This window comes from Delphinapterus leucas, chromosome 11 (genome assembly GCF_059928025.1).
Source record: "Delphinapterus leucas isolate spDelLeu-1000000601 "Yukka" chromosome 11, BTC_Dleu_Yukka2, whole genome shotgun sequence".
In the NCBI taxonomy this organism is placed as follows: domain Eukaryota; kingdom Metazoa; phylum Chordata; class Mammalia; order Artiodactyla; family Monodontidae; genus Delphinapterus; species Delphinapterus leucas.
Genome location: NC_143139.1, coordinates 70,614,383 through 70,758,561, shown reverse-complemented (window position 1 = coordinate 70,758,561; position 144,179 = coordinate 70,614,383).

Genomic DNA, 144,179 nt, shown 5'->3' with positions numbered 1-144,179 from the left:
CACTGATTGTATTGAAATGATGATGGGTACTAAGAAATACAATATTTCTCAACTGTGCTGTGGACTATTCATTAGACTCTCCAGGAGTAAAGAAGAGAAAGGGAAAGAAGAAAGACTTTGAGGAGGGAGCTGTAGATAATGTGCTAGGCATTGACTTCACTCTCAGTTTATTACTGGTTAGTTAGACATGTTCTCAATATGTAGGGAATGGAAGAAAATGAGAAAAAGCAAGTAGAAAGAGAGGCAATTGTTTCACTGGAAAGTTGTCTTCATTCCCAAACATCATACTGTTTCTCTGTACTATTTATCCCATTCCTCACACCCTCTGTAATGCTCTGGGTGGAACATGATACATAAAATATCTAGAATAGGGCTTCCCTGGTGGCGCAGTGGTTGAGAGTCCGCATGTCGATGCAGGGGACACGGGTTCGTGCCCCGGTCCGGGAGGATCCCACATGCCGCGGAGCGGCTGGGCCCGTGAGCCATGGCCGCTGAGCCTGCGCGTCCGGAGCCTGTGCTCTGCAACGGGAGAGGCCACACCAGTGAGAGGCCTGCGTACCGCAAAAAAAAAAAGAAAAAAAAAAATCTATACCTAGCATAAGCTGAGCGGCTTCCATTAAGAAAGGCATGGTGAGCATATGCTTGCAATTCTCCTCCATGTGTGGAAGGCTCAATGTGGTTTCTGTTTGTTTTACTGGCTAAATGCTACGCATTTGGCTGTCATCTGGTATATCAGTTGGTGTAGTACACAAATGGCTCTACTTCCTCATTTCCCACAGGCAGTATTTATAACGGCATAATTATGTGTCCAGAATTCAAGTTAAGAAGAAAAGGAAAAACAGTCATAAGCAGAGTGATACAGGCTTGAACTTTAGTGAGTTAGGAGGTAATGGTTTACTGGCAAGTGTTCTTTGCTACATATGATAATGAAGAGACCGTACGTGCTGTAAAAGTTTCTTTTATTTCAACCTGCAGTTTATTCAGATTGTTGTGTGTTTTGTTTTATTTTATTCTTTTTCACATCCTTGGAGTGAAATTGGCCATACTGTATATCTTTAAGGACTTCAAAAACTTCATGGAAGATACACCTGAGTGTGAATCTTGCCTCTGGCACTTATGAGTGAGATATCTTCGATAAAACATATGAATAGGTCCAAAGTTCAGTTTCTTTTCTAAAATGGGGACTAAGAATACCTCAACACCTTAGCTACATATACCACCAAAATATTAGCTATTATTATTCTTAGCTAGCATTATTATATAATTATATTATTTGTCACTATTAGTATTACAATTAATAATATAAAGCATTGTTATCATTATTTTGTTAGCTGTATCTATTTCTCTAAAGTCTAACTTATACTTGTAGACTAAAAGCAGCGCTTGCTTTCCTTACCCATGTGTCTTGCCTAAAGGAGCAGCAAACTGGAGAAAATAAAACTCTATTAAGGGAAGTGAGCACGAGGCTATTCTGCAGCTGCTCTGTATAATCCAACACATCCATGGGCAACATTCAGTTTCCAGCTTCAGTTTACCTGCTGGAGTGCTCACTGTGGGCATATCCAGTTTTCATGTCTGATATAACACCTTGGTGATCAAGAAGGCATTTAAAATTCAAATTGATATCATCTAGCGGTGTCAATACCAATGAAATAACCATTTTTATTCCTATATGCTAACAATGATATGGGAAATCAGTGAAAAATAATACTTGATCTGTATAACTGTTGAGCAACACTTCATAATTTATTGCTAGATCAACACACAAGAATTTGAACTTTTAGCATGGAAGATAAATGAAAGATTCCTAATTTAGTCTTATTAACTGCCCAGGATACTGCTAGAGCTTATGGGGTTTCTGTGAATGATTTGAACAGGTTTCTATCTTTCTGAATAATAACACACCTGGGACATATATAGGAGAAGTAGAATTTAGACACACATATGGCAAGGCTACAAGGTGGAAATAATTTGGAAAAATTTCCTAAGGTTTTGGCTAGATTACTTAAACTAATTGGTAATCTCTTTCCTGAAATGTCAAATAACTGTGACATGTCGAAATGATGTGCTTGGTTTTAACTACTTGCAAGTGAAGTTCCAGGACTCTAGCATCTGCTCGTGTGCCAAGACTATGACTAATGCCTGCTGTTAGTGTTGCTGGAAAAGCACGTCATTCTTGGGCACCTTTTCTTGATTATTAAAGAATGTCTTCAAACTCACTGTCCTTAGGGGAGAATTTTCCTCCCCAGTCTATTTCTCTACTTAGAGCAAACAATTTATAATCATTGCATGGTAGTGAAAACAATTATTCTATAAACCCAGCACTTGCATCTAATAGAGTAAATTATCCCTCCAAAAGAGAAGTTTCAGATATTTTTGTTTTTACATTTAATGAATGTAATACAGGTTCATGAGTGGCTCAATTGTAATTGATGTAAACAATGTAATCTCTTATTTAAAATAAACTAACATAGCTCAAATTTATCTACTTCTTTCCAATCCTAATGATTTTTTAAAAATTCAGATGTGGTGGACAGATCTTAAGATGCCTCTGCCACCCAAACCATGTTGGGGAACTCCACATGGCAAAGAACTGCTGGTAGCTTCTGAGAATGAGGATGGCCCCTGGCAAGAGTCAGTAAAAACTGAAGATCTTAGTTCTACAACCACAAGAAACTTAAGATTGCCAAAAACCATGAAAGTCAGGAAGCAGATCCTTCCCTAGTCTCCAAATGAGAACACAGCCCTGACTGACACTTCATAAACCTATAAAACCTTGAGCCAGGGAAGCCATGGAACTCTTAATCCACAGAAACAGACACGTATTATTTTAAGCCACAAAGTTTGTGATGTTATTATGTAGCAAAAGAAAATTAATACAATAGGTGACTATCATCAAAGGCTGAACTAGTGACCCAGCTTCCTAATTAACCTCTGTGAGGTTGGTCCTACTCTAATTCATTGTTTACTCTGCAGTCACTGTTCCAAGACACAAATCTGATTATGTCACTGCCTTGCTTAAATCTCTCCAGTGACTTTACATATCTTCTGAAGACCCTTCATTATCTATTTCCTATGTACCTCTCCTGCCTACTTCTGAGTACTTTGCCTCCACCTCATGTCAGCCATGGAAGACCTTCAGTCTTTGCACATGTTCCATTTATTCTCCATTTGCCTTTCAACTTTCAATTTAGGTATGGCTTCCTAAATTTAGGTCACAAGCTTCTATTTGCTACTGTAAAACGGTATACTTAACTCTAACATTGAATTTATCAAAGTGTATTATAATTGCCTACTCACTGTGTATCTCTTCTTCTGGAAGTGCTTAGTCAACAAAAGCCGCCGCCACTTGTTCATCACAAATTTCCACTTACAGCACCATGGCTAGCATGTAGTACGTAGTCAACAAATAGCTCATGAATGTACATAGTACACATTTCTAAACTAAAAAGAATGTGCACAAATCTCTACTAAACTGACTTGTATTGCATCCCTGTTTTATAGTTATGACCATAAACTTTGGTTTAATTAGTCTAAAGTCAGTGGTTCCTAAATCTTCCAGATTTCAAGACTCATGATTATGGATATTTGTTTAAAATGCAAATATTTGTTTCTATCTGATACCCACTGTGAACCTATACAGAGGAAGATCCATGAATCTATTTAACCAATACTCTTTGCAACTCCTGTGATTTAACACGTTTGGAAACACTGGCTTAAAATGGTTACATACTATTCACTATTGCACACCTACTAGCTTTTTTTGTTTTTTTAATTGGGGTACAGTTGCTTTAAAATGTTGTGTTCGTTTCTGCCATACAACGAAGTGAATCAGCTATATGTGTACCTATACCCCCTCCCTCTTGGACCTCCCTCCCACCCCCCACCCCATCCCACCCATCTAGGTCCCCACAGAGCACTGAGCTGAGCTCCCTGTGCTAGACAGCAGGTTCCCACTAGCTAGCTATTTTACATATGGTAGTGTATATATGTCAATCCCAATCTCCCAATTCATCCCACCCTCCCCTTTACTCCCCTGTGTCCACACCTCCATTCTCTATGTCTGAATCTCTATTCTTGCCCTGCAAATACGTTCATCTGTACCATTTTTCTAGATTTCACATAATGCATTAATATACGATATCGGTTTTTCTCTTTCTGACTTACTTCACTCAGACTCTCAGTCCATCCATGTCTCTACAAATGACCCAATTTTGTTCCTTCTTATGGCTGAGTAATATTCCATTGTATATATGTATGTACCGGCTTCATTAATTACTTACTATTGCTAGGATTTATGCAGAACTGAGCTCTGCTGGCTTGTCCCTGGCTCAGCAGTTGATTTTCTGTTTTCCCACAGCTCACTTCCCAGAATCGTTTCATGCATTCGCCTGTGCTGACAACCTCTGGGGCCCACCACGTTATCATTTTGGAGGTGGCCACTGCTTGGTGTTGACTCATTCTTTCTCCTTTGCTACTAATTTACACCAAAATTAAACCTAATTCAGTGAAGCCCCTCACTTCCCAGAATGGAGTTTCCTAGTTTACTTCATACCCAGGTGTTCCTGAGTCACAAAATAGCAATTCCTGTGGGAATCCTGATGTTGTAACTATGTAAAACCATTTATCACATTTTAAGTTAGTGTAATTTTAAGTTTTTGAATTTTTTTTTTTTTTACTTTGAATTACATCTCCTCTCAGGGGATTTAAATGCATAAGTAAAATAGATGTAACTAAATATCCCCCATGGTTCTATAGAACATAATAATAAGTTCCTTGAGAGAAAATTCATATTAATCTTATTATTGTTATTTCATACATACTATAATACTATTTTATTCCAGCTACAGGGTTGTCTTGGATGGGCAGCAGGGAGCTGCCATATCCATGGTGAATCCCAAGTCTTTGGAAGTTTCAGAGATCAATTCCATTCATTACTGACTGGACCACTTTGGGCAAGTGACTTGATTGCTCTCTACCTTGATTTCTTCATCTGTAGAAATGGGGCTATTAATAGGGTTTTTGTGAAGAAGACAGAATTCAGTATAAGTAAGTTGCTTAGGGAAGTATCTGGCATACAGTAAGTGCTATGCTAATACTGAATTTAAAAATGCAGGTGGAAAAATGCTAAATCAGTTTTGTCATAAATTTAAAACCAGCTCATACTAGATTAAAAACAATATAGAGGAAAAAAAAAGAGAAAAACAAACAAAAAAAAACAATATAGAATCTGTTCACTCATAAATGGGAATTAAAAAGTGGAGTAGGGTCAGCACCAGTCTCAGTTCAGGGATCAGATTCCTTTTTTCTCTTTTCTATTGGTCCTACCCCTTTTTGTATGTATGTTTGTCTTAAGGATGGCTCCTATCTTAACTGAAAGATGGTTGCCAGCCAAAACAAGGTGACTTTTCTCCACACTCACTTAAGTAAAGAGAGAGAACAGAATCCCAGCTTTCTTATTTAAGGAATAAAGTAGAATTTTCCCAGAAAACTCTAGCATTCCTCTCCACTGAAGTGGATACTAGCCCATTATAGAGGAATCACTTATAGGAGGGATAGTTTTCCTTTAAGTAATCAGACTTTACTCTTGATTTAAGGTCAACTGTAAAAACTGCACTTTTATTTCTTATTGGGAGGAGAATATTAGTGAGTCAACTACGGTATTCACTACATTTTATTTTTCAATTATAAAATGAAGAAGATGGATTAAATGATTAGTAACATCCTTTTTATCTCTATGGCTTTCCATCAGAGAGCAGAGGTTAGAGGTTCTCAACCATTTTTTTTTTTTTTTTTTGCGGTACGCGGGCCTCTCACTGTTGTGGCCTCTCCTGTTGCGGAGCACAGGCTCTGGATGCTCAGGCTCAGTAGCCATGGCTCATGGGCCTAGTCGCTCCGCGGCATGTGGGATCTTCCCAGACTGGGTCATGAACCCACGTCCCCTGCATCAGCAGGCGGACTCTCAACCACTGCGCCACCAGGGAAGCCCTCAACCGTTTTTTGACACCTCAGAATAATTGCAAAATAAAAAGTCTATATTGGCATGTAGTTAGTAAAACACCAAACTATTATGTATAGTAATAGTTTTGTTTTTTAGTAGCACAATATATAATAATAATTACTGTAACTTTGAAGTAGTGATAAGAGTAAACAATATTTTAAGATCTCTCTTATGATTTCAGACATTGCTAATACTACTGTGGATTTATTAATACATTAATAAATGCAGAAAATTGCAAATTTCAGTTAGAAATTAATGAAAACAAAGATATAATTATTTTTCCCACCTTAGTCTACCAAGTTCCTTCTATCCATGGACCTCTTTGAATTTAATGGACCCCAGATCAAGAACCCCTGTCATAGAACACTGTTTCAGGCAGTCAATAAAAATCCATAATATGAAGGATCACAAGCTTTGGGGTTCAGCTGTAATTCTGTTATAGCATTTACCACAATTTCCCCATAATCTGATTATGAGAGTATGTGGTATATTTTCATAACTAGATTGTGAGCTGCTTAAAGGTAAGAGCTATATCATCTACATCTTTGATTTACTTATAGCACTATTCTTAAAACTGAGTCTTCAGTAAAATCACTTTGGGAGATTTAAAAAAAATACGGATGCTCCTCACCTAGAGTAGACCCTCTGAATCACAATGTCTTCACAGGAACATGGGAATCTGAATTTCTAAAGCCTTCCAAGATTACTTTGAAAAAAAAGGTAGCTTTCACCATGTTGATGATATGAGAACTACTGTGATTTAACACCTGGCATAATAATGCCTTTGCACAAATTACATCCTCAGTAAATGACTAGGGATTTGAATGAGAAACTAGAATATATAAAAGGAGTTTACATTACAAAACATCACCAAAAATCCCCTCTCACTCAAATATGACATATAAATATCCGCAAGAAAAAGGTTCAGGGGAGCTTCAAGATGGCGGAAGAGTAAGACGTGGAGATCACCTTCCTCCCCACAAATACATCAGAAATACATGTACATGTGGAACAACTCCTACAGAACAACTACTGAATGCCGGCAGAAGACCTCAGACCTCCCAAAAGGCAAGAAACTCCCCACGTACCTGGGTAGGGCAAAAGAAAAAAGAATAAACAGAGAGAAAAGAATAGGGTCGGGACCTGCACCAGTGGGAAGGAGCTGTGAAGGAGGAAAGGTTTCCACACTAGAAGCCCCTTTGTGGGCGGAGACTGTGGGTGGCGGAGGGGGGAACCTTCGGAGCCACGGAGGAGAGCGCAGCAACATGGGTGCCGAGGGCAAAGCAGAGAGATTCCCGCATGGAGGATCAGTGCCGACCTGCACTCACCAGCCCGAGAGGCTTGTCTGCTCACCCGCTGGGGCGGGCGGGGGCTGGGAGCTGAGGCTCAGGCTTTGGAGCTTAGATCCCAGGGAGAGGACTGGGGTTGGCTGCGTGAACACAGCCTGAAGCGGGCTAGTGCGCCATGGCTTCTGGACCTGCCGAAGAGGCAAGAGACTTTTTCTTGCCTATTTGTTTCCTGGTGCGCAAGGAGAGGGGGTTAAAAGCACCGCTTAAAGGAGCTCCAGAGACTGGCGCGAGCCACGGCTATCAGCACGGACCCCAGAGACGGGCATGAGACGCTAAGGCTGCTGCTGCCGCCACAAAGAAGCCTGTGTGCGAGGACAGGTCACTATCCACACCTCCCCTCCCAGGAGCCTGTGCAGCGCGCCACTGCCAGGCTCCCGGTATCCAGGGACAACTTCCCTGGGAGAACACACGTGCGCCTCAGGCAGGTGCAATGTCATGCTGGCCTCTGCTGCCGTAGGCTCGCCCCGCATCCATACCCCTCCCTCCACCTGGCCTGAGTGAGCCACAGCCCCCAAATCAGCTGCTCCTTTAACCCCGTCCTCTCTGAGCAAAGAACAGACGCCTTCAGGAGACCTACACGCAGAGGCGGGTCCAAATCCAAAGCTGAACCCCAGGAGATGTGCGACAAAGAAGAGGAAGGGAAATCTCTCCCAGCAGCCTCAGAAACAGCGGATTAAATCTCCACAATCAACTTGATGTACCCTGCATCTGTGGAATACCTGAATAGACAACGAATCATCCCAAATTGAGGAGGTGGACTTTGGGAGCAATGATATGTATATTTTCTTTCCTTTTTCTCTTTTTGTGAGTGTGTATGTGTATGCTTCTGTGTGTGATTTTACCTGTATAGCTTTGTTTTTATCATTTGTCCTAGGGTTCTGTCTGTGCGGGTTTTTTTTTGTATTTTTTTTAAGTATCGTTTTTAGCACTTGTTATCATTGGTGGACTTATTTTTTGGTTTGGTTGCTCTCTTCTTTCTTTCTTTTTATTTTTTTATTACTTAAAAACATTTTTTAAATTATTTTTTATTTTAATAACTTTATTGTATTTCATTTTACTTTATTTTATTATATCTTCTTCTTTTCTTTCTTTATTTTCTCCCTTTTATTCTGAGCCGTGTGGATGAAAGGCTCTTGGTGCTCCAGCCAGGCGTCAGGGCTGTGCTTCTGAGGTGGGAGGGGAAAGTTCAGGACACGGGTCCACAAGAGACCTCCCAGCTCCATGTAATATCAAATGGCAAAAATCTCCCAGAGTTCTCCATCTCAACTCAACGACCAGCAAGCTACAGTGCTGGACACCCTATGCCAAACAACTAACAAGACAGGAACACAACCCCATCCATTAGCAGAGCGGGTACCTAAAATCATAATGAGCCACAGACACCCCAAAACACACCACCAGATGTGGACCTGCCCACCAGAAAGACAAGATCCAGCCTCATCCACCAGAACACAGGCACTAGTCCCCTCCATCAGGAAGCCTACACAACCCACTGAACCAACCTTAGCCACTGTGGACAGACACCAAAAACATCAGGAATTATGAACCTGCAGCCTGCAAAAAGGAGACCCCAAACACAGTAAGTTAAGCAAAATGAGAAGACAGAGAAACACACAGTAGACGAAGGAGCAAAGCAAAAACCCATCAGACCTAACAAGTGAAGAGGAAATAGGCAGTCTACCTGAAAAAGAGTTCAGAATAAGGATAGTAAAGATGATCCAAAATCTTGGAAACAGAATGGAGAAAATACAAGAAACGTTTAACAACGACCTAGAAAAACTAAAGAGCAAACAAAAAACGATGAACTACACAATAAATCAAATTAAAAATTCTCTAGAAGGTATCAATAGCAGAATAACTGAGGCAGAAGAACGGATAAGTGACCTGGAAGATAAAATAGTGGAAATAACTACTGTAGAGCAGAATAAAGAAAAAAGAATGAAAAGAATTGAGGACAGTCTCAGAGACCTCTGGGACAACATTAAACGCACCAACATTTGAATTATAGGGGTCCCAGAAGAAAAAGAGAAAAAGAAAGGGACTGAGAAAATATCTGAAGAGATTATAGTTGAAAACTTCCCTGATACAGGAAAGGAAATAGTTAATCAAGTCCAGGAAGCACAGAGAGTCCCATACAGGATAAATCCAAGGAGAAACATGCCAAGACACATATAAATCAAACTATCAAAAATTAAATTCAAACAACAAATATTAAAAGCAGCAAGGGAAAAACAACAAATAACACACAAGGGAATCCCCATAAGGTTAACAGCTGATCTTTGAGCGTAAACTCTGCAAGCCAGAAGAGAGTGGCAGGACATATTTAAAGCGATGAAAAGGAAAAACCTACAACCGAGATTATTCTATCCAGCAAGGATCTCATTCAGTTTTGATGGAGAAATTAAAACCTATACAGACAAGCAAAAGTTAAAACAATTCAGCACCACCAAACCAGCTTTACAACAAATGCTAAAGGAACTTCTCTAGGTAGGAAACACAAAAGAAGGAAAAAACCTACAATAACAAACCCCAAACAATTAAGAAAATGGTAATAGGAACATACATATCAATAATTACCTTAAATGTAAATGGATTAAATGCTCCAACCAAAAGATATAGACTGGCTGAATGGATACAAAAACAAGTCCCGTATATATGCTGTCTACAAGAGACCCACTTCAGACCTAGGTACACATACAGACTGAAAGTGAGAGGATGGAAAAAGATATTCCATGCAAATGGAAATCAAAAGAAAGCTAGAGTAGCAATTCTCATATCAGACAAAATAGACTTTAAAACAAAGACTATTACAAGAGACAAAGAAGGATACCACATAATGATCAAGGGATCAATCCAAGAAGAAGATATAACAATTGTAAATATTTATGCACCCAACATAGGAGCACCGTGATACCTAAGGCAAATACTAACAGCCATAAAAGGGGAAATCGACAACACAATCATAGTAGGGGACTTTGACACCCCACTTTCACCAACGGACACATCATCCAAAATGAAAATAAATAAAGAAACACAAGCTTTAAAAGATACGTTAAACAAGATGGACTTAATTGATATTTATAGGACATTCCATCTAAAAACAACAGAATACACATCCTTCTCAAGAGATCATGGAACATTCTCCAGGATATATCATATCTTGGGTGACAAATCAAGCCTTTGTAAATTTAAGAAAATTGAAATCATATCAAGTATCTTTTATGACGACAAAGCTATGAGACTAGATATCCATTACAGGAAAAAATCTGTAAAACTTATAAACACATGGTGGCTAAACAATACACTACTTAATAACCAAGTATCACTGAAGAAATCAAAAAATACCTAGACACAAATGACAATGAAAACACGACGACCCAAAACAAATGGGATGCAGCAAAAGCAGTTCTAAGAGTGAAGTTTAGAGCAATACAATCCTACCTTAAGAAACAAAAACATCTCAAATAAACACCCTAACCTTACACCTAAAGCAATTAGAGAAAGAAGAACAAAAAACCCCCATAGTTAGCAGAAGGAAAGAAATCATAAAGATCAGATGAGAAATAAATGAAAAAGAAAGGAAGGAAACGATAGCAAATATCAATAAAACAAAAAGCTGGTTCTTTGAGAAGATAAACAAAATTGATAAACCATTAGCCAGACTCATCAAGAGAAAAAGGGAGAAAACTCAAATCAATAGAATTGGAAATGAAAAAGGAGAAGTAACAACTGACACAGCAGAAATACAAAGGACCATGAGAGGTTACTACAAGCAACTCTATGCCAATAAAATGGACAACGTGGATGAAATGGACAAATTCTTAGAAATGCACAACCTTCTGAGACTGAACCAGGAAGAAATAGAAAATATGAACAGACAAATCACAAGCACTGAAATGGAAACTGTGATTAAATATCTTCCAACAAACAAAAGCCCAGGACCAGATGGCTTCACAGGCGAATTCTATCAAACATTTAGAGAAGAGCTAACACCTATCCTTCTCAAACTCTTCCAAAATATAGCAGAGGGAGGAACACTCCCAAACTCATTATTGAGGCCACCATCACCCTGATACCAAAACCAGACAAAGATGTCACAAAGAAAGAAAACTACAGGCCAATATCACTGATTAACATAGATTCAAAAATCCTCAACAAAATACTAGCAAACAGAATCCCACAGCACATTAAAAGGATTATACACCATGATCAAGTGTGGTTTACCCCAGGAATGGAAGGATTCTTCAATATACACAAATCAATCAGTGTGATACGCCATATTAAGAAATTGAAGGAGAAAAAACAGATGATCATCTCAATAGATGCAGAGAAAGCTTTCAACAAAATTCAACACCCATTTATGATAAAAATCCTCCAGAAAGTAGGCATAGAGGGAACTTATGTCAACATAATAAAGGCCATATATGACAAACCCACAGCCAACATCGTCCTCAATGGTGAAAAACTGAAACCATTTCCACTAAGATCAGGAACAAGACAAGGTTGCCCACTCTCACCACTATTATTCAACATAGTTCTGGAAGTTTTAGCCACAGCAATCAGAGAAGAAAAGGAAATAAAAGGAATCCAAATCGGAAAAGAAGTAGTAAAGCTGTCACTGTTTGCAGATGACATGATACTATACATAGGGAAGCCTAAAGATGCTACCAGAAAACTACTACAGCTAATCAATGCATTTGGTAAAGTAGCAGGATACAAAATTAATGTATAGAAATCTCTTGCATTCCTATACACTAATCGTGAAAAATCTGAAAGAGAAATTAAGAAAACACTCCAATTTACCACAGCAACATAAAGAATAAAATATCTAAGAATAAACCTACCTAAGGAGACAAAAGGCCTGTATGAAGAAAATTATAAGACACTGATGAAAGAAATTAAAGATGATACAAATAGATGGAGAGATATACCATATTCTTGGATTGGAAGAATCAACATTGTGAAAATGACTCTACTACCCAAAGCAATCTACAGATTCAATGCAATCGTTATCAAACTACCCATGGCATTTTTCACAGAACTAGAACAAAAAATTTCACCATTTGTATGCAAACACAAAAGACCCCGAATAGCCAAAGCAATCTTTAGAAAGAAAAACGGAGCTGGAGGAATCAGGCTCCCTGACTTCACACTATACTACAAAGTGACAGTAATCAAGATAATGTGGTACTGGCACAAAAACAGAAATATTGATCAATGGAATAGGCTAGAAAGCCCAGAGATAAACCCACGCACATATGGTCACCTAATCTTTGATAAAGGAGACAAGAATATACAGTGGAGAAAAGACAGCCTCTTCAATAAGTGGTGCTGGGAATACTGGACAGCTACATGTAAAAGAATGAAATTAGAACACTCCCTAACACCATACAGAAAAATAAACTCAAAATGGATTAAAGACCTAAATGTAAGGCCAGACACTATCAAACTCTTAGAGGAAAACAGGCAGGACACTCTATGACATAAATCACAGCAAGATCCTTTTTGATCCACCTCCCAGAGAAATGGAAATAAAAACAAAAATAAACAAATGGGACCTAACGAAACTTAGAAGCTTTTGCACAGCAAAGGAAACCATAAACAAGATGAGAAGACAACCCTCAGAATGGGAGAAAATATTTGCAAAGGAAGCAAGTGACAAAGGATTAATCTCCAAAATTTACAAGCAGCTCAATATCAGAAAAACAAACAACCCAATCAAAAAATGGGCAGAAGACCTAAACAGACATTTCTCCAAAGAAGATATACAGATTGCCAACAAACACATGAAAGAATGCTCAACATCATTAATCATTAGAGAAATGCAAATCAAAACTATAATGAGATATCATCTCACACTGGTCAGAATGGCCATCATCAAAAAATGTACAAACAATAATTGCTGGAGAGGGTGTGGAGAAAATGGAACCCTCTTGCACTGTTGCTGGGAATGTAAATTGATACAGCCACTATGGAGAACAGTATGGAGGTTCCTTAAAAAACTACAAACAGAACTACCATACGACCCAGCAATCCCACTACTGGGCATATACCCTGAGAAAACCATAATTCAAAAAGAGTCATGTACCAAAATATTCATTGCAGCTCTATTTACAATAGCCAGGACATGGAAGCAACCTAAGTGTCCATCAACAGGTGAATGGATAAAGAAGATGTGGCGCATGTATACAATGGAATATTACTCAGCCATAAAAAGAAATGAAATTGAGTTATTTGTAGTGAGGTGGATGGACCTAGAGTCTGTCATACAGAGTGAAGTAAATCAGAAAGGGAAAAACAAATACCATATGCTAACACATATATATGGAATCTAAAAAAAAAACAAAAAAAAGGCCATGAAGAACCTAGGTGCAAGATGGGAACAATGACACAGACCTAGTAGAGAATGGACTTGAGGATACAGGAAGGGGGAAGGGTAAGCTGGGTCAAAGGGAGAGAGTGGCATGGACATATATACACTACCAAACGTAAAATAGCTAGTGGGAAGCAGCCGCATAGCACAGGGAGATCAGCTCGGTGCTTTGTGACCACCTAGGGGGTTGGGATAGGGAGGTTGGGAGGGAGGGAGACGCAAGAGGGAAGAGATATGGGAACATATGTATAACTGATTCACTTTGTTATAATGCAGAAACTAACACACCATTGTAAAGCGATTATACTCCAATAAAGATGTTTAAAAAAAAAAAGAAAAAGGTTCCATTCCTAAGGTTTTTTAATAACAAATTTATATGTGAATACAATTCAGTGCCAGGGAAATTTTAATTCCTCAGATGAACAGTTATGATTCTATTTATTATAGTATAAAAGCCAGGTAGCTTTGACTTGATTGTATAGAATTTACTGGAGGTGGTAAGAGACAAGAGGTGGAGCTACTGTTAGGTTACGTATGCCAGTTGCATATCAACCGTGACAGGTGACCTGGAGGAATCAATAAAACATAATTATTTTAAGATTGGCACTAAACCATGACCAGCTGGTCATTTGGATACAAATTTCAGATATATTCAGCCCCAATACCACAGTGTTATCTCTGAAACATAAGAGAATACACTTCTTGAGAAGACTGCCAAAGGAACTATGGGTTAGCTATTTGCAGATTTATTTAAATATTCATCAATATCCATTTATTACAAATTAACCATAGGTAAGATATGCCCATGTACATATACTACTTGTGCCAGTTGACTAACAAGAGTGCTCTCAGTTAATCATGAATCCTTTACAAATGGATTAGAAAACTCTTCTTACCATGGATGGCTATAGCCAATGACAGAATTTACACTTCCCTTTTATTCTGCACCATTTGCTCTGCCTCTTACTTATCGAATATGCTGTTTCCCCTTGGTTGAACTCAGGAGCTCTCTAAATTCCTTTGCATTTTCTCACAGTTTATTATCTCAAGACCATGCCATAACAATTTTACTATTCCTGTTGTCTCTGCTTTCTGTATATATTGTAGTACTTCGCTCTGTGCATAGCCTTGTTTCTCTGCTTCTTTCTTTTTCCTTAAGCTCTCAAAGTTACAGTTTCACATTTTGCTACCTATCTTCCTCTGAAACTAACCTTAGGCAAACCCCTCCTTTAATAAACTGCATTTATGGACATACAAGAAAAAGATACCAACCTAGTTGTCACTTCCACCAGGAGTCTTCCTTGACACCCAAAGTACAGGTTAGGGTTGCTCAATCACAAGCAACAACAACTTTCAGCTAACAGAAGCACAACAGAATTTATAAGATGACGATGAAAGCTCTCAGAGCTGATAATTAGGGGAAAAGTGTTGGAGGCTATAGAAGCAAGAAGCTCAGCAACTATCTTATAACAGCAACCATTTGCTTTGGCTGCTTCAGTGGGGATGAATAATGAATTCCAAAAGTTTCTTCTATATTTGTAATACTCACTCAAGGTGTGTGCTCTGGAAAAAAGCAACCGATTACTGAGTTAAGCTAACATACCTGTGCCCTGAATTAACTGGGCTGTGAAAAAAAAGAACTTGAACATTTTCATTTCTGTAGGATGTCAGGCATATGAATTTACGATTCTATCAATACTCAATGGAAAGGTAATTCTCCAAAAGGAAATCCAAGAGCTCTAGGAAGGGAGAATAAAGCAAGGGTCCTCAAAAGTACAAATGTCCACTATGTTGTGGCTTATGATTATTCCCACAGTACTCTATGCTTCCCTCCTCATGACACTTACCATGTTACCTTGCCTATTCTCTAAATACTTCACTGGGTTCTAAATTCTGGGAGGGCAAAGACCACGCTTGTCTTGTTTACCACAGCATGCACCTTCTGGACTTAGCACAGGGTTTGGTATGTATTTTAAATAAATGCTGAATAAATTAAAAAATATTTTTAACAAATTTGACTAAAGTTGTTGTGTTACCAGTCTCACTATACTTCTGTGGCAATAGCAGAAAACCTACCTCAAATATACTTAACCAATAATGCAAATTTATTGAGTCATATAAGTGAAAAGATTAGAGGTAGAGTAGGTTTTGGGTATCACAAAAAAACAATTTCTTTCTCTCAGCCTAGCCCTGGGCATGGACAACATTTCCTCAGTGATTGTTCCCTCACCATCTTGAAATGGTTGCCAACAGCTACCAGAACTACGAATGTCTTTTTTTTTTTTTTTTTAATGTCCATCAGACAAGAGACAGATTTGGATCCAGAATTCCTGGATCAGAGTTGAAGAGAATAACTCCTTGATACACTGGTTTGGTCATATGCTTACCCCTGGACTAAATCCTTTGCCTAATAAGAGGAAATGAGCTTCTTTTTCAACATGGGACTAGGTTTGGAGTCCACTTTCCTGGGTTTCCTTCACTTCTTTTAATAATTTGGGAAGTGGCAGGAAGGAAAGATTTCTGGTAAGACTACCAACAAATGTCCATATCACCAGTCAAGCTTTATAGCCAGTAAAGACCATACCCTGACCTCTTTTGGGTATGACCCCATCCCATAGATTGTACTGTCATTCTCTTTAGTCTGCTATTCTCTTTCAGAATCCTAGGAAAGGGTATTAATCTTGCTTCTGTGGTTGAAGTGAAAAACAAACAAACAAAAAACCCCAGAAATGCTCCTGTGTGGTCAAGAAGAATTAAACTCTGAAACAACAGATCTTTTCTGTAGTAGCTTCCCGATTTTCTCTTTAATCCTTTCTTCTTTGCCGTGTCTGTCTGATGGAGATGGCAAGCAAACTTCTGCTTCTATCAAAGGTTGTTCAGAGACAGAAAAGTCTTTGTCTTAGTCCTTTGTAAATCCCTATACTCCCTTTTCTTAATTCCCACAACTACAATTTTGTTTTGCCAACACAATTACGGAGAGTGATTTACTGAGGCAGGGAAAAGAGAGAGCTGAAATAGCTTTTTGCCTAATCCCCAGAAGCCTTTATGTATTCCTCTTCAAGTGAGAAAAAATCCAGAGGGAAGCTTTATAGAGGATGTTCCAACAGCTGCATTTATCAAAATACCATAAAGTGAACTGGTTATTCAAGGGTATTAATGGAGTGCAGCCTTTAACCAATTCACCATCTTATTTTTCACTTGTTAGCATCTTATCTATTATCTATTATGTGTTATTACTGTTTGCTTTCAAAACACTAAGCTAGGCACTTGCCCATCATGGGTAAAGCATCTGCTCATTGCTATTCTCTGAGAACTTCTGGGAAGTAGAGAGATTTCTTATCAATAAAGGCATCATGTGTGAGAGGGATACAATATTAGTATAAATTACCCTAATTAAATATAAGGTACTTAAGTGCCCAAGTCATGACCAAAGTAAGGTAGCATAAATACTTTTAGTGCTTTAGTATTACTGAAATGCCACCTTATACAAGCCCACTAGTTCTTAGAATTCTCCAGTTGTGCAAAATGAAAATTCTGTGGAAGGTGAATTATGTCTCTTACTTTCTGTCTGCAAGACAGTGTAATATCTTGCCACAGCCTTAAAGATGCTTTTAACTAATGGACTATTGTTAAAGGACTTTTAAAACTGGTTTGCCCTAGAATTGATATTTTACCAAATCTGAACTCAGCTGCAAAGGTTAAAAAGTGAATTTTATCCTGCTATTTATTCAGACATCTATTTTAACATTTAAATAATTAAAGTTGAAAACCATGTCGGAATTTTAAAATAGTCAATAAAATTCAGAATGTAGCTCATGGCAAGCAGAATGCTGGATTTTTGGTCTAAGAATTCATCCAAAACCAGTGACATTTTAGCCCCAAGATGTTGATTTTCTGAATAGGAACAAGTATTTTCTACTTGCAAACAATGTCCAACATCTGTTTTCAGGCTTTAATTTTCTTTTGCCTTCTTATTTTCTTTCTTCTTTTTTTTCTTTTTTTGTTTTTCACCTAAAAATCAATGATCCCTCAGGATTTGTCAATGAATTTTTTTTTCCTTAGGCAAGGAGCCTTTAATCAGACTTGCTCTTTTTTCATGCTTACTCTACCCTTCAGAGGGATAGCAAGATTTTTGCAACAATTGTCAGCTGGTATGAATAGATTGTGATCATCTACAAAAAGTCTGTGAACACTTGCAGAAATTGGAGTGTTTTGTGTTGAATAGCACCTGAAACATAATTAGATGCTGGAGATGAGAGGGAAATGCTTCTTTTTTTTTTTTCCTGCGGTACGCGGGCCTCTCACTGCTGCGGCCTGTCCCATTGCGGAGCACAGGCTCCGGACGCACAGGCTCAACGGCCATGGCTCACGGGCCCAGCCGCTCCGTGGCATGCGGGATCCTCCCGCACCGGGGCACGAACCCGTGTCCCCTGCATCGGCAGGCGGACTCTCAACCACTGCGCCACCAGGAAAGCCCGGAAATGCTTCTTAAGGCAACAAAACATCTTTGCAAAGTGTTCATTTCATTACATGTTTTAAAGTATCATGAACTTTGATGGCATGTGACTGAAAAATATTCTGTGAATTCTGAGGGGTGACTTCTGCCTTTGTAATGGCTGACCGGAAACACTTCTAAGGGTTTATTTATAACTAATACTAATAAATGAGGTACAACTTAAAAAGTTATCCTTGAGAAGTGATGAAATTAACCCTCATATTTCACTTTCTGCCATTCATTTAAAATTTTTCTTTCAACTTTTTTTTTTTGTATTTTCCCTGTTCTTTCTAGATATTATGTCTTACAGGACTTTCTATTATCCTCTATCATAATACTGCTATTTTGTTGTAGCCTGTGGAGGGCATGGTATCAATCCCTGCAAAACCAAAACTGGTTTTGATATGGAGACTGAGGAAACCATGCATGCACAAAGACAGTATGGAAAGGTTTATTACTCATATAATGAGACTTTGTAGGGAGAACAGGGCAGGCACCCAAGCAAGTCTGGGATGGCCTGAGCAAAGGGATGGATGATGGCTTGCGTTAGGGGGTAGGGTCACAGTGAGGGTTCCTGGAAGGGCTCCAAGCTTGTGAGCTTTGAACTTTCCCACTGACATCAAGAGAAGGAGTACCTGGGCCTTTTTATTGACTTTCTCAGATGAAGGCAAGAGGAAAGGGCCAGGGGTGAGGCCGGAAAGCTTTGTGTTCAAACATCCAAAATGGAGGGAGGCTCTTTATTACGATCACTCTAAATGAAAGTCTATTTTTCATAAAAAAATTTTAAAAGGAATCAAAAACATTTATGAGGTTAAAAACCAGGTGCATTATGGGGATCTTTGAATTTTAAAAAATATTTTGACATAATTTGAGACTTATAGAAAGGCTGACTAACATTGTTCTCCCCAATTCTTCCCTCTGAGAGTCCTTGGAAAAGTTGTGCATGAGAGTCACAGCTGGTCCTTTTTGCTGTCATTCCTCTCTAGTGTCTATTGCTCTACTCTTCTTCTACTCCATGACAGCTGCTGCCTTCTCTCCTATGGTGGCTGCCTGTATTGGTACCCTTGTGTTGCCAACCTCCCCTAAACCCCTGACTTCCATGACCTTTTGACAATAAAGCTCCTTCAGCTTCTTGAGACCTGCTCAGTTTACTTAGAGGGTTTCCCTTTGGGAGAACTGTTGAGCCTCTAGGTACACCTTAATCCCCCCTGACATGTGAGCTCTCTCTTCTTCCTTCTTGAGGTTGCAGGGTGGAGAGAGTGTTTCAGGAGGGGCTGGGTCAGGCCAGCTAAGTAGCACCTCATAGTGGACCTGGAATAACTTTTCCCTCTGCATTCCAATCCTTGTTGCCCAGTCTCACCCATTTTGCCAGACTTCTTCACTCAGGTACTTTTTATCTTTTTGAAGCTCCCCCCTTTTTAATCTCTTTCCAAATCAGCTTCCTTTGGGGCCCCCAGTCCATTAGATAGTTGTTTGCCTACCTATACCTCATTTATGGGCTGTGTTCAAATTTCTTACCCATAGGACTCCTGGGCCCCAGGCAAGTCAAGGATGTGGCTGAACATTTATTTCAGAAGTCAAGTGAAAATGTGTTTAAAAAGGGAGTGTGAGCTATGTTATATGTATTGATAGACTGAGTAAAATGAGGCCTGAGAATTGATAAAGCTTGGGAAAGTAGAGGTCATTGCTGACCTTGGATTTTGATATTTTCAGTGAATTTTGGGGAAAAAATCATCATGGAGTGTGTTCAAGTGAGAACATGAGGAGTGGAAGTAGAGACTGTTGAATGTGAACAATACTAAGGAACTGTGCTGTGTGAGAATCACAGGAGAGAGAGAAAAAGAGACAGAAACATCATTGCATTGCAAAGGCAATGCTTTGAGTAGTTAAAAACGAATGTGATTAAAAAGAGTGATGACACAAGTGAATGTATGTGTTGGCCTTAGAGAGGAGCATGAATCATTTATCCATTGTAACAGGAGGGAAGGCAGAGGAAACAGGGAAATAAGGACAGATGTTGGCAGTTTTTTTGGCAACACTAGGAGAATTCTCTACTGATTGTTTCCATTTTTGCAGGGAAATGAAAAGCAAGTCACTAGAGTATACTTATGCTTAGGTTGAAGGTGTATAGTTTATGAGATCATTTGGGTTAAAGTCTTCACAATTTTCTCCTTTCAAGGTCAGAATTCTTAACATAAGAAACCATGTATGTGAGGGAGATGCACTTGAATCAGGTGGGCCCAAATCAGAGAAATTGCAAATTGGTGACTCACCACCTGGAGTAGTCCTGCAGATGGATTTTTTTTTTTTAAGCCTTTACACAGTTGCAACATTTTAAAACTTAGTTTTCATTATTTAAATATGAGGGAATTTTATATTTAAACCAAATTTCATATCTCTCCTTAGAAAAATGGATTTCCTAGTTGCACTGGGCCTGCATTCGTGCATGGCAAGAGTAGGATGGAGTTGAGTAACACTGAGCCTTTGGACAGGGCACTCCAGTGTTCTCTAGTCCCTAACACTCCCCATTATTATCTTACAATTGGCTTGATTTATTCCAATAGTTTGCTCCTGTAAAGGATTTGAAACTGAGACACAGGCTTTGCACTGTGCAACTCCTGGAAGCACCATTGTAGCTTCTGTGAATGGCACCGCTGGAGTTGTGTCCATTGGAAATCCTTGGCCTGACAAATATTTGCACTTCCTTTCTTGATGTCCACATTGAGGTAAACAACTGAAGAACACTCCTAACAGACTGGTTCTCATACCTAAATTTATTTCTATTTGTTATGCCACATTTTTCTTAAGAAAAAGCTCTTCAATATAATTTTCCTTCAGGGCCTGTACATTCCTTCCTTCAGGGGTTCAATCCTATCATCCAAAAAGGTATATATTCAAGTCCTAATTGTCAGTACCTGTGAATGTGATCTTATTTGCAAACAGGGTCTTTGCAGATATAATTACCATACAAATCAAGATAAAATCATACTGGATCGGGGTGGGGGGATCTAAATCCAATCATTGATGTTTTTATAAGAAGAGACAGAGACAGAGAGAAACAGGCACAAATACACTCAAGGAGAAGAAGACCATGTCTGAGGCAGAGATTAGAGAGATGCAGCCAAGGATTGATGGCAATCACCAGAAAGTAGGAAGAGCTGAGGAAGGACTCTTTCTATAGCCTTAGGAGGGAGGATGGCCTAATGACACATTGCTTTTGGACTTCTATTCTCCAGAACTGTGAGAAAATAAATTTCTGTTTTTTAAGCCACCCAATTTGCAGTAATTTGTTACAACAGCCCTAGGAAACTAATACAGGGCCCATACTTCTAAAATTTTCTTCATTACTTTTTCCCTAAGAACCTTTGAAAACTCTTGACATTCATATTCATACTTTACCTTTATCTTCTTATTTGAAAGAGTTTTGATTTTCAGGATTAAATAAGGATCCTGCATTTGAATTATTCTTATTGCCCTTTATCAATGCTGAAGTAATTTAAACTCCCTAGGCAATCTATACTCAATTTTCTCCAATAAAGTCTATACATGTCTTTAGGATCTATATAATATATTGATATTTATAGATTCCTAAATAAATGAGGTACTCTGATGTGTTCTTTAACTTTTGGACCATTAAGTGTATAATGATGATTATGCCATCCAGTGATTAAAGTAGAGCTTCATTCTGTTAGTACATTTAGAAAAAACTAGGAAGAACCTTATTTAAGTGTTATTTTTAGTGGATAAAGATGTAGACCATCAAAATGAGTTAGTTCATAAAAATCAACAATTGTAGTGTTGTCTAGGGGTAATTTACCAAATGTAGAATTTATATTAAAAAAAGGATACTGTTCTACTTAGAAGAAACAAATGAAAAGAGGTATTTTAAAATGTTTATCAAAACCTTTATGTGTTAATTAAATTTTGGTTCCAAACTTTGGAAATACCAGGTAGTAGCAACACTTTAAACTAGATTGTAGTATCACACGTAAAGACAGCAATAAGATAAAGAGTGAATATAAATATTGTGACAGATGACTTGCTCTAAGTCAAGAAAATAAGAACCATAGAATGATCCTCACCCTCCAGTGAGCAATGTATTTCTTGAATTTCTCTTACGTAACTGTATATTTTTGGTCCAATCAGAAAATAAGCCATGCAAAAGAAAATGCATTAGGCATTGAGCTTTGTGAAAGTTACACTGTAATTACATGAAAAAAATATGAACATTTTATTAATTTAACATTTTGGTAACCAGAAAATTAATTGTAAGATGAAAGTCTTTCTTTCAAATGAATGACCCCATTAAAACATTTCATAATCTCCATCTCATTGAAGTAAATTCCACTGTTAAAAATCTTATGAATAATTAAACTGTTCTAATGATTACAAAGTTAGATATTTTGTTATATGTCTAAGTAGATATAATAAATTAAATGGTGGTAGCTTTAGGTGTATGAATGTCTAACTCGAATAGGGAAATAACTTTCCCAGAATCCAGAATCAGCTTTCTTAACAAGTTATCAAATCATAGATATATTATCTTTGGTAATAACATGTACAGTTACTTTTCAGAGATGTGTTAATATTCAGTCACAAGTAATGAATTATTGGTATGGTACAAAGCTAAATCCTTTCATATTTAAAAACTATTAATATTTCTTTATTATCATAGGGAGAGTTTGTTTTTAAGCTACCTGGACTCTTTTTGCTACTGACTTTCCATGTTGGAAGCAGCAACTGCACAACTATAGCAAAATATTTTTCTGTATATAGTCATTGTTATCATTAACAACCCTAATAATACCACCCTACCTAGATATGAATTTACTGATAATTATAATGCATAACAAGTCAGTCTCCATAGTATGACTATATGAATCAGAACCAGTCTAATTCCATTTAGTCAATTCATTCTGTGATATGTTAGAACTTTAAAATGCCATGAACACAAAGGCAATATTTAAGGAGAAATTATTTATCCTTTATCAAAATTTAACTGAACTCCTACTATGTCCCCAATGACCTAGAGCTTTATGAAGCTTATCATGTATGGAAAAATAATGAATGTTTCTACATAAGAGCTTTTGTTTTCTCAAGTTTTTATTGTATATAATAAATGGGTGCTATAGATTGAATGTTTGTGTACCTGTCAAATTCATGTGTTGAAACTTAATTCCCAATGTAATAGTATTTGGAGGTAGTGCATTTACTTGGCGATTAGGACATGAAGATGGAGCCCTCATGAGTGGGATCAGTGGCCTTGAAAAAGAAAACCTAGAGAGCTCCCTCATCCCTTTTACCATGTGAGGACACAGTAAGAAGACAGCCATCCGTGAACCAGGAGGTGGCTTCTCACCAGACACTGAATCTAAAGGGGTCTTGATGTTGGACTTCCCAGCCTCCAGAGCTATGAAAAATAAGTTTATGTTTTTTATAATCTACCCAGTCTATGGTATGTATCTGTTATAGCAACCTGAATGGACACTAAGTGGGGCAGGTGTAAATGTCTAGCTAAGTCAATACATTCTTTGTTCCTTGTTTCTATTGGATGGAACAGGTTAATCATTTTGCTCTTGTGTCAAATATTTTCTTTACAAAGTCACACTAATACTTAGTTCCTGCCTCACTCTCCCCATCCCAGGTACTGACAATGATAGTAGACAGTTTCTGCTTTACCCGGTTTCTCCTGATGTTAACATTTCATATAAATATGGTTCATTAGTCAAAACTAAGAGGTTGACACTGGTACATTACTACTAACTAAACTTCTGACTTTATTAGGATTTCACAAGTTTTTCCACTCACGTTCTTTCCCTGTTCTATAATTCAATTCAGGATACTACACTGCATTTAGTGGTGCATCAATTTTGTGATTTTTCTTAATTTTAAATCATGTTTTGACTAGAGAGTATACAATTTTGCTGCTTTTCTCTCTTCTGATTTACTTCAAAAATTATTGTGATTTTAAAAAGATTCTTTATGTCTATGGAACCACTCAATAAATTTACAGCTCTGCCAAGTTTCAGGACGTAGTTTTAAATGCAAAGTCAGAAAGAAAACTTTAGGAGGGGAGAATATGATGAACTCTTCTAAAGTTCCTAAGACAATTTGAATATCATAAGACCCAGTAGAAACATTTACTTTTCCCCTACAATTCCAGAAAAAACATTTTGTTCTTCTAAGTTAGAAGTAAAAATTGATCTGATTGCTGCCTGACCTACAAATTCATTGTGTTCATAGAGATTGAATTCCTGTTTGTAGAAAATCAAACTGAGATAACTTAAAGAGTTATAAGATCAAAGTTACAGAGAGGTCTTGGTAAAACAGGTCAGCAAGAACACTGGAAACTTATACAGGATTCCTTGCATTGCTTTACTCTTCTGACATCTGTGAGCACCATAAAGATGAACAAGACGATGAGTGGCACTGTCACCCTTATTTTTCCAAACTCCCCTGTATGTTAAATAATTTTAGTATCTCATAGATGAGTTCTCTTTTATTTTAAACTATGGAGATTTATTTATGGTCTATAAAGAATGTCTAGAAAAGTTCAATGATTTTCAGTTTCCTCAAGATGAACATTTCATTTTTGTTTTATACTTAAGTAATTTTTATTCATTCATTTTATCATTACTGTTTCTAAAAATAGAAAAACTGTGAATATGGTGAAAAATTAAATTTTACCATCAAGCTTATAAGACAAACAACAGGTACCCTCCCCTATTCCAGGCCCATACCCCAGAGGTAAATTCTTTTAACTGTCCCTGTTTTGGTTCTTCTGGTGGCTACACTTGAAAATCTAAACAATATGTTTACACTATCTTACTAGCAACTTAACTTCTCTCTGGAAAATAAGGAAACTTAATCTGTACTCAGGCATTTGCCTCTTCTATTCCAACCTGGCCTTTGCTATCCTCCCATGTTTTGACAGTCATTATTTTCACTTTTCCCACAGGTCACCTTTGCAATTTAATACTAGATTAAGCACCCAATTCTTGTTCCACTGGCTTTAGACAATGCTTTTATTTTTCTTTTCCCATTATGCACAACAGGGTTATTATAAACTTATTCCTTCCCCACTTCTTTTTCTAATAACTATTATGGAGGCTTTTATTGTTTTGTTGTTGAGGTTAATAACATTTACATTTTATTTTATAATTGTCTTGTATAACTTATCTATAGATTAATTTTAAAATATGAAAACCAGTAAATAGCATTCACATTATGGTCATAAAGCAAATCTTATTCCCTGTTGTTCCCTTAGGGTATGCTAGATTTGCATTTTCATCTTTAGAGGGCCAAAGTAATGATCCCTCTTTCACTCAAAAGAGAGTGTTCCTAGAATTGATATTTTACTACTCATACCCTATCAATTCATTCATTAATTTGCTTAACACATATTTACTGAGTGCCCACTATGTGGCAGGTACAAGGCAGGCAGTGAGTAAATAGTAGGGAATGACACAAGTAGAAATCTCTGTCTCCTAGAAGTAGAGATGGAGTATAAGAGGGTGGTGGTGATTGTGGTTATAATTTAAAATAAGGTAGTTAGAAAAGACCTCCTTGAGTATCAGGTATTTGAACAAGTTATAAAGGAGGTGAGGGAAGGGGTAGTGAGTTTGTGGATAGGATAAACTTTAATTGTATTGAGTGTGCAGGGAGTGGAGGATTGTCTGAGTAATGTTAAATTTAGCCTTTGTTATAGACAAAACACCCCTAAATTCCACGGCCATAAAGTACTTCTCATCCTCTTCTGCTCGTCTCACCTGGGCTCACTCATGTGGGTTCATTAGGTTGGAAGTTCAGCTGGGATTGATGATCTCAAGTTCTGAGGCTCAGAAGTCAGGGCTGGACAGGCAGGAAGCCTGGGCAGTCTTCTTGATGTGGTCTTCCATGCTGGGCTTCTTCTCACGATGACAGAAGTAGGAGGATTCCAAGTGGATGAAGACAGGAGCTTCAAGAGCTCGCACAGGGTCACTTTTGTGACATTCTGTTGGTCAAAATAAGTCACAAGGAGCAGTCCAGGGATGGGAAAAGAGATTCTACTTCTCAATAGGAGGAGCTGCAAAATATTATAGCTATGTTGCTTTCGAGGTACTAAAGGTCAGTTGCCTCACAAATAATATGATGAGGGATATGCGCTGGGTATTAACTCTCATGCAAGTCCCCCTAATTTACTTTCACACAAGTATTAAGAGAAAACAAATTAATTTTTGGCCAATTTAAACTGCTTTTTATTGATTCTATGCTTGAGAGTGTACAGATGGGAACAACTGGCATAGTGGTTAATAAAAAGATCTTCAGTTAATCTCTTTCTGTACCTTTACCTTTTCTTTGTCTTCTATACCTGTACACCCTGAGGCTATGCCTGGTCATAATTACACTGCAAGAATAGGCTGCCTCATTCACTGCAGCCCAATTATTTGCATATTCTAGACTGCTGCCTTTTCCACTTTCTTTTTTTTCTAATATAAATTTATTTTTTTTTGGCTGCATTGGGTCTTCGTTGCTGCACACAGGCTTTCTCTAGTTGCAGCAAGCGGGGGCTACTCTTGGCTGTGGTGCACGGGCTTCTCACTGCAGTTGCTTCTCTTGTGGAGCATGGGCTCTCGGCGGGTGGGCTTCAGTAGTTTCCACTTTGTTTCTTTATCAGAACCCTTCCATCTGATTTACATCTTCTAGAAATATGTTGCAATTTCTTGATGTTGAACGCTCTCTCAATCTCTGTTAGTTGTGTTATTCATTTCCACTCTTTTTCTATGCTTTCTACTCTTTCTCAGGGGGCTGAAAGTATGGGAACTACATTTCTAGAATATGTTGGTTCAACAGCTTTGATGCAATTTATGTTCTAATAAGATGCACTCGTGGAGACTTGGAAAGAAAAAGAGAAGCAGAAACCATTCTTCCTCTGGCAGTTGCATAAAGCTTGAGCAGATGTGTGCTTCTGAAGCATCCAGCTGGACTCCATGTTCCACTGCCAGTCATTGGCTTGGGGGTTGAGAGCAACTGTGGCTTTTTGAACTTGTATGGTGGTTTCCTGACCTCTTGATTACAGTTTGCTGCTTTGTGATCTAAAGAACTAGTAGCTGTTTATTTCTGATTTTTTTTCTTTGAGCCCTTCCAATTATTTTGTAAACTTCCTTTTTTTTCTGTATTAATTCCCTTTATGCTTGAAATACCTAGAGTTGTTTCTAATTTCTTAGCGGGTTCTTAAAGTTATTTCTTTAAGCATTCCTTAATTGTAATTGTAAAAAAAAAAACAAAAAACAAAAAAACGAAAAATACAACCCTACCCCATTGCGGGGTTGCTTCTGGTTTCTGGAGAGCTCACTCTCATCCTTTCTTGGGAGCATAATTTTGCTTTGCTTAATAAAACTCTTGCTACTTAAAACTGCTCTATGCCTCTTGACTGAATTCTCTCCCTTGAGAGGGCAAGAGCCAAGGGAATTGCTGTTCCACTAGTGACAGGATAACTGCAAGTTTTTTTGGTTTTTTTTTGCGGTATGAGGGCCTCTCAATGTTGTGGCCTCTCCCGTTGTGGAGCACAGGCTCCGGATGCACAGGCTCAGCAGCCATGGCTCACAGGCCTAGCCGCTCCGCGGCATGTGGGATCTTCCCAGACCGGGACACGAACCCGTGTCCCCTGCATTGGCAGGCGGACTCTCAACCACTGCGCCACCAGGGAAGCCCGGATAACTGCAAGTTTTAATTCACTATAACCTGAATTTGAGCTAATGATATTTTGTTGGTTTATGCTATTTAAAAATTAGCCCGTTCTTAGTTTGGACTAATAGAAATGCAAGAAATAAATCATACAAAGTACATACCTGACTATTCTCTGTGCTAGACAGACTCTTTTGGCATTACTGTATTCAGTTTTGAATCATATTTTAAGAGACTTAAAACTGGGATTTGTCAAAGAGACAGCCATTTGGATTGTGAAACTGGTGAGGTCTAGAAACCATATTATTGGAAGAAGTATTAGAAGTATCTGAAATTTTGAGTATAAAGAATAAAAGACTGAAGGCAATTGCTCTTCTAGGAAGTCTTACATGAATCTCTGTGTTTGTTCAAAGGCCCCTCTTCTTTGCCTGTCCCACATACTATACATTCATTACCTCATTCCACTAAGAATTGTGTGGGATGCCTGCTATGTGCCAGGAGATGTTCTACATGGTGGGGCACATAGTAGTGAAGAAAACAGACAAGATTCCTGCTCATAGAATTGACTCTGTGGGCGTCACAGACATTAAACAAGTGCACACGTTAGTGATAAGTGCTGTGAGAACGTAAAACAGGGCATGGCAATAAAGAGTAACTAAAGAGGGGGTACTTTTTTATATCTTAGTTATAGAAGACCTCTCTGAGGAGATGACATTTGACATGAAATGAATTACAGGAAGATATCAGCCCAGATCTAGGATTGGCATTTTCCTTGCAGAGGGATTAGTAAGGGCAGAGGTCTTCTGTTGTAGGAATGAGCTTGGCTTGTGGAAGAAGCAAGGGATAGAATGGGAGGAGATGAAATTGGAAAGATAAACAGGGCTATTTCTTGTAGAAAGTTTAGACTGTGATAATGAGTTTGAATTTTATTCAAAGTGCATGAGAAGTTTATGGGAGGGTTAAAGTGGGAAATTCCATGGTCAGATTTGTAAACTATGAGGCTCTATGAGGTATATTGATTGTAGGGGTAAGTATGGAAGAAAGGAAACACTTAAAGCACTTCAGTTTTAGCATTTTCCATGTTATGTAGACCTTATTTGCTTATATAAATTCATTTTCCTCTAAACTATAGCTTCCTCAAGAACAAGAATCATATCTTGTCTATTTTTGAATGTCCAGCACCCAGAAAAATATCTGAAACCCAAGAGATACTCAATAAATTCTTTCTTATTCAATACATGAGTCTCTGTTTTTGTCCAAGGGTCTCTCTTAAGATTTTAACTTTATTCTGTCTGATCCCTTAAAGGGAAGAAATAATATTTGGAAGCTGATGATGTCTACTTCTGCCACAAAGAATAGAAGCAAAGAAAGCTGGTTTGTAACAACAGTAGAATGAAGCAGACATGTAGAGAGAAGCAAAGATCGAGACGTTTCTTTGTCACCTGTGGTACAGCTCAGCTAGTTCCAGTTTCTTCCTGTTTGTATTCTGAATTACAGGGTCAAGAGACAATACCCCAATCCTTATTATAAACTAGTTTTCGTCTTTTTGTGTTTCGTTAACTGGCATTGATCTCTGTTATTTTCAAAGAAAAGAGTCCTAGGATTAATTCTCAATTTTTATTTACTTACTGAATGATTTTAGGCAAGTTATGTAACTTCTTTAAGTTTTAGTTTCCTATGTCCTTAAAACACGTTTGACAAAATTGTAATACTTGAGGATAATACAAATTCAGATAATGCAATTAGCATTGAGTTCTTCTCTGTCTAGCTTCTATTAATCATACTACATGTGGAGAGTAGCCATGATGGGATTCGAATGGGAGCAAAAGGACAGGTGAATGAATGACAGGCTAGCCTATTTTTGTGAGAGGAAGAAGGAGAGTGAGTCCCCAAGTCCCTGGCATTTTCTCAGCCCAATCGCCTCATATCTATTTGACCAAATGGGCGTTGAAAGATTCCTGGAACTGCTGCCTATGACCTAGGAGTCCAAACCATCATTGTCAGACACACAGAGATATGTAAGCCAGAGTTGACAACTGTTATAATGTGATACCAAGCTACAGCTGGGACCAGGATGGCTGCATTCTGCATCTCACCCCTTCCCCCCAGCAAAAAAATCTTGTGCAGTCTCAACCTAGTCATTTAATTACACTTGCAATAACATTAGTTTATATTATGCAGTTGAAAGTTTTATACTTCACCTATTACATTATGGTGGGGTTTTTCTATAATAAAATCTATCAATAAATTATTAAGAGAATTAAATGAGATTATATATGTAAAGTTCTTGGTATGGGGCATTGTCTACCCAATAAGTGTGAAACCAATATCAATCATTATTATTATAATCCTCAAAATTATGGTTATTACAATTGAAAGGGAAACACATAAAGGAGTTGAAATTCAACATGGTTAATTCTAACATTTCTTATATATTTGGAGAAGAGCGTTAACACAAATGGCCGAAGTGATAATCTGTGAATTATTTCTTCCTCCTCTATCCAGACTAATTGTGAGTTGGATGCATATTTAATATTTTCAAAAGAGGAACTGGCAGCAAGTTTGCTCTGTTGGCATTTTTGCTCACACATATGCTCTATTTATGTCTAGAGATGGTATTATTTTTACCTTCCTGTCATCACACTCATTTCTTTATAAGAGCAAACATTTCAAAATATGAATATTTTAGATTTAGTTTATTCATTTTAAAGCACCCATCTTTTTAACTTGTATTCATTTCCACTGATATATGAAGTCTGTAGATTTTATTCTACTTAGGATTTGTAAAGTAATTATTAAGTCTTTGATATTTATAAAGTATCTGAAGTTTTCAGAGTGATTAATTATTGATAATCCAAATGATTCAACCTATCAGGCCATAATAAATATTTAATATTTAGTGTTGCATTTCATGAAGTCTTTTTCATTATATTATTCTTCCGTGTTTAAATTTCTAGTGTGCTGTATTGCAATGAGATATAACCCACTTTTAGTAAATAGAATTTTTTGGTCCTTACAACATGTTAATGTTATTTTAAATAAACCAAGCATATAATATAGTTAATAACCATACATTTTTCATTCAAATGTAGATGACTTTAAATGTATCTTTGTTTGGGATTTTGGGGGGTTTGACATTCTTTATTAACAAGCAAAAAATATATATTTTTCACCAAACAGCTTTGGATGTTTTCACTGTTCTGACTAGGTATGTCTATCAATACAAAGTCACTTTTCAAAAATTGATTGGTTCAGATTAGTATTTGTAAAGAATTGTTAAACTCAAAAGACAAAGTGCTGTTACCTGTCTCCATGGAATCAATGGTCCATAAACAAATTGCTATTCAACCATGAAAAATACCAACCTACTCAACAACATAAGCTTTTGCATCAGCAACTGCACTCAAACAATGAAATACTTATAATAATATACTCTGTGTAAACGTATTCAAGAGTCTTTGAAGAATACAGCTGTTAGCAGTATTATCCATTCATTAATTTAACAATTAAACATGTGTATATACTCTGTACATCATGGTAGATTCTGAGGATTTAACAATGGAAAGGACAGACATGGTTTCTACCTCTCAGAGTGTGTAGTGTGAGAGATAAATACAAGGCCAATTACCGTAAATGTGCTGTGATAATGAAAACACCCAACATAGTGAATATACCTAACCCTGTGCATATGTGTGTATGTGTGGTGGAAGGGGATAAATAGGAATTTGGGAAGTGAAGTTGGGGGAGAATAGTTGAAACAGAAGGAAGGGTCCATGCAAATGCTCCGGTTTTGAAAAAGGTAATTAGTAACAAAGAGAGGAATGAAGGGGAATGAGAAAAACGTTAAATGAACGGAATGCAACAAACAGTGCAGGTGTTTTAAATAAACATTAATGACTAAGTAAACAAATGAAACAGTTAAAGGTGGGTGAGCAAGTGGAGGAATAAGAAATGGGGGAAAGATACAGAGAATAAAAAAAGAATAGGAAGAAAACTCAGAAAAATATTAAAAATTAGAACATTTATGAATTTAATGTCTAAAAGGTAAGTGTGATAATGACAGACAAGGATTGGATAATGTGTTGTATGAGTGCTATTTAATATTATTTAAAAAATATCTTCATTGCAGTTAAGAGATTCGGGAAAAATTGGACAGATTTATTATTACAGAACTTCTCAGAGCCTTTAATATTCTAAAGTTCTTACAGAAAGCAATATTACTGTGTAGCTTTTCCCCATATTTCTTGACCATGATATTTTTTTTTCTACTAGTACTATTTCCAGGGATTAAGCTTCTGAGAAACACCATGGGAAATATATTAACAGAGATATATTAAAAAAATGGAAGGGAGATGGGGAATAAAGCAACCTTACTTGTTTTTCCTGAATTTGATATCAATTCTCCCTGGGCAAACCTCTTCCTGTCTCAGTCACATCTCTTCCTACCAGTGTTTGGTCTGCCATAATTTATTTTTCAAGCAAAAATCCCATGATGTCCTGTATGTATGTATATCTGTGTGTATATATATGCATATATGTACGTATGTATATACACACCTATATACATAGGTATACGTGCATACATTATATTTATATACCTTTGGTTCTCCTTAGAAATCAGTTTTCTAGCTTCAAAGGTAAATAGTACACACTAACCAAAGATATTCAACAATTTTGATAGTAGTTAAGAGTAGTCTATACACAAAAAAGTAGTAATAGAGGCATATGATTTAAAGTAAATATGAAAAAATTATAATAAGAAAAAATGTAAAAATGTGGAAAATGCTATAGAAATATTCCCCCAGTCTTCAAACATATTACAGCACAGAAACTCTTAAGGGATCACTAACCAGGGTGTTTATGCATGCCGTATGGAAATATTTCCTCTGCAGTGTGCCTGCATTGCTGTTTAAATAGAGAATAAATGTTATGTTAGCAATATTTTTATATAGCCTAGAATTTTATTTTTTAATTTTTTTCTCCATTGCATCTGGGTGGTAAATAAAAGATAAAATTCAACTAGAGAAGTAGTTATTTATATAATTTTATACAATAATAAGATTTAAAAGCAAACTTTTACAATTTCATTCTTGAAAGAATAAGCAGCTGTTTCTTTTTAAAAAATAATAAGCTCATTTGGTAGGTAGATATGTGCTGAAACAAAAATAATAAAAAATTTTATGGACTGTTATTCTATAACTTTGAGATAATGCTGGACATACAATGAACCTTCTACATTAAAGTGCTAATTCAAATAGAAAAATTCAGTAGTTTTGGAATTTCTAAAGCTGTTGTTCCTGGATGTCTATCCAGAGGATTTTGATAATGTACCAATTGCTTTTCAGGATTTTTGTCGGCCAAATAAGAGTAAAGATGAAAATCATCTTAACATTGTTAACTTTTCTTATTATAAAGCACTGTATATTATAAAGCATACTTAATCACAGGAAAACTGGAAAAACAGAAAATTATATAAAGAATGTTAAAGTTGCAGATATCCAACCACCCATTTTTAACCACTCTTAACACTGAGGACTTCCCTGGTGGCACGGTGGTTAAGAATCCACCTGCTAATGCAGGGGACATGGGTTCGAGCCCTGGTCTGGGAAGATCCCACATGCTGTGGAGCAACTAAGCCCATGCGCCACAACTACTGAGCCTGCAAGCCACAACTACTGGGCCTGCATGCCACAACTACTGAAGCCCGTGCTCCTAGAGCCTGGGCTTCGTAACAAGAAAAGCTGCCGCAACGAAGAGTAGCCCCTGCTCACCACAACTAGAGAAAGCCTGCTCGCAGCAATGAAGACCCAACACAGCCAAAAATAAATAAATAAATTCATTTAAAAAAATAAGTGTTCACATTTATAAAAAAAAAAAACCCACTTACTGTATTTGTCTACACATGGATTCTATCTGCACTTCTCTATTTATGTTATAGACACACACTGTTTACTTTCAACACAGCATCACACATTGTATATATTCCAAGGCATATGTTGTTTTTTCCCCGCAGCTGCACTCTAGCCAGATTCTCTTGCCTACTCAGACATAAGTCCTGTAGTGTACCACATGGTATACACAGCTTGCTTCCTTTTCTGAGCTCTAGCAGTCTTTTCATGTTGTCACCTCTCCTAGATATCGTTATTGCATACTGCACTGCAAGCCTACAACAAACCCTCCGCCCTCCTCCATGGGGCCCCAGCAGAGCTGGTTTCTGTGGAACTCCTAAAGCATGAACATCCTTCTATTCTCTGGGCAGGAGGGAAGAGAAGGCCTTTCCCTAAGCCCTGAAAACTATGCTTCCCTCAGTATATTAAAGCTGTGAGGTTTGGGCTCCAATATATTGCAGATTTTTTTTTTTTTGTAAAAAGGTTTTCTTTCTTTTTATTGTTTACTTATGTTTGCAACTTCATCCCTCCATGAAATGAGGGGGTAGGGCTGGAGACGCATCTAAGTGACAACTGTCACTGTGTATTGAGGAAGTCCTCTCCTCTCACACCACTAAAACTTCATGATTTGGCCACACTTACGACTCTCTGGTGCAGTAGTATATTACCCCTTGTCAGTTCTGTGCCTTCAGGGTACAGAATATCATGTTTGTCATAGGATAAGCCCTGAAAATGTGTGTGTGTGTGTGTGTGTGTGTGTGTGTGTGTAGGGTAGGTGTAGCATTTATGTATATGTATGTGTATGTGATGAGATGTAGCCATTGTTTCCTTAATAAATGGTGATTATATTTGCAAAAAATGCAGAAAGAAGTATACATTTTGTTTTAGTATGAAGAAGCATTCATTTTTGCTAAATATAGCACTAAATTTTACCCCAGGTATTTCTCATATATATTAAGACACTAAAGCCCTCATATCACAGGAGAAACCAGTTTCCCATTGGTTATCTGAAAGCATAAAACTATACTACATTTCAGGTGCAAAGCTATGTCATAGGAAATTTTACATAAAAGGAATGCAGAACTCCTTCTCAGAGCGAATTATCATTAGAAAAATCCCCAAAGAGGCTTTCAGTGATGTTGCCCCATTCATCCTCTTTTCGAGACTTTAGGAAAGGAAAAAAATCTATTGAAAACATAGAAAATGGCTAATTTCATGGAAGATAGAAAAACAACTCTTAGGAAAACTCCCAGTTCTCACGGAAACTTCTGATTCTCTTCAGTTGACTTGCATCATTTTCTGTCCAGTAAATCATATTTCACAGTGATCTTGGAAATTCTTTTCATGGTTTTGGGATATACCCCTGGGGCCCAAGTCATTAAATAGTCCTGTCAACTTCCACCAAGTAACTGTTTCTAGTCCCTGCCCAATGTGTTGCAAAGTTCCAGAACTACCATCCTTTTTGGGTGTACAAATGAAATATGCCTGTCTTCATCCCCAGAGCCTCACCAACCAGGGATTTCCAATGTGCCAAACTCAGCTGCCGATCATTTTTAAAAAATGCAAGCAATTTTCTTTAAATAGCAGACACTGGTCAACTTATTATCTACCATATTTTGAAATTTCCTAAAAGCCACTATGTAAGCATAGATGCAGATTTTACTGTTAGCCATGATAATATTAAGTAAAAGATATAATTCATGTTTATAATATCTAGTTTTTCATTAATAACCTGTTAAACTGCTTCTAAGTTGTTAAATATTAATATTTATGAGTTAAATATCACTAAAAAATGTTTCAATTTTCTCATGTTACTGCAAAAATTAAAGTAGAAAATATAAAATAAAAATGAAAAATGTAATAATACTTTTTCAAAACACTTGAGAATAATTTTTAATCAATAAAGTCTTGGTTATTGAGTTCATACTTAATAAGGATGCACAATATTCACTTAAGCTGTTCAATTATGCAGTGGCCACTCCAGAATCATTAGATATCCTTCTGACTTCTCATCAAGTCATCTTTTCCAAAGGGCAACTGATTTTTGCTGCTTGTTATAATCCTTAATTTATCTATAGGTGACTCTGAAACTCAGGCTTTTAGGTCAGTCGTGTCCATGGTGATGTTGTTTTGTAAACATTAACAGATATATGAACCCATATTGTTGTCTAAGATTAATGGATAGAACATCAATCAGGAACCCTTAATTCCAAAAGACAACTGGATACAGGGAGATCAAGAAAAGAAAGACGTGGTTTTGCTTTGATTCTGGGCCCATGAATTGGCACTAGAGAACTGTCTACTTGTATGCATCATGCTGGGATCTTTGAGATGGCAACAGTATGACTGTGACCGCCAATGGACTGCAATCCACATTTATGTCCAGCCATATTTTGGGGCCCCCAAACTAACAGTGGAGCTTCCTGCACACACAAGAACCCACATGCCCCAGTCAGGCAGAAAGTCAAGCTAAGTTCTCAGGACACAAAACAAGACAAACAAGAAGGCGATAGCTGGCCCTAGGAATATGTCGACAACCAGTGGGTGCCCGAAAGCAAATTCACAAGTCACGATTCGATTCAGAATAAATCTTACAAATGTTTTTGCCTGCCAATCTGAATTTGGAAAGAAAGGAACAACGAGAAGTTTTCCCTTGCTCTCTCGACGAGGCACCACAGATAGAGATCTAGGAGAGCTGACTTTGTTAAGAATTCTTACCCTTTGCTTGCTTCTGCCAGTTTCCCCAGGATTCTGTAGGCTCTGGAGTGAGTGGGGTGTCCCAGCAAGCCTCATCCTGGTCACGAAAAACTGAAGAGGAGGAAGAATAGTTTTCCCTCTGCGCTTTATAGTGAGTGCTAGCCTGAGATCCCTTTTTCTCTAAGGCACCTTATAAATGGATACGCTTATCCAGGTTAAAAGTTCTCAGCTGTGGCCACTATAATGCAAGATTATCCTCAGCTGTGGCCACTATACTGCAAGATTATCCTGGGTAAGGATAACCTGCTTGTTTGGACTTAAAATTTTATTCACGTCACTCCTCTCGCTGGGCCCAATCCTGCTTAAGTCAGACCCAGTCTGACCCGGAACTAGTTCCGTGATCCCACCTCCCTACCCGGTCGCGTTTCTAAGTCGGACCCAGTTCGTCTCCGACTGGATTCCAGACCGAGTCTAGAGAAAGAAATGTTCTAATGAAGTCTAAAAGCTCCTGAGACAGAAGCCGTCGAGACTCCAAGAGGGGCGGACCCAGCACCTCCTGAGGTGGAAAAGGCAGCGAGCTCAGGGCTCAGCAGGTACGTCTGGTTGCTCGTTGCTCCTGGGGCCGTCGGGGGTCTCCTTCGCTCCCCGCTTCTTACTGTTACTAACAGAACTGTTAAAAGATAAACTGAGGCATAGAAAACATTTTTTTTTTTTTCGCGGTACGTGGGCCTCTCACCGCTGTGGCCTCTCCCTCTGCGGAGCACAGGCTCCGGACGCGCAGGCCCAGCGGCCATGGCCCACGGGCCCAGCCGCTCCACTGCACGTGGGATTCTCCCGGACCGGGGCACGAACCCGTGTCCCCCGCACCGGCAGGCGGACTCTCAACCACTGCGCCACCAGAGAAGCCCTAGAAAACATTTTTTTTTTTTGCGGTACGTGGGCCTCTCACTGTTGTGGGCTCTCCCGTTGCGGAGCACAGGCTCCGGACGCGCAGGCCCAGCGGCCATGGCCCACGGGCCCAGCCGCTCCACTGCACGTGGGATTCTCCCGGACCGGGGCACGAACCCGTGTCCCCTGCATCGGCAGGCGGACTCTCAACCACTGCGCCACCAGGGAAGCCCCCTAGAAAACATTTTAAGAGTTTGAGCAAAAATCAATTTGAATCGGGCAGCATCTAGTCTAGCAGATAGAAAGGAGCTCCGGGCAGTTGTTCAAAATGAAAGACTTTCGTAGGCAGAAGGGAGCAGGAACGAGGAAAAATAAAGTAGGGAGAGAAGCGGTGGGTTAATGCATAGTTACCTTCCTTCAGGGGATGGCAGGGGTCTGTCAGGCAGGTGACCCCACTAGTGCTGATCAGGTGGTTTCTGATTGATTAGTTTAGTTTTCCTTCTAGGAGAGCCGAAACTGTGATTGTCTCAGTTTGGTGATGTGGGACTTAGCATAAACAACTCCATTTTGGGCTGGTTGTCTTGTTTTTAATACTTTATGGCTTATATGTAATGTTATGCTTAAAAGGTCTTCCTCATAATTGTAACTTAAATTAAATATTTAGTGCTTTCTTGAATATTTTGACCCTAATATATCATATATTTGTTTTTCTTTTCTAATTTTTTTGGTAAGAATACAAAAAAGATCCAGCTGTATAGTATTTTTTTCCAAATGACTAGTTGATATTCTCAACATCGTTAGTTGATTTATCTATCTTCTATTTGGAATATATATTTTCCAAATTTCCTGTTTAATCCATCTCTGAAGACTATTTCATTGATCTATTTGTCTATTATAGTGTTTCTCAAATTGTGTATTTTTTCATTAGAGAAGATGTCCCCTTAGCCAATACGATTGGAATTACTATTTCCTCATTTAATAATAAAAAAAACTGGTTAAAGCAGAAAATCATTAAAAAATACATAACACCCTAAATATTTTAATTTAAAACATGAATGCACATTTGCCAGTCTCTTGAATTAGATCTTAGGCATTTTCTTTGTGGTTCTACTGTTAATTTTTGTGTCATCAGTTTTGCATTAATGATGCTCTTATACCTTTCTTTAAAGTGGACAAGTCTTAGAGGAAGACCTTTAGGAGTAATCCAAGTGAGAATCCTTCTAGCTTTTTATGATTTTATTCTAATCTGTTGGAGTTTTCTCATCCACACTAGTTCAAAATATTTTTTCAGCAATTTACTTTTATTGTATTTTTCTAAAACATTTAACTTAGTTTTCATAGAAACAATCTTCTTTTGGAACTTACATTTTATGGGTTTACATAATATTTGTCATGGTCCAAGTGCGGGATGGAAGAAGAATTTCCAGGCACTAAGTATTTTAGAAAAGAGTGAGTTTATTGAGAACAAAGAGCAGAGTTAGTGAGGGGCTCTGCAAATACACTGGGCCGACCTCCTGATAGACCAGGGAGAGCCGACCCCCTTTGTGGGCTAGTAGTCAACTTTTTTTTTTTTTTTTTTTTTTTGCGGTACGCGGGCCTCTCACTGCTGTGACCTCTCCCGTTGTGGAGCACAGGCTCCGGACGCTCAGGCTCAGCGGCCATGGCCCACGGGCCCAGCCGTTCCGCAGCACGTGGGATCCTCCCGGACCGGGGCACGAACCCGTGTCCCCTGCATCGGCAGGTGGACTCTCAACCACTGCGTGACCAGGGAAGCCCCTAGTAGTCAACTTTTATAGCCTCAAGACAAAGAAAATTTCTGCTGGCAGGGTGGCATTAGGTGATTGGTCAGGATGCTACAAGGTTACTACATGGTGATTATTTTGCCTAATATGGAGTCGGGGGGCTGTCCGATTTAGATTAGGAGACCCATGGCAACAGTTGCTATGGGGGCTTGGTTAATTTCGGAATTTTTGTCCTGTGTCCCTGATGTAGAGTGTCCTTGATGTAGGGCTCCATGTTTCCCCCTCTTTTTATTTATGGGCCAAATCTTTGGCCCCTTAACACACCGCTCATGACTATCTGCCTATCCCCATCTCAGGCCATAGGAACCCAGGTTACTGGCGAAAGGGGTGATGACCATTCCTAGCTTCTTCCTGCTGGACAGGGGCGTCGCGGGGCCCTGAGCCCCAATGCCTGCTCTCTGTCAGGGTGTATTTACAGAGGGAGATAAGAACCTGTGGAATGATAAGGTGGCTTGTTCCGATGTAGTCCGTGTGCCAACTGGCTGGTATCCTTGTTGTAGCCCATCTGGAATTGAATCTTTTGCACCTGTCGGGAGATGAACTTAGATAATGTGTTAATAATGTAGGGACTAAACAACAAAACAAAGGCTATCAAGATTAATGGTCCCAGCAAGGGCAATAGCCATGTCCATAACCAGATCCCCATAGAGGAGAGGAGGTTGGAAAGCAAGCTGGGGCCCTGTCCTGTTCTCTCTTTTAAATATTCTGTTAATTTGATGTTTTTCTTTAGAATCTGAAGGTCTTCTTCAACCTGGCCAGAGGTATTAATATAGAAGCTGCATAGTAGGGCACAGACACCCCCTGCCTCATCTGTTATAACATTAAGGGCCCTCCTATTTTGTAAAACCACCTTGGTCAGAGAGCCTAGGGCTGACTGCTGTTCCTCAGTGGCTGCTACCGTAGCCTTCCAAGATTCCTGGATTATGATGGTGAGATTGAGGACGCTCCTATCTAAGAGGCGTATGCCTGCAAACCAAGAGAGCCCTCTAAAGACACTATGTATTATTTTGGGCCGATCAAGAATTGGGTTATCATAAGCATGTCCCCCCCAATCAGTGGTTCATTTTTGTCTCTCCCGGACAGGTCTTAAGACCTCCTCGAGGAAGGACCCAAGGTTGGGAATGCTTCCTGAGGAAGCTAAATCCTTTATAGTCATAATGGTCACCTCTGGGACTGCAGCAGTAATAGTACAGGAGCCCCTCCAAAGTGTGGGAAGATCCAGGTAGACCCCATTACCGGATAGAAATGAAAATCTGGTGTCCCTCAAGGATTCCCCCGTTGTGGGTCCCCAGAGCCAGGCCCTGACCTTTTGGGAGTTTTCCTCTGGAAACAGACTGAGGTCCCATGGCCTAGGCTTATATTGGGAAGGCCAAACTCCAAGGAAATAATCATCTACACATAAAGGGGAGAATCCGGGCTCTGACTGATTATGAGTGTGATGGGGAGATTGGCAAACAAATTTCTGAATATTAGCTGAATTATGTTATATTTTGGAGGAGAGTCTTGTCGGGAGGTTTAACTAAGTAAGTGTCTGGTGGTCACACCAATCCCCACATATTTAGTTCCCAGGGCCGAACTTTTTTGGGGGATTATGGTCTTCATTAGTATATTTCTTAGTTGCATTTTTCCTTGAATTTCCCCAACACAAAGTGAAATTATGTTCATGTACATCATATTCATCCTCCTCTGACCAGAGATCCCACTCCAGGCTTGTCTGATTAAAATTGAGGGTGTAGTTACAAAGAGAGTCATTTAGCCAGCCCCAAATGGGTCCCCATCCATCCAGGTTGGAAATAGTCCTTTAAATTATGTCTTTTCCAGTGTGTATAATCCCCTGATTGTGGGTCATGGGGCATCTGATCTTCATCCAAAAATAGATTACTGAGATAAGCTTCAGAAACAAACTTAGAGTGTCCTTTAATAATTAAATTAAACTTTTTAGCAATATAATATAACAGCAAAGTACTATCTGGGAAGTGAGTCTTGGTAACACAGACCTTAATGAACAAAAGTAGAATTTAATATTCAGTGAAACGTAATTTTTTTTTCCTCCCATTGTGAGGGCATTAACCCTGCAGCCAGGGAAGACTTATCCCATCAAATAAAAAAATGAGGATTGTCAGGGAGCCAGAAAAAGCCAGGCGGCCGTCTTGGATTTCCCATAGCCCTGACTGTTTGATTGACAGCTATTGTTTACCCACCTTAAATTCCCTGATTTAGGAGTAGACTGCTGCCATATTTTAAGGATATCAGGATGGCAAAAGTCTGGCAATGAGGGGTTAATTTTTGTAGAAGCAGAATGAACTTTCCATGCGACATAATCTTCATAGATCATTGTGAAATACTACTTATTTACTCAAGCAAAGTAACAAAAGGATTTTAAAAGCAAATATAAATCACTTAAATGCAAGGTAATTCACACAGTCTGTTACCAAAAGCAGCATTCCAAGAAAACTTTGTTCTCTTAACAGAGAGAGAGAACCAAATTCCAGTCTGGTACCAGCTTATGTTAATCACAAAATTTATTTACCTAATTAATTTCAATTCAATCTTAGAAAGTCCTTTCTATAAATCTTGAAGAGGTAGTATTTTTGCAAAGGCAGTTCAACATCTTAGGAAAACTTGTACCATGTATAAAACTCTTTTCTCAGGGTCCATTTTCCACAAACATTTTTTATCACTTTCTGTATCCATCACTTTATTTTCCCATTCAGAAACAGTCACCTGTAAGTCAGTCCTACTTCCTTTTTCCTTAATAAAATGTAATTCCATTCCTCATACCTTTTTTACTGAAAACATACATCCTACTTTCCTTAAGCAACCATGAACTGTCCTTTATATCAGCTCTCTGTAGATTAGTAACATACATCCAAATAATAATTTTTGAAGAATGTGCTTTCTTATAGAAAATATCTCAGTGTGGCACCAAACACATTTTTAAAATAATTCCAAACCTTTTGTTTCTCTCTAAAAGGAAGCCAGTGTTCAGTAATTAATGATTCAGTATCTTATTTTATTTGGAAATGGACTAGTTATTTAATAAGCTTCCATCCTTTAACTTAATTTAGCGTAACTCTAAATATTTTAAGTTGTTGAATATCTGGAGAGATTATTCTTAAGTAGACATTCCTAAAACATAATTATTCCTAAAAAGTTCACCCAAAGCTCTTATCTCATTTGTATTTTCTTTTCTTAAAAGTTTCTTCACATTGAGTTATTTTCATTGCTGACAAATTTGCAACAGATATAATAAGAGCATATTTAGTTTATATTAAATCTAGGCACAATAAAAGTATTATACTTAATGTTGATGGCTCAAAAGACATGTCTATATTAATTAGATCAACAAATGTAACCATTAGCACCAGGTATTAATTTAATATTTCTCAGTTCACATGAATCTGAAATTTATTTAGCTTATTTTTTCTTGTATTTAGAATTGTTTGATTTGTAAGCACTTACTTTTCTTTTAAGCCAGTTAAATAGAGCTCATTTACAAATTAACCTCAGCAATATTATCCAAAGACAAAGACCCATACAGAGACATACATGTATATCCAGACAGTCAGAGATCTCATAGTTTCCACTTGAGATTTAAAATGTCTCTTTGCCTCTTTTTTTTTTTTTTCTTGGCTTGAAGTTCTACTAATTAACCCAAGGCTGAAGTCTCAGGCAAAGTGGACTGTGTTTGTAGCTCAAAGACAGGATAAGAATAAACTTCAAACTTTTTCCTAGGCATCTTTTTGTTCTCTCTGGGTCAGGATTCTGAAAAAAATATTTCAACAGGCTAGCTCTTCTAATTGCACATGCAAAAAGAACCCCTTTTGCAATTTCAAAAAAAGTTTTATTTTAACCAGTTTTCTCCAGAGTCTAAAGAATATTGTGGGCATCCTGACTGAAGGAACCTAACTTGTTTTGAATTTGGGAAATGTCAGACATGGGAAAGGGATAATGGACTCTAATAGTGCCCATGTCTCCATTAGCTACTTCTCTTAAGGGAAGCATATTAGAATCTGTTTCCTGGTGTTGGGCAGTCCTCGATCTTGTGTGGGGAGGAGAGAGAGGGCTTTCGCCCTGATAAGGGGGTGGCTGTTGGGGACCGGTGGATTGAGGAGGGGGCGGGGGCTGAAGTGAAGGGGGTTGATGGGGTGGGGGACAGGAAAGGTCGAGTAGAGGGTCGTCTAGGAGATCTGATGGAGAGGGAGACAGAGGGGGACTGGGGGATAAGGCGGCAACAGAAAGACGCATGTGACATGAGTCCCTCAGATCTGGATTCTGACTGAGGGCCATAAAGGTCTGGACCTAAGGAACCTCTGAATCATTTCCTTGTTTCTGGCAAAAGAGATCAAGTTGGAGGATCGTGTTATAATTTAGTGTGCCGTTAAGAGGCCATTGTTCTTGGTTCCCCAGTTTATACTGGGGCCAAGCCGTGTTACAAAAGAAAATGAGCCTTTTCTTTTTGAGATTTTCAGGGTCAAATTTTTCCAGTTCCTGAGGATACAGCCTAGGGGTGAGTCTGAGGGAGGCTCCCGAGACGTTCCAGAACCCATTCTTAGCCTGTGTGCCATAAAATGGGGGTCCTGAGAGTCACCGGCTGACAGAAAGGCGTCCCCTTTGTCCCAGTGATCTCTCCATGAGACAAAGGCACAAAATGGGCCAACCGTCCCAACAGTCATGTCCGACTGTGAGAAGTGATCCCTGAGCATGCGACTGAGGCACAAACTGTGCAACTAAGCACCATAAGACTCGGGAAGGGAATGAAAGAAGAGAGAGAGAGATTCCCGGGGCCCCCCGGGTGACTCACCGTTTGGCGATTCCCTGAAACGTGAAAAAGCACTCCTGGGATGGCTCAGAGGCAACCCTAGGCTCCTGTAAGTCAGTACCAACTGAGAAAAAGGTGAAAGTAACAGAAGACAGGCTGAGGAATTACCCTCACAGTCCTGCTGGGAAGGCAGCGGCCAAGGGGAGGGGGCTCAGTGTTTTGCTTGAACCAATATGTGCCTCACGGTGCATGGAAATTGTCTTGCTGAGGGCAGATGCTCTAACAGCCTGGCCTCTCCTGTGACCCCCTTATACTTTGACGGGAGCTTCAAGCGCCAGGCGCCCTAATGGCTTTTAAATGCCTGACCCGTGCCTGCACAATATCAGTCGGCTTAGTCCTCAGTCAGAAGGAAGACAGAGGGACCCTCACCCGTTCTGGGTGGCAGTTACAGGGGCGAAGTGAGCCGTGCAGCCTTTGGAACACACCAGGGTGTGGCCCTGGCCATAGTTCCTCTGTTGCTTCCATGGCAGCTTGCCTGTTCACAGAGGGTCCCAAGAAATGAGGAGAGGAGGCCAGGGAGGAGATCCCTCCAAGAGATGTCCCCGTACAGGCCACCAAAATGTCGTGGTCCGAGTGCGGGTTGGAAGAAGAGTTTCCGGACACGAAGTATTTTAGAAAAGAGTGAGTTTATTGAGAGCAAAGAGCAGAGCAGAGTTAGTGAGGGGCGCTGCCAATACAGCGGGCCTACTTCCTGACAGACCAGGGAGAGCCAACCCCCTTTGTGGGCTACTAGCCAACTTTTATAGCCTCAAGACAAAATTCCTGCTGGCAGCATGGCATTAGGTGATTGGTCAGGATGCTACGAGGTTACTACATGGTGATTATTTTGCCTAATATGGAGTCCGGGGGTGGGGGGCTGTCCGATTTAGATTAGGAGAGCCCATGGCAACAGTTGCTATGGGGGCTTGGTTAATTCCGGAAGTTTTGTCCTGTGCCCTTGATGTAGGGCTCCACAATATTTAATTAGGTAATTATTTGGTGTAAATAGGCATAAACAGTTCTGAGTTTTTATTTTGCTTCTAAGAAAGAAAACAATGGACTCACCTGTGGGAACAGAGTGTGAATGCAACAGTGTGGTCCACTGGCTGGGTTTTCAGTATGCAGAGGGCATCAGATGATATGCTTCATAGTTAAAATAGAGTTCATTAGTTAAATTGGTAGATTAGTTAAGGGAAGGATAATTGTACTTCACTTGTGTTATTATCATCTGGGAATCTCATTTTAAGAAGTGCATATTTTCACACTCTAGCCCTGACATAGAAAGTCAGAATTTTTAATGTTTGACCCACAGGGAAATTTCAGAGTTAACATGCATCCTAGGTAATTCTTCTGCATTATTTGAGAGCCATGGGTACATAACTTCACTCATCAAGCTACCCTAATTTATGTCACTCTATTATATTTTAGTGTTCTGTAGGGCTTCGCCCTCAGTTTTCTTATTTTTCTTGGCTAGTTCTGCATGTATATTTTAACAGATCAAAGTTAAAGTTTTATTTTCAGATTATTTCATTTCAGGTTATATTGATTCAATAGATTAATTTAGAGAGACTTAACATCTTTACAATGTGACATTTTGATTTCCACAAACAAGTTATGTGTTTCCATTTATTCAAGGCTTTTTAACCTGCCTCACTAGGGTTTTAAGGTTTTCTTTGTGTAAGCCCTACACAATTCTCGTTAAATTTCTTCCTAAATGTTTAACTTCTTTTGTTATTCCTATAGAAAAAAAGGTCGATTGAACTTTAACTGTTCTAACTCACTTTGGTTTATATACTGAAAAGCTATTGCTTTTATATTTTGATTTTGTAATGTCTCCTGATTCACTCTTTTTTTAAACATATTTATTGGAGTATAATTGCTTTAAAATGGTGTGTTACTTTTTGCTTTATAACAAAGTGAATCAGCTATATATACATATACATATAACCCCATATCTCCTCCCTCCTGCATCTCCCTCCCACCCTCCGTCACACCCCTCTAGGTGGTCACAAAGCACTGAGCTGATCTCCCTTTGCTATGCGGCTGCTTCCCACTAGCTATCTATTTTACATTTGGTAGTGTATATATGTCCATGCCACTCTCTCACTTCGTCCCATCTTACCCTTCCCCCTCCCCGTGTCCTCAAGCCCATTCTCTACGTCTGCGTCTTTGTTCCAGTCCTGCCCCTAGGTTCTTCAGAACCTTTTTCTTTATTTCTTTTTTAGATTCCATATATATGTGTTAGCATACGGTATTTGTTTTTCTCTTTCTGACTTACTTCACTCTGTATGACAGTCTCCAGGTCCATCACCTTACTACAAATAACTCCATTTCGTTTCTTTTTATGGCTGAGTAATATTCCATTGTATATATGTGCCACATCTTCCTTATCCATTCATCTGTTGATGGACATTTAGGTTGCTTCCATGTCCTGGCTATTGTAAATAGAGCTGCAATGAACATTGTGGTACATGTCTCTATGTGAATTATGGTTTTCTCAGGGTATGTGCCCAGTAGTGGGATTGCTGGGTCGTATGGTAGTTCTATGTTTAGTTTTTTAAGGAACCTCCATACTGTTCTCCATAGTAGCTGTATCAGTTTACATTCCCACCAACAGTGCGAGAGAGTTCCCTTTTCTCCACACTCTCTCCAGCATTTATTGTTTGTAGATTTTTTGATGATGGTCATTCTAACTGGTATGAGGTGAAACCTCACTGTGGTTTTGATTTGCATTTCTCTAATGGTTAGTGATGTTGAGCATCGTTTCATGTGTTTGTTGGCAATTTGTATGTCTTCTTTGGAGAAACGTCTGTTTAGGTCTTCTGCCCATCTTTGGTTTGGGTTGTTTGTTTTTGTGATATTGAGCTGTATGAACTGCTTGTAAATTTTGGAGATTAAACCTTTGTCAGTTGCTTCATTTGCAAATATTTTCTCCCAGTCTGAGGGTTGTCTTTTCGTCTTGTTTATGGTTTCCTTTGCTGTGCAAACGCTTTTAAGTTTCATTAGGTACCATTTGTTTATTTTTGTTTTTATTTCCATTACTCTAGGAGGTGGGTCAAAAAGGATCTGGCTATGATTTATGTCATAGAGTGTTCTGCCTATGTTTTCCTCTAAGAATTTTATAGTGTCCAGTCTTACATTTAGGTCTGTAATACATTTTGAGTTTTTTTGTGCGTGTGGTGTTAGGGAATGTTCTAATTTCATCTTTTCCATGTAGCTGTCCAGTTTTCCCAGCACCACTTATTGAAGACGCTGTCTTTTCTCCACTGTATATTCTTGTCTCCTTTATCAAAGATTAGGTGACCATATGTGTGTGGGTTTATCTCTGGGCTTTCTATCCTGTTCATTGATCTATATTTCTGTTTTTGTACCTGTACCATACTGTCTTGATTACTGTAGCTTTGTAGTATAGTCTGAAGTCTGGGAGCCTGATTCCTCCATCTCCATTTTTCTTTCTCAGGCTTGCTTTGGCTATTTGGGGTCTTTTGTGTTTCCATACAAATTGTGAAATTTTTTGTTCTAGTTCTGTGAAAAATGCCATTGGTAGTTTGATAGGGATTGTATTGAATCTGTAGATTACTTTGGGTAGTAGAGTCATTTTCAACAGTGTTGATTCTTCCAATCCAAAACATGGTGTATCTCTCCATCTGTTTGTATCATCTTTAATTTCTTTCATCAGTGTTTTATAGTTTTCTGCATACTGGTCTTTTGTCTCCTTAGGTAGGTTTATTACTAGGTATTTTATTCTTTTTGTTGCAATGATAAATGGGAGTGTTTCCTTAATTTCTGTTTCAGATTTTTCATCATTAGCGTATAGGAATACAAGAGATTTCTGTGCATTATTTTGTATCCTGTTACTTTACCAAATTCATTGATTAGCTTTAGTAGATTTCTGGTAGCATCTTTAGGATTCTCTATGTATAGTATCATGTAAACTGCAAACAGTGACAGCTTTACTTCTTTAATGATTTAGATTCCTTTTATTTCTTTTTCTTCTCTAATTGCTGTTGCTAAAATTTCTAATGCTGTGTTGAATAATAGTCGTGAACATGGACTACCTTGTCTTGCTCCTGATCTTAGAGGAAATGGTTTCAGTTTTTCACCATTGAGAACGATGTTGGCTGTGGGTTTGTCACATATGGCCTTTATTATGTTGACATAAGTTCCCTCTATGCCTACTTTCTGGAGGACTTTTATCATAAATGGGTGTTGAATTTTGTCAAAGGCTTTCTCTGCATCTATTGAGATCATCTGTTTTTTCTCCTTCAGTTTGTTAATATGGTTCATCACATTGATTGATTTGCATATATTGAAGAATCCTTCCATTCCTGGGATAAACCCCACTTGATCATGGTGTATGATCCTTTTAATGTGCTGTTGGATTCTGTTTGCTAGTATTTTGTTGAGGAATTTTGCATCTATGTTCATCAGTGATATTGGCCTGTAGTTTTCTTTCTTTGTGACATCTTTGTCTGGTTTTGTTAGCGGGGATGGTGGCCTCATAGAATGAGTTTAGGGGTGTTCCTCCCTCTACTACATTTTGGAAGAGTTTGAGAAGGATAGATGTTAGCTATTCTCTAAGTGTTTGATAGAATTCGCCTGTGAAGCCATCTGGTCCTGGACTTTTGTTTGTTGGAAGATTTTAATCACAGTTTCAATTTCAGTGCTTGTGATTGGTCTAGTTATATTTTCTGTTTCTTCCTGGTTCCATCTCAAAAGGTTGTGCTTTTCTAACAATTTGTCCATTTCTTCCAGTTTGTCCATTTTATTGGCATAGAGTTGCTTGGCGTAATCTCTCATGATCCTTTGTATTTCTGCAGTGTCAGTTGTTACTTCTCTCTTTTCATTTCTAATTCTATTGATTTGAGTCTTCCCTCTTTTTTTTTTGATGAGTCTGGCTAATGGTTTATCAATTTTGTTTATCTTCTCAAAGATCCAGCTTTTTGTTTTATTGATCTTTTCTTTGAGAAAACTATACTAAAAAAAAGAAAAAAAACCCAGACAGACAGAACCCTAGGACAAATGGTAAAAGTAAATCTATACAGACAAAATCACACAAAGAAGCATACACATATACATGCACAAAAGGAGAAAAAGGAAAAAAATATATTTTCTGTATATATATATAAAAAAGAGAGAGCAGCCAAATCAGTAAGCAAATCTACCAGTGATAATAAACTCTAAGTACTAAAATAAGATAAACATGAAACCAGAAACAAGTTAGATGCAGAAAGCAAACCCCAAGTCTACAGTTGCTCCCAAAGTCAACTGCCTCAATTTTGGGATGATTTGTTGTCTATTCAGGCATTCCACAGATGCAGGGTACATCAAGTTGATTGTGGAGATTTAATCCTCTGCTTCTGAGGCTGCTTGGAGAAATTTCCCTTTCTCTTCATTGTTTGCACAGCTCCTGAAGTTCAGCTTTGGATTGGCCCTGCCTCTGCATGTAGATCGCATGAGGGCATCTGTTCCCTCCCAGACAGGATGAGGTTAAAGGAGCAGCTGATTCGGGGGCTCTGGCTCACTCAGGCTGGGCGGAGGGAGGGGTATGGAATGAGGGGCAAGCCTTTGGTGCAGAGGTGCAACAGCATGAGGCGCACCATGAGATCTCTTGGGGGACTTGTCCCTGTATCAAGGGACCCTGGCAGTGGCAGGCTGCACAGGCCTCTGGGAGGGGAAGTGTGGGTAGTGACGTGTGCTCGCACACAGTTTTCTTGGTGGCTGCAGTAGCAGCCTTAGTGTCTCATGCCCCTCTCTGGTGTCTGCGCTGATAGCCACAGCTCGCACCCATTTCTGGAGCTCGTTTAGGTTTGCTTTGAATCCCGTCTCCTTGCACACCCCAAAACCATGGTCTCTTGCCTTTTGGGCAGTTCCAGACATTTTCCCGGACTTCCTCCCTTCTAGCCGTGGTGCACTAGCCCCCTTCAGGCTGTGTTTACGCAGCCAACCCCAGTCCTCTCTCTGGGATCTGACCTCCAAAGCCAGAGCCTCAGCTCCCAGCCCCCACCCGCCCTGGCGGGTGAGCAGACAATCCTCTCAGGCTGCTGAGTGTTGGTCTGCAGTGATCCTCTATGTGGGAATCTCTCTGCTTTGCTTTCTTCACCCCTGTTGCTGCACTCTCCTTTGTGGCTCTGAAGCTTCCCCCTCACCCTACAACCCCCCATCTCTGCCAGTGAAGGGACTTCCTAGTGTGTGGAAACCTTTCCTCCTTTACAGCTCCCTCCCACTGGTGCAGGTCCGGTCCCTATTCTTTTGTCTCTGTTTTTTCTTTTTTCTTTTGCCCTACCCAGGTACGTGGGGAGTTTCTTGCCTTTTGGGAGGTCTGTGGTCTTCTGCCAGCGTTCAGTAGGTGTTCTCTAGGTGTTGTTCCACATGTACATGTATTTCTGATGTATTTGTGGGGAGGAGGTTGATCTCCACGTCTTACTCCTCTACCATCTTAAAGGTCTCCTGATTCACTTTTTAAAAATTTTCTGATAATGTTGTTTTCAGTTTGTTCTCTTGTGTTTTCTAAATATGTAGTCATATCTACTGCAAACAGTAATTATTTTGTCTTTTACTTCTCACAATTTCTATTTCTGGTTTCTCTTTCCAAGTGTGCTGTCTCTGAGAATGGCACTCTGCTGTTGTGCAGTGTGGAACTGTGTCCCCGTGGGGATCTTATATATTCCTCCTGTTGCTGGCCCATGGCTGCAACTCTTACCAGTCTAAGGAAGTGATGCTGGGGCCTTACAGGGCTGCACCATATACTTATTGAATATTCTTCCGCAAAGTGTGGAAGGTTATATCCTCCCCCATTTGCTCCACAGCACACAGTGTTTGGCAAATCTTTTTCTTAATTTGTGTCTTAAATTTGTTTTTTTTCTTTTTTTTTCTTTTTTTTAGCGGTATGCGGGCCTCTCACTGTTGTGGCCTCTCCCATTGCGGAGTACAGGCTCCGGTCGCTCAGGCTCAGCGGCCATGGCTTACGGGCCCAGCCGCTCTGTGGCACGTGGGATCTTCCCGGACCGGGGCACGAACCTGCGTCCCCTGCATTGGCAGGCGGACTCTCAACCACTGCGCCACCAGGGAAGCCCTGTGTCTTAAATTTGTAGCTGTTTTTCTTAAGTAATGAAGATGCTGTATTTTTGTTGTTTTTAAGTTTCACACAGAATAATTACTTTTACCTACCTAATTATCACAGGAAGTCTTCATTAGCTTTTTAAAGACGTTTTGAAAAACATCATTTGGATTTTAATTTTTTTTACATAAATTTACATAGTCAAATATGTAGAATTTTTCTTTGTAACTTGGTTCAAGATTATCATAGAAGGTTGCAGAATGTGAGTAATTGTTGAAGCTGGGTAACAAAAACATAGGAATTCATGCTATTATCACTGCTTTTTGTATGTGTATAAATTTTCAAAATTAAAAAGATTAAGGGCATTAAGAAGAAAAAGATATTTCTTTAGTTTCAGATCTGACAAACATTTACGAAATATTTTTTCTTTTTATGATTTCACTTTCAGTTATTTCTTTCATTAATTTAGAATTTTTTGTATCATGTTTGGTGAGCATATGATATTTCCCCCTTCAAAGAGGTAATCAATTATCCCAGCACTATTGATTGAACAAACTTGCCTCTCTCTCTGTCCTCCCTCCCCAGACAGACTTCATCATTGTCTAACATCACTGTGCAAGTCTATTTCTGGACAAATTATCTGTTTGTCAATTCTCATATAATAATCTATTTACAGCTTTTGTGCTTTTAATTAATTTTAGTATTGGTCGTAGCAAATCTCTGTCATTATTTTTCTTTTTAAAAGTTTTCTTGTATCTTTTAATCGTCACTCTTCTTGATAAACTTTGGGACCATTCTCAGTTTCTAAAAACAATCACTGAGATATTATTTATTTATTTTCACTTAGGAATACTATTTAATATAAAATTTAGCTTATAATAAATGATATATTTATGAAGGTATATGTTGAAACCACAATTTTTAAATACTATTATTTACTTCTGTTTTCCACAGTATGATAAACAGTTTACATCCTTTTTTTTTTCATGGAATGGCATTTTATTTTAAATATAGCAGTATGTACATGTCAGTCCTAAACTCCCAATGTATCTCCCCACCCTGACTTGTCCCCCTGTTAATCATAAGTTCGTCCTCTGAGTCTGTTTCTGTTTTGTAAATAAGTTCATTTGCATCTTTTTTTTTTTAAGATTCTGCATATGAGCAATATCACAATGATATTTGTCTTTCTCTGTGTGACTTACTTCGCTTAGTATGATAATCTCCAGGTCCATCCATGTTGCTGCAAATGGCATCATTTCGTTCTTTTTAATGGCTGAGTAATATTCCATTGTATACGTGTACCACATCTTCTTTATGGGATATTAGTTAAATCACATTAAGCCTACATAATAATTGGAGAAGACATTCAACATCTTTTCTTCTCAGCTGGGTGCTTAGTGTAGTTTTCCAATGATTGCAGTCTTGTTTTTGGATTCTCAGTGAAATTTAGTAGATTTTTTTCATTTATGTCTCGTGTATTTTTATTTTTTATGAATTTTATATATTTTGTTAGCAGTTGTGAATTAGATATATATTTTTCCTAATTAAAATTTATATTTTGTTCTTCCTGAGTTATATAGTATTAATGATGTTTGTTTGCTTATTTAGTGTATACTGTTTATTAACTATTTTTATATTTTTTTTCTAGAAGTTTTTGCATTTACTGGGAAGATAACTATTATCAAGAAATAATTGAATTGGATTTTCATTTTTTTTAATAGTATTCATTGGGCAAGGCTTCCAGAATAATGTCATATAATAGTGATGATACTGGCTAAACTTCTACTATTTCTGATTTTAATAGGCATTTCTCTAACGTTTTATTGTTAATTATGACATTGTAGGTTGATTTCATTTTACGAAAATAATTTTAGAACTTTTCTAATATGCTTTTTTCTTGTTTTGGAATCTTTTTTTTTTAATACAGACAGATTCTTATGATGGTTCAACTTTACACTTTTTTGACTTTACTATGATGCGGAAGTGATAAGGTAGAAACCCTACTTGAATTTTGATCTTTTTCTGGGCTAGTGTTATGTGGTAGATACTCTCTCAATATTCCCATGAGGCTGAGCAGTGGCAGTAAGCTGCAGCTCTTGGTCAGCCATACGATCATGAGGGTAAACAACCGATACAATTAAAACCATTCTTTACCCCAGCAGCCATTCTGTTTTTCCTTTTCAGTACAGTATTCAAAAAATTCCATGAGATATTCAACACTTTATTATAAAATAGGCTTTGTGTTAGATGATTTTGCCCAACTGTAGGCTAATGTAAGCATCCTGAGTGTGTTTAAGTTAGGCTAGGCTAAGCTATGATGTTTGGTAGGTTAGTATATTAAATATACATTTTCAACATGGTACTTTCATTTTTGGATTTGTTTATTGGGATGTACCTCCATAGGAAGCTGAGGAAGATCTGTACTTCAACTGTCATGTGTCAGAATGGATCTTATTTAATGTTTCTTTCTTTCTCATTATCAGTTTTATATTTTTTCATTCTTAATTTCATGTTTACACTTTCCCTATATTAGACTTATTAGAAATTTGATTCTCATGCTTTATTTAGCAGAAAAAATCTGGTTCTTAGATTTACTGTTTATTCTGTTGCTAATTTTTAATTTATTAATATTTGCTTTCATCTTTATTATTTTTTATCCCTTAGGCTTTTAAAAATGATGCTTTTCTAACTTTTTGAATTGAGAATTTTGCTACATGCTTTCATTCTTTTCATTTAATAATGAAAGTATTTACTTTGGTAAATTTTCCTTTTAGTATAACTTTGTCCATAAACCATATACTTTGATAGTTATCAGTTACTATTGTGTTCAACCAAGAATTAAAGTAAATCTGGCAAATAGTGTCTTATTTGAGAAATCTTTATATTTAGACTCTTTATTATTGAATTTTTTTCCCTGAATGTTATTAACATACACCTGGTATTGAGTTTGCTGCCCATCTGTTAGAGAGAGGACCCTCTATCCTTCCACACCGATAGTTAGAAAGACTAGTTATTGCTCTGATAATACTACGTATTTATCAACTGAGAATTCTTATGATTTTCAATACAGAGATTTCTTTCCCTCTAAGAGCTTAGGAAGTCAGCCAGAGCAGCTTTCCTTCAGGCTCTAGGTCAAGATCATCTCTCTGCTCATAACTGTGTGGTGTGGCTTCTACTCAAATTCCACTGATCAAAGCAGAACATATGGTCATGCCCAAATGGGGTGGAAAAGTATACTCTGCCTACACAAAAATTATGGAAAGGACAGAGAAGGAAGGAAAAATTGTGATACAGTAACATAGTAGACTCTAATCATGGTGATAGAACAAATGCTTTACTTAGATTTTTCTTTCCTGGTCTTTTTAAAATAGCAGATGTATAGGACCAAGGGAGCTAAGCTTGACGTGTTAGCTAAGGTTGAGAGTCCAATGAACACCTGCTTAATACAGATTTAGAGACTAGAGAAATTCTTACCATACATGTGCTTAAGCAGGGGAGAAGGGTTAATAACGAATTAGTGCCAGAATTCTATCTAAAGTAACCAGGAGAAAGATTAGTTTATAAATTCAGGTGTGAAAGAAACGGCACATTTCTTTATTTCTTTAAATTGAACAATTTTAGGCTCTGAGTCCCTCTGCTAGTTTGGGATGTATAACACAGTAATATTCCATGTCTTCCCCATTCCGTCACTGAAAATTAAAAAGCAATTTGGGGAGCTTATGTGGTTCCTAGAAAGTGTGAGAAAGGTCTTTGATTACCAACCCATCAACATTGATGCAGATACCCTTATTCTTCCACAATTATAGAAAGGAGGAAAGTTAACAAAACGTTAATAGCAGTTACTTTGAGGATGCGAGTGCACAGATGAAAGATGTGACTGGAGAGAGGGAGGGGATTTTTTTTCCTTTTCTATGTTTGTATTTTTAAGTGGTGGGTTTATGAGTAATTTTTTTCCTACTATAAAAGTGTTGTCATTGGATATAATTTACATACAATAAGATATATCCATTTAAAGTGTACAGTTCCATGCATTTTGACAGATATATACACCCATGAAGCTCCCCTCTTGCCCCCAGCAATTAAGATTTGGGTTATTACAGAAAGTTTTCTCCTGTCCCTGGATAGTCCTTCCCTCTCTCACTTCCCCAGCAAGTGATCTGCTTTCTATCAGATGGAGAAATGATTAACTTGCATTTTTTAGAGCTTCATATAAATGGACTCATATAGTATGTAGCCTTTTGTGCAAAGCTTCTTTCACTCAGCCTGTTTTTGAGAGTCACCTATATTAAGTATATTGGTGTGTCCCCCTGCCCCGCCCTGCTCTTTTTGGTTTTGAAAGCGTCTCCTGCAACCCCCAACTAGAAAATTAACATTGATACAGTTCACAGACCTTATTTAGATATAACCAGTTTTACATAAACTCTTTTGTGTATGTGTATTTAGTTCTGTATAATTTTGCTACGTGTGGATTCTTTTTTTTTAATATGTATAGAATTTATTTGTAGGTGGAATTTTTAAAAGTGTTCACTTTTATTAAGCTTCAGTGTAAGGGTCACATTAATTATCAGGCCTTGAAAAACATTAAAATCTTAGAGTCATAAAAGATCAGCTAGGGCTTCCCTGGTGGCGCAGTGGTTGGGGGCCCGCCTGCCGATGCAGGGGACGCGGGTTCGTGCCCTGGTCCGGGAGGGTTCCGCGTGCCGTGGAGCGGCATGGCCCGTGAGCCGTGGCCGCTGGGCCTGCGTGTCCAGAGCCTGTGCTCCGCGGCGGGAGGGCCCACAGTGGTGAGGGGCCCGCGTGCTGCAAAGAGAAAAAAAGGAAGAAAAAAAAAGATCATCTAGTGTTACTTCAGTTGGGAGATGTGTCATACAGTGATATATCAAAATTTACAACTCGAATTTTATTGTATCAGACACTTGAACCAAATTGGGTTGAACTTCTTTCCCTCGGTTGAGCTTACTTATTTTCTATTGAAATAAGCAAAAAGAAGGAAATTCCATGACACCAGGAGACCCGGAGAACCACCAAAGAATTATTCTGCTGGTCGTTTATTCTTCTTTTTTTTTTTTTTGATTTTTGAATTTTATTTTATTTATTTTTTATACAGTAGGTTATTAGAAGTCCATTTTATACATATTCGTGTATATATGTCAATCCCAATCTCCCAGTTCATTACACCACCAACCTGCCCCCCCACCACTTTACCCCCTTGGTGTCCATATTTTTGTTCTCTACATCTGTGTCTCAGTTTCTACCCTGCAAACTGGTTCATCTGTATCATTTTTCTAGGTTCCACATATATGCGTTAATATATGATGTTTGTTTTTCTCTTTCTGACTTACTTCACTCTGTATGACAGTCTCTAGATCCATCCATGTCTCGACAAATGGCCCAATTTCATTCCTTTTTATGGCTGAGTAATATTCCATTGTATATAGGTACCATATCTTCTTTATCCATTCATCTGTTGATGGGCATTTAGGCTGCTTCAATGACCTGGCTATTGTAAATAGTGCTGCAATGAACATTGGGATGCATGTGTCTTTTTGCATTATGGTTTTCTCTGGGTATATGCCCAGTAGTGAGATTGCTGTGTCATACGGTAATTCTATTTTTAGTTTACTAAGCAACCTCCATACTATTCTCTGTAGTAGCTGTATCAATTTACATTCCCACCAACAGTGCAAGAGTGTTCCTTTTTCTCCACACCCTCTCCAGCATTTGTTGTTTGTAGATTTTCTGATGATGCCCATTCTAACTGGTGTGAGGTGATACCTCATTGTAGTTTTGATTTGCATTTCTCTAATAATTAGTGATGTTGAAGAGCTTTTCATGTGCATCTTGGCCATCTCTATGTCTTGCTTGGAGAAATGTCTATTTAGGTCTTCTGCCCGTTTTTGGATTGGGTTGATTGTTTTTTTAATATTGAGCTGCATGAGCTGTTTATATATTTTGGAGATTAATCCTCTGTTGATTCATTTGCAAATATTTTCTCCCATTCTGAAGGTTGCCTTTTTGTCTTGTTTGTAGTTTCCTTTGCTGTGCAAAAGCTTTTAAGTTTCATTAGGTCCCATTTGTTTATTTTTGTTTTTATTTCCATTATTCTATGAGGTGGATCGAAAAATATCTTGCTGTGATTTATGTCAGAGTGTTCTTCCTATGTTTTCCTATAAGAGTTTTATAGTGTCCAGTCTTACATTTAGGTCTCTAATCCATTTTGAGTTTATTTTTCTGTATGGTGTTAGGGAGTGTTCTAATTTCATTCTTTTACATGTAGTTGTCCAGTTTTCCCAGCACCACTTATTGAACAGAGTGTCTTTTCTCCATTGTATATCCTTGCCTCCTTTGTCATAGGTTAATTGATTGTGTGAATTTATCTCTGGGCTTTCTATCCTGTTCCATTGATCTGTATTTCTGTTTTTGTGCCAGTATCATATTGTCTTGATTACTGTAGCTTTGTAGTATAGTCTGAAGTCTGGGAGTCTGATTCCTCTGTTTTGTTCCCGCAAGACAGCTGTGGCTATTCGGGGTCTTTCTTGTCTCCATAAAAATTTTAAGATTTTTTGTTCAAGTTCTGTAAAAAATGCCATTGATAATTTGATAGGGATTGTATTGTATCTGTAGATTGCTTTGGGTAGTATAGTCATTTTCACAATATTGATTCTTCCAATCCAAGAACATGGTATATCTCTCCATCTGTTTGTATCATCTTTAATTTCTTTCATCAGTGTCTTATAGTTTTCTACATACAGGTCTTTTGTCTCCATAGGTAGGTTTATTCCTAGGTATTTTATTCTTTTTGTTGCAGTGGTAAATGGGAGTGTTTCCTTAATTTCTCTTTCAGATTTTTTTTTTTTGGTGGTACGTGGACCTCTCACTGTTGTGGCCTCTCCCATCACGGAGCACAGGCTCCGGACGCGCAGGCTCAGCAGCCATGGCTCATGGGCCCAGCCGCTCTGTGGCATGTGGGATCCTCCCAGACCAGGGCACGAACCCGCGTCCCTTGCATCGGCAGGTGGACTCTCAACCACTGCACCACCAGAGAAGCCCTCTCTTTCAAATTTTTCATCCTTAGTGTATAGGAATGCAAGAGATTTCTGTGCATTAATTTTGTATCCTGCAACTTTACCAAATTCATTGATTAGTTCTAGTAGTTTTCTGGTGCATCTTTAGGATTCTATATGTATTGAGGTGCTCCTATGTTGGGTGCATATATATTTATAATTGTTATATCTTCTTGGATTGATCCTTTGATCATTATGTAGTGTCCTTCCTTGTCTCTTGTAACATTATTTTAAAGTTTGTTTTATCTGATATGAGTATTGCTACTCCAGCTTTCTTTTGATTTCCATTTGCATGGAATATCTTTTTCCATCGCCTCACTTTCTGTCTGTATGTGTCCCTAGGTCTGAAGTGGGTCTGTTGTAGACAGCATATATATGGGTCTTGTTTTTGTATCCATTCAGCAAGCCTGTGTCTTTTGGCAGGAGCGTTTAATCCATTCATGTTTAAGGTAATTATCGATATGTACATTCCTATTAACATTTTCTTAATGGTTATGGGTTTGTTTTTGTAGGTCCTTTTTTTCTCTTGTGTTTCCCACTTAGAGTAGTTCCTATAGCATTTGTGGTAGAACTGGTTCCGTGATGCTGAATTCTCTTAGCTTTTGCTCGTATGTAAAGCTTTTGATTTCTCCATCGACTCTGAATGAGATCCTTGCTGGGTAGAGTAAACTTGGTTGTAGGTTCTTCTCTTCCATCACTTTAAATATATCATGCCACTCCCTTCTGGCTTGTAGAGTTTCTGCTGAGAAATTAGCTGTTAACCTTATGGGAGTTCCCTGTATGTTGTTTGTCGTTTTTCCCTTGCTGCTTTCAATAATTTTTCTTTGTCTTTAATTTTTGTAAATTTGATTACTATGTGTTTTGGCATGTTTCTCCCTGGGTTTATCCTGCCTGGGACTCTCTGCACTTCCTGGACTTGGGTGGCTATTTCCATTCCCATATTAGGGAAGTTTTTGACTGTAATCTCTTCAGATATTTTCTCATGTTCTTTGTCTCTTTCTTCTCTTTCTGGGACTCCTATAAGGTGAATTTTGTTGCATTTAATGTAGTCCCAGATGTCTCTTAGGCTGTCTTCATTTCTTTTCATTTCTTTTTTTTTATTCTGCTCTGCGGCAGTGAATTCCACCATTGTGGCTTCCAGGTCACTTATCCGTTTTTCTGCCTCAGTTATTCTGCTGTTGATTCCTTTTAGTGTATTTTTTTATTTCAGTCATTATATTGTTCATCTCTGTTTGTTTGTTGTTTAATTTTTCTAGGTGTTTGTTCTTTAATTCTTCTAGGTCTTTGTGAAACATTTCTTACATCTTCTTGACCTTTACCTCCATTCTTTTTCTGAGGTCCTGAGTCATCTTCACTATCATTATTCTGAATTTTTTTTTTGGAAGGTTGCCTATCTCCACTTCATGTTGTTGTTTTTCTGGGGTTTAATCTTGTTCCTTCTTCTGAAGTTAATATTGTTCCTGGAACAAAGTCCTCTGCCTTTTTATTTTGTCTGTCTTTTTGTGAATGTGGTGTTCCTTTCACAGGCTGCAGAATTGTAGTTCTTCTTGCTTTTGATGTCTGCCCTCTCAGTTTATGTGTAATTTTATCATCTTTTTTGTGTTCTTGGTATTTTTCAAGTAAAAAAATAAAGATAAAAATAACATTAATTTCCTAAGTTTGTTATGAAGATTAAATGAGTAATACATATAAAGGGTTTAACACCTTGGCTGCCTCATAGTAACCTCCTTAATTCTGTGTGCAGGATTGTTCTGTTGTTAACATGGTTATATTAGAAGCTATATTTCCTAGAATCTCCTTCCTTGTATTCTCTCGGTAAGAGTTGGCTGTAAGTGAAGTCGCATTATATTTTAGAGGCAGAAGAGAAACTGCTGCTATGTTATGAGGATCACTGTAGGTTAGAGATTATGAGAAGTTGATGCAGTTGTGTGGGCAGGATCCATTTTGTCCTTGTTCTTGCCCACTGGGTGTCTAGAATCTCCCCAACTGTCTACCCTCCTATCCCACAGCAGCTAGTCCCACCACAACATGCTTAATTATGAACTAACAGAGGTGGCCACAGAAACTCAAGCTCCTTTGATAAGCTTGTCCTAGCTCCTCTTTTTAGTACTTTTTCAGGATCCAGATGTTTCAGGCTTCCATATATCCCTCTAAACTCTAGCTTATTCATCTGTGTATGGACTAGTTAGTAAACCATCTTTGATTTTTCAACTCATTAAAAATATGCAGAATTTGTATTGATGTTGTTAATGTAATGTGAATCAGGGATAATGTGATTTAATATCATTCTAGATCAAAGGTGAATAAAGCATGAAACATTTTTACACTTACTTTAGCACATTAAGCCACCTTTTGTGTATTCAAGATAATAGAATAATAAACATTCCTAACTCAGTGATAGAATAAGTACTGTGGTCAGTTATTACAGGTACATTGTTAAGTAATAAAAGAGCTTAATTACCCATTTCCTAATATCATTGCATTTTCTGCTTATAACTGTATAGCATAGAGCAAAAGAGTCTTCCTGTTTTTGAAAAGAAATCAACGCATTTACATCAGGCACTCAAAACTTGAGAACCTGCAGTGAGAGAATCACATCAACTACAATAAGAAAATATCCTCTGACAAGTAAGATTTCACACGTAATTGAATGATCATGACAAGCTGTGATCAGTAATAGCAAATTTCCCTGGGGACTCTTTTTTAGCCATTGTTATATTCCTGAAAACTGATTTACAGTTCAGAATTCACTCACTTCTAAAGCAGATTTGAGGGTCTTGGGAAGAAACAAGAGATAGACTTACTTATATCTCCAGGGCATTTAATATCTCTAGGACATTTATACGTAAATATAATCCATATAGAATTTGCATTATGTGTATGTATTTAATTTGCTGACACTGAATAGATAATTAATATCGATAATTCATGATTATTCATTTAATGAATACTGCACATATATAGTGATAAAAATCAAAGAAGAGCCTAATCTTAAGAATATGAAACATACTGCATTTGTAAACTATGTATTTTCAGTGCTAACATTAAAAAAACATACCATTGGCATAAGAAACTTATATCACCATCTGTACAAATATTAAACTACACCACTATAAATTATATTTAGTAGCTCTATAAATGGAGAAAGGCAGGGAAATACAGTCAAAATATATAGTATCATAATAAAATATATTAAAGTATATCAAGATTTCAGTCTTCAAAGTATTGGTTTCCCATGGAGTCATAATTAATTCATGTTCCATCTCTTCTGTGTACAGAGAAAAGTACATAAACAGAGGAGTTTTCATTCACACCTCCTCTTCTGCCAAATTCCAAATCAAATGAAACCAAAGCTAGCATGCCAAAAAATTTGATTCAAAGGAAACCTCAGACACTGAAGCCATTAAGCACACATTTCCTAAATAAAAAATGAGTTGTCTGCAAGCTGTCTTGACACGGTCTGCAAAGTCTCACTGCATTAAACAGCAGCTCAGCAGATTGTCAGAGAGTTCCTGAGATAAACAAAAACCAAATCAAACTTCCTTCTCCCTGTCTTTCCATTTAAGGTTCATCTTGACAGGAAAAATTCTCTCTCTCTCTCTCTCTCTCTATATATATATATGCTTCTTCGCTCTCTAAGAGAGATTTGCAAATATTCCCATACAGCATTTGGGCATTGCCTTTTGATTTGGAATAGTTTTTCAAAAATGGGAAAATAATGCACTGACTGTATGAAAAAGATGCCTACTAATTCATTTAACAGTTTGAAAATTAATTACTTTTATTCTATATATCAACTACTGGCAATTAAAACTCAAATTTCAGAAAAATTTGAGGTGATTATTTTTGTTAAGAGCACAGGATCTGGAATTAGACAGTTGTCCTTGAATTCTATATATACATATACTATATCCAACTTTGGACAATATACTTCACCTATCTGGGCCTCAGTTTCTCTGTCTTTAATGGGAATAATGGTAGTATTTACCTCATACAGTTGTCTTAAATTAGTTAATATATATTTTAGAACAGTAGTTTGTGCCATGTAATAAATTTTATTTGTGCTAGCTCTAATATGGTAATTATTATATTATTATTTGTTTTGTTTATTGTTCCCTTCCTCGGTGTTTCTTGTAACCTGTAACCCCTGCTACTATACAGCCATCTGTTTCATTAGCCATACTCTATTATTATCATATTCTATAAATCTCTTTCTGAATTTCTAGAGCTATGATATACAATTGTGTATATCCAGAGAGTTGAGATGGAATGGAGAGTGAGCAACAGTGGGTGCCCCTAGCTTTTTACTTTATTTATTTATTTAACTTTTATTGGAGTATAGTTGATTTACAGTGTGCTACTTTCTGCTGTACAGCAAAGTGAGTCAGTTATACATATATCACCTCTTTTTTAGGTTCTTTTCCCACATAGGTCATTATATATTTTATGTATAATAGTGTGTATATGTCAATCCCAATCTCCCAATTTATCCCTCCCCTCCTTTCCCCCCTGGTAACCATAAGATTGTTTTCTACATCTGTAACTCTATTTCTTTTTTGTAGATAAGTTCATTTGTACCATTTTTTTAGATTCCACATATAAGTGATATATGATATTTGTCCTTCTGACTTACTTCACTCAGTATGACAATATCTAGGTCCATCCACCTTTCTGCAAATGGCATTATTTCATTCTTTTTTTATGGCTGAGTAATATTCCACTGTATATATGTACTGCATCTTCATATCCATTCCTCTGTTGATGGACATTTAGGTTGCTTCCATGTCCTGGCTATTGTAAATAGTGCTGCAGTGAACATTGGGGTGCATGTATCTTTTCGAATTATGATTTTCTCTGGGTATATGCCCAGAAGTGTGATAGATGGATCATATGGTAACTCTATTTGTAGTTTTTTAAGGAACCTCCATACCATTCTCCACAGTGGCTGTACCAATTTACATTCCCACCAACAGTGTAGAAGGTTTCCCTTTTCTCCACACCCTCTCCAGCATTTGTAGATTTTTTGATGATGTCCATTCTGACCAGTGTAAGGTGATACCTCATTGTAGTTTTGATTTGCATTTCTCTAATAATTAGTGATGTTGAGTATCTTTTCATGTGCTTTTTGGCCATCTGTATGTCTTTTTTGGAGAAATGTCTAGATCTGCCCATTTTTTGATTGGGTTGTTTGGGGTCTTTTTGTTATTGAGCTGCATGAGCTGTTTGTATATTTTGGAGATTAAGCCCTTGTTGGTTGCTTCGTTTGCAAATATTTTCTCCTATTATTTTCTCCTATTGGGTTGTCAACTTGTTTTGTTTATGGTTTCCTTTGCTGTGCAAAAGTTTTTAAGTTTAATTAAGTCCCATTTGTTTATTTTTGTTTTTATTTCCATTACTCTAGGAGGTGGATCAAAAAAGATTTTGCTCTGATTTATGTCAGAGTGTTCGCCTATGTTTTCCTCTTAGAGTTTTATAGTATCTGGACTTACATTTAGGTCTTTAATCCATTTTGAGTTTATTTTTGTGTATGGTGTTAGGGAGTGTTCTAATTTCATTCTTTTACATGTGTTGAATAGCTGTCCAACTTTCCCAGCACCACTTATTGAAGAGACTGTCCTTTCTCCATTGAATGTTCTTGCCTCCACTGTCACAGATTAGGTATCCATAGGCACATGGGTTTATCTCTGGACTTTCTATCCTGTTCCATTAAACTATATTTTTGTTTTTGTGCCAAAGTACCATACTGTTTTGATTACTGTAGCTTTGTAATATAGTTTGAAGTCAGGGAGCCTGATTCCTCCAGCCCTGTTTGTCCTTCTCAAGATTGCTTTGGCTATTTGGGGTCTTTTATGTTTCCATACAAATTGTAAAAATTTTTTTCTCTAATTCTGTGAAAAATGCCCTTGGTAGTTTGATAGGATTGCACTGAATCTGTAGATTGCTTTGGGTGGTATAGTCGTTTTGATAATACTGGTTCTTCCAATCCAAGAACATGGTATATCCCTTCATCTTTTTGTGTCATCATTGATTTCTTTCATCAGTATCTTATAGTTTTCTGAGTACAGGTCTTTTCCTTCCTTAGGTAGGTTTATTCCTAGGCATTTTATTCTTTTTGGTGCAGTGGTAATGGGATTGTTTCCTTAATTTCTCTCTTTGATCTTTCATTGTTAGTATGTAACAATGAAGGAGATTTCTGTGTATTAATTTTGTATCCTGCAACTTTACCAGATTCATTGATGAGCTCTAGTAGTTTTCTGGTAGCATCTTTAGGATTTTCTATGTATAGTATTACATCACCTGCAAACAGTGACAGTTTTACTTCTTCTTTTCCAATTTGTATTCCTTTTATTTCTTTTTCTTCTCTGATTGCCATAGTTAGGACTTCTGAGACTATGTTGAATAAGCCCCTAGCTTTTTAAAAGCACTTATAAAGAAAAAACCAATTCTGTGTTTCTGTTTCTTAAGACTACTCATAATCAAAACTATGAAGTTCACAGATTGTTTTAGATTTTCTTCTATTGGTTGCTGTTCCTTGCTATACCCCTGCAACCAAGGCTTGAGAGGGGTTCTTGCCTTGAGCCTGTTATGATAGGTTCAGCATCTTAACACAGTGGTCCATGCTTTGCATCTCTCCCTTATTTTTCAGTTCATTTGCTATCATCCCATTCCCAGTGATACATACCCACGTTTCATATCTCTCATAATCTTGCTTTCCATTAGGCAATGCTGGATTATAATGTGCTCATCCAAAAAATGAATTCCACTTAGAACATGAGCTAAGTAATATGTTACCCTTTCTAAATAGTGTGTCAGCCTCCCTCCTTTTGCATTGCTTGTTTCTTACACATAACACATATTGGCTCATTTCTAGATATCTGTTTTGAATCAATTTGAAGGCCCATCATAGTTCATATGTAAAAGATAATACTTCATCATACTTGTTATGGAACAAGTGTTCCTTGGAATACCCTTTGGAAAAGACTGTCTTACATGCAATGTAGTGGAGTATATTCACACAATTTAAATGAAATACTTACAGAAAAACTTGATATAAATAAAAAGACATGAAACTCGAAATTATGCTTATCCCATTAGTTAAAATATATATATATATATATATATATTTTTTTTTTTGCGCTCTGTGGGCCTCTCACTGTTGTGGCCTCTCCCGTTGTGGAGCACAGGCTCCGGACGCACAGGCTCAGCGGCCATGGCTTACGGACCCAGCTGCTCTGCGGCATGTGGGATTCTCCTGGACCGGGGCACGAACCTGTGTCCCCTGCATCGGCAGGCGGACTCTCAACCACTGCACCACCAGGGAAGCCCTCCATTAGTTAAAATATTTGAACTAAATATTTATTAAAAATTTTCTCCTCTAACTTGAACACTTGACTCTCTAAACAGGCAGATTTTGATTTTCAAAACTGACAAATGAGAGTGAATTAAGATTTACACATTAAGGAAATGGCAAGTGGCTCATGGCTCAGCCTCTGTGTAGCCAAATGCATGAAATGAAAAAATTAGGTTGTCTTATTTCATGCACTGTATAGTAGCTCACACTGTGCTGGCCTGAATTAAATCTAGATCAGAAGAAGCTTCATATGTTATTAGCAAACTGTAGTTATCAATCCTTTCTCTAAAGAGAAGACAGAATAATTGAAACTGAAGTGAGCTAATGTGTCTCCAGCTCTTAGTACAATTGGTGAACACAGGAGCAGAAAGTGTACAATGACTATTAGTTTTATAGTTAAGCAACTCTGCCAAAAGTGCATTATATTGGGAAATACGGGAATATTAAATGCTTTAGCTACCCATTAGAGGCTGGAAGAATGTTAATTTATCATCTTTTTTATGCAGGGCCACAATTGTTCTGGGCTTAAGTCAAGTGGAAACAAGTTGTCCCCACATACCAATACCTACTAGAAAACTCCTCATGCTTTCTCTCATTCTCTTCCCAGAATCTCTAAGGCACCACATGCTTAAGTAAAATAATGTAATCACAGCAACTAGACATGCTTTTTCATTTCCCCAAATAATCATTCCCCAGTTTTTAATAACATCAGAAGTGCCAAGTAGAATTGTACTTCTAATGTCTTCTCTAATTAGCTAGCCTTGGAACCCTCATCTTTCTCACTATTAGCGTAAATGACTTATTTATAGCAAATTAGTCTGGTGTTAGGATTCATCCCAAACCCCAAAAAGTTGGAACCATATTTTTTTTTTCTTGCAGTTGAATACATTCTCAGAGCATAGAAGGGACTAGAGAACAGAATTTTATTGGTCTAAGAACTTTCTATTCCCCTTTATTTACTCATGTTATTTTTCTTTCTACAATCTTTGTTTAAAAATGAGCATTGGAATATTGAAGGCTTGAAAAAATTTATGGTTAAATTAAAAAGAGGGACATGAGGGGTGTGGGGAGTATGTAGGAACAGGGAAGACAAGGATGAGAAGGAAATTTCCCCAGTTATAAATGTGCTTCCAGGAACCTTTCCAGCATATGATCAATATCTAATTGAGGTTGGCAGTTAAAATCAGTGAGGTAGGAAAACCTGAGAAGAAAATCCTTGTCTAAAATTGTGGAAAAAACCCCAGATATTAAAATAGACACAAGTAGATGCAAGAATAATTGAATATAAATGAGAGTGGAATAGATGGAGTGATGATGAGTCCCAGTGGGGAAAGTTGAAAATATACTCAAAATTTTTAGACATAAAAATTGAGAAAACGTATTTGAGAGTTGGTGGTCTTAGAGTTTGAAACCACTGTTTCAGCTGAAGCTTAAAGGTACCTGAGATGAAGGACATATCTATGTGTAAAGCATAGAAGGAAAAGAATTAGTAACCAAGGACTAGAAATTGATATAAATTTGCTGTATCACCTTGAACTAACCAATTAACACCTAAATATACTTCTTCTAAGGTAAAGTGGGGTTAATAATAAAAATATTAGTCTCTTTCCTTTACTTTGTCTTAATAGCCCTTATATAATGTCACCTCACATTTTTAAGCTTCCAAGCAGTACAGAAGGGTTAAATGTGTTGTAGGAGCATGTAGATTCTCGCAGGTAATAAGATGGGTAAACTGAGTGACAGAGCTTCAAGAACAAATGAAATTACTCCACCCTTATGAAGATCATGATGGGAAAGATACATTCAAGAGAGAATACCAAAGGAACACTTGGAATTAACGACCTGAAGAAATGGACCAAGAGATCAGTAATGGATGAACTTTGCACCAATGCACACCAGATGAGAACCATAGCTACAGATATTTTCTTGAGGAAGAACTGGATCCCTAGACTCTGAATCAGTTATTTTCCTTAATATTATCACTTCTGTCATATCAAGTAGTTACAAGAAATAAGAAATTATTATTATGACTTCCAGCTCCCTAAAGGTAATGTCAGCTGATTAAATCAAAATGTCTAAACATTTCCCCCAAAACTTGTATAAGCAGGTCAATGAGAAGAGCAAATAAAATTACCTATAGCTGATATCTATGGAATAATTAGAACAACAAAATTATTACCAATTTCAAATTATGTGTAGGTAGCAAAATAAACATGCAAATTCAGCAGGTTCATTCTCAGAACACATGACTGTATATGGAGTCTGTCAGTGACTGAAGAGAAAATAGGAAAAGTGGATAGGGACCTAATAGTGATAAATACTGATAAAATCATGCACAGTAAGAAAGAATCAACAAACTAAGTGAAAAAGTGCTGAGAACAGGTCAGAGATCTTGTTGGTCACAGCTCTGGTTACTGGAGCATAAAAAAGGAGGAGGTGTGGAAGTGCATGGAACCAGTGTTGGAAGTATTGAAGAAGCACCACTTCAGGGGTGGAATGGGGAGACTTAGAGTAGGGAGCATCCTTTGAGTCTCATTGATGAGAGAAAAAGAAGCAAGCAGTGGAAGTTAAAGATCCTATAGAAATAAAAAAGCAGAGGAAGATAATCTTGAACTAAAAATCCTGGTAAGCAACCCAAATTTCCAACATTGGCTAGGTAAACCTAATACTTTTGTGTAGGGAAATATTAGATGAACAGAAAACTGGATACAATATCCATACAAAGCTACTATAAAAAAATAAAAGAATAAAATAAAAATGGTGTATCAGCTCAGGTTGCCATAATAAAATACTATAGACTGGTGACTTAGAAATTTTTCTCTGACAGTTCTGGAGGCTGGAAGTCTTGGATGAAGGTGTCAGTGTAATTGAGTTTTGGTGAAAGCCCTCTTCCTGGCTTGAAGGCATCCACCTTCTTACTGTGTGCTCACATGGCCTTTCCTCGGTGTGTGTTTATGGAGAAAGAGAGAGAGATCTTTCTTCCTTGTTTTTTATAAGGCCACCAGCATCCCTATTGAATTAGGGCCCTACCCTTATGACCTCATTTAACCTTGATAAGCTCCTAAAACCCCTATCTCCAAATACAGTCATGTTAGTGATTAAAACACCAATAAAGAAGGTTGTTTAATAATGTTGAGGGCCAAAATTCACAGTGAAGATACAGCAGTAGTGAATATATAGCAAATAATACAGCATTTGCTTTTAAAAAAGATATGGAATGATTTTTATTATATATTTTTATAATATATAATGATAATAAAGTAAAAAACGGTGCAAAGTAGCAAATAAGCTTTGCCTGTTTTGTAAAACAATAGGGGAAATAAGACGTGTGTGTGTGTGCGCGCATGTGCGCGCACGCTTATTTTTAGAAAAGACAACTGAGAACAGAAAGGGTAAAAAACTATCTGTGGCAAATATGTGGGAATTGATTGGAAGGTATAGTAGGTAGAAATGAAAGTTACCTTTATATTTATTTATAATATATATTTATGTAATTAAGTAGTTTATATATGTTTTATATGTAATATGTAATTATATATTTTGACTCGCCTTTTGAAATATGTAAATGATTTATGTATTTTAAAAATTGAAATGAAATAAGATAAAAATTCTATAATTAATTATAGCTGAAACAAACCTACATGTATACCAAACAGATAATATAGTCACACAGGAAAAGAAGTTATTCAAGGAATTTTGAACATAGTTCTCTGAACACCCTTAGAGAGTAACAGACTTAGGTTAAAAAAAGTAAAAACAAACAAACAAAAAAACCCATGTTTCACTTAATAGATTTGTTGTTAATAGTGATATTGGTTTAACGGTTCTGAAATTACTTTGTGTGTTCTAAAGAATGAACAAATATGTAAATATATTGATGTTGTTGAGAATTAGGGTTCTCACTGTGTAAAAAATGGAGATGAAATCCACAGGTAAAAAAATCCCTTGTGGACTATAACTGTATGTGTATTTCCTAGCTCTGTTCATAGAACTGGGCCAGAATCAATGATAACTCATTAACAATGAGAACATCTAGGCCCTGGATCTTGGTCTCTAAATAATATTTCACTTTAAAAGAAACCAAGGTTCTATGGAGAAATGGGTGATTTTAGGTTTGTGGCAAGAAAATGGTAATGGGAACCTGGAACATTTTGATGTACCAGAAAGCTAGAAGTCAATACTATTGTGCTGAGAAAAGAACATGGAAACAAAATTCTGTTTAAAATAGGAGCAGGCTTGAAGGACGTTACATGGTCAAATTTCGGACAATTAGAATATCAAAAATAATGACATTAATGTATTGTGGAAAATGATTTTAGAACCCCAGGTACTTTTACTGGTTAAAAAGGGGTCAAAAAAGATTTTAAGATATTTTATAAATAAATTTTGCTAACCACATTCTAACCAGAGTTGAACAATAAGATATCTTACTTCCCTTAAAATTAAAATTTTGAAAAACTCAGTAAGCAAATTAGTACGATCATTTGTTAATTATCGAAATGAGAGCTTAGAATGCAGTTTCAGCACTGTTCTAAGCACTTTTACATGTTTCGTCTTATTTAAGTCTAATGCCCCTGAGGGGTTAGCTTTATTTTATAGATAGCAAAATCTCTTTGGAGAATTTAAGAAGCTAGCCCAAAGTCATATGAAGAGCCAGGATTTCAATACAGGTCAATGTATCTCTAAAGTTTACATTACTGTTCTTTGACCTGCCATTTGTCCAACTTAATCGTTTTAAAGGACTTTCCAAGTCACTCATTGGGTCATCACAACATTCTGTGAGCTGGTCAAGTTGTCTACTATTTATTGCCTTTGTTTTACAAGCAAAGGAAGTTGAGGTTCACAAATGTTCAATATATTGATTTAATTAGTGGTATATCTAGAACTTGTATTTAAGCTTTTTGAATCCTACTCAGTGCTTTTTCACAGTAGCATGCTGCCAAGAAGCTACTATCTTGGGAAAGTTTTGAAAGAGTGAAGTGAAATCTTGTTTTGATGAATAAAGATCGCATTTATATGAGTTTTCAGAAGGAAATGCTGGAGGAACTTTTAGAGACTATAGTAGGTAGAATAATGGCCCCCAAAGATGATCGCATCCTCATCTCCAGTATTTATGAATATGTTAGGTTGCATGGCAAAGGGCAATCAAAGTTAAAGACAGGATTAAGATTGCTAATCAGCTGATACCAAAATAGGGAGATTATCCTGAATTTTCCTGATGGGCTTAAAGAAATAACAAGGGTCCTTAAAAGTGGAAATGGGAGGCATAAGAGTCAGAGTCAAAGACAGATACAGGATGATAGAAGCAAGGTCAGAGTGATGCCAAGTTGAGAAGAACTTGCTGGCTTTAAAGAGTTTGAAGGGAGGAATGAGTCAAGGAATACAGTTCTCTAGAAGCTAGATATGACAAGGAAACAGAATGTCCTCTAGAGCTCTCAGAAGGATCCTTCCTAACACCTTGACTTTAGCTAGGGAAATCCTGCATTAGGTTTCAAACTCCAGGATTGTAAGATAATACATTGATGGTGTTTTTAGTTACTCCATTGTAGTAATTTCTTACAGAAGCAATAGAAAACTAATACAGACAAAAAAGATTTGAACAGAAAGAGGAAGTAGATAAATAGTAGTGGGTTCTTTTTGAGTCAGTCCTCATGAGATGGAAATGGATAGATGTACTGATACCATCAATTCTGAGAAGGCTAGAAAGTTATAACATGTTTGAGGTTACAAGTTAGGACATCAGACTGGGGGATTATAAAACATACCTAAGCTCGGAAGGTGTAAGTGAATCGTAACTCTTCCTCAGTTTCAGTAACTTTCTCATTTGCTCTCTCATCTTTGGAGAAGAATCAAAGCCTTTGAAATGTTATTGTGTTGAGAAAGGAACACAAGAACAAAATTCTGTTTAAATTAAAATGAGAGAAATTTTTAAAAGGTGTATAGCAGAGCAAGGGGCTTTGTCTACTCTCACATTTTTTTCTCAGCCCCTCTGACCTGCTGTGCCTAGTGGGTCATAGAAGACTGTTTGGCATTCTCTTTTGTAAATCAGTTTGAAAGAGAGTAAGAACAAATGCATGCTGTGCCCCAGATTTCACTAAATCTTTTTAGGGAAACTTCAGAGGCATATGTACAAGAGAAATGGAGAAATTTTAAGTCATTTGCAGATTGTTGGATAAGACTACATTAGGCTGAACTGCATGGTTTCAATATGACTGAGGAGAATCACTTAAATGAGTAGATAATTGATTCAAAATCTCCCTTTTCACTTTCATGTCACATACTTCAGCATATATATTTTTATTCTCTACTGTAAAATCTTTCAGTTAAGGGGCTATAGGTCTACATAACATTGACAGTGTGGATATAGTCATTTTTAATATTGCCATATTAAAATGGTTATAATGTATTTCCATTTTCAAATGTACTTGTGGAAGTATATATGAAGGGTTAGTTTCTCTAAAGTTGGAAGAATTATAGTATTTTAGTCATGCCTATATTTAGACATTATTTTCTTTGGGAAAGCTTTTAGACTTCTAAACCCTAATTATAGCAATGATTGAATCTATAATAATGTGGTGTTGCCATAGTGTGGATCCAACAGAGACATCAAGGCAAATGAAACACTTAACCCATCATTATTGAGGAAAAAGAACTACCCCAAACCAAGCAGAATGGGCCAGAAAACAATTTGACCTGCCAAATAGATAATACCATAATAGATTGTCTCGGACTTTCACTTATTTCATTTATATAAATCAAGCCATGTTGTAGATGATCTTGATGTTAGATTGACAAGTTTCATCTTAACTTTCTAGGAGTAACAAACCATCTAGTACGTGTACTTTTATTTGGAGGAGTCTGGGTGATATACCAAACCAATCAGAGATCTCGTTTATGGCCTTTGCAGTTTCTAGCCCAGTCTTTAGAATGATGCCACCGTCAACAACTTTTTAAAACTAATTCACGTGAAACTGCAACTCAGGTAATATACTTTGTGGTTTCACTCAGCCCTAGTACATCAACCAGAACAAAAATGAATTTTAACTTCATAAGAAGGACACGTATGTGTAAAAAAATACTCCTTGGCAAGGCTGGGAAATGGATCATTTTATGCTTTAGCAGTCTTGACGTACAAATTCTCTGGATTTATATAAACATGTTTTCTCCAGTCCTTCTTATGAGAGCACACTATAGCAGCAAAGGACTGTTGGGTATAATTCATCAGAAACACAAAAACATGAGCTATGCTTTGGGTCTCTTTAGAAAACTGAATACTAGTTGCTTGGTATAACAAAATGTTGGAGCTTTTACTTTCTTTTTAATTGCCAACTTGTGGTCTTATTAGGGTTACCATGAAGGTTTAGTGACTATCCATCTCAAGTGAGTTTAGTTACCTTATATGCAGTGTCATATTCTTAAATCATAGCTTCATTATATATACAGCTATATTCTCTGGAGGAATCCTTCCACTGGTCCAAGTTTGATTTGACCGTCATTGTTCTACATCACATTCCTTCTCACATTTTGACTTTGTTTCAATAATCATCCCCTTGATTATTAGCATATTAGCATATTAATAGGCTCAAGCTAATCCCATCTTTAAAGAGAAAAATAAAGCCAAAACTTTCACTGGACCCAATCATCCTTTATAGATATTTTTCCTCTTTTCAGAGTTCTATATGTTATACCTGGGTCTTACACTCAAATGTCTGCAGGGACCAAGCTGTTGATAGAAATGAGAGATGTGAAGCCTGGGGAGACGATGGGAAATTGCAGAGTTGGTACTCATCAGTCCCTGTCAGGGCTGATTCCTGCCATGCAAAAATGCAGATTCAGATGCCAGAGCTTCTCATTTTCCAAGAGAGTCTGGAAATCTGGATTTAAACTAAAATGCCTTAAACACTAAATGCTACTGACTAATAAAACCAAACAGAACATTTTGCAGGTCTGCTAAAAGATATCTGTGGGCTGAATTCAGCTTATCACTTGGTAGTTTGCAGTCTTTGGAATATATATATATATATTTTTTTGCGGTACGCGGGCCTCTCACTGTTGTGGGCTCTCCCATTGCGGAGCACAAGCTCTGGACACGCAGGCTCAGCGGCCATGGCTCACGGGCCCAGCCGCTCCGCGGCATGTGGGATCCTCCCAGACCGGGGCATGAACCTGTGTCCCCTGCATCGGCAGGCGGACTCTCAACCACTGCACCACCAGGGAAGCCCCTGAAGTATTTTTTTTATATTGCATAAATTTAATGTTTTTTATGGCTTTTGGCCTTTGTATCATAGTTAGAAAGGATTCTGAGTATAAAATTATTTTCTTATATTTTCTCTAGTATCTTCTAGTTTCATCGTTTACATGTAAATCTTTGAAACATATATTATTTATTTTGGTATGAAGAGTGAGATATGGGTGTAACCGAGCTACTCTGTTGTCTAAACATCATTTATTGAACATTTCATTTTTCTCCTACTAAAATACACTTCCATTTTTATTACATACAAAACTGTTGAATTTGAATTTATTTTGGGACTCTCTTCTTTATATTGATTGATCTGTTTTCTAACCATGTAGACTTTTTTTTTTTTTTTTTGGCGGTACGTGGGCCTCTCACTGCTGTGGCCTCTCCCATTGCGGAGTACAGGCTCCGGACGCGCAGGCTCAGCGGCCATGGCTCACAGGCCCAGCCGCTCCGCGGCATGTGGGATCTTCCCGGACCGGGGCATGAACCCCTGTCCCCTGCATCGGCAGGCGGACTCTCAACCACTGCGCCACCAGGGAAGCCCTGGAATATTCTTATTGTCCTCACTTTCCTCTCTTCTTGCTAATTCTTCAAACCATTACAGTACAGCTCTACATAGATTAAACTGTAAATAAACCATCACGCAAATAATACTGCTCCTACTAAGCTCACTTATGATTTTCTAAATACCAAAATCAATGGCTACCTCTCTGCAGCACTTGATATTCCAGATCACTCCTTTTTGCAGGCATGATCCCTTGCACTGATGTCTCAGGCATTCTACTCGGTGTCTTCCTTTGTCTTTGAAAGTATCTTCTTACTCTTTTTTGCAGACTCCCTTTCTTCTACATTCTCTTAAATAATGACATTCATTAAAATTTCTGTATTTAGTCCTCTTACTGTTCCTCTTCTTCTTTTCCTCTTTATCCTTACTGTTGTTTTATGCAATTTATCCTGACTGGTATCACCTATATGACTTCAATTCCTACCTTTATAATAGTGACTTCTTAATGGGGATTTCCAGCTCATATTTCTTTCCTTAGTTTCTAATTGCCTATTAGATATCTGTATTTACTTCCCACAAGGAGTTCTTGCTCAGCTAAACACACTTTTCTAAATTTTGGGTGATCAACCATCTGGTTTTGCCCAGGACAATGGTTCCCTATCTTTTATATTAAAGTTAAAAAAAATTTTTTTTTGCATGGTATATAAACCTATTTTGGAGCTAGTTTCTCATCTGCAATCATTACAATACCCTTATACTTTCTCATATACAGCTGGATACCACTGTCAATCTATGTGCTTTGGGGGAAATTGGGTGGAATTAGCTCTACCCTGAGATCTAAGCATAACCAAACAAATCATAACTTTCTCAAGGCAACATGATTGGAAAGGCATGTCACATGATCCAAATCATTCTGGTCTAACCAAAAGCCAATCCCAGGATACTGCAAGCATGGACAAAAAAAAGAGGCATTCTCTTGAGCCTGGAGTGTGGGCCTTGAGCCTCTGTGAGCTTTTTACCTAAGAATGAAAGCAACATGGAGGGAGAGAGAAGTCAGAAGATGATCCCTGATGACATCCTTTAAGTTCCTGTATCAATCCTTGGCAACTATGCTTGTGGTTTACCTATCATCTCTTAGCTACACACCGATACCTCTAAGTTTAGGGACTTTGGAAATACCTTCATAGACTCATTTGACAGCCAACTTTTCATTAGGTTCTGCCACTGGAGGTGTTAGAGTAAAAGTGGAAGGAGGAAAGAGGGCAGAGGGACTTCCGTACACAGCAGCTGTTGTTCCAGCAACTGAAGACAGTTCTAGCTCTAGCCTCCAATTTATTTATTCATTTATTTTTATAATGGACTCTTTATTTTTATAAAATATATTTAACATAAAACTTACCATTTTAACCATTTTTAATTGTATTGTTCATTAGGTTTAAAAAAACTATGGTTTTAGATTTATAGAAAAATGGAGAAGATAGTACCAAAGGGATTATATATACTCTTCACCTAGGTGTCACTATTATTAACATATTACATACTTACATTACATTTGTTACAATTAATGAACTAATACTGACACATTAGTAATTAAAGTCCATAGTTCATTCAGTTTACTGATTTCTTTAGTTTTTACCAATGTCTTTTTCTGTTGCAAGATTCTGTCCAGGATACCACATTACATTTACTTGGCATGTTGTTTCCTGAGGCTTCTGTTGTTTGTGACATTTTCTCATATTTTCCTTGTTTTTGATGCCCTTGATAGTTTTGAGGAGTACTGAGAAATTATTTTGTAGGATGCCCCTCTATTGGAATTTCTCTGATATTTTTCACATGATTAGACCAGAGTTACAGGTTTTTAGTAGGAACACCACAGAGGTAAAGTGCCATTTTCATCCCCTCATATCAAGGATATGTACCATCCATATGACTTATCACTCTTAATGTTAATTTTGATGACCTGGCTGAGGTAGTCTTTGTCAGATTTCTCTCCTGTAAAGTTACTTTTCTTCCCATCCTCCCTTTTTATTGCCCTCTTTGGAAGGAAGTTATTATGTGCAGCCACATATAAGGAGTGGGAATTTTTGCTCACTCCTTGAGATTATCTACATAAATTATTTGAAATCTTCTAAAGGGGAATCTGTCTCTTCTTCTCATAGATCATGCATCTATGGATGCATGGATATTTGTCTTATACTGTGGTTTATAATCTAATACTACTTTATTTGTTGTTCAGATTGTTCTGGCTTTGGCCACTGGGGGCCTTTTCAGTTGACTCCTGTGTCCTTTTGACATACTCCCATCAGTTAGGTTTTTTGGCGTTTTTTTGTTGAACATTTCTATACTTTCTGACATAACAAGATGCTTCAGGCTCATCTTGTATATTTCTTGCCTTAGTTCTAGAATCAGCCTTTTCTCCAAGGAAACTTGGTTCCTTTTTTTGCAGAATGGTGATCAAGACCAATTCTGAGTACTAGATGGGATTGTTGCTACTGACGTGTCCTTGCTTCTAAGCTCTCTCAGATGACAGAACACAGAAACGTATATGTGTATGCTAACCTGTGCATGTGCACATATCTTTAGTGATTTCTATGTACAACTATCTGTATCTGTATTAATCATGTGTTCTTACTGATGTCTCCAACTCGAATCCATTATCATAAGGTTGATCAGTCGAGCTCTCTTCCCTTGCTTATCTGTAAATTCCCACCCCAACAGTGAGAAACCTGGGTCTTGCCAGTATAGATGTAAAGCAGTATCAGAATTGTTAGCCTGGCCAGTTTGTTTCTAAGGCCAGATATGCTAAGGCTCCTGGAGGTTTGAGCATAAGATATGCTGGAACCCCTCCTTCAAGATCCTAGGTGTGTTTTTGTTCTATCAACTTCAGGGATGGTAAATTTGTCCTGAATTTACTAATATCTGGGTCAACTCAGCATCCCCTTTTGCTTCCAACATCAGAGTAACCAGTTCCCTGTGGTAAATGCTTTCAGTTTGAAATCTGTAACACTGTTTCTGTTTTTATGTCTGGACCTTGACTGGTCTATGAGCCAACATCTTTTTTTTTTCATTAGCCAATTTGGGTTGTGTTTCCCTGTCTCCTATGGCCAAAAGAGTATTAAATAATGTATCATACTATTGCTTCTGCTATTCTTTCTGCCTAGAATGTTCTTGTTCTCATTGCCCACATGGAAAATTGTCAATAGTTCTTTTATAGTTAGTTTAGGTGTTAAGTTTTCTGTGCATTTCTATGTCCATGCCGTGGCATCACACCGGTTTCTTTGCAGTCTTGCAGCCAGGGTTGTATACTTCCTTCTCTGTCTTCTTAGGAAGTCTACTGAATATTGAATTTTCTTATTGTATGAAAGTTCATCAGACATTAAATGAATTTTATAGTTTACAGATAAACAATCCCTGTAAACTATAATCCCTTAAATGACTTTTTCTTTGCAATCTTTTAAATGACTTTAAATTATTGATTTTAAAAGGGCCTGAGGCTCTGAGGCATTTGTATATTTTACTTAGTAGAATTATGGTTCTCAATAACATATATTTAATAAAGCATATTCCACTCATTGCTTAGTTGAGAAAATGTTTCTAGTATATCTTTTTCAGTTGGGGAAAGCTGCAGTGTTCTAAATATTGATGTCAAAAATTTTTTCACACTTTCAAAATATTTGTGTTATCAAAGTTTAAAATTCTGTCTTTTGGTATATTGAAGCTTATTTCATTGTCCTAAGGACTTCTGCTAAATCCACTCATTAAAGCATAGGTTACATGATTTAACTCCCTTTGTCTTAACCTATACCCTGGATTTTTATATGTCATTTTAATTTCCCCTTTATTTCAGAGAACCCCAAAACCATTTCTAGGTTTGCTGTTTATAATTCCCTGTGGGAAAAAAAGCCAGTCTGTTGAAAGTAGATACTATATCTGTATGAGCTTTCAACCACTCTGCTATCTCTAGGTTTGCTTTTAAAGTTGTCCAGAATAATAGCATGCATTTTATCTTGCGTTGTGAATGTGTTTAGTGCCATTTTGTCAAAATATTTACCACACATGCTTCTTTACATCATCAAGGGAACCTACTGAAGGACCTATTGGCAAAGGTATGTCAATTGAGACATTCCTTTATTTTTCTCCCTTTTTTTCATTGCAAGATTATGTCATTATTAAACCAGTGACATCATATATCAGTATGTTTTCCTGAATTTCATAAATGTAGGCCAGATTTGTAATATGGGTCTTCAAATGCTGATGGTGTTTCAGTGACGCTGAAGTTCTGTTGAAATGTCTTGGCGTTGCCTTCTGTACCCACTGTCAGGGAGTGCATTACTAGATCTCATCTCTATAGAAAGAAGCCACTAAAGTTATTCTAGATGTACCTGTGTTAGAGACTCCATCCATCCATCCATCTATCCACTTCCTGAGTGCCAGTCATGTGCCAAGTACCATATATACACTGATGTATATCATCAGATAAAGAGGGAATTGTACTGTAGTATGGAAGTGCAGTGAAAGTGGTATGCACAGGGTATTTAGGGATCATTGTGTCAGGGCAACCCAGCCTTGTTTCTGGGGAAAAAGGGAGGACAGGGCATATACGAAATTGTTAATACCAGGTTAATAAATCTCAGGCCATTTAAACATCATTTGCCTAGCCAGACACTTCAAGAGTGTGTCCAGGAATAAATCAAGAGGGAGAATTTCATGCTATGGAAAACAGACATGTAGAAAAAAACCTGGGAAATCAGCAGGGTGCAGTGTTAGTGTCCTGCTAACCCTAGTATGGTCTGATTACTCTGAAGGCCCTGTGGCTCTTCATTGCAGAAAGTCATCATGAACGCTGCTGCCCCTTGGTAGGTGTGCTTCCACTGGGGGCTGCTTCACCTGTTAATAGTCAGCCACGGTCCCTGGAGTCTCTTCTGTCCTATCAACAAATAGCTTGTTACTAGTAAATAATTTGACACCTGAAAACTTCATAATTCTGCTGAAACTACCGCCTTTGCAATCTATTAAACAGTCTAAATGTCCTTTTTAGAGTTTTTAGTTTGTGTTTGATAGGGGTAAGATTTACCCACATCATTATATTACATTCTCTGGGGCTAGCTTCATTTGGAAATCTCATGCTGTTTCAGTGCAATTTCATTTTAAAATTATTAGTGAGAGTAATAAAGTACCATGCCATAGTATATGATTTCTAGACTTCTGCATTTCACAGTCCAGTAAAATTTTAAAAAATAATGGAAACATGTAGGCTTGACAATGTCTAATTTTAGCTAAAACCATGAGAAACGTCTCCCATCTACTCTTACTACTGCTTTAAAATAAAAATATATTTCATCCTAATAAAGGATAATCTCTAAATTTAAAAATATGAATATATTCTACTTTTAGGAAAACTCCCTGATTATACCAATTTTCCTAATTTTTCTACAGTTTAGTCAAGAAGAGTTGTGTACCACTGAGTACAAAACCTCTGGCTTGGTAGACAGTAACGCAGGAGGTAGGGAATAGGTTTTGAAATCAGATAGACGTGGGTTTATATCCCATTTTGTCATTTTCTAGTTGTGTGAACTTGGTTAATTTAATTAACTTCCCTGAAGCTGTTTCTTTACCTGTAAAAAAGGAATAATTATCTGTTTTGCCCCAGCACAAGGTTAATGGAAACACTGAAAGAGCTAATGCATGTGAAAAAATTTATTAACTGATAAATGTCATAAAATGTAATTTAAAAAAATTCTATTGAGGACCTTGAGGGAATTGCAAATATTTCCCTCCTTCCAACACAAAGAAAGAGGAAGAAAGGAGGAACGCTGACAATTACTGAGTGCCTTCTATATCTCAGGGGCAGATGTAGCTGCTCTTCATTTCTTTTAATTATCCCAACAAAGCCAAAAAATTGCATATTTTAATCAACTTTTTATAGCTGGAAAAAAATTATGAATCTCAGAGAGTCAAATAATTTGCTCCAATCACACAGCTGACGAAAGGTGAAATTAGAATTCAGACCAAAGCGTGTTCAATTCACTATTTCATGCTCCTCTCCAAGAGAAAGATCAGCATACCCTGCATCGTCAAAAACATCGGCCTTCTTTTTTAGCTCTTAAAAGTACAAAATGTTAATTTGGGGGTTAGCATATAGCAGTAAGGCCACAATAAGGACAAATTCTGTCAGTGCAGCTTATCCTTTAGGCATTAAAGCCCTGGTTTATGTTCAGAAAACCCTCTCCTTTATTATAATTAACTGTCAAATTAACTTTCATGATGAGTAATTTAACACAATTATTCACATGTACTTTAGGAAGATTCTTACAAAGAAAATTAGACAATACCATGACATTTAAAATAAAGTTTCTGTCATATGGACACCAAGCGGGGAAAGTGGGGTTGGGGGGTTGTGGTGGGATGAACTGGGAGATTGGGATTGACATGTATACACTAATATGTATAAAATAGATAACTAATAAGAACCTGCTGTATAAAAAATAAATTAAAAATAAAATAAAGTTTCTACAACTTTTTGGGGCTAAAACAAAATGGTAATACAGTCTTAGACACTAATCATATAATTTTGAACTTTGAAACCATTTTTTAAATGACACTCTGTATTAGTATAAGAATGGCATATGAAACTAATTATTTGAATGTTTAAGTGCATCCATGTGATGCTATTTCACATTCTTAATAATAAGGATAATATATTTGAGGTCTGGTTCATAAAGTCTTGTGATATTTTAAAATGATTTTATCCCTTGGAATATACACAAATTTTAAGTTATGAAAACATATATCTTGTTCCTGCACATTTAACAAACACAGTGAGTGAATTTTAGTTTCAAAAAATTTTTAAACTTACAAATCGATTGTTTTAATGTCGTATGAGTCTTCAAACTGTGGGTACATTTGATGGAGCCCAGACTTTGTAGACATCATTTATATTTATGCTGTACTGAAACATGACATAAAATGAAGGGTGGATGGAAACTGAGAGTGGAAACCAGGTATCTGGACTCACTGTAAAATATTATGTATTTCTCTGTGTGTTCCTTATACACTTCCAGTAAATATCACAGTTAGAGAAAATTCCTCTTATTTCTTTTACATCCATCTTTTAGTATCTAGTACAGTGTACGGTACAGAGAAAACACTGGTAACTATTTGTATCTGGAAAATATCTTGGTATTTGGCATTGTAGAAGAATACTTTTCTATGGCTAATTTGAAGTTCCCAGTTTGTAAAAATTCAGCTTTTACAAACGTCAGCTATATGGAGTTGAAAAGAAAATAAAGATATTGTAAGTGAAATTGTGAATTACCAGTGTTTGTCTCTTTGCCTTGGGCAATCTTTGTATGTGGCTTTAACAGAAGGGAACAATCAGTTGTGTATTAGATATTAAACTGTCCTCTGGGGCATCACTGGCAATATTAGGCCGAGGCACACTCCTTGTGTAAGTTGTTGGGACGCACCTTTATTCTGTAAAGTAGCAAATGTCAATGTGCTACTTTTGTTTCCTGTCTTAACCTTCATGTGTTGATTCTGCAGAATCATTACTGAGCTATATTTGCTACCTGAGTATGGTTTTTCAGAAACCTAGACAGAGGATCTAGAGATAAGTAGCAAGCAATTTCATCTTTACTTCCCACTGAGCTTTGCTATTGCAGCTGAAATGGTATGTGACCTCTGTATCGACTAGTCACAGCAGGGTAAATTTAAAGGACATTTGGCTGGAGTTAACATTAAGCCCTTGTACGTTCAGGTTACTTTTGACATAAGATCAAGTATACACAAGTGTTATTGGCTGAGCACAGAGTGATTATTTTCTCCCTTTGTCTTTTTTTCAGGTCAAATAAAATTTACTCTTTGTTCAAAAGTACTATCTTAAAGTAGCACTGCCTCAATTTATCCATTTTCCTCTGGAAATAATTTCTTTATGGCTATACCAATAAGTCAGAACACTTTGTTATTTCTATTAGATGTACTTGGCTTATATTTTATCAGATGGGATCTTTAAGGATGAGAAGCATGTGTTCTTGGTTATTAATATCCACAGAATCTGCTTTATATTCTGTACTTTTTAGGTACTTGTAAAACAGCAGAAAGGAAATTGTTTGATTTTTATGTCTCTGTATTTACATGAGTCTCAAATATCACTCTCTACTTCAAGCAGTGATATTTACATATTATTATTATTATGAATAAAGTCAACAACTGCTAATAGTTCCTGATTAATGCCAAGCACTGTATTTGTGCACATGCATAACCTGAGAGATCTTGTTAAAATGCAGATTCTGATTTGGTAAGTCTGGGGCAGGTCTGAGAATCTGCATTTCAAACAAGCACCTGGGTGATATTGATGTTGCTGGTCCAAGGACCACACAATAATCATATAAAGTCAGTACACATTTTTCAGATGAGGAAGTTGAAATAAAAGAGATGAAGTAATTTGCCCAACATAATACAATTAAGACTTTGGCAGAGCTGGGACTCAAAATGATTTCTGTTTGTTGCCAAAGCTCATCATTAACCAATGGTTCTAAGACTTACTTGAGGGAAAATACTCATTCTCCTCTCTCCAGACCATTGCAGATTTTATAAAGCATAATATAAACAAATTAGTAGAAAAATGAAATGGAAGCTTGTATGTTTTCTTTTTATTCAACAGATAGGAAATTACAATAAGTTACTCTAGGAGTTTCAAAACACTAACTTCCAATTTCCATGTTATTTCATTGCAGATCAGTAACAATTCAAAAGCCAGAATTGATCTACCAACCACACTTTGAGTTGCATTGCTGTAAACCACAATGACATTCAGGAAGTTTTTATATGCACTTGTCCACTCAATGGAAATGACAATGGTAGTTTTTTAAAATTAAAAATATAGCTATTTGCATTTAAAACATGGATTTGGATTAGAAGGAAAGAAGGGAGGAAGGGAGGAAAGGAGGGAAGAACTAAAGACCCAATAAGAAAACTGAAAATAGAACTTAATTCTGCCACTTACAGATTTTAAAATAAAATCTTACAGGTGGGTCTTACGATATGACTTTTGCTTTAATACCAAAGTGAATTGATCCTTTTGTCCCCAATTATTTAGAGAAAAGTATTTTTATTTTTTCTGAAAGGATTTCTATTTACTTTTATTTTTAACACCTTTATTGGAGTATAATTGCTTTACAGTGGTGTGTTAGTTTCTGCTTTATACCAAAGTGAATCAGTTATACATATACATATGTTCCCATATCTCTTCCCTCTTGCGTCTCCCTCCCTCCCACCCTCCCTATCCCACCCCTCTAGGTGGTCACAAACCACCTAGCTGATCTCCCTGTGCTATGCGGCTGCTTCCCACTAGCTATCTATTCGTTTGGTAGTGTATATATGTCCATGCCACTCTCTCACTTTGTCACGGCTTACCCTTTCCCCTCCCCATATCCTCAAGTCCATGCTCTAGTAGGTCTGTGTCTTTATTCCCGTCTTAACCCTAGGTTCTTCATGACCTTTTTTTTTTCTTAGATTCCATATATATGTGTTAGCATACGGTATTTGTTTTTCTGACTTACTTCACTCTGTATGACAGACTCTAGGTCCATCCACCTCACTACAAATAACTCAAATTTGTTTCTTTTTATGGCTGAGTAATATTCCATTGTATATATGTGCCACATCTTCCTTATCCATTCATCTGTTGATGGACATTTAGGTTGCTTCCATGTCCTGGCTATTGTAAATAGAGCTGCAATGAACATTATGGTACATGACTCTTTTTGAATTATGGTTTTCTCAGGGTATATGCCCAGTAGTGGGATTGCTGGGTCGTATGGTAGTTCTGTTTGTAGTTTTTTAAGGAACCTCCATACTGTTCTCCACAGTGGCTGTATCAATTTACATTCCCACCAACAGTGCAAGAGGGTTCCCTTTTCTCCACACCCTCTCCAGCATTTATTGTTTCTAGAGTTTTTGCTGATGGCCATTCTGACTGGTGTGAGATGATATCTCATTGTAGTTTTGATTTGCATTTCTCTAAAGATTAATGATGTTGAACATTCTTATATGTGTTTGTTGTCAATCTGTATATCTTCTTTGGAGAAATGTCTGTTTAGGTCTTCTGCCCATTTTTGGATTGGATTGTTTGTTTTTTTGTTATTGAGCGGCATGAGCTGCTTGTAAATTTTGAAGATTAATCCTTTGTCAGTTGCTTCATTTACAAATATTTTCTCCCATTCTGAGGGTTGTCTTTTGGTCTTGTTTATGGTTTCCTTTGCTGTGCAAAACCATTTAAGTTTCATTAGGTCCCATTTGTTCATTTTTGCTTTTATTTCCATTTCTCTAGGAGGTGGATCAAAAAGGATCTTGCTGTGATTTATGTCATAGAGCGTTCTGCCTATGTTTTCCTCTAAGAGTTTGATAGTGTCTGGCCTTACATTTAGATCTTTAATCCATTTTGAGTTTATTTTTGTGTATGGTGTTAGGGAGTGTTTTAATTTCATATTTTTACATGTAGTTGTCCAGTCTTCCCAGCACGATTAATGAAGAGGATGTTTTTTCTCCACTGTATATTCTTGCCTACTTTATCAAAGATAAGGTGACCATATGTGTGTGGGATTATCTCTGGGCTTTCTATCCTGTTCCATTGATCTATATTTCTGTTTTTGTGCCAGTACCATATTGTCTTGATTACTGTAGCTTTGTAGTATAGTCTGAAGTCAGGGAGCCTGATTCCTCCAGCTCCATTTATCGTTTTCAAGATTGCTTTGGATATTTGGGGTCTTCTGTGTTTCCATACAAATTGTGACATTTTTTGTTCTGGTTCTGTGAAAAATGCCAGTGGTAGTTTGATAGCGATTGCATTGAATCTGTAGATTGCTTTGGGTAATAGAGTCATTTTCACAACGTTGATTCTTCCAATCCAATAACATGGTATATCTCTCCATCTATTTGTATCGTGTTTAATTTCTTTCGTCAGTGTCTTATAATTTTCTGCATACAGGTCTTTTGTCTCCTTAGGTAGGTTTATTCCTAGATATTTTATTCTTTTTGTTGCAATGGTAAATGGAAGTGTTTTCTTAATTTCACTTTCAGATTTTTCATCATTAGTGTACAGGAATGCTAGAGATATCTGTGCATTAATTTTGTATCCTGCTACTTTACCAAAGTAATTGATTAGCTGTAGTAGTTTTCTGGTAGCATCTTTAGGATTCTTTGTTTATCGTATCATGTCAACTGCAGACAGTGACAGCTTTACTTCTTCTTTTCCAATTTGGATTCCTTTTATTTCTTTTTCTTCCCTGATTGCTGTGGGTAAAACTTCCAAAACTATGTTGAGTAATAGTGGTGAGAGTGGGCAACCTTGTGTTGTTCCTGATCTTAGTGGAAATGGTTTCAGTTTTTCACCATTGAGGACAATGTTGGCTGTGGGTTTGTCATATATGGCCTTTATTATGTTGAGGAAAGTTCCCTCTATGCCTACTTTCTGCAGGGTTTTTATCATAAATGGGTGTTGAATTTTGTCGAAAGCGTTCTCTGCATCTGTTGAGGTGATCATATGGTTTTTCTCCTTCAATTTGTTAATATGGTTTATCACATTGATTCATTTGCGTATATTGAAGAATCCTTCCATTCCTGGATAAACCCCACTTGATCATGGTGTATGATCCTTTTAATGTGCTGTTGGATTCTGTTTACTAGTATTTTGTTGTGGATATTTGCAACTACGTTCATCAGTGATATTGGCCTGCAGTTTTCTTTCTTTGAGACATCTTTGTCTGGTTTTGGTATCAGGGTGATGGTGGCTTCGTAGAATGAGTTTGGGAGTGTTCCTCCCTCTGCTATATTTTGGAAGAGTTTGAGAAGGATAGGTGTTAGCTCTTCTCTAAATGTTTGATAGAATTCGCCTGTGAAGCCATCTGGTCCTGGGCTTTTGTTTGTTGGAATATTTTAAATCACAGTTTCAATTTCAGTGTTTGTGTTTGGTCTGTTCATAATTTCTATTTCTTCGTGGTTCAGTCTTGGCAGGTTGTGCATTTCTAAGAATTTGTCCATTTTTTCCAGGTTGTTCATTTTACTGGCATAGAGTTGCTTGTAGTAATCTCTCATGATCCTTTGTATTTCTGCAGTGTCAGTTGTTACTTCTTTTTCATTTCTAATTCTGTTGCTTTGAGTCTTCTCCCTTTTTTTCTTGGTGAGTCTGGCTAATGGTTTATCAATTTTGTATATCTTCTCAAAGAATCAGCTTTTAGTTTTATTGATCTTTGCTATTGTTTCCTTCATTTCTTTTTTATTTATTTCTGATCTGATCTTTATGATTTCTTTCCTTCTGCTAACTTTGAGTTTTTTTTGTTCTTCTTTCTCTAATTGCTTTAGATGCAAGGTTAGGTTGTTTATTTGAGATGTTTCCTGTTTCTTAAGGTAAGATTGTATTGATATAGACTTCCCTCTTAGAACTGCTTTTGCTGCATCCCATAGGTTTTGGGTCGTCGTGTCTCCATTGTCACTTGTTTCTAGGTATTTTTTTATTTCCTCTTTGATTTCTTCAGTGATCACTGCATTATTAAGTAGTATATTGTTTAGCCTCCATGTGTTTGTATTTTATACAGATATTTCCTGTAATTGATAACGTCTCATAGCGTTGTGGTCAGCAAAGACACTTGATACGGTATCAATTTTCTTAAATTTACCAAGGCTTGATTTGTGACGCAAGGTATGATCTATCCTGGAGAATGTTCCATGAGCACTTGAGAAAATGTGTATTCTGTTGTTTTTGGATGGAATGTCCTATAAATATCAAATAAGTCCATCTTGTTTAATGTATCATTTAAAGCTTGTGTGTTTCCTTATTTATTTTCATTTTGGATGATGTGTCCATTGGTGAAAGTGGGGTGTTAAAGTCCCCTACTAGTATTGTGTTACTGTCGATTTCCCCTTTTATGGCTGTATTTGCCTTATGTATTGAGGTGCTCCTACGTTGGGTGCATAAATATTTACAATTCTTATATCGTCTTCCTGGATCGATCCCTTGATCATCATGTAGTTTCTTTCTTTGTCTCTTGTAATAGTCTTTATTTTAAAGTCTGTTTTTTCTGATATGAGAATTGCTACTCCAGCTTTCTTTTGATTTCCATTTGCATGGAATATCTTTTTCCATCCCCTCACTTTCAGTCTGTATGTGACCCTAGGTCTGAAGTGGGTCTCTTGTAGACAGCATATACATGGGTCTTGTTTTTGTATCCATTCAGGCAGTCTGTGTCTTTTCTTGGGAGCATTTAGTGCATTTACATTTAAGGTAATTATCGATATGTATGGTCCTATTCCCATTTTCTTAATTGTTTTGTGTTTGTTATTGTAGGTCTTTTCCTTCTCTTGTGTTTCTTGCCTAGAGAGGTTCCTTTAGCATTTGTTGTAAAGCTGGTTCGTGGTTCTGTACTCTCTGAGCTTTTGCTTGTCTGTAAAGGTTTTAATTTCTCCATCAAATCTGAATGAGATCCTTGCTGGGTAGAGTAATCTTCATTGTAGGTTTTTCTCCTTGATTACTTTAAATATGTCCTGCCACTCCCTTCTGGCTTGCAGAGTTTCTGCTGAAGGATCAGCTGTTAACCTTATGGGGATTCCCTTGTGTGTTATTTTTTCCTTGCTGCTTTGAATATGTTTTCTTTGTCTTTAATTTTTGATAGTTTGATTAATATGTGTCTTGGCATGTTTCTCCTTGGATTTATCCTGTATGGGACTCTCTGTGCTTCCCGGACTTGATTAACTATTTCCTTTCCCATATTAGGGAAGTTTTCAACTATAATCTCTTCAAATATTTTCTCAGTCCCTTTCTTTTTCTCTTCTTCTTCTGGGACCCCTTTAATTCGAATATTGGTGCGTTTAATGTTTTCCCAGAGGTCTCTTGAGTCTGTCCTCAGTTCTTTTCATTCTTTTTTCTTTATTCTGCTCTGCAGTAGTTATTTCCACTATTTTATCTTCCAGGTCACTTATTCGTTCTTCTGCCTCAGTTATTCTGCTGTTGATACTTTCTAGAGTATTTTTAATTTCATTTATTGTGTTGTTCATCGTTGCTTGTTTCCTCTTTAGTTTTTCTAGGTCCTTGTTAAATGTTTCTTGCATTTTCTCTATTCTATAGCCAAGATTTTGGATCATCTTGACTATCATTATTCTGAATTCTTTTTCAGGTAGACTGCCTATTTCCTCTTCAATTTTTAGGTCTGGTGGGTTTTTTCCTTGCTTCTTCATCTGCTGTGTGTTTTTCTGTCTTCTTCTTTTGCTTATCTTACTGTGTTTGGGGTCTCCTTTTTGCAGTCTGCAGGTTTGTAGTTGCCATTGTTTTTGGTGTCTGTCCACAGTGGCTAAAGTTGGTTCAGTGGGTTGTGTAGGCTTCCTGGTAGAGGAGACTAGTGCCTGTGTTCTGGTGTTGAGGCTGGATCTTGTCTTTCTGGTGGGCTTCCACGTCTGGTGGTGTGTTTTGGGGTGTCTGTATCCTTATTACGATTTTAGGCAGCCTCTCTGCTAATGGATGGGGTTGTGTTCCTGTCTTGCTAATTGTTTGCCATAGGGTGTCGAGCACTGTAGCTTGCTGGTCGTTGGGTGAAGCTGGGTCTTGGTGTTGAGATGGAGATCTCTGGGAGATTTTCGCCATTTGATATTACGTGGAGCTGGGAGGTCTCTTGTGGACCAGTGTCCTGAAGTTGGCTCACCCACCTCAGAGGCACAGCACTGACTCCTGTCTGGAGCACCAAGAGCCTTTCATCCACACAGCTCAGAATAAAAGGGAGAAAAAGTAGAAAGAAAGGAAGGAAGGAAGGAAGGGGATAAAACAAAATAAAATAAAGTAAGATAAAATAAAGTTAGTAAAATAAAAAATAATTATTAAGAAAAATAAATTTTTTTAAATAAAAAAAAACAAAAAAAAACGGATGGACAGAAACCTAGGACAAATGGTGAAAACAAAGCTTTACAGACAAAATGTCACACAGAAGCATACACATACACCCTCACAAAAAGAGGAAAAGGGGAAAAAATAATATATCTTGCTCCCAAAGTCCACCTCCTCAATTTTGGGATGATTCGTTGTCTGTTCATGTATTCCGCAGATGCAAGGTACATCAAGTTGATTGTGGAGATTTAATCAGCTGCTCCTGAGGCTGCTGGGAGAAATTTCCCTTTCTCTTCTTTGTTTGCACAGCTCCCGGGGTTCAGCTTTGGATTTGGCCCCGCTTCTGCGTGTAGGTTGCTTGAGGACGTCTGTTTTTCCCTCAGATGGGACGGGGTTAAAGGAGCCGCTGATTAGGGGGCTCTGGCTCACTCAGGCCGGGGGAGGGAGGGGTACGGATGCGGGGCGAGCCTGCGGTGGCAGAGGCCTCATGATGTTGCACCAGCTGAGGTGCGCCATGCGTTCTCCTGGGGAAGTTGTTTCTGGATCATGGGACCCTGGCAGTGGCGGGCTGCACAGGCTCCCGGGAGGGGAAGTGTGGATAGTGACCTGTGCTTGCAGACAGGCTTCTTGGTGGCGGCAGCAGCAGCCTTAGCGTCTCATGCCCGTATCTGGGGTCTAAGCTGTTAGCTGTGGCTCGCGCCCGTCTCTGGAGCTCCTTTAAGCAGTGCTCTTAATCCCCTCTCCTCATGCACCAGCAAACAAAGGGAAGAAAAAGTCTCTTGCCTCTTCGGCAGCTCCAGACTTTTTCCCGGACTCTCTCCCAGCTAGCCGTGGTGCACTAACCCCTTCAGGCTTGTTCACGCCGCCAACCCCAGTCCTCTCCCTGCGATCCAACCAAAGCCGAGTCAGCTCCCAGCCCCCGCCCGCCCTGGGGGGTGAGCAGACAAGCCTCTCGGGCTGGTCAGTGCTGGTCAGCACCGATTCTCTCTGCGGGAATCTCTCCGCTTTGCCCTCCGCACCCCTGTTGCTGTGCTCTCCTCCGCGGCCCAAAGCTCCCCCCTCCGCCACCCGCAGTCTCTGCCCGCGAAGGGGCTTCTAGTGTGTGGAAACCTTTCCTCCTTCACAGCTCCCTCCCACTGGTGCAGGTTCCGGCCCTATTCTTTTGTCTCTGTTTTTTCTTTTGCCCTACCCAGGTATGTGGGGAGTTTCTTGCCTTTTGGGAAGTCTGAGGTCTTCTGCCAGCATTCAGTGGGTGGTCTATAGGAGCAGTTCCACGTGTAGATGTATTTCTGATGTATCTGTGGGGAGGAAGGTGATCTCCGCGTCTTACTCTTCCGCCATCTTCCTCAACTCCCGCTATTTACTTCTTAGTTCAATTGAATTTATATTCCTTCTAGTTTCTCTGTTAGTGTGTGTCATTAGACACCTCGTCGTTAACTCTGAGTGTAAAGTAAGGCATAGGTTACATCAGTATTTTTTCTATCATTTCATAAGAAAAATAACACATTGTGTTATTTAATGATTTTAAACATTCCTCCCTCCTTCAGTCATCTCAGAAGAAAATAGAATATAAAGCAGCACTACTTGTGAACATACTGTCCTATGTGTTCATAGGTCAGCATGGAGAGAGTGTCTGGTCTTTCTCCTTTTATCTCATTCATGTGGAGTGTTTGCATATCTTTTTCAGAAGAGAATCTGCCACAGTTTCAGAATTGTCTTACTCCAGAATCTTGTAAAGTCAGTGTCTTTTAGAGAGGATGGTTATCTTTAGTTCCTTCATGGTATTTAAACTTCTGTTGGAACGGTAAGATTTTTTTCAGTTGTGACTGTTGATCTAGCACCTAAGATACAATATTTAACTTTGATATAATATTAATACTTGTGTCTACCTGCTGAATGTAGTCAAATTACAATGTTTAGCAACTTAAAACTTTGTTCCTTTGTTTGGAATGTTTAATTTTTTCTCCATTATATAGAAATTACACTACAATGGTTATGAATCTGTAGTAAGGAGCACAGGAATTGTAAATCCCTAAAAGTTTGCAGTAATATTGCCTAGGATGAAATGAGAGAGTAGCACTGACATATATACACTACCAAATGTAAAATGGATGGCTAGTTGGAAGCAGCCATATAGCACAGGGAAATCAGCTTGATGCTTTGTGACGACCTAGACGGGTAGGATAGGGAGGGTGGGAGGGAGGCTCAAGATGGAGGGGTTATGGATATATGTATACATATAGCTGATTCACTTTGTTGTACAGCAGAAACTAACAAAACATTGTGAAGCAATTATATTCCAATAAAGGTCTAATAAATAATATTGTCTAGGAAATAAAAGTATATTGAGTCAGCTAATTCCTGATATTGTACCATGATATTCTAAGGGAATCTATATATCAGAGTCCTGAAAAAAGGGTTCTTTAAATTTCCTAAAATCTTTCTCTTGGGGAGTCAACTTCACAGAGCAAACCCAAACAGACCTGGTTTGCATGTTGGCTTTGTTGCTGGAAGCTTCATGGCCTTAAACAAGGGACTTCCTTCTTTAATTTTTTTTTGTATTCTCAACTGTAAAATGGGATTAATAATATATCCACCTCATAGTTGGTTGGGGATTACACGAGGTAACATATGAAAAGAACATAGCTTGTTTACGATGTTCAATAGTGTTTATTTCTTTCCTTTAAACTTTATTTTTGAGGGAGCGTATTGACAGTTTTGTATTTATGAACAATATCTGAAATAATTTTATACAGAATTAATTTTTTATTGTTTTTGTGATGAGATATCTTATGTCTATGTCAATATTTATTAATATACCTATTCCTACATTGATATCTGTATCCAACTCCATTTTTCACTCTATGTCTTTATTGATCATCTACCTATATTTTCCTTTTTAGCAGGGCTTGGAATCTAATCACCTGAATCAAGAGATCGCTTTATGCTTTATTGCTAACCAGGCAACTTTTGGCACCATGGAGTTCCCTTGCTGTCTTATTGATCAGCTGTCAACCTTTGGGGAGCCTCTGAAAGCTCATTTCTCTCAGATCTCATGCCCAGCCCTTAGCCTTTAGATGGCTGCTGCAGTACACTCTACAGTGAAGGCTGAGTGCTTTGTGGAGGATCTCTGTGAACTATCCTGCCTTGCTCTCAGTTTTTAGTGAGCTGTTATGAACATAAGAAAGTGTTAACAGAATTATTGTGGCAGAGTGCTGATGGGCAGGAAAGACCTTGATGTGTGACACTTGAGCTGGCCCTGAAAGATAAACAGGATTTGGCTTGATAGGAATGGTAATAGGAGGATCCTAATCCATATGCTTTAACATTTAGATTTATAAAGATAGTTTACCTTATAAGATCCCCAGGAAAGCTGATCCTTAGCTTGTGTGCTTTTCTTTTCTTTTTAAATATTTTATAGTCAAAATTTTATTATCAGATATGTACTATCTGTTTTATATATTTCCTGACAAAATATAATTTTTGCCTGATATGAAAAATTCACTTTTTGATCAACATTTTCTCCTTCCTAGTTGTGTTTTGTTTAGACTCATTGAGATTTTCACTGTATCTTGATAGAAATAGCACAAGGTGGCCTGGATATAATAATCACAGGTAACATTTAAGAGATGCTTACTGCATTTCAGAGGCTGGTCTAAATGCTTTATAGGAACTGTCTCTTTTACAAGAAAACTTTTGATGTAGGAACTAATATTATGGCCATTTTATGGGCAAGAGAATTAAGACTTAGAACAGTTACATGACTTATTCAAGGTGACATGACCAGCAATTGGTGAAGATAGGGTCCTAACATGGTTTATTCCACCCAGCAGTCAGATGTTAATCACTCAGTTCTGCTTTTTGCTAGTAGGAAGAGATGAAATCAGCCAGTCACCTGTGGAATATCTTTCCTATGATCTTATAATGAAAACAGCACTGCTGATAGAAAATTAAAGATTTGGTTCTAAGTACTAGCTCCTGCTATCACCTTGCATATTACACATTAGTATCTCTTGCTGAGTATTTATATGGTGTTTGATAAAAATGATGTTTAACATCGCTCATTTTCTACAGCTCTTCACATACCTGCTTGGTACTAGCTAATCCATTTTTATCAGCTATTTTTGTACTTTTGCTTTTTCTTTAAGTGTGAAAGAGCATTCAGAGTTCCATACCTCAAGCTTACTTTTTCAAAATATTCAACATATTTAATTAAATGAGTTGGTTAAAAAAAATAAAAAAATGTTTCCTCAAAATAGGATTGATAAAATGTTTTTATTCAATTTATACATATCAATTTTACTTATTGAATATTCAGGGTAAGTTGAATAAAAGTAAAATAGTCATCAACAATATTTATATGTATTTATATTTCTATAGATGCATATATTTATAGTTTATGCTTTCCTGAGTCATAAGTTGAAATATCAATAGTTAATCATAGAAAAATACTAGAGAAAAAGAAGCTGTTTTGTGTATATTTGGTATAACATTTATCAACTTGTTATTGATTTTTATAGGGTGCCATGTCTGTCTCCCTGAATGCTTTCTTTACATGTAAGATTTTGAATGCTATACATACATTTAAGTCAGAGTTATTTTTTAAAATGTAAATCAGGTTATGTCATTTTCCTCTTTTCAACATTATTTTAATAGCTTCCCATCATGCTTACTATTAAATCCAGAGTCTTTACCATCACCCATAAGGTCTTATATCAGTTGGCTTTTCTTACCTTATTTCTGATCTCTTTCATCCTGACTCACTCTGCTCCAGGCAACTGGTCTAATCCTTGCTCCTTAAACATTGTAAGAAAGAGTCAACATCAGGAAATTGTACATTTTTCTTCCATTGTTATAAAATACTTGTCTCCCAGATAATCACATGTTTTGCATCCTGACTTTCTTCTAGTCTCTGCTCAAATATCATCTCCTCTGTGGGGCCTTTCTTGATTACTCTATCTGAAGTAACATACCTCTTTACTCTTTGTGTTTTCATACTGCTTCTCCAGTTCAGGGCCCATCTTCCTGTTAGAAGTCTTAGCTCTCTGTAATTTCCACTTGGAATTCTGTTGTATTCCAAAGTGGATACTCATTCTACTTCCCTTTATATAAGAGGAGTCTAGTCTTTGGCTGGAGAGAGTTCTCAGATTCACTTCCAGTAATTGCCCAAAGATCAGTGCTTTCTGCCTAAGTCCCCCTTCCCAGATGGTATGGTATCTGAAGGGAATAATACAATGTGTTAGAAATGGAGGAGGAGTTTTTCATCTAAAGCTGAGAATGGCTACACATTAACAGGGCTGAGGAGAATGTAGGAACAGAGTTCAAGAAACCTAACCAAAGCTGAGAGATAAAAACAGTGACAATAACAAAGCAGGTATCAAAACAAGAGCATAGTGATATAAACATAGAAACTAGGTCGGTAATCATGAGAACAGAAGATTGAAAGTTAATAGAGTAGAGCCTGGGGTAAATACCTAGAGATTCATACTAGTTTGCTGACTTATGTAGGCGTCAATTATGATGTGGTGGACCCCAAGACAAAAAGTGCTAGGAATATGTGTTATCAGGTACAGTGTTCAGTGTTGAAAATATTTTCCTTATGATGATGTTGTATGTTTTATGAATGAAAGAAGCATAACAGAAAATCATACCAGTTGACATACCAATTCCATCTGATTTCAGTGCTTATGAGCATGATGTTATATTTCATTGGTGAGGTGTGATTTGAGTTGGGGCGTGAGTGTTGGGTAATAGTTGTAGGCAAAGGTGGGCAGTGAGATGGGAAGAGATGTACACAGAACCAAGATAGAATGTCATCAAAGGCTGAAAGGTAGGAACTTGGGGGACATGTTAGAGGAATGAAATGGAATTCTTGTCCTCCTTTATTAATGTCAGATTCAGTTCAACATGGCAAAATTAAACAAAAAATCTTGACTATGCTTTTGCCTATATTCTAGGGCATATGTAAAATGTGATAATATCAGAAACAAAACTTGAATACAAACTTCTGTAGGTTACTGAATTTATAAGAGGAAAAAAAATCCTAATGTTTTTCTGACTCTAATCACCAATTCAATAAGCACTGGAGTGTAGCTTATTTGAACAAACATTTATTGAACTCCTGTGTGATAGAAAGTATGTTCAATTATAGAGTCATGAAGATAAATAAGATATAGTCCCTCAAGGGACCTAGAGTAGTGGGAGAGACAGATTGGTAGATAATTAAAATGCAGCCTTCTGCATGTACTGTTAGAAGTATGTTCTCACCAGTATTGATATTTCCTTACAGCTGCAGTTATTCTTCAGACCAATTAGGAATTATTTGATTGTTAAGGAAAAGTACCTCTGATTTCTAGATTTTTGGTTTTTGTATTTAGTTTGTTTGAGCAAGAATATATACATTTTTTTTGGTTTACGTTACACATAACTTTAGACTTTAAAAATGAGTTATAAATATTAAGGAATAATGTGAATTGGGCACTAAATGTATTTCTTAAGTCAAAGAGAAATAAAGGCAATCATAATAGAATATGCTGTTGGATATCAATAAGGATTCCTTTGGCTGAATTCATATTTTTTGTCTTATATCATCGTATTCCAAGTTTTCACTGCATGTCTCTCAATTTCACGAGCTTTCTTTCACATATCTCTTGGAAGCACAGTGATTTATTCTTTGTTGTTGTCCCTGGTTGATGCCAGGGTGTTTGCCTGCCATCTCATGTGTGTTTGAGTGGCATAAAGTGAACAGTTGGCTCCAGACATAAGTATCCTACAGATCAGTGTTTCTAAGTGGAATCAAGGGCAGAAAAACCAACAGTAGTTTGATTCTTTGGAAGACTTTTATGTAACATTTGAGAGCAGCCAATATCTTTAGAAAACTCTCCACTGAATAAATTAATATTTTTATGTACAAGTAGGAATTTGAGCCTAAGAACAACAACAACAAAAACCAGAACACATGATTCTATAATAATAATTTTTTACTTTGTGCATGATAAATTGACTATAGCAATAATGAAAGTGGGATGCCAAGTCACTTCGCTGCTTGACAGGCATATATATTGGAATAGGATACAGGTATAAGCATGGCTAATATTCTGTAGGAGAAACCACAAAATAGATTTTATAATTTCTGTCACTAAGGGTTTTATCTTCATCTATATGAACCGTCAGAGAATAGGAAGTTCATACTTTTTACACAGGGTCAATCATTACTTGTCACATTTACTGCTATAGTTTGCTAAAATCCAACTTGATGGACTATAAAAATGATGATTTACTCAATATATTTTAAATGGAGCAATAATCATTGTAAGCCATGAACATACAAAGGCTATTTTCTTGTGGTGAGCATATCTCAGATCCACACCAAGGTAGAAAAGAAGTTTAGAGATGTAGCTAGGAAGGATGAGGCCCCTCAGTAAGTACTGAGGGACCATAATGTGTTCATGTTGTACTAGGTACTATGTACTGGGAAAGAAGAACTAGGTGGGAATTTTGAAGAGTGTCAGAGGGGAGATTAGTCATATTGAAACTTTAGGAAGAGAAGACTGAGGGCAAATCACACATTTGTGGCATTTGATTACATTTATCAAGATGATCATACCCAAAGGAGGGAGATAAGTTGTGTTCTGGAGTAGAGACTGCCAGGTTTTAAATCAGGTCCTAGAAACTAGTCCTGTTCTGGCATTAATTTTCTCCTTTTTTTTTTTTTGATATTTATTATTAATTTTTGGCTGCATCAGATCTTAGTTGTGGCACACAGGCTCTTCCTTGTGGTATGGGCTCCAGAGCTTGTGGGCTGTGTAGTTGTGGCACTTGGGCCCTCTAGTTGTGGCATGCAGGCTCAGTAGTTGTGGCGCGCGGGCTTAGTTGCCCCGCAGCATGTGGGATCTTAGTTCCCCGGCCAGGGATCAAGCCCGCGTCCCCTGCATTGGAAGGCAGATTCTTAACCACTGGACCACCAGGGAAGTTCCTAATTTGCTCTTTTGATTTAAGCAATTGACTTTTAAAAAATAAGCTTCAGGGTTTCCCCTTGACGCAGTGGTTAAGAACCCACCTGCCAATGCAGGGAACACGGGTTCAAGCCCTGGTCCGGGAAGATTCCACATGCTGCGGAGCAACTAAGCCTGTGCACCACAACAACTGCGACTGGTGGTCTAGAGTCCACGAGCCACAACTACTGAAGCCTGCGCGCCTAGAGCTGGTGCTCCACAGCAAGAGAAGCCACCGCTGTGGGAAGTCCGTGCACTGCAACGAAGAGTAGCCCCTGCTCGCTGCAACTAGAGAAAGCTTGCGTGCAGCAACAAAGACCCAGCGCAGCCAAAAATAAATAAACACATAAATTTATTAAGAAAAAAAATGAGCTTCAGTTTTGTCATCTGTAAAATGGCCTGCTTTATCTATAAGAGTGCTTTCAGCTTTAACTCAGTGGTCCATAGATTCTTTCTCTAGTTCCACTGAGGGAAGAACAAAAGAAAAGGAATTTAGATTATAACGTGGGGTTACAGTTAGAAATACAGATACATTTCCTGGAAGTGAGAAGGACTCAGTATTGGGAAATATTTCTAACAGAAGCCAAGATGCCACTGTTTCAACCGATAAGTAAAAATGTTTGACCTTGGATACTGCTGATAGAAGCCATGCTAGCGTTTGGTCAAGTGTCTTAGTGTGTGTGGAAGGGGAGTGGACACAGTCCATCTGTGTTGAGAATCTTTATGCCAAGAAAGTCTGCAGTTCTCAGAAAACACACTGTAAAATTACACTATTAGCTTTCAGAGTGACTATATTTTCACTCCATTTTTCACAGAAGCTCCTTCGTCAGAACTACAACTATCTTCTCATATCTTAGTTTTAATTCTTGCAACTTAGTTACTGTAAAGATGGAAAATTAGGAAACTGTCTTGTTAGAACTGCTGAAACACACCTGGTCTAATGTACTTCCCCACTAGGTGGCACTCTAATTATATGAGAACTACCCAGTTAAAAATCAATAATATTGACTTGATTTATGAAAAATTTCACTTTCTGTTTAAAATAGTTTTTCTCTTACCACTCAAATGAAAAGTCTAGCTGTCAGGACACTTGAATTTTTTATATGTAGTTTTAGAAAATTGTCAAGTTCAGTTATTTTGTTGGGTATTCAATAATTTATAAGGCCTTTTTATACATCATATAACAAGAAGCAAAATTCAATAAATACATGGGCGGTGTGAAATATTAGTTTATGTTTAGTTGGTTCAGTTTGGCTTTTGTAAGTTAATTGTACACTTTTTAAACTTTACAATATGATTGGTGATGTAAAAAGTTTTAAAGTGTTTTAAAAATGTAAGGGAGGTGTGAAGGGAAATGCTATTGCTGTGAAGTAAGCCAGAAAAATGGCTTTTTTGCATCTCCATTACTACATCGCAGTGTATTTGTTGCTTATAACTGTGGGCATATTTAATGGAAATAAATAGGTTTGAAAACACTTTCTATAAAAATCTCTTTCAAAGACCTCATCTCCAAAGATGGATAATAGCCCTCCTTCCACCTGCTTGGTCTTGCAGGAGCCTGGCTTTCACTGATAAACAATGGATTATTGACATGTGTATATATTAATCAACAACAGGAAGCTTTTAAAATTAGACTGCAAACTGACATTTCCATTTCTAGAATGACTAAGAACGCCAGAAACCAAAATTAAATTCATCCGTGGTTTAGCTTAGTTAAGCTGTGAGGGAAAAAAGAAAAGATCGAAAAGTATGCGTTGTAAAAGTGATTCCTTTTTCAGAAATAAAAGACATATAGCCAATAGCAAAGAGGCCAATATTTAGGGTTGGTTTTCAACAGCAACAACAATCCAAATTAAGAGCAGAACAAAATAGGAAATAAAAAGTCAAACTATGTACATTTTGTTTTATAAAATTAATACCTGAAAAATGTTACTTTCATCTACATTGGTAAATTCCATAAAATTAAAAAAAAAATCAGAATATGAATGTATCTTGAATAAACATCTAATTTTACCATGCAGAATTAAAAGGTATATGATTTAGGAAGAAAATAAGTGCTTTGTAAAATGATTAATTACACTTTTTTTTTTAGTGAGTTATACGAAGTCATATGGAATATGATTATCTATTAAAATTAAATATACACCTAATTTACAAGAACACATTCATTGGCATCTATACTTTTCTTACCCTCCTGAAGTAATTTATTTATTACTCCCTCTTTGTTTTGTTAATATTTTAAATTCCTTATTAAAGTTTACGTCTCCCTGGCTAAATCTGATGTGTTCCATGTAGTAGATATCTGATAAATGTGTAAATAAATTGATGAATAAATATTGTATGAAGAGACATTAGTTTACACAGCTAAGAAAACATGTGATTGAAATTTATAATGTAGTTGAAAGGATAAAAATGTCTCTTCCAAATGACCAAAATGACCTTAATATTCCCCTCAGCTTTACTAAACTTTTCACAGGTTATTTTCTGACAGTAGGCCCCTGACTTTTTTTCTTAGAGCATTTACTTTAAAAAACTTGCAGTTATTAATTCTTTCCCTAAGTCTTCTCTCAGCCTCTAGCCAGTGTTATAACCCAGGGTCTTTCTCTAGGACCTGGGAGCCATTGCTTTGAAATATAGTCTTTGAGGAAGGTAGTACCTCTATCTCCCAGTCTCTGTGGGAGGGTAGATAAGTTAGATAAGTGCCAATTAGCAAACACTGGTGGCCTGATCACACTGACCACTCTCCCCTCAAAAGTCCTTCCTCCAGTACTTTTCCACTAGCTCACACTAGTATTTAAACACTTTCTTGCGTTTGTTTCAGTGGAGTCGAGTTCAATTTCTCTACCCTATGGCGATAGTCTTGAATTAAATCTTCCTTGCTGTTTAACTTGTTCAGTGCTATTTTCTTTGACCCTAGTTTCATTTTTAAGAATCAAATAGATATTGGAACGTAAAATATGCTATACTAGGTCACACTGGTGGTCATTTGGACCAGTGTTAAATCTCTAATAGCATCAGGGGTGTTATCAACCTCATATGTTTAGAATATACTGTAACCATTTCTATAATTATTAATGTTTAATCTTCTTTTGTAGAGAGATCATCAAAATTATTATAATAGATAATTTAATTTCTCCAGTAAAAATGTTAACAGAGGTCTGGGGTGTGTGTGTGTCTGTGTTTGTATGTGTGTGGATGTATGTGGTAGGGGCAAAGAAAGCATTTTGAGAGGTCAGTAAGAATTAGAGGAGCATTTCTTCAGAGTACCATGTAACATCTTAAGGATATATACCTCTCACAGTCAATGTGCTTGAAATTAAGCGGGGACCTGTTGACAGTAGTTATGCAACTGATAAATTGAGGACCCAGTTTTAGGAATCCCATACTTGATAGTCATGTTTTATAGTATTGCTTTATTATCTTCTAAAAATATTTCTCTAAAGCTTCAAGGGGTAAACTGAATTCTTTGTTTCTAGTGTTTGTTAAAGGTTTATACATGATGATATAGACTTTGATCAAATACTTCCAGATGCTCCCTTAAGGTAGGTGCTCGATTCTAAAGAGATCAGATCTTCTGACAAGATCTCTAAAGAGCAACTGATTATGAATTTTAATCTTGGAAAGGAAGGAAGCTTCTTCTCCATTGCCGTGAACTCAGCAGTCAAGACTGTAACACAGTTTTTTTGTTTTGTTTTGTTTTAAATAATGCTGTTTTGACCTAATTTTGAAGTCCTGGCTAGAGGCTGATCCAGTCTTCTTGATTAGCTGATTAAGTCCACACCCTAACCACTTCTCTTACTGGGCTTTCATACTCCAGGCCCACTATACCCACATCCTAATTTCCCCAGGGCCAGGTACCAACACCTGGTGATAGCCCCTATACCCTTGAGTTGGGAAACTGACATTATGCAAATTAGCCAATCCACAGGGAGCCCTAGAAATCTAGATAACTCGGAGTCCTATATAAACTGCCTCCTCCAGCTCTAGCTTGCCCTTGCCCTCTTCCAAGATGCAGTGCTCTCTGTGGCTCTGATTGGCAGACTTCTCTCCTTTGGAGTATAAGTAACAAAGAGTTCTGCATTTCATCTATTTGAGTATCAGTGTGTTGTGTCCTGCCATTAAAGAACCTTCAAACCTTATGAAAAAGGTGCAGTCAGTAAATTCCATGCTCTCTGTTGTTGCTTCTAGACCATTGATATGACACTATCACTGACTAGTCCCTCTCTCTTTATGGTTTATGCCATATGATCATGCCACTTTTCCATTTTCTTATGACTATTGTCTATCAGCATCTATATTTTATCCTTATTTCAGAAAAATTAAACACTCATTTCTGTAAGATATTCTATATTTCCACATTACTCCAACCTTGGACATTATTGTAGTAATTAAGAATCCTTAATATTAATCATCTTTTAATACATTGTTCTCAGAATTTCTCAAACTTCCCAATCACACTTATTTTCAAAAATCAGCCACTCACTTTCATCACCGTCCTTTTCTTTTGATCAGTTTGTGGTATGTCTACACTTTTAAGATCTTGAACTGCAGAAATCCCTCTCTACCTTCAGTCTTACGTTCGTTTAATTAAACTCAGTCAACACTGCTCTTTACAATATATATTTTTTAAAAACCGAGGAGAGAGCAAAGATAAATAAGAGGTTATCCATTTTTTGTAAATAATTTATAACCTGAAAGAAGAGATAAGTATGCAAATAACAGCATTACTAGGCATAACTTATGCCAGTCATAATTGACGTAAAAATGAAGAACTCAAGAGATTAACTGTAGCTGTTAGAGAAGGCATACCATCATGTCTTCACTCTTACTTACCTTCCTTACCTTGCCTTTTTAACTTACAATACCACTTAGCAGTTTATGTTTCCTATTTTCCTAGTACATTACCTTCTCACTTGCCTCACAAATTAGAACCCACATATTTCAATAATATTCTAGCAAACACACTTAATGCTATATTAATGGTTAGCCCAGGGGTGAAGTTACCTAAGGTGTCAATCTGTAAGTATCATTAATGTATCATTGGAATGCCAAGGTACCATTGGAAATGTAAGGTGATGGAAATAAAGTTATAGTTAACAGAAATTCTCTCAGGGAGCATATTGTATATGGTTGAAGGAATATTTGATAAGCCCTTTGAGTTTGTGTGTTTTTGCTTGAGTGAACTAAATGATGGCCATTCTGAAAAGGAGAATCAATCCAATGAACTGCAGACATTTTTTTTTCCCTTAGTTGGGGATGCACGTTTGGGGCCTGAGCTTAAAATGATTTCTTGAAACAATAAACAATAGTTATTCTCTTAATTCTTCTTTTTCCCAGCGTGGCAATCAGCTTTTCTTATGAACGCAGATTTAAAAAATATTTTAAAAAGCTGTCTGAAGCCTTTTTTAGGTGCTCACATGCTTCATTCCAGCCCATACAAAACTTCTTATGCTTTAACCTTCAGTTATGCTTGCTCTGTCATTCCCCAAAGACTGAGTAATAGATTGTAAATTATTGAATCAGAAATAAAATGAATCATCTTGACTAGACAGAACTCTTTGGAAACGAATTAACTTTTTGGAGAACTATGAACATGAAAAAAATAATCTAGTTTTATGGAAAGTAAATTTTTCACTAAAATATACACACAGATACACACATCTGTCTATCTATCTATCTATCTTTGCAAACTAGTTTAATGGAATTCAGGCTGTATGTCTGCCTAAGCTTCCCTACACCAAGTTAATAATTTTAAACTCATAGCTTTCTAGTTTACTATGAGCTTATAAAAGTAATTTTGTATAAATTACATTTGCTACCAGACCAGGATTGTATTGAATTATATCCCTAATAAACATTTCAGCTTTAAACCCCTCTTAATACAAGAAATATTTACTTATTTATAATTCTCTTGTTCCGTACAGAATTAAATCCATATATTTCTGTTGGCTATTCACATGACCTGTGATGGAAATGTAAAAATATGTGGCTGTATCCATAGAAACAGGTGGTAAGCTTACATCAATATTTTATCATACTGACAACCAGCAATTTCAGTGATTACATTTTCTGTATCAAACCTCATCAAGAATGCACAAAAGTATTATGGAGGGATTTAATCAATTTTCTTTACTTATAAATGAAAATAGGAAAATGTTGAAGGAAAAAGGAAGATTTACCTATAAGTATTTATAGTGTTTTCAGGTGTGAGAATTTACAGTACCTTTCAAGTTGTGGTCTTTAGTGCAACTAAATTAGGGTAGAATAGTGTACAAAGCTCCTTTTCTCAGAGTTGGACTACCTACATTGAAATTAATTTGTTAATTAAAATCAGAATATTTCAGATGGATCCTATCAATATACATTTTAATAAACTTAGATGATTTTTATGCATGTTAAAGAATCAGCGCCCTAGAGGTAATTTATGTTTATAACTCTGAAAATGCAATAAGATTACAGGTATACAAAGCATAGGGCAAGGGATTTAAGTCTCTTCAGGGACTCAGAGGAGACTTTTATCAAAAGAAACAGGGCTTCCCTGGTGGTACAATGGTTAAGAATCCACCTGCCAGTGCAGCAGACATGGCTTGGAGCCCTGGTCTGGGAAGATCCCACATGCCGTGGAGCAACTAAGCCCGTGTGCCATAACTACTGAGCCTGTGCTCTAGAGCCCGTGAGCCACAACTACTGAGCCCATGTGCCACAACTACTGAAGCCCGTGTGCCTAGAGCCCGTGCTGTGCAACAAGAGAAGCCACTGCAGTGAGGAGCCCTGCACCTCAACGAAGAGTAGCCCCTGCTCGCCGCAACTAGAGAAAGCCCACACAGCAACGAAGACCCAACGCAGCCAAAAAAATAAAAATAATAAAGTTCCCTTAAAAAAAAACAGATTTATTGAAATAATAGCATCATATAAGAAAAAACATAATCCAGGAAATAAAATAGGAGCAAGAATTAAAAAGCAAAGAAGTAGGAGCAATGTGGTGTTTTCTTGCTGAATTCTACTCAAAAAGGTGGTATTTTCCTAGGGTATATTCTCAAACCTCCTTCTTATGAAGATCAGACTTCCCAGAAGAGACATCTAAATTGCTTTGCAGAGAGACATTTTTGGGCTGCTGATCTACTTAGCCTGAAAGACCTTTGTTGCTATATTACTATGTAAGGGCCTTATTCAAAGTAAAGTTTCTTTAATCTGTAATGTCTACGGGAAAGGAAACCACATTAATGCTGTCAGAGGCTATTTATTTCTCAGAGATTGAGGTTTAGAAAAATTCTCGAGAGAATAAAAATGCTTCATATTTCTCATTTTAAAATACTTTTCACCTGAGAAATTGAAGTACTCATTTAAAGTCAACTATGAGCTGATTCTCATATTGTAAATGCTTGCTTCATTGAATAGTCTAAAAATTTATTGCTGCTGCCCAATACTGAATGGAAGTATTTTGTAGACAGTCTTAGAACTTTTCTATACAGGGGTATTAAAGTTTGATGGTAAAGAAGTGTTGGGTGATCATGAGCAAATTGTTTAGTGTCTTTTGTCACAGTTTGCCCATTTTTTGGTGAAGATGATAATAATGGCACTTCTGTATAGATTACTGTGAAGATATGAGATAATACATGGAAAAGGCTTAGAACAGGGCTTAGCAATGAATAATAATCGGTAAATATTTATTTATCTACAAGAATATTTAAATGTTTATAATATCTAGAAATTTCCTGCCTTGAGATACTTATAGAAATTCTGCTCATAGCAGTTGAAACCTTTTTCTTAAAAAGAAAAACCAGGGCTTCGCTGGTGGCGCAGTGGTTGAAAATCTGCCTGCTAATGCAGGGGACACGGGTTCGAGCTCCGATCTGGGAAGATCCCATATGCCGTGGAGCAACTAGGCCCGTGAGCCACAACTACTGAGCCTGCGCGTCTGGAGCCTGTGCTCCGCAACAAGAGAGGCCGCGACAGTGAGAGGCCCGTGCACCGCGATGAAGAGTGGCCCCTGCTTGCCACAACTAGAGAAAGCCCTTGCACAGAAACGAAGACCCAACACAGCAAAAATAAATAAATTAATTAATAAACCCAACATCTAAAAAAAAATAAAAGAAAAACCAAAGCCAAATAACATTATGACTTTAGAAAAACATATTCATGATACTGCTGAAACAACAAAAACATCAAAAACAAAATTTCTGTGGCTTAGCACAATCAAACGTTATTTCTCACTTATATATCTGTCAAATGTAAATAGAGTTTTCTAGTTGGTGGGCACCTTCTTAGAATTCACTACCATTTTCTTAACCTTGGCCCCAAAGGTACATACATCACTGTTGCTCATTGTTTGTGAATTCTACTCATGTGACTATATCTCAATGCAAAGGATGTTGATAATATAGTCTATATTTAGGTTCTGCTTCCCAGTGACAGGGGAAGCTCCAATTTTTGATGGACAGCTAGCCATCTTTCACACAGCTTCCACTTACACGAAGTGTTTGAATCAGTGGTTCTTCTACATTTCAAGAGACAGGGTAATTCATGATTATGGCACTTTGGCTATGTCTGAATTAATTATTTTTTTAAGGAATCTTTTGTATTTGACCCAACGGCTGGATCTTTTGAGAACAATTTGTGGATAATTGATCCTTCCCTGAAAGCAGGCTTGATGAATAGTGGAGGAAATAAATGGATATATCTATTGAATATAGAATGGGAAGCAGAAAGAGCAAGGAAAAGAAGGAAAAGCTTTTAAATAAAGGCTTTGGATTGGTTTCTCATTGTGGCTGATAATGAATTATTTCCCCACATTTGTGATAAAACTACACCCCTCCAAATTTGTCCTTCTTATGATCAATGCATTTTATACAATTCACATCTGGAGAGGGGATTATAGTCTGTTGTTTTGATGTAGGCATATTATTTGACAATCTCTTATGACATGCTAAGATCGTAAACAACATTCATCTTTATCTCTGAGCACTCCAGAAATACATAGAATGATTCAAACTTAGCACCATATAAGGAGGTTTATTTTAGGACTTATTCTTAAGACAGATTTCATTTGGCATTGACTTGATAGAGGATTCTATCTCTTCTAAACAAATAATAGCTTTTCCTAGTTTTAGTTCTGGCATATTCCACCCACCCAGTCTCTATCTAGCCCACCTTGATCTACACAGTTTTGTTTTTTTTTTTTTTTTGTGCCACTCTTGTGTCCAGCTCCTTGATGTACATGGGTCCAGCTCCATGGTGTACATGATGTACATGTACAGCCATTTATTAAAGTCATATTCCTGAAGAAGAGGTATCACCATACACTAGAAGGAATCTGGACATGCTCAAATCTTTCTCACCCGAGGATTCTCCCTTCTTTCATTTTTCAGGTACTACTGAGCTGTTGTCCATCTGCACTTTACTGTATTCATCCCTTGCATTTGCTTGGCTAATTGACTGGCTAGTGTTTTCTATCTCCGGCAGCACAATGTAGCCCAACACATACTAAGTGGCACATAATCTTACATTCCAGTTATAACTTAGAAAGATAATAATATCAACAGCTATAAAAAGTTATTGTGTAATTTTCATTTTTCTCATCAATAAAATCAGAACAGTAGTATCTACCAAAAGTAGCTTTTGACAGAAATAAGGAGAAATGATGTGAGGTGGTTAGCCCAGTGCCTAGCAATAGTTCTTATTTTTAAATTATTATTATTGTAGTTATAAATGTTATTGTAATAATTTTGATTTCTTGAGTGCTTATTTGTCCCATCTACTGTACCTCTTCTCTCTCCCACATATTTCATTCACACAGCTTCAACTCTCACTTATGTGTCAATGGCTCCCAAGTCTATATACCAGCAGCCCTGGCATTCCTCATGAACTTCAGGTCTGCATTTCCATCTGCCTTGATGTATCTAATGAACTTCCAGTGAGGTTTCCTATAGGTATTTCTGTACCCCACACCACATTCTTTTCTCATTTCATTCTTATTACAATGCTATGTTAGGTACTATTATCATTTCCATTTTATAGATGAGGAAACGTTGAAACTTGTGGAGTTGAACCCACCGAAATACCCACTGTCCAGGGATGTAGGATTGCTCTTCGTCCTTTGTGACAAATAATTTTACCTCTTCCCCATATTTCTTCCATCTTCATACTTTGTGGTTTGGGATCACAGATGCCACCTGGGATTTTTTCAAAGATGGATTTGCATTTCTGTCCTAGATCTTTGATATTTTGGTGATTTTTGAGAGAAGAGGGGCTATATATTTTTGTATTATACCATGATGAATCTGGAAACCCCATAGCTGTACTTTTAAAAGATAGCTATAGTTACTGGGAGTAACTAGAATGTAGAAGATTTGAACAGGGCAGCCAGAGGGAGAAATGAGTTGAGATTCAAAAAGAGGCATATTTCAAAGTAGATTCAATGGGTTATGTACAATAGAAAGACATTGTGAGGAAGCAGAGAAAAATGTGGACTTTGATGTCCACTGAACTAGGTTAAAACTCCAGCTATCATGGTCATTTATGATGTAGAGTAACTCATTTTATCTCAGGAACTTTGTTCAATAAAGGTTAGTTTCCTTTCCTTCCATCCCCAGCTCCAAAATTACTCATACTTGATACCTGAGATGTGGCCATTTAACTGTATTATGGGTAGTCATCTGCACCTGCACATAATTAAGATTCTTGCTGAAAGTTATTCAGCTGGTGATAGAGGTTGCTTAGCACATTTGTTGTTCTAAAATGTTCTTCAGACCACCTGCTGGATGTTATGAGTTGAATGGAGTGGTGATTTGAATTTTGATACATTTATGCACAATTTACACACATATACCATGATTAGTTACATTCATTTAATAGGCACTTAGCAAATGCCCTTGTGAAAGTGAGAAAATGTGGGCAATAGCTCAGCGTATTTCATACTGAGAGTTGAAATACGTATTATAAGAGTGTTGGTAATGCTGATGAATAATTAATCAACTAATTTTTGTCCTGTTCAGTGTTCTCCATTTGGAAGTGAGATGAGTTCTTTTATACCTGGTAATAGGCATTTAAAATCCTATTTCAGTTCAGTAGTATAGATGTGAATTGTTTTTGTTCTACAGCTTAAGAGCAGAGACTGCTTGTGCAGAACTTCTGACCCCCTAAAAATCACCTATTCTCTCTTTTGCATGAAAACTAACTTTTTGCATTTTCATTGATACTCTATATACTGTGTTTCTTATTGTGTGTGCATCTCTATTTGATCCAGTTGAATTTACTAATTTTGTATGTATTAATTTTTATAGTTGTGTCTCAAATGTATATACTTAACATCTTTATCTTAAAATGTTATAATTCATTAAAAGGAAAAATATTCAATAACCCTTAGCATCAGTGATGTTTTTATTTTGTCTAAAATCAACACATTCACAGGCTTTTACTTTGGTAAGCCTTTCTATCTGACACATTTCTCTTTTCAGATTCAAGCTCTGGAATTTAATTCTTTTTAAATTTCCACAGATTGCTTAGGCATGATCCCCTTTTTGATGAACCTGTACAGGAGATTTGGGTGGGATAACATCTGTAACACAAATCTGGATCTATCCAAGTGAAACCAATTTAAACTTATTAAATTACTGCAGCATTCCAGGGGCCCTGATTAAGAGCTCCTCCAGTCCAGGATTTGAATAATTTCACTGCCACTTCAGGCCATTCAATGTTTTACATTATCTCTAGTGGTGTCCTTTCAGATTAAACATAATCCTATTAAAGCTGCAGGCTTTTTGGGCTACATACACCAAGTTGAGTAATGTTCTGCTGTTATTTGGGACTGTGTTTCTTGGTTCTTCATCTTGGATGGCTGGCATACTCTGGCAATAAGCTTACATGCAGTAGATGCATGGATTTTTCATTAGTAGGACTGATTAAATTGTCGTAAAATAGCTATGACCCAGATGTTCTTAGGCCACATCACACTCAAACCTAAATTTCTTTGGTTCAAATTCCAGTCTATTGAAAATGCACCTATTCCTCCATCTTTCTTAGCCACTACTAGGTTTTTGAGGAGTCCCAGTGGGGTCTTTTACATGTACTGACAAATGAGTTCTGATTTTCATTCTCCACAGTGATTCGCTTATGATGGGTGTAAACTCTATTCTGCTGACTTGTAGTGTAACCACTAATAAAATTAGGTAAGATGGGAATCTTCCCGTACAATCACTACCATTTCTGGTAGGTCATTTCTTTAGTAGAAATAAAGAGCTGTGGATACTCTTGGTCACAGATGTTCTCAACTTGGCCAGAATTACCACAATTATAACAGTGTCAGGCACTGTTCTAGTAGTTTGCATATACTAACTGGCTTACTCCTTAAGGAAAATTCTATAAGTAAGGAATTGTAATTATTCCTGTTTTACAGATGGGAAGACTCGAGGCATAGAACAATTAAGTAGTTTACTCAAGTTTTCATGGAGTCAGATGGATTCAATTTATACCCTGTTCAGCTACTTGCCAACTCTGTGTCCTAGAGATTTTTTCTGTTTTGAATTTTATTTTATTTATTTTTTAATACGGCAGGTTCCATTAGTTATCCATTTTATACATATTAGTGTATATATGTCAATGTCTTAGAGATTTGTTTGTAATCCCTTTCAGCCAAATATGTCTTCATCTGTAAAATGCAGTTACTGAGAGTGTCTCCTACAGTTTTCGTGAAGATTGAGTGAGATAATTTGTCAAGTTCATAACAAATGGCAGCTACACAAGTGTTGGCTGCTATTATTATTATTAATTTTTTTTTTTTTTTTGCGGTACGCGGGCCTCTCACTGTTGTGGCCTCTCCCGTTGCGGAGTGCAGGCTCGGGACACGCAGGCTTAGCGGCCATGGCTCACGGGCCCAGCCGCTCCGCAGCATGTGGGATCTTCCCGGACTGGGGCACGAACCTGTGTCCCCTGCATCGGCAGGCGGACTCTCAGCCACTGCGCCACCAGGGAAGCCCATGGCTGCTATTATTTTTTCATTAAAATGGATTTAAATTGAATTTGAGAAAAATCTATTCTGTCAAGTCATTCTGTTTTATTAGCTGAACTTCCTTTAAAGTCATAGAAGATGACTTCCTGAAGATCAGAAAGATCTTCCTGTTCTTGATTTTTTTTTAAATGGGTCAGTATTTCTCACTTTGAGAAGTGCAGTCAAGGTTGAAAGCTCAGAACAAGTTAGCACAGTGCTTATCATTCATCCCAACTCTAGGTAGAGACTTGTCCAGCCAGAGGACACTAAGTTGTTGTATCCAACATCCGTATTGAATGCTTCCTCTGGGCCTGGATCCATGATAAATGCTTACAGGTATTATTTCTTTGAATCCTTTTGACAATTATACATAATAGGTATTATTATCCATGTTTTATAGAAGAGAAATGGAGGCATGTGAAAATTAAGTAATTTGTCCCAAAGTTGCATGGTTGTTGAATGATGGAGCCAGGATTCTAACCCAGGCACTCTGACCATAGATGCTGATCTGTTAACCACAAATGGTTCCCACATTCTGTCTTCCTAGGCATTGCAAAAATGTTCCGTTGGCTAGCATTAATTTTGTGGCTTGACCATTGGGGCTCCTGGGAGAATTATATAACCACTCTTAAAATTAGTATAGGCCATTGGACCAATCTTGCCAATGGTCTGTGAGAAGAAAGCAAGAAAGAAGCTGGTGCATTTCTATTGACCAAAGATCATAGGAGGGATTTAATTGTGTCCAAAGGAAAGAAAGTAGAGAATATCTTCTTGGTTTTAGGTTCACTAAATGTCTGGAGAACTCAAAGGCACTATGCATTTACCACATGTAAGGGAAAAAATACCACTTCTCTCAGATAGGGGCATTTGAGGCATTTATGTATTTGTAATAATGTAAGCCTCCAGCATTAAGTCTTATTGAAGGCTTTTCTTTCCTAAATAGCATATTCAGAACATTTTGTTCTCAGTGCCTCTTTGAACTTTGTATTATTGATACCCCAAAGTCGCCAACAGATGTGGCCTTTGTCTAGTGACTAGCTTTCACAGCCAGTGCGAGTCAGCATTTGTCATGCACAATGGCTGTTATCATTGCATCTTGCTCTATAGTTGCTTATGTATATAAACTTATTTCCTAAAAAAGGCTTTTCGCTCATTCCTCTATTTTACTTTTCAGCTGGAGAATCATCCTCAGCAGATTTCTGAGCTGAAGCTGCCGTTGATGTTTTTGTAAACTGCACACCAAGACCTGAGTAAGAACTGTAAGCCAGTTACCTTGAAAGTCATATCACCTCAGCTTATGAATTTTTAGGCTGTGAGAAGAATTCCTTTCTCCTCTGTGTCTATCCAATGAGTTACACCTCTAGCATTTCATTTCCCTTGTTTTTCTCCTTTATAAAAAAGGATTGGCTGTATTTCTCTTTTTCTCCTGGCCTCCAAGGTCTTATTTTTCCTTTCATATATATATAACCTGTCTTCTGAGATCTCAGCATTTCTCTTAAGGAAGTCTTTCTCCATCTCAATTAACTTGTATCCCATTAATTTTCTTTCATTCTAATTTTGTTCCAGTAGTAACATAGAAGCATATTTAAGAAGATAATTAGGTTTCTTTGGGACTTTTTGGACTAGTGAGAATTTTCTCTATAATCCTCTTAAATTCTCCCTAATAATTAAAATTATGGTAAAATGTATATACATTGAGATGAACAGATCTTACATGTGCATATTGGTGAGTTGTAACAAATGATTAAACCATGAATATTGCATCAAGATATAGAACATTTCTACTATCTCAGAAAGTTTCCTTGTGTTAACTTTCCAAAGGTTATGATTTCTATATCAGATAAATTTTGTCTACTTTTGAACTTCATAAATATGGAATCATACAGTATGTACTCACTTATTTCTAGTTTCTTTTGCTCAGTGTAAGGTTTTAAGATTATTTTATGTTGTTTCATGTATCAGTAGTTCTTTTCTTTTTACATTTTAAAAATTTTTATTTTTTAAAATAATTATTAACAAATGTACCCTTTTATTTCATTTATACCTCCTATTTCCCACACACACCCTTACTGGATTATTTAATTAAATTAATTTATTTTTAAATTAAAACATTATTTATCTTTAATTCAGGTAATATTGAGTTATTACATTATATGAGTTTCATGTGTACAGCATTATATTTCTACTTCTATATATCCTACAACATGCTCACTACTAAAAATTTATTTTCTATTCCTTACCTTACAGTTTATTCCCTTTACCCATTTTACCCTCCCTGACCTGTCCTTGTCCCTTCCCCTTTGGCAACCACTACTCTGTTCTCAGTATCTATGTTTTTGTTTTTGTTTGGTTTGGTTTGTTCATTTATTTTGTTTTAGTTTGTTTATTAGTTTTTTATATTCCACAAATGAGTGAAATTATATGGTGTCTGTCCTTCTCTATCTGACTTATTTCACTTAGCATAATAGAAGGCTTTTGGGGACACATGTTTTCATTTGTCTAGAAAATGCCAAATGGTTTTGCAAAGTAGTTGTTCCATTTCATCCTCCCACTGGCAATGTATGAGAGTTTCAGTTGCTCTACATCCTTGCCAGCATTTGGTTTTGACAGTCATTTTACATTTAGCTCTTCTAGTGAGTGAAGAGGTATTTTCACTCAGGAAATATGGAAAATTTTTGATCCAGATAGGTTTGGGTTATTCTTTATTAGAGCTGATCTACTTCAGTTTTGTACTTTGTTCTAGTGTGTGGTCCTTACACTAGGTTTTGAGCCTTTCTTCTAAAACATAGCATTCCAGAGTTCTCAGTTGAATACCCAGAGTACTTTGTGAGATTTCTTTATTCTTGCTTGCCTGGAGTTAGAATATCTCCCAATAGTGCGTGACCTCAAATATCTCTCTTCAGTTAACAAACCTGTAACAGATACTCTCTACTAGACCTCGTGGGTTCTTGCCCAGAACTTATTCCGTCTTTGCCTTCTCATCTCAGCTAAACTGTCATAACTCTGCTTGGACTCTATCTTTCTACACTATGGTCCAGAAAGTTCCCCTGGACAAAAACTGGGTTGAACATAGGGCTCATCTCTTGTGCTTCCTTACTCACAATGGTCACAGTTCAGCACTGGTTGATTTCCAATGCCTAAAAATAGTTTCATCATGCATATTGTCCACTTGCAAGTTATTTACAGTGTGAGGGGAAGTCAGGTACCAGTTGCTACGTAATGGCCAGAAGCAAGAGTCCCTCCTTTGTTACTTATTAGCTACCTCATCTAAGGTAAATACTTAAGTATTCAACACTAATCTAATTTTATTGTCATCTTTCCTATTTCTCCTATCAAATTACTATCATTCTAGATGACAATTATCTATATATACATAGCAAAATATCCTGGGATATCATAATTGGTGTGTGGTGTGTTGACAGTTTTTTGTAACTAAAAATACTTAGTATGGATATTAATGAATAATTTTTTTTAGTAAATTAAAAGGAATTTAAGGTTGATGGTTAATGACATTGCTCTCACTTGTATTCTTATGTGCTTCCTTAAGTTGATGAGAGAAGGATAAATCTACAACTTTGTGAATTTTGGATAATCTTCCATATATCTGCGGAGATATGGCTATCGTATCTGTCATGCATATCAGGAAAAAAAGAGGTTGAACTAGTAATATGAAATGACTGCTCTAAAAGGGGTTGGAAAGTGACATCATTTTTAGCTTATATTCTATTTCTGCATATTAAAGACAACAAGCTGTCTTAAAGATATTTAATTCACTTATTACAATCATTAATCTTAGAATTGATTTGTTACTGAAATAGTGAAATTCATTGAAGATGTGTAGTACTGGTAGGGAAATCAAATTGGAAGGTCAGAGCATTCTGGGAAAGAAAATATTTCAATGGGCTTTTAACAATTTTTAATCCTGAGGTGAAAAGAAAAGAAAAAAAGCAATAGAATGCTTGTAAAAAATAGATTAGCCAATTTAGAAATAAGAATGTGTATTTCAGATGAAGAAATGGAAATACTATCTTAGTCTGTAGGAGAATTTTTCATTAAATATATTTAACATATAATTTAATATATTTATAATTAAATATCATTACCTTAAACAATAAAACAAAAGAAAAATATTTGAAGCAGCGAATTGTAATGGAAACAGCACTGGACTCAAGAAGTGATGTGATTCTTAGATCTGGCCTTCTGTTGGGGTCTGATGGGTCATTAAATCAGTTTGGGTCAGTTTTTTCTTTATTATCTATAAATGAAAAGACATGCTAAATAATCCTAATGTTCTTTTTATTCATTATTCTAAGTTTTATTATTCTAAGTTGGGAAAAGCCTTTTCTTCCAAATTAAAGAAAAACCTATTTTAAAGAACTTTGTTTTAATTAGATATACTACTGGGGAAAAGTTGAAATAAATCTTATTATGAAGAAAATGAGGTATCACAAGCTATTCCAGTCTTGAGTATCACCATACTTACAGCATATGTGATTAGAAATTCCATTTTATTACTTTTTATTAATTGATAATTACTATGGGTTTGACAGGCTTCCTTAACACCATCTTGCATATTAAATACTCAGTCAATCTGTTAGGCATTAGGTACATGAGACAATGTGATGATTATCGGATATTTTTTCTATCTTCCAAATAAATTGGCCTGGACAGGTAGAGATGTAGATGTTCATTCATAATCATTCATATTAGTTCACCCACACAATTTTATATTTAGAAGTACCACAGGCTCATAGTTCTGTCTCACAATCACTTCCACAAATATGCTTCGGAATTGGTTTTAGTATTTTAATTTTTCTTACTGTTAACATTCTGTTTTCTGAGATTCTCATGGGAGCTTCTTATTGTTGGCCTGATAAAAAATCCATTTCCACGTGCTGCAAGCAATTTTAATTTTCATGGCTGTACTAAAAAAATATGAAACAAAGATGTTAAGTCTGTATGTCTTCACTAAGTTTATATTTGCTAATTCAAAGTTTAGGAGAGTTCCATTCATGCAACCAAGAATTACTTTATTACTATAAACCGATTTACATTTATTCCATGGGTCTTTCTTTGAGTTCTACCATTGAAATGATTCCCAGATCTTTTATTTCCCTAATGATTTAGAGGTTAATCATTTTGCTGAAACAGAATGCAACCAAGGGAAGTGTGAAAGGAAATCTCTAAGACTCTAAATACTTGCCATGTTTTTTTTCATATGTGATTACTTGAAAGAGAGTCATTGAAAATACCATTTTTTAGATGATATTTTTGAGAGTATGCTAGTGATTACCTGAGTAGGATGATGAGGAATACAAAGAATAGCAACATTTTAAATGCTTTTGGTTTATTCTGTGTCAGGAGGAGGATTGTTAGATATAGATTGCTAGAGAGTCTCAATAGAAAAATGGAAACAAAAATAATGATTACTAATTTGTACATTAGCAAGGGGTCAAGATATGAAATCCAGAAGAATAAAGATGAAGAGAGGGGTGGAATTGCCCATTTGAAAAAAGATAATCATTCAAATAAAGATAGGAAACTAAAGAGGAGCCATAAAAACCAGTAATTATATTATTCTTTAATGTTTTATAAACATCTTCATATCAGTGTTTACATCGGATTCTCACAACAATCCTGTGAAACTAAGCTTGAGGTGTTATCTCATTTTTATAATTAAGAAATCTGAGTCCCAGAGAATTTAGGAGATTTGCCCAAGTTCACATACTTTAATGTGGTGGGTACAGCACTAGAATTGATGTTTTCTCCCCCAGTTTCAGTGTTGCCTTACATGATCCAGTCATGTGTGTTTTCAAATATTTGGAGACTCATGTTAAAACAGTTATTCAGAACCTATAGGAATGAGTTTAGATAATTAATTATACCATATAGCTGAAAGGATAGTTACTTTAAATTTTAATTTTCATAGTGAAATAGTGTAAATAAGACCTTTAAATTTTTTTTAGTAATTGGTAGTTATCATTTATGATATTAGTTATTGTGAAGTGCTCAAGTGTATGTATAAATATTTAGAGATAATGGGCTAAGTGAATCACAAGTATAAAACATAATCTAGGTGATTTAAATTATGTTAAGAGCTAGTATAACACTGCCCATTAATTTTTGAAGGTCACAACTGCAAAACACATAAATCAGTGTGAAGGAGATCTGTTGACATTTGCTTATTTTACCTTTTCCCATTTATGACAGTTGTCCATTTTCCTTTTGAAAGTAACAAGCTAATGTTTCTTCTGCTTATTTCTCACAAGAGAAATTTTAGTACAATTGCCTAGATGCTACTTCTTGTCAGTTAATTCATGCTCTGTCTTTTGAGCCAAACTTCTAGACAGAATGCAAAAAGACAAAATAAAACTTCTTGTTTGCACCTCAGGGGATGGTGTGAACCAGCCCCAAGGAATGGACAGGCACTACATTGTCAGTCTTTGCTCCCAGAGTGGTGAAACTCTTGGGGTCAGCTTGATCTGCAGAAATAGCATTCTATCTGTCCTTCTTTTCTTTTTCTTTCTTTGTTTTTGTTTTAGGTGAGGATTTCCAGGAAGTTAGTTTCATAGAATTTCTGGGTAGACGTTATGTACAGTTGTGGTGTATGGTAATGAGGAGAGATGCAGAATCATCCTTGAAAGAGATCTGAGGTTGAGCATAATTCTTCTTGACCAGTTTGTATTGTCTAGAGATAAATAGGGAGTCAGAGTGAATCTTGGAGCAACTGAAAAACCCGGGGTAATGAAAATGGGCCAGAATAGGAGAAGCAGAAGGGAAAGATTTCAAAGAGGCTGACATGGCTATGCTTGTGGGTTATCTTGTACTTCTGTAGGTTGGGCTAGCCAGATTTTAAAAATGGGTTAGGATGGGTCAGACTGAAGAACACGCTAAGCTTGGTGGGCTGGACTTGGGAAAGCTGATATTTTACAATAATAGTTTAAATATGTTTATATATCATGATGCCCTTTTCTATCCACGTCAGAAATTCAGTTATTAGCCGAGTTCTTTATTCTCACTATAACTATGTGTTTAGGAAAATATTCTGATTATTTGTTTTTGGTATGTCAAGAATTTCATTTATTTGGCTATTTTAAAGTTTTTATTTGTTTATTTTAATTTAGTTGGATGCTATATAGATATGACCAGAATCTCTGTTTCAGAGGTGAAAATATGATCCTGTCTTTTTGCAATATAGATTAATGATCTTTGTTAAATATTGGAGGGCATCTGTTTACATTTTAAAAAAAAATACAGTTCACTCACTGTGAACAGAACTTGCATCATCTTTGTAACCAAAATGGTAAAATTTAGCAAGGAAACACACATTTAAGTTTGCATGATTAGTGTCCTGGGCAACCTTCGGAGACATGCTCTAATTTTTACACAGAAATGCTTCAGTTGTGTTTATAAGACAAAATTCGATATGGCATCCCATTTTGTAGCAGACTTTTAACATTTGTGATCTAGTTGTGAGTTATACATATGCCTAGTGAAAGGGGTGTTTTCTCCCAAATTTCCATTATCTATCAAGTAGTGAGCCTAACTTCCTAAGAGAAGGATAACAAGTGTGAACTCTAAAAATTTTTAATTGCTGATATTCTAGAAGACTGTTACTTGCTGTGAATGCTCATGATTTCTGGGTTCTTGCCCTCAGGCTCTAACTTCAATTATCTGGCTGGTGATATGAGTAACTATATAAATTTCTCATTTTCTGTGTCCTCATGGGAATGGGTAAGATTTGTCCAGTGTGTCTGCAATGGTCCTAACATCCTGAAAGCTTATATTCTTGTGAACTTCTGGTCAGTACAGTGTTTCTCTCTGTGCTTTTTATCCACCCAAATGGAAAACTACTGATTTTCTTACAAAAAATATTTAGGGCAATAACTTCAGTAATTAGAACTCATATAATTTTAAAGGTGACATATATGCTTGATATTACAGACAAATAAGAATTGAATTTAATAATCACATAATAAAATTGATTTTTTAAGACTTTTAGAATGTCTTTCTCAACCTTTAATTTTTCTTAATGCAGAGATGGAAAAAAATAGTATATTCCTGGATTTCAGTGCTTAAGAATGTTATTAGTTCCTTTTCTGCTCCTCAGGCAACGCTAAAATTAGGTTTTTTATTGTCTTCAAAAATATTTCTAAAGGTCTGATATTCCATAAAAACTTTCAGGGCATTCTCAGATGGTGTACTCTTTTACTGCAGATTTCTAATGAGGATATATGAGAATTGCATTACCTATCAAAAAAGAACCCTCAACTAATACGAATATTAAAATCTGTTTCAACAAACCTACTAAATGTTTTTGTCTTTGAGGTTTAGCCAGAATTACTATTTTTGGTAAGAATTCAAAAGATGGTTTTTAAATACTGGCACAAGGTACATCACTTACCATTTAAAACGTATGGTGAAAAGAAAACAGATTACCATAATATTAGTCAAATCTAAGAGGGAAATAACCCTTTTCATTATAGACTTTACATCACTATTTTATGGTTTTTAATTGTCATTCTGCAGATTAAGAGCAGGTAAACACTATGGAATATGTTTGATGGTTTGGATTTGAATTTTAATGATTCAAAAAGGCTGTGCAAAAGTGTTTTGCATCGATAATAGCAGCATAATAGATTGGGTACATAGGTTAGCCACATAGTATGAAGTAGTAAATGCTAACAATTTCACATCATATTTAACATTGGTTAATGTTAACATTGCTGATTGTGCTCAGAGCCCTGGGAAAATCAACTCTTGTTCTTGATTTCCTCTTAATTACATTTGGAAGTTGTAATATAATTTAAATTGTAGGTGGTCTATTATTTGCCTAAGAGTGCCTTAGAGGAACTAAAAATCAAACCGTATAGATAGGTTAGACATTAAATAGTATAGTATATATTTTATTTACTGTCAGGTATTGCTTATTTAATTCCAAAGAGCACTTCTTTGACATGATAAAACAGTTGGAAAAAAATTCAGTGACATGATTGGATAAGGAATGGGAAGAAATAAACATCCTATTAAGTGTTATCTTTGGTTAACCTACAAGTTGCACAGATAGGACAGTTTAGTGTGCTAGCTCCAAAAAATAAAAAAATAATCTTTTGTTTAAAAAATTTTTCCTATACTATAAACTCTAGGAGGGAATGTTCTGTGTGCCTTCTCCATGGTTTATCTTCAGTAAGAATGTACAGAAGTCACTCAAACATATTTGCATTTGCTCCTGTCATTTAATCCTGTAAAATTGCAAACTAGGAGCCAGAAAAGTATTTTTTAACAGTATCATCCCAACCTCTGCCATTAGGATCATGAGATCAAAAAAAAAAAAAAAATAGTTCTACAATTCTGAGGCATAGAGTCTGTCTCATTATTCTTTCTTGACCTTAGGATTTTCCTTTTTAGTGGGAACACGAGACAGAGATATAATCAAGTAGACAATATACAGACCCATTACACGAAAATCAGAGATAAAAGATCACAGTATAAACCAAATATAAGAATATATTTTGTTCATCTATACTTCAATTAAAAAAAAAGAAAAAAGTATATTTTATGCATAATGTAGAAAGAAACTTTTTTAAGAAAACACAAACTTCCTGGAAAATATTTAAACAGGTGTTATAAAAAATGTAAACTCTATTAAATGGTAAAAAGATACCCAACATGTACTTGAGTGAAATATTGGAAAAAATGAGCAGTTGATTTTTGGGCAGATTGGAGAAAACAAGAGTCACCTAGTTACGTGAATTATGTAAAGAAAATTGGGATTGATTCTTGTCTCCATATTTTAAAACAAGAAAATACTGTATTCTATAGAGAGATCAGAAGTCTTGTATGCCTCTCTCATGGCTAGTCATTTTAATGCTCTGGTTTCACTTAATAGCAATCATGGCAAAGAATAATTTCAGTCAATTTCAGTCTAGGTATTGTAATGTTAAAACCAACTACGCTATTAGGGAAACCATGTGGGCTTGGTGTGAATATAAGTATGAAAATTCTAGCTGTCATGGTATCATTTTCATGGTATGAAAATTCTAGCTATAATGACACTAGTTATTATGGATTTCAGAATTACACATGCATCCATTTGGGTACATTAAAATGATATATTTGATTGTAATTCTTAATACAGAGCTCATACATCAGCCCTTGCCCATCACAGGACGTTGTTGAAGTGAATTAGACGCTTAGAGTTACTATGTAAATGGCTGGCATGGCAGTACTTCAGAGATAATAATGCCTGGATATATTTCAGTATTGAAGTAGACCATTTCAGTGATTTTTCTTTCACATAACTAGATATGCTGCAAAGACTCAGATGCTAACATTGAAAGAAATGAGTTGAAATAAGATGCAGCAAAGAACAGTAAGTGTGCTTTAAAGGGGTTGCACTGGCAAAGTGAAGCTAAATATTAATGTCAATAAATTGATGCAGTAGAAGTTGCAGTGTTTTGTGGTTTCTGTCCGCTTCATTGCAGACATTAAGGGAAAATGTATTCCTAGAAAAGTAAAATATTCTGAAAACATTCTGGAAATGATTTAATCTGTGGCTGGAAGATTGCAGCTTTGGTAAAGAATAAAATATTCTTCGTTAAGAAGACAGATGGTGTCTTATAGGGTGTCTAACATATCTTTAAAAGAAGAAATAGTTTAAGCACTTCACGTCTGTCTTCCCATTGACCCGATTTTTATTACAACAAACTTTTGACATCGCATTTAGCTATTTGTGAAATCACTAAATAGTGACCTTGGAACAGAAATTCCAACGTTCTTATAAGTGTATAATCATAATTCTAACCCCCAGCTCAATATGCCTAACCTCTTCATCACTAGTGAAGTGTATAAGTGTATCACTAGTAAAAGTATAAGAAAATGTACAGACCTTTAGTGCTATTCTAATTGTTCTTGGCTTCCCAGGAGACTTCAAATTCTACATGAATTTCCAGAGTTCCAGAGCAAATACAATAGAATATTAACATAAGGAGAGCAGATTGATCCTTTGGCTGCTGATTAAATGGTGTCCTCTTGAGTTTACGTAATGCAGTGTCATATATTTTATGACTTACCTCAAGATGAATATCCTAAGTGGTTAAAATAAGGTCAAGCCTCTCAGAGGGGTTGGTGTGACAGTGTCGCTGCGTGTGTCTGTAGGTCAGAAACAAAGGAGAAGTGATGGAACTATCTACCTACCACCTTGTTTTGGAGGTTGTATATTCATTTCCTAGGGCTGGCATAACAGATTACTACAAACAAGGTGGCTTAAAATAACAAATTTATTCTCACACAGTTCTGGAGGTTAGAAGTCTGAAATCAAGGTGTTAGCAAGACTGCCTCATTCTAGAAGTCCTGAGGAAGAATCTGCTCCATGCCTAGTTTCTGGTGGTTGCTGGCAATCCAGGCATTCCTTGGCTTGTAAATGCATCATTCCAATCATCACTCTAATCTTTGTCTCTGTTTTCAAATGGTGTTCTCTCTCTGTGTCTCTCTGTGTCTTCAAATGACCTTCTTATGAGGACACCAGTCATTGAATTTAGGGCTCATTCTAATCCAGCATGATCTCACCTTAACTAATTACATCTGCAAAGACCCTTTTTCTTAATGAGATCTTATTCTGAGGTTCTTGGTGGATATTAATTTTGGGGGACATTAGTCAACCCAGTACAGAGGGGGTTAGCTTTAAGATAAATCTGTCTTCTTACTATGATGGAGTTTTGAGGTCGACATTATTAGTGTTCACCAGTATCACCAGTTCTCCTCACCTTTTTGCACTTATGAAAAACAACATTTGCGCCGGGTGGGACTATGTGACTAGTCTCTCCCAATAGCCTGTGACTGGGAATGATAGGAATTACTTTGGGCCTTAACTACTTAAAAGCTAGTGTGGTAGTTTCCGTGTTCATCTAGATTCTGGTGAAGCCTGAAAACTGTAGCTGAGAAGGAAATGCAACAACATCAAGGATGCCTGGATAGTGGACCTTATCTGAGCAAGAAATAAACTTTTGTTATATTATACCACTATAATTTTGATGGTATTTGTCACCGAAGCAAAATATAGGCAATTCTGATTAATATGTTTCCTCAACTTCCAAAGCATCTTTGAATATAAATATATACATCACAAATTAATCAGTAGTCTGAACTTGAAACATACATAGTTTTAACCCAAAGTTTTTATTTGACATTTAAATTTCTTCTTCTTTCCTGATAAGTTAAATTCCATTCACAATTATTTGCTGAGTACGTTTATGTTGAGGACTACCTACATGTACATATTTAGAAAAGATTTGATTTATGTTACCTTTGTCACTCTGCAATATGGGCAAATAAAGCCAAAGATTGGTGCTAACTCGTAAAAAAGCTCTTTGTGCTAAGAGAGTTATGACATATATTTTTGTCATTTAACTATTATAAAATTCCCAGTGGTACCACATTGGCAGGAAATAAGATTTTAAAAAATGTTGTTTCTGTATAAAAAAAAATTGTTGGGCTGTGTTTTAAACCCTAGAACTCGGCTTCAAAGGAAAAGATTTTATTTCTGAAAATAAAAATGGTGATCTATATGCAATCTTACATTGGCTGCAAAGAATGATGTGACATTTCAGACATATGTTCAACTTCCAACTCCACAATGAGTTTATTTTGAGTCTATTTGTATACAGCTCATTTGAAGGGCAAAAACAAGAAGTTATACACAAATGGCAGGGGTCCAAAAGTGATGTCAGTTAAGCAATGATTTTATGTGTATTACAACCCCTGCTGAGATGTCTGGAGTTTGTTCTAGAATGTTACATAAAAACTCAGCGCTAAAAGACAATGTGAAAACTAATTTGAAATGGAAAGAATTACATGTATTCCCCAATAGGATTGGACTAGAAAATACTTCAAAGGTGAAAGGGCAGTGTTTATTGACTTGAATATGCTGATTTATGGAATTGCTAAACCTAACACAGCACAGAAAATAGTCTGGACCCTCTACAAAGCTGGCTGGTTAAATGGCTTTGTTACTGTGTCATGAGGCAGAATGTCAAGGGTGACCCTCTGCTCTCAAAAGCATTCTTTATTTCAAAGGTCCCTCAAAAACCATCTGTGTGCTTATTGGCATAAGTGACCTGGAAAGGATCAAGGTCTTCTAGAGGCCCTGAAACCAATCTGGTCTCTTGACATCTCTCAAAATGAAGATGACCTTGAGCTCAGTGAGATATTGCATTGCCCTTAACAGAATCCCAGCTACTGTGAATTTGGAGAGCTCGTTTGAGCCTACTTCATGTTGTATTCACAGCACGGAGCTAAATGCTTACCAAAAGGACGGTACTGGTAGGTGTTGCTTGAATGAGGAGGTGCGTTAAATACTGTATTCTATATGAAATGATGGCTTAAGAAAAGAAAAAGTAACAAGTATTTAGAGGAAAGGATATGACTTCATATCCTTGACAATAACTCAGAAAAAAGTGGCATTTATGTAAATGTTAAAATACTTTAGAATACTTAAAATGTGTTTATTAAGAACCCATTTCCTGCTAACTTGAGGAATTTCAAGTGCTCTGATGACATTTGAATTCATAGTGTAAAAGAATTCATTCATTCATTACTGTAAAAGAATTTAATGAGTTACTATTGTTGAGATTACAAATTGGAAAATGACTAGGCAGATGAAAACTGTCCCGTCCTCATATCATATCATATCATATCATATTGAACTTGGACTTTTACCATTTTTTAATATATGATACTTTTCATTTCTCTAAATGAAAAATAACCTGCTTAATAATAGAAATCCCCTTATACTGAGGCCACCTAGTGATTTCACATTTGTTTCTCTGGATTCCTGATTCCCACTGCTTCAGCTTGAACACTGTTACTGTAAACAATTACAAGTTTACATCTTGTTTGACCTACTCATATATCTTGAATCTTTTGATCCACCAGGAAACTCAAAGATACCATTTAATGTTCCAGACAATCACCCAAGATCCCCTCATGCTTTGCTGAATTCTGATCTCATCTCTATTTGCCCCTCAACTTAAAGTACTGCCACCCCAACAGTCATCCCCACCCGAAGTCACTTTGAACCCTCTGATATATGGATCTCGATTTTTCTTTTCTCACTCCCAGCTGTACACACTCGGGTAGCTGTCAGAATCTCCAGTTGCTGTGTGTGGCAAATGTCAGCAGTAACCTCAGTCACAGGAAAAATGATGATTGTCTCTCAGTGATCCACTGGCCCATCTAACACCAGTTCCTGTGAGAAAAAAAGGATTAGACTCTCAATGCTAAATCCTTATCTCATCCCTATGGCTTCCTAAAACTCATTTACCCTGATGCCTGGTGGCCTTTGGCTGCTTTTGTCTCTTTGTCAATCTGGACATTTCCCAGCTGGCTTTAGTGAACAGTCTGTCCTCTCTTCTGCTGCCTTTGGCTCTGACTTTGTTGTATCTGGTCCTAGGTCTGTTTGCCTTGACCTTGGTTATCTATGAGATAGTTGACTCTTAACTGTGATCTGATTATCTTATTTCTCTCCTGTGGTCCCTCCTTGACTTTCCAGGTTTGATGTTATATTTGGCATAACAAGATAATTAGCATTGTTTAAATAAAGGTGGGTTCTGGGATGCTGGTTCCTAAAAATTGTGGTTGGACATATCAAATTCTTATTATATTTTCCAGGAAACCAAGTGTGTTCTTTAAACTATACGGTTTAAAGTTATAAAAATTTTTCCTGGTTTACAGCCAAACTCCATTAGTGATGATTAATCATGATAAGAGACCAAATGAAAACTAGAACATTGCTTAGACTTTAGGTTAAAATGGGGAAACAAATCTCTTTGGATTACCAAGGGGGATTTACTTTCCTAAGTGTTCTGCATGTAGTTTGAACTAAACATGTGCAATGGGGTAATATTTTGACGATTATTGATGTGCTTTTTTACTTTGCCTTTCAGAGTACAAGACCATTGTCTTGGTTTGCCTGAGGTGACAGTATGCCTGGGGGAGACTGATTTGTTACAGAGGGAATACTAAGAGAAAGTGCCCAAAAAATAAAAATGAGAAAGTAATAAAGAAGTATGTTGTAAGACAGGCTTCTTGGAGTTGAGATTAGGCCTGGCAATTTCCTTCCATAATGATAAATCAAACTATTAGTTATTCTAGAAGAGAAGGGTTCTGTTATTTTTATATTTTGTTTATATTTTCAAATAAACAGTGCATTCTGGAGTAGTCATTTTAGAGCTCTCCCATACGTATAGAACATGACCCTACCCTCCATAAAGTCTTGGCCCAGTGGATTTTGGAAAGAAGAGAGAGGAAATTAAAGCAACCAGAAGTGGTTCCACATTTTCTCTTCTATGGGCTTTGGCCCAAAGCGAATTGGAAAAGGGAAAATAGCAGAGTTAGAAGGAAGCCACTGTCTCCTATTGAGACTTCAGGGAGAGGATACTTGCAGGGGCTTGGGTAAACAATTGGTGCAAAACCACTTCAAAGTGAACTGGCCAGTGTAGCCTGTTAGGGTAAAAAATGGTTCTGAGGATGGGCTTTTCTAAGGCACCCTTGATTCCCATATGGATCTTGCCGGAAGGGGGTCACCATTGCTGGGATGAAGTGAGGCTTGTCAGAGGACCACCCTAATCAGGACCAAATAAGAGTTTCAGGCAAACCTCAGGTTTTTACAGCAAGATCTGAGGTGAAGGTAGTCAGATTAGTGGTTATACCACAAGCAGCAGTCTTTGTGCCAACGTCATTAGCCTCTGAGGTATGTTAGCCATAGACTTCAGCATCAGAAGAGAGCAGATCAGCCAGAATCCAGGAGGGCAAAGGGTATTGCTGAACCATTGGAGGAGTAAGAGTGAGACAATATGAACATCAGAGGAATTTATGTTTCCTCTCCCATATCATAAGAATAATAAGCCATATTCCTCCCCCAGAAGCAAGTGACCAATCATCTGAGCATATTTTATCGAACAGACACTGTATTCAAACTAATCTTAAACTAGATCTTACGTTTAGTTATCTATTTTCCCCCTTTACTAATCAGAAATGGATAAGTCTCTGGAGAAAGGCCAGATTACAGAAAAAAAATACAGAAATCATTTTTTCAGTATAGACCTAACTTCTAGTATGAGTATTTGGCAACATGACTACACATATCTGAAACAGAGCTCACGATTTTATCATGATTGACTTTTCTTCTTTTCCTGCCAATAGCATTGTTGTTCTCTCTGTCATTCAAGGCTCAGAATCCGGAATCATCTTTAAATCTGTTTTTCCTTCTCCTTCAATATCTAAGTTGTGAACTTTTGCAGGTCTTACATTTCTAATATTCCTTTGGTTTCTCCCCTTCTCTACTTCAGTAGCTTCCTACTTGGTCTCTTTGCCATGACTGTCTCTCTCTTCCAATCCTTTCTCTGTATAATTTCTAGAATAACCTTCTTAAATAAAGACTGATTCTATTATTCACTTCTCAGAAACATTCAGTAGTTTATCATTACCTACTAAATTACATGAAAACTTCTCTGTCTTACATAAGGACTCTTGCCAAAAATCACTACAACTTTTACTGTGTTATCCTCCCTTTATGTCTACAAATATTTAGTGGAATGGTGCACGTGTGTGTGCGTGTGCGTGCCTGGGATGTCATCATTCCTGCCTTACCATTTTCTTCTCCTTAAATTTCTCATGTGTAAATTCACTCTAAACCTCATAGTAACTGATCTTCTATGATGCATATGATATATGTTTGGAAATATTTGTTAAATTAAATGTAATTTAATTTAAATGTAAGTGTGATAATTGTATAAGGTTCACCTCTGATGATGAGTGAAAATAATGACCCAAGAGGCACTAGAGATTATGCTCTGGATATAATGGAGAAAGTTTCACAGGAAAAGAATGAAAAAGTACCAACAGAATAGAAGAATAATGAAAGTAAGTTCTGAAGATCTCTGTTGTGACTCTGGAAAAGGCCCTGATTGTGGTGCTAGGGATTTGAGAATAGGCATAACAATTTGAATTCAACTGATATTTGCTATAAGCCTATAAAGTCTGGAATGTGGATGGACCTTCAGCATATACTAGCAGCAGAAAGGTAGGCCTGACAGATTACAGTTCAGACATTAAGAAGCAGGTTGGCTTAATGGGTACAGTTTTCCTCATCTTCAGACATTTCAAGTGAATGACTTACTCACAAGGTGAATCATGTGCTCTCGTAGATATGGAGGAAAGGAGGTTTTCTATCTTTCTCTGTCAGCGACTGAGCACATGTTCAATGTTATGTTTTTGAGGGTGAAGCTTATCAGTATATTTCTGTGCTATCAAAAGAATATAATTTAAGTGACTCAAAGAGAGGATATAGGCTTTATTTAGCTGATGCAGATAGGGAGCATCAAAGGACCAGGTAACTTCTGAGTTGAAAAACGATCAGAATATTATTGAGAGAGGAGAAAAGAAAATCATGTGTCCTTCCGGTCTGACTCTGGTTAACAGTTTTTGTATTTAAATGCTACAAAACTTGCAGTTGAATGTTGTGCTCATTTTTGTGCCACCTGCTTGGGATCGTTGGTGCAATCTTATCTTGATAACTGTCAGAATAGTACTTTCTGAGAACTGTTTTTGCAAGGTTTATGGTTGGTCAGTTAGGATTCGCAAAGTGGGGAAATAGACAAGGATTAAAGGCCAGGAGGAAACTGGACTCTCTATCATGTCTGTTTTAGTCCTGTGACTGTGCTAGCAGGGCTCTCCAGTTGTGTTATACCTTAGTCATTTATTTTTAACTCACCAGAATATCACATATTAACACTAATACTTTTAATTGGATTATAACCAGAAGCATTCATTTTTAATAACAAATGTTTCTTTAATTGTTTAAAGTAGGTTAGTTTTGTATTTTAACAAAGGTGAAATATCCTTGATTGTAGGTGCAACGTCTTTTTCTATGTCCTCAAGGCTTTGTACCATCTTGGGCATATAATGGCACATTCAGAATTACTTTCCAAATCATTAACTCTGATTTCCCAGGTGTATAAATTATATTTGAGTAGTGTTTTGAGCACTGAAGTTTTTGACTTATTTGGCATCTGGATTTGTCTGACATATGATTTAAAGAGTCTTGTAATTATAAAATATGATCGTTTATTGACACATATGCATATGGTGCACCTTCCGAAATTAAATGAAAAGTGCCTGAATCTAACATCTGTATTGAAGGCATCATCGCAGCAGGTCTCCCAGAAACTATTTTATACTCTCCTTGCTTCCACTAGAAAAAGTCTTTCAACGTGACTGTTCTATAAAAGTTTATTATTTTCTTTGAGAGACATAGCTTTATAGATTTTGTTTTATTTCACAATTGTAAGTGCCCTTTACAGCCATGGGTTTATCAGGTTAAATTATATATTGTGTTAGGATACAGACTAAGCTGCTACAATAAAATACTCAACACACAAGGGCTTAAATTCTAAGTTTATTTTTCTTGAATTGATATGTAACTGTCGAGAAGTGAGGAGTCGAAGCTGGTTGGAGTGGCTCTGCTTCCCTAGGTCATTCAGGGACCCAGTTTCACTCCTCCTATGGGTCACTCCCTAGTGTGCTGTACTTGTCCTCTTTGTCAAAGTTAGACCACCACTGTCCACATTCTAACTGAAATAATTGAGAAAAGTCCAAAGCAAACGTCTTTGCTTTTTTTTTTTTAACATTTTTATTGGAGTATAATTGCTTTACAATGGTGTGTTAGTTTCTGCTTTATAACAAAGTGAATCAGTTATACATATGTTCCCATATCTCTTCGTTCTTGCATCTCCTCCCTTGCACCCTCCCTATTCCACCCCTCTAGGTGGTCACAAAACACTGAGCTGATCTCCCTGTGCTATGCGGCTGCTTCCCACTAGCTATCTACTTTACGTTTGGTAGTGTATATATGTCCATGCCACTCTCTTACTTCGTCCCAGCTTACCCTTCCCCCACCCCATATCCTCAAGTCCATTCTCTAGTAGGCCTGTGTCTTTATTCCAGTCTTGCCCCTAGGTTCTTCATGACCTTTTATTATTATTATTATTATTTTAGATTCCATGTATATGTGTTAGCATACAGTATTTGTTTTTCTCTGACTTACTTCACTCTGTATGACAGACTCTAGGTCCATCCACCTCACTACAAATAACTCAAGTTCGTTTCTTTTTATGGCTGAGTAATATTCCATTGTATATATGTGTCACATCTTCTTTATCCATTCATCTGTTGATGGACACTTAGGTTGCTTCCATGTCCTGGCTATTGCAAATAGAGCTGCAATGAACATTTTGGTACATGACGCTTTTTGAATTATGGTTTTCTCTGGGTATATATCCAGTAGTGGGATTGATGGGTCGTATGGTAGTTATAATTTAAGTTTTCTAAGGAGCCTCCATACTGTTCTCCATAGTGGCTGTATCAATTTACATTCCCACCAACAGTGCAAGAGGGTTCCCTTTTCTGCACACCCTCTCCAGCATTTATTGTTTGTAGATTTTTTGATGATAGCCATTCTGACTGGTGTGAGATGATATCTCATTGTAGTTTTGATTTGCATTTCTATGATGATTAGTGATGTTGAGCATTCGTTCATGTGTTTGTTGGCAATCTGTATATCTTCATTGGAGAAATGTCTGTTTAGGTCTTCTGCCCATTTTTAGATTGGGTTGCTTGCTTTTTTGATATCGAGCTGCATGAGCTGCTTGTAAGTTTTGAAGATTAATCGTTTGTCAGTTGCTTCAATCCCATTCTGAGGATTGTCTTTTCGTCTTGTTTATGGTTTCCTTTGCTGTGCAAAACCTTTTAAGTTTCATTAGGTCCCATTTGTTTATTTTTGCTTTTATTTCCATTTCTCTAGGAGGTGGGTCAAAAAGGATCTTGCTGTGATTTATGTCATAGAGTGTTCTGCCTATGTTTTCCTCTAAGAGTTTGATAGTGTCTGGCCTTACATTTAGGTCTTTAGTCCATTTTGAGTTTATTTTTGTGAATGGTGTTAGGGAGTGTTCTAGTTGCCTACTTTTACATGTACCTGTCCAGTTTTCCCAGCACCACTTATTGAAGAGGCTGTTTTTTCTCCACTGTATGTTCTTGCCTCCTTTATCAAAGATAAGGTGACCATATGTGTGTGGGTTTATCTCTGGGCTTTCAATCCCGTTCCATTGATCTATCTTTCTGTTTTTGTGCCAGTACCATACTGTCTTGATTACTGTAGCTTTGTAGTATAGTCTGAAGTCAGGGAGCCTGATTCCTTCAGCTCCGTTTTTCTTTCTCAAGATTGCTTTGGCTCTTCAGGGTCTCCTCTGTTTCCATACAAATTGTGAAATTTTTTTTCTATTTCTGTGAAAAATGCCAGTGGTAGTTTGATAGGGATTGCACTGAATCTGTAGATTGCTTTGGGTAGTAGAGTCATTTTCACAGTGTTGATTCTTCCAATCCAAGAACATGGTATATCTCTCCATCTATTTGTATCATCTTTAATTTCTTTCATCAGTGTCTTATAATTTTCTGCATACAGGTCTTTTGTCTCCTTAGGTAGGTTTATTCCTAGATAGTTTATTCTTTTTGTTGCAGTGGTAAATGGAAGTGTTTTCTTAATTTCACTTCAGATTTTTCATCATTAGTGTATAGGAATGCTAGAGATATCTGTGCATTAATTTTGTATCCTGCTACTTTACCAAATTAACTGATTAGCTGTAGTAGTTTTCTGGTAGCATCTTTAGGATTCTTTGTTTATCGTATCATGTCAACTGTAAACAGGGACAGCTTTACTTCTTCTTTTCTTTTTTTTTTTTTTTAAACTCACTTTAGTTTTTTATTTTATTTTTTTGCGGTACGCGGGCCTCTCACTGTTGTGGCCTCTCCCGTTGCGGAGCACAGATTCCGGACGCGCAGGCTCAGCAGCCATGGCCCACGGGCCCAGCCGCTCCGCGGCATGTGGGATCTTCCCGGACCGGGGCACGAAGCCGTGTCCCCTACATCGGCAGGCGGACTCTCAACTACTGCGCCACCAGGGAAGCCCTACTTCTTCTTTTCTAATTTGGATTCCTTTTATTTCTTTTTCTTCCCTGACTGCTGTGGCTAAAGCTTCCAAAACTATGTTGAATAATAGTGGTGAGAGTGGGCAACCTTGTGTTGTTCCTGATCTTAGTGGAAATGGTTTCAGTTTTTCACCATTGAGGACAATGTTGGCTGTGGGTTTGTCATATATGGCCTTTATTATGTTGACATAAGTTCCCTCTATGCCTACTTTCTGGAGGGTTTTAATCATAAATGGGTGTTGAATTTTTTCAAAAGCTTTCTCTTCATCTATTGAGACGATCATATGGTTTTTCTCCTTCAGTTTGTTAATATGGTGTATCACATTGATTGATGAAGAATCCTTGCATTCCTAGAATAAACCCCACTTGATCATGGTGTATGATCCTTTTAATGTGCTGTTGGATTCTGTTTGCTAGTATTTTGTTGAGGATTTTTGCATCTGTGTTTATCAGTGATAGTGGCCTGTAGTTTTCTTTCTTTGTCTGGTTTTGGTATCAGGGTGATGGTGACCTCATAGAATGAGTTTGGGAGTGTTCCTTCCTCTGCTATATTTTGGAAGAGTTTGAGAAGGATATGTGTTAGCTCTTCTCTAAATGTTTGATAGAATTCGCCTGTGAAGCCATCTGGTCCTGGGCTTTTGTTTGTTGGAAAATTTTAATCACAATTTCAGTTTCAGTGCTTGTGATTTTTCTGTTTATATTTTCTATTTTTTCCTGGTTCAGTCTCGGAAGGTTGTGCATTTCTAAGAATTTGTCCATTTCTTCCAGGTTGTCCATTTTATTGGCATGGAGTTGCTTGTAGTAATCTCTCATGATCCTTTGTATTTCTGCAGTGTCAGTTGTTACTTCTCCTTTTTCATTTCTAATTCTATTGCTTTGAGTCTTCTCCCTTTTTCTCTTGATGAGTCTGGCTAATGGTTTATCAATTTTATCTTCTCAAAGAATCAGCTTTTAGTTTTATTGATCTTTGCTATCGTTTCCATCCTTTCTTTTTCTTTTATTTCTGATCTAATCTTTATGATTTCTTTCCTTCTGCTAACTTTGGGGTTTTTTTTTCTTCTTTCTCTAATTGCTTTAGGTGTAAGGTTAGGTTGTTTATTTGAGATGTTTCTTGTTTCTTAAGGTAGGATTGTATTGCTATAAGCTTCTCTCTTAGAACTGCTTTTGCTGCATCCCATAGGTTTTGGGTCGTCGTGATTTGTTTCTAGGTATTTTTTGATTTCCTCTTTGATTTCTTCAGTGATCTCTTGGTTATTAAGTAGTGTATTATTCAGCCTCCATCTGTTTGTACTTTTTTACAGATCTGTTCCTGTAATTGATATCTAGTCTCATAGCGTTGTTGTCAGAATAGATACTTGATTTGATTTTAGTTTTCATAAATTTACCAAGGCTTGATTTGTGACCCAAGTTATGATCTATCCCGGAGAATGTTCTGTGAGCACTTGAGAAGAATGTGTGTTGTGTTGTTTTTGGATGGAATGTCCTATAAATATCAATTAAGTTCATCTTGTTTAATGTATCATTTAAACCTTGTGTTTCCTTATTTATTTTCATTTTGGATGATCTGACCATTGGTGAAAGTGGGGAGTTGAAGTCCCCGTCTATGACTGTGTTCTGTCGATTTCCCCTTTTATGGCTTTTAGTATTTGCCTTATGTATTGAGGTGCTCCTATGGTGGTGCAAAAATATTTACAATTCTTATATCTTCTTCCTGGATCGATCCCTTGATCATTATGTAGTTTCTTTCTTTGTCTCTTGTAATAGTCTTTATTTTAAAGTCTATTTTGTCTGATATGAGAATTGCTACTCCAGCTTTCTTTTGATTGCCATTTGCATAGAATATCTTTTTCCATCCCCTCACTTTCAGTCTGTATGTGTGCCTAGGTCTGAAGTGGGTCTCTTGTAGACAGCAGCATATAGGGGTCTTGTTTTTGTATCTGTTCAGCCAGTCTATGTCTTTTGGTTGGAGCATTTAACCCATTTATATTTAAGGTAATTATCGATATGTATGTTCCTATTCCCATTTTCTTAATTGTTTCGGGTTTGTTATTGTAGTTCTTTTCCTTCTTTTGTGTTTCCTGCCTAGAGAAGTTCCTTTAGCATTTGTTGTAAAGCTGGTTTGGTGGTGCTGAATTCTCTTAACTTTTGCTTGTTTGTAAAGGTTTTAATTTCTCTATCAAATCTGAATGAGATCCTTGCTGGGTAGAGTAATCTTTGTTGTACCTTTTTCTCCTTCATCACTTTAAATATGTCTTGCCACTCCCTTCCGGCTTGCAGAGTTTCTGCTGAAAGATCAGCTGTTAACCTTATAGGGATTCCCTTGTGTGTTATTTGTTGTTTTACCCTTGCTGCTTTTAATATTTTTTCTTCGTATTTAATTTTTGAGAGTTTGATTTATATGTGTCTTGGCATGTTTCTCCTTGCATTTACCCTGTATGGGACTCTCTGCACTTCCTGGACTGGCTTCTCCAGATTCAATATCTGTTTCCTCATCACCATCCACCTAATTGTTAAACCAATAAAATATTTTGAGTATTTATTATTATAGTCTCTCACATCTCATACCAGATTTTTACTTGAGATGAGGTACAAGATAAATCTCTATAACAAATGACCCAAAACTATTGTTATTTTAAATGAGATTGATGTTTATTTTCTTATATTCTATGGGAGGAGAGAGGTCAAGTTTGCTAGAATAGGTCTACTACAGAAAATCTTTCATAGTTGCTCATGGGATAATATGCTAGTGGATGATGGGACATATTGTCCTTTTCTGAATGGATTGGAGACAGAGAAAAGAGAACGTTCAGAGTAAGTGACTCAGTCTTCAAGGCAATGCCTCTGAAGTTGCACATATGTCTTGTACTCACATCCCATTTGACCCAAACTTAATCCCATGGCCATACATAGCTGCTATGAAGGATAGAAAATCACATCTGTAGTAACGTGTCTCAACTCCATGTAAGCTAAACTAACAGGGTTCTATTATCTTAAAAAAGGAAGAAAGAAGCAAAGAAGGAAAAAAAGTGAATTCTTGAAGACATTTAGCAACATACAGTATTAATTTATGAGGAAAATTTCGTTGTACTCAATTTCAAAGACATTTGTTATCTCTTACTGAGGATTGATTTTGTCCTGTGTTGCAGAATTGAAGCATTAGTAACAAATATGTCTTGGTAGTTACTAAAAGTAGGGCATGGGAAATCTTTCCATCTTCTTGGAATATCATCAAAAACACGATCAAATGGAGAATTCCTAAAATTTGGAGGAAATAGCTCCATCACAGCAATAAGCAAACACTTTTTTTCTACTAATTCCTAAAAATTTTCTACTAATTCCTAAAAAAAATTCAATTTTATAGGAATACAGTATCTGTTAACTGAATTTGACTATTTTTCTTAAACAATTTATTTGGGTCACTGCACTTTTTATACTACTCTTTAATATCTTCTCTGCAGAATTCTCAATTGACTGCAAAAATGATTAACAGTAGGCTCCTCTGCTGTAACTCGGTCATTCATGACTTCACCAGATAGTTTTGCTTTTTGGGCCAATGATTTTGTTTTTTCACATTGTTTCCCCACCCCTGGATACAATCAAAGTCCAAAATGTGACACTCATTTTAATATCATGACTAAAATATAAAATATTATGCAGGTACATCTTTTACTTTCTGCATATTTAAAGCTAATGACCAGAATGTTTGCTATTAGTTGTGGGCAAGGTAATTTTAAAGTATACCTATTTTCCTCAGTTACTTTCTTCACATACTCTCTTGTTTATTCTTGTTCTCTAATAATTCAAGTACCATTAGTTTTTACCACTTTTACAATCTTCCCTTTGTTTATCCTATTACTTTTATGAATTTGCTTTATTTAACAAGTTTATTTAATGAGTTGGTCAAGCCATGCTGAGGAAATCTTATCAGCTGTTATTCTTCTAATTATTTCTAGTCTATATAAATAGTATATAGTTTGAAATACAGTTAAACAAAAAACCACAGAGAAAGAGTAAACCTGCAAATTTCTCCCATGTTTTAATCCAGTTATGTCAATCTACCTGGTAGACAAAACAATATGAAACTTTAACTCTTTCATTGGTCATAGGACATTTTCAGAAGTTGTTACAATCTTAGCATATGATCTAGCAAAGTCCATATACTTTTATAACTTACTTTAGAAATTGTTAATTTCTTATACTGGCAAATTAATAATTGACAAATTATTAATTTCTTATATTGTCTCTGCATGGTCTAGCAAGCATTTGTTTACCAAAGATCTGCTTTTCCATCTCCATGTAAATAGCCTTCCTTCCAAACCACTACCCCCAACATCCTCTTTTGTCTTTAGCTGAAGATGGTATTTAAGTTGTGAGCTTTGGCCATTTTGGCAGGTTACTCTGTTTTCCATGGTCACTGCCGTGTATACATGCTATTAAATTTTGTTTGATTTTCTCCCGTTAGTGTGTCTCAGGCCAATTTAATTTTTAGACCAGCCAGAAGCACCTAGAAGGTAGAGGAAAGTTTCTTCCTCCCCAACAAGAAAATAGAGCATTGTAGCAAGAAGGAAAACAGCAAAAACTGAGCATGTGACTACCGATAATTTGTTGCTGCTGTATCATAAATGCATTGTAACAAATGGTAAGAGATAAGTTGGAGATTGGGTAGGAGGCAGGTTAGAAGCACACTACCATCCAATAGATAGCAGAGTTTCAGAGGAATAGTCTTCACTGACCCAGTTACATAGTCAATGAGCAAATATACTGATGTCTTATTCTGTGCTGGGCACTTGCTTGTTGTGTTTCGGCCAACGTGGTCAACATGATCCTTGCATAGAACTCATTCTTTTAGTTCTGGTTTTCTTTAGGGAAACTTTTTATATATAAAAATTAACTCTATGATTCAAAGTTATTGCCTTTGTTTCTTTGGAGTTCCTTAACTATTTCCTGCAAATATTGGGGCAAATTCAGTCATTTTACAAAAATTAAGGACTGATTATAAGAAGACTCACTTTTCCCTTGTATACACTTTCCTGCTCTCCAGGGCAGTAGAAATGCTGGAAAGTTTTCATGCTGCCAGGTATTTTCTGTCTCGAGAGGACTTTGAATCAAAGACAGGACAGATTGTTATGGGCTGTTATGGGCTGAATTGTGTCCCACTCAAAATTCATATATTGAAGTCCTAACCCGCAGTACCTCAGAATGGACTGTATTTGGAGATAGGGTCTTTAAAAAGGCAATTGAATTTAAAGAAGGTCATTGGCATGGACCTTAATTCAGTATGACTGATATCCTTACAAGAACAGGAGATAGAACATAGATACAGGCACAGAGGGAAGACCATGTGAAGCCATAGGGAAAAGACAGCCATCTACAAGCAAAGGAGAAAGGTCTCAGAAGAAGTAACCTGGCATACACCTTGATCTTGGTCTTTAAGCCTCCAAAACTGTGAGAAAGTAAATTTCTGTTGTTTAAACCACCTGGTCTGTGGCACTTTGTTATGGCAGAATTAAGAACCTAATACAGCCCTAATGGATATTGATATGACATCTAAGTGTCCTGCATCCCAGTATTATCTATCAGAGTTCTGAATTCTAAAAAGTCTAATACCCCTTACTCTTTTCTTTTAATCTACAGTGGCTACAAAATGTCTCTAACTGTGGAGTGTCAGTAGACAACCACCCCATTATAGGGCTCTAATTATTGTGGGCTACTTTACAGCTTACTCATTAATTTCAGAATTAGAAAGTTTTTTGACAGTTGTTCAAAGTTTCTTAAAACTGACATGATATTTGGGTCTGGATAATTCTTTGTTGTGGAGTACTGTCCTATGTATGTAAGATGTGTAGCAGCATCCCTGGCCTTTACCCTCTGATGTCAGTGGCACTCCTCCAGTTGTAGCAACTAAAAATGTTTCAAAAAATTGCCAAATATCAATATTTTGTAGGCAAAATTACCCTTGGATGCAAAGCATTGTTTAGTTTGAATATGAAGGTAGTGCTTTTTATGCATATTTATTATTTGAGTTAATTACTGGAAGAAGGTCACCCAAGTGTGCATCTGCAAGAAAGATTTACTTTTCTGGCCTATATGTAAACTAATTTTGCTGACACCAAGGATTCACTTTCTTTTTTTCTGACACTTCATTATTTGTTGAAAAATAATCTAATTACAGTCTTCTTTTCTCAGAGTCATAGTTCTAATTATTAGTCACATTGACCTTTTCTGTTGAATAAAAAGAAACAAACGTTATATCATAAACCATAAAAGCACTGGCATTAAATGCTATTTGCAAAGAAGCACATTCATTATGTACTCCCAAGTTAGAATGACACATCTTTGCAAGGCCTTTATGTGAATAAAAGTTTGAGATTTTCCCTAGAAAATTTCTTTATTTTTAGTGGAGCAGACAGCAGGCTTTCATGACCACAAAGGTCTCTTTATGAAAAAATTAAATCAAACTTTATTTATTGCTAATGAAAAGTCTTCTGTGGAGTTGGCATGCAACCTCACATCCTTTCTGACTTTAAAAATCTGTAAAAGTCAAATTATATCCAAGTCATTTTTGTGGAGTGTGGTTGACAATGTAGACAATTTTCTGCAAACACTCATCAAAGCTGAGTGAACTGAAGGGGCTGAAAGTCAGCCAGAGTCTCCGTAGTTGGATATTTGAATATTATTGATGTGTCATATATGGCTGCAGTGTTTCCTTAATGAAGGAGTTCAGATGTAAACTCAGTTCCTTTGCTGACTTTACAGCCTAATAGGGTCTGTGTACTAAAACAGCTATGACCTTATTTTACGATAAATTTTCAAGAAACTCCTCTAGAATCATTTTAGGGATTGTCTCTGACGGAATATGAGTGATGCTCACTTGGACCATTCTATAGTTACAATATACTCTTCTTTATTTAATAATTTTCATTGTTAAAATATGTGTTTTTATTCAGATGTTTTCGGTAGGGGCTTGTAAGGTCTGAGTTAAAAATATTGATGATGGGAAAATAAATTCTTATTTAAGAAAAAAAGGCTAATTAAGAAATCCAGAGGGAAATTTAAATGGCTACCAGAATATAAAATTAAGGACTTCAAGTTTAAAGACTGCAAGGCTTGGGAAGGATGTGTTAATGAACTGACGTTCAGTTGATAAGCCAATATTATATCAATGATCAGTATTCCAGTGTTGAGAGTTTGAAAGGACATAGAAGACATAGTCCCCAGTAGAATCATTCTTTGTTGCAGATGAACTTAATCCAGGTTGTTGGTTCCCAATGTTTTCAAGAATAGGGCAGCGTTTAAAAAATAATAAAAATAAAATAAAATCACTTTCCTATTCCATTTACTCATGCATTTAGTAATACATTTTATTGAGTAACTACAACGAACTTGGTAGTTTTGGAAGCTTCAGAATATAGTAGTGAACAAAACAATTCCCGCCCTCATAGACTTTACATCACTGGGAGAAAAAGTGAATAAACAAAAGGAAATTTAAAAATATATTATTCAATCGGGTTATAGGTGCTATGTAAAAAAGTAAAGCAAGGTAAGGGAGATAGTGTGTGGATGTATGGTGGTCATTTTTCTTAGGTTGGTTACATAGAAGAACAGCCTGGGATGGGGATTCTTGCTCAAAAAAGTTACCTGAGGGAGAGAGAGGTGTTCTCAGGAGTAGGAAAGTTGGTGAGTAGGATAGAGCTGGGTGAAAAGCTCAGCAAGAAAGTGGTCTCAGCTGGAGACTTTCAGGTACAGGAGGCTCTGGAGCACACATTGCACAGCAGAGTTTGTCTCACCTTGAGGTAGGGTTTGTAGCTGTGTCACTTGATTGCTGGCTGAAGTTGTATGGCATGGCCTGGGGGAAAAGTACCTCCATTTAGCTCAAGTCAATTATGTAAATAAAGGAGAGACAGCTGTGAGGTCTCATCAAACAAACGGAAGCAGTGGGGGTTGGATGCACCAGGCTGTAAAAGGGATCTTGCTGGGGTTCTGACAGTGTCCACTCATATATCTGAAAAGATGATGAGAACATAAGGGAGAAAAGTAGCTACCTATCTTGGAGAAGAATATTCCAGTGACTGAAGAGACCCTAGGGTGAAATTTTGCCACAGACCTTGAGACTGGACCTTGCTTGGCTTGAGGAAGTATCACCATGTCCAGTATGACTAGAATCATGTGAACAAGGAAGAATGGAAGGTGATGAGAAAGGCAGGGGTGAAAGCAGGTCATGTAGGAACTTGTAGGCCATTGAGTGAGATGGGAAGATATGGGAGATTTCTGAACAGAATGCAAGATCTGGATTTAGTTCTAAAATATTCACTTTAGCTGCCATGGAGGAGACTAGACTGTGGAGAACAAGGATGTAAACTGCAGAATGAATACTTGCCCTTTTGACACCCTTTTATTGAGCTACCACGTGCTTTCAGGAAGCTATTGTGACTTTATGAATGCTTTTACATGAATCTGCATGTGATAATTACAATTGCATTCATATAAATTTTATAAGCAGGGGCGATATCCAAAATATTTAGGGAGCAGTATTACAGAGGTTCCAACCAATCAGTATGGAAGCTGCATTTTAGCTCAACAAGTAGATAAGATACAGTATTTCTTCAGTCTATAGACATTACTTAGTATACAAGTAGATTTGGAGACCCCTTGTAATATAATCCCTTGCCTTGTCGAATGCTCAAGTCTGCAATACCAAATGGTAATTTTTGGCATATTCTGAGAAAAAGAAAGGAACTCACTTGGGTCAAGTGGGGTGGTATTCTATGATGGGAAATAGAGCTTGTTGAAAATGCCAGATACAGAATATATAGGAAGGTTTTAAGTTAGAGAACAAAGGATTTTGTAATTCAGCAGGTAGGGGTCTATACACTGAAACCTGGGAGTTGAGCCTAAAAGCATGTCCCTCCTAGGTACTTTTTTTGGACAATGTACTTCCCCTGTAGACCTGCATCACTTTATATGTTAACTTCTTGTTTCTTCTGTCTATTCTGTAGATTTTATTCTCCCTAAAAGCAGTGACCAAATCTCTTTTATTTATTGTTGTATATTCAGAGTCTAGTCCAGTGCCTGACACTCCACAGACACATAGTATGGATACCTGAGGACTGTGACAGTAGGATAGCGAATTAGATTATGGGGTTGACTATGTAAAAAGTGCATTTGGTTTGAAGACAAAGAGATGTTCTGTGGGTCAGATCAGGAAAAGACCTTCTCTAAATTAGCAATAGCTTGGCCTACAGTTGGTGAGTCAAACCAAGAAGCCTGGTTAGAAATACACTAATTCCAAGAGTAGTTGATTAGCCCCTTGCCACTAGACTTTTATATGAAAGAGAAATAAATTTCTATCTTATTTAAGTCACTATATTTTTGGATCCTTTTGTTTCAGCACCTTAGAATGTACCCTAACAAATGTATCAACCCTAAATGGAAGCCTTCTAAAACTATATCTTCAGCCTTGCCATTTCCTCCTTGTTCATTTCCTGAACCCCAGGCATATATTCAGTTGCCTACTCAACATTGTTACTTGGATATATTCAATTGTCTTCTCAACATCAATTGTCAGAACTATTGATGAACCCTGTTCTTTGAATCTTCTATTCCTTTCTTTTCCTATTTCAGTAAATAACACCACTCTTTATTCAAGTGTACATGGAAAAAAAAGGTGCTGTTTTTGATTTACCCAACCTACCCACTTCCAGTTCATCAGCAGGTCATGTTGAGTCAGCCTTCAAAATACACACAAAGCCTGACCTTTCTTGCCAGTTCTCCCTCTAAATCCTAGTCCACGTTACCCTCATATTTTGCCCATATCTTCATCTAACTGATCTTCATTTACCCACTCTTGTTTCCTGAAATCTATTCTCCACACAGTAGCCAGGGTAACCTTTTAAAAATAAATCTCAATTTGAATTAGTTCTTCTCTAAAAGTGCTCCAAATATTTATGTTTAGGAGTTATTTACATTAATATCGTCTTTGAAATTTGTGGATATTTTCCTTTTCAACCAACTTAAAGAGATTAAGGATTTGTTTTTAAAAAATATCATTGTGCAAAATATGTCAGAAATATTTCACAAAAAAGAATAATTATAACTCACTTGAACAAAAGTATAAAATTATGAAAAATAGTGCTCTGCTTTGTGGAGACTATATTATATAAAGAACAAAGAAAGCTTAATTGTAACCTCTTTTGTTGTTTTCATGAAGTCTTTATTTTGCAACAGCTTTCTTGAGATACAGCTCATATACCATACAATGCGCCCATTTAAAGTGTATATTTATGATTTTTAATATATCCATGTAGTTGTGCAGCCATGAACAGTTTTGAAACATTTTAATCCCTCTCCACAGAAACCGTTTATTACAAACCCTTCAGCAGTCACCTTCTATGTACACCAGCCACCCCCATCCTTCCTCTGCAACCACTAATCTACTTTCTGTCTCTATAGCTGCCTATTCTGGACACTTCATGTAAATGAAATCTTTTTCCTTTCTTTTCTTTTTTGGCTGCCCTGCATGGCTTGTGGGATCTTAGTTCCTCAGCCACGGAGCGAACCTGTGCCCTTAGCAGTGAAAGCGCAGAGTCCTAACCACTGGACTGCCAGGGAATTCCGTGTAAATGGAATCTTGCAACGTGGTCTTTTGTGACTCGATTCTTTCACTTAATGCATTGTTTTCATGGTTCATCCATGTTGTAGCATGAACCAGTACTTTGTTCCTTTTCATTGACAAATACTATTCCATTGTATGGATGTACATTTTATCTGTTCAAGAGTTGATGGACATTTGAATTGTTTCTATTTTTTAGCTATTATGAATATGCTGCTATGAACATTCATATACAAGTTTTTGTATGGACATGTTTTCTTTCTTATTTTTAAATTTAGTTATATACCAAGGAGTAGAATTGCTAGGTCACGTGGTAAATCTATCTGATGGTAATGACGTTGAGCATCTTTTCATGTGCATATTGACCTATTTTTATTTCAATGCTAATTCTTCTGCAAAGCAATGTGCTTTTCTCTATTACTATTTTGATACTTCTATTCTTTGTAATCCTGGAAACCATGTTTTTAAATTTGTTAGATGTATATATAAACCAAAATGAGTGTGTGCTCATATGTATGTTTATATGGATTTATTGCATAGATTTTGTCCAATATGTATAACCTTCCCAGATACTGTTTTTGCTTACTTTCCAGTTCTTAATTGTTTCCAGACAGATTTATGGATATTGAGATGTCATGTTGTCATTTGACTAGTATGGCTTAATTATAGATTTGCTGAATTTATTGGCAATCTGTTTATGTAAACGTAAAACGGCTTATCTCTACTTAAATATGCAGTTTTCTAATTTAAAAAAATACATATAAGCTGGAAGTGATTTTATATTGATGAAGATGATTCTAAACATTAGGGGAATAGAATTACTTTTTTTAAAAGAGTTAGCTAAATCAACTCAATACTACCTTTTGGTTATTTGAACTTGATTTTGACAACAAAACTACGTATTGAATGAAAAAATGATTCAAACTAATGGATTCATGAGGGCAGCAGCTGCTGCTTTTCTATATTATATTCAGTTATAACCAATATCTGGAACTGGGGGGAGGTACTTTTTTTAACTAAGGATGTTTCTAATAACTCTATGCTGTCATTTTCTTTTTTAAAAAAATAAATAAATAAATTTATTTATTTATTTATGGCTGCGTTTGGTCTTCACTGCTACATGCGGACTTTCTCTAGTTGCGGTGAGCACAGGCTACTCTTTGTTGCGGTGCACGGGCTTCTCATTGCGGTGGCTTCACTTGTTGAGGACCGCGGGCTCTAGGCACATGGGCTTCAGTAATTGTGGCATGCAGGCTCAGTAGTTGTGGCTCACGGGGTCTAGAGTGCAGGCTCAGTAGTTGTGGCACATGGGCTTAGTTGCTCCGCGGCATGTGGGATCTTCCCGGACCAGGGCTCGAACCCGTGTCCCCTGCATTGGCAGGCGGATTCTTAACCACTGTGCCACCAGGGAAACCCTATGCTGTCATTTTTAAAGAGAATATGTGAGATAATTCAGGCTGTTAGCAGCAAATATATTTTTCTAATCTGCACATATCTGAGATTTGATTTTTGCTGTTTAAATGGATATTTTAACAAAATTATAATCATACAGTTAAAATTCTTATCATATTTGATTTATATAATTTGTCCTTTAAATTTTTCCTCTTGGGTACAATACAAGGACTATGTTCCTGTATTAGTTTTTTGGTTAATTTTATGTATGTTTTTATTTTTTTTATAAATGAGGGTCAATTCCTGTGTTTCCCATTGGTACAATGGAACATGTGACCCAGGCTTCAGAACTCATCACCCTTCTCAATCATTTAAAAAAAAGGAAAGATACACAAATATAATTTTACTACAGAGACTGAAATTATAATAACATTTTCACCCAGAGTAATTGGCAAAATTTGTGCCAAGGATCTTTTAGTAATTAGAGATTTTACTTGATTTCTTTCACTGCTGATCTAAGAGGCCACCACTGACAATCCTCAGAGACGCAGCTGACTGGCTTAGCTGCAATTCTGTGTTATAGCTCCCCAAACCAAGTAAATACAGTAGCCTTGTAATATACGTTATCTCTACTGTTTGTTTTATTCATATACTATGGTGACTGTTCGTGGTGGGAAACTAAAAAAAAATACCTGGTTTAGAGTGCAGGCTTTGTAAGTACAACTTGAGCTTGAGCTTGTCTGGTATGCAGTTTGCTAAGTTTATCTCTCAGTCTGTCCAAATAAGAGGCAGTTCTTGCACGGTGTCTCTTTGGCGTGACTGATATTCACCCATTGTTATGCCTTTTTCTGTAGCTTTTCAATCAGAATGGTGGAAGCATACCTGTAGGAATGAAATGTCTCAGATATTATGAGTTTGGCCATTGTTAGGTGACAATTCTTGACCCTCTTGAGTTTGCATGTATTGGGAAGAGACATTAATGACTTTTGTTCTGGACTGTTGTTTTTCATGGAGTTTTTATTGTATGACAAACAACCTTGGAAGACAGAGATTGTGTCTCTCTCTGGAGTAAAGGGCTGAATTTCTTTTCCTAGCCAAGATAATATAGAT